This window comes from Vipera berus (genome assembly GCF_964194415.1).
Source record: "Vipera berus genome assembly, chromosome: 1".
Classification (NCBI taxonomy): Eukaryota; Metazoa; Chordata; class Lepidosauria; order Squamata; family Viperidae; genus Vipera; species Vipera berus.
The window spans coordinates 191,177,103-191,321,281 of record NC_138202.1 but is presented as its reverse complement, the minus strand read 5'-3'; the positions used below and the strand labels follow the sequence as shown (position 1 = coordinate 191,321,281).

The 144,179-nt window shown below is 38.7% G+C and overlaps 5 protein-coding genes and 1 long non-coding RNA gene across 14 annotated transcripts; 3 read left to right on the top strand and 3 right to left on the bottom strand.

The window, feature by feature from the left end:
- Positions 1–44,429: 44,429 nt before the first annotated feature.
- On the bottom strand, positions 44,430–48,452 carry KCNRG (potassium channel regulator; the record flags this gene model as incomplete). The annotated part of the gene is made up of 2 exons (XM_081326003.1): positions 44,430–44,682; positions 47,878–48,452. 2 exons carry the CDS (start codon positions 48,450–48,452, stop codon positions 44,430–44,432), a joined length of 828 nt encoding a protein of 275 aa, XP_081182129.1.
- A 3,384-nt stretch (positions 48,453–51,836) lies between these two features.
- Positions 51,837–55,974, bottom strand: TRIM13 (tripartite motif containing 13). Of its 8 annotated transcripts, none has more exons than XM_081320165.1 (3): positions 55,686–55,944; positions 53,650–53,715; positions 51,837–53,523 (listed from the first exon to the last, which is right to left on the bottom strand). In XM_081320165.1, the coding sequence occupies exons 2-3, from the start codon at positions 53,656–53,658 to the stop codon at positions 52,294–52,296; spliced, it is 1,239 nt and encodes a 412-aa protein (XP_081176291.1). In that variant the 5' UTR covers positions 53,659–53,715; positions 55,686–55,944; the 3' UTR covers positions 51,837–52,293. The 8 variants fall into 8 exon arrangements, with proteins under 8 accessions (XP_081176291.1, XP_081176293.1, XP_081176292.1 ...); XM_081320167.1 differs by having other exon boundaries at positions 53,650–53,727; positions 55,697–55,944; XM_081320166.1 differs by having other exon boundaries at positions 55,703–55,944.
- Positions 55,975–57,670: 1,696 nt separating this feature from the next.
- SPRYD7 (SPRY domain containing 7) lies at positions 57,671–66,073 on the top strand. Its single transcript, XM_081332375.1, has 5 exons — positions 57,671–57,817; positions 59,975–60,091; positions 60,531–60,697; positions 63,384–63,486; positions 64,117–66,073. The coding sequence occupies exons 1-5, from the start codon at positions 57,685–57,687 to the stop codon at positions 64,212–64,214; spliced, it is 618 nt and encodes a 205-aa protein (XP_081188501.1). The 5' UTR covers positions 57,671–57,684; the 3' UTR covers positions 64,215–66,073.
- Positions 66,074–68,815: 2,742 nt separating this feature from the next.
- On the top strand, positions 68,816–109,989 carry KPNA3 (karyopherin subunit alpha 3). The gene is made up of 17 exons (XM_081313192.1): positions 68,816–68,985; positions 79,654–79,698; positions 83,865–83,954; positions 85,116–85,145; positions 85,231–85,283; positions 85,376–85,471; positions 88,851–88,936; positions 96,186–96,272; positions 96,612–96,781; positions 98,007–98,051; positions 98,777–98,908; positions 103,207–103,335; positions 104,179–104,283; positions 104,372–104,443; positions 104,535–104,697; positions 107,032–107,126; positions 107,875–109,989. The coding sequence occupies exons 1-17, from the start codon at positions 68,908–68,910 to the stop codon at positions 107,971–107,973; spliced, it is 1,575 nt and encodes a 524-aa protein (XP_081169318.1). The 5' UTR covers positions 68,816–68,907; the 3' UTR covers positions 107,974–109,989.
- A 1,868-nt stretch (positions 109,990–111,857) lies between these two features.
- LOC308659532 lies at positions 111,858–121,203 on the bottom strand. The gene is made up of 3 exons (XR_014024549.1): positions 120,834–121,203; positions 113,812–113,977; positions 111,858–112,508 (listed from the first exon to the last, which is right to left on the bottom strand). It is a non-coding gene; the product is annotated as an uncharacterized lncRNA (long non-coding RNA).
- RCBTB1 (RCC1 and BTB domain containing protein 1) lies at positions 114,921–143,314 on the top strand. Of its 2 annotated transcripts, none has more exons than XM_081313191.1 (13): positions 114,921–115,789; positions 120,406–120,578; positions 123,438–123,622; positions 127,494–127,644; positions 128,761–128,927; positions 130,730–130,888; positions 134,123–134,230; positions 135,724–135,866; positions 137,691–137,881; positions 138,991–139,117; positions 140,099–140,250; positions 140,959–141,089; positions 142,368–143,314. In XM_081313191.1, exons 3-13 carry the CDS (start codon positions 123,461–123,463, stop codon positions 142,506–142,508), a joined length of 1,632 nt encoding a protein of 543 aa, XP_081169317.1. In that variant the 5' UTR covers positions 114,921–115,789; positions 120,406–120,578; positions 123,438–123,460; the 3' UTR covers positions 142,509–143,314. The 2 variants fall into 2 exon arrangements, with proteins under 2 accessions (XP_081169317.1, XP_081169316.1); XM_081313190.1 differs by having other exon boundaries at positions 114,922–115,789; positions 120,406–120,845.
- Positions 143,315–144,179: the final 865 nt, after the last annotated feature.

Sequence of the window (144,179 nt, the reverse complement as noted above, 5' to 3'; positions counted from 1 at the left end):
CCTTCGAATAATTGGGCCTCAACTCCTATTCCTATGAGATTTTTCACTTTACCTCAAGAGATTATTTCTAACCAAAGAAGACTATACTTTTTATTATCAGGTATATTTTAACAGTTCATAACAATAAACAATGTAGGACTAGGCAATTGGCTTGAAATTACTTCCACTTCAGTCTCTAAAAATGAAACTTGGAAAAATAATGTTTTTATTTGAAAAACATGTATTTTCCTGTAAGCTAACACTAACTCTATCTTTGTTCCTGCACATTATCTAGGTTTTATAATTTCAGTACTTGTCCAAAAAGACAATGCCATAAAATTGCATCAAATGAAGCTAAAGACACTAAGTTACATGGATAAAGAACATTTCATTTCTGGTGACAGAGGAGAATTAAAGCTCATCTCTGAGCTTTAAAGATTAATAAACTCTTGAGTTAACTTTTAACTCTATTGAAGATTCCTTACTTTAAAGGAATGTTAAAAATCTATATTGCACCAGGAGCAGAATCACTAATCTCTCAATGAGCCTTTAGAAATGAAGTAACTGAATATTTTTTTTAGCTGCTTTGTGGACAGGCTGTTAATCTTGCTTTGTATCTGAACAGAAAAACAATTTAGGGAAACAGCAAAAGCCATATTCATGCTAAATTTATAAGAGTCTGTTGTTCAGTCTTTTAGGACAATTCAACTGGCATTAGCAGAGCCTTGGATTTAAAGACAAAAGATGCTTTTGAGCATGCCAGGCACTCTCCTAGTATCAGACTGCAACTTCTTAAGCCAAATGTATTTTTCCCAGCAACAACAAGTGCACACACTTGCTGGGGAAAAAACGCAGCTGCTTTTAAGAGCATATCCCTGTGTGCCCCAAAACATCTTTTTATTTCTGTTATCTGAAGCACCGTCTAACCCTATTCCACTTACGCTTCTGAAGTAAAATGTACTTATATAGCCACATTCTGTGATTTTCCCCTGTAAGAAAATATGAAGCAGCTGCTTACCAATACTTTTGAAAGCAGCAATATGCAATCACAATTTTATGCAGCGTTTAAGCATAAAATCCCTGTAGCCTATGTTTTACTATTCTCAGTAGGACCTGATGCGGAAAGAAGCTCCTAATCATTCCTTCTAAGTAATTGGATCACACTTTTATGGACCAAATTTTGGCATTATCCCTTTACGAGGAATCAGTTTCAAAGAAAGATCAATAGAAAGCAGATTTTATTTTTGGTTTCTGGACTGATGAGCCAGTAAATATCTGCTTTGACAAGAGACTGGCCATTTGGGTGAACTCTGATTTCCTGACAGAGGGGCATCTCTTCTTCAGTGGAGGCCAGGCCGAGTCACCCCAGCTCTTGAAATCCATAGTACTCTGGTTTCTAGTTGTGCTCATTTTTTGCCTTTTAACAGAATGAAATTAGGATGGTTAATGCTGCCCGCTGTTACTCAGCACCAGTGTTTGTTGAACCAGTTGCATGCTGTGCTAACTGATGCTGCTTGACACTCAAAGAGGTGGCCAATTTTCAAACGTCACCTTTCTCTTTCAGTGACACATAAAACCAAACCTTGTTACTGTTGAAAATGGTGGAGCTGCGGACAATATAAAATGCACAGTAAATGAATAATATGGAATTATTCTGTGAGGGAGAAGACAAATCATCTTCAGTGGGAAGCCTCTTCCCCCTTGGCTTTAAAAGGCAGACTGTTACAATGTTGGCGGAAGACCTGGGGCTAGACCCAGATCATTTCCTTTTTTGAATTGGAGAGCAGGTTCCTGGCTTTCCTGGTTGTTGAGCACCTAGGGAGAAAGTTTATTTCCTTCTTCCTTGCTTTCTCTTGCTCTTTACCTTTCCTAGCTCTCATATGTGCCTTCCTACAAAAAAGAAGGAGAATAAGAACAGGAACCACACACTTCCTTAGAGATCAGTTATAAGGATTTGCTCCAGCCAATTCCTCTTGTTTTCTGGAGCTGAAATTTCAAGGTCTCTGTTGGATCTAATTACTGTAATATTGCCTTCCTAATTCAATTATTCTTCCAAAATACATAGATCAGACTGTGAATGTTTACTGTTTAACCAAAGCCATTGTATTTTAAATGGATCAGATTGGGGGTGGGTGGGTATGTGTGTTGATTTTTTTTATTCTAAAACTGACCTTTAATAAGGAAGGAAGGGAAAAACGAATGCTAAAAACAGTAAAAAGAAAATTTAGTTATTTTGCTAAATAGCTTCAATGCATTGGAAAAGAGATGGTTAGCGATGCGTTAGAACAGGGGTGTCAAACTCAATTTCATTGAGGGCCACATCAGCATTGCGGTTGCCCTCAAGGGGCCAGGTGGGTGTGGCCAGGGTGGGCGTGGCCTACTGGGTGGGCGTGGCTAGAGTGCGTATGGCCTACTGGGTGGGCGTGGCCAGCTCTACATCGTTCACATCAAGGGTGCCTATGGGGGCCTGGGCAGGAGTGGGACAGATCTGAGGGTCTCTGGCAAAAGGAGGGTCTCTGGGCCAGGGCCAAGGCAGTGGGGGCCGTTCTCTCACTGTTTCCAGGATGGCTTCGTGGGCCGCATGAAACCACTTCGCGGGCCACATCTGGCCCCCGGGCCTTGTGTTTGACATGTCTGCGTTAGAATGTCAGTTGCATTCATCATCATATTCCATTTCTAATTCTTATGAAGGTGGGTCTTACTGAAGGATTCCTAGGAGCGTATCCTGAATTCTACTTTACAGAAGAGATTATCTTTCTACAAGTCACTAACTATCCCACTCAGCCTAGTCCTGAACCACTGAAAGTGGAAATTAAAAAAATTAAAGAAGAGTATGACTCAAATCAGTTTTAAATTGGAGAACAAAATCTCAGCCCGATACATCATGAATCTTTGTGCATACTTGAATATAGATCAGGGGAAGCCTCAAGTGAGAGTATAAGAATGGTTTTCCTCTATATCGAGAAGCCCCGCTCTACTTACCTCTGCCCGTCCCATCAGTTCTAGCGGAAAGCCTGTGTTAAGAGTCCTGTCCATGAAACAGTCTCAACTGATGGGACTTGGGGGGGGGAGAGGCTTTCCTGGCCCAGCGCCTGCCCTTGGGAATATCATTCCCTGGCGGTGGATCTGGCTTGCTATGTGAAAGGCTCTAAAGACATGCTTGTCTCAATGATCCTGAGCTGGTTAAGGTTTGGAGCTTGCTAGACGGTTATACTTATTGATCCAAGACTTGCACTTTCCTGCTTTTTTATGAATGTTGGTTTCAATTACCGTAGGTATTTATTTAGCTATTGTGTTTTTTACTGTTTTCCTGTTGTTTGTTTATTGGTTGTGTTACTGTCTTTATTGTTGTTGTTTTTAACTAGGAACTGCCCAAAGTCACAAATACGAGGTGGCAGATACACAAATTGGGAAAAAAAATTAAAAGAGGTACATTAGACTTCTTCCAAGATAAAACTAATAAAGTTCATACTCTTTTATGTGAAAATAGATTAGACAAAAGGATTAATCTGTAACTAATGAAAAGAAAGCGTTCGTCTGGTTTACGAACCTCATACATGTGGTTGCTGTTTAGTATTGATATCTAGAAAAAACATCCTGGGATTTTTAATCAACTCATTTTATTACTAATATACTAATGTCATTATCTGGCATGCTGTCCTGCACAATACTCAGTTCTATTCTGTGCAACACTAGAAAGATTTTTCGTATTTTCACTGATGGCTCATTATATTCCTCCTCCAAGAAACCACTTTATTTTGGCTTGAATAACTTTTCCCCTCCCTCTACAGTTTCATATAATAGTTTTTCTGGCAAATGGGATATATGTCATATAATCCTAGAAGGAACCAAGCAGGCATATGACCATCCGTGGGGAGTGGGGGGGAGAGAGAGATAAAAGAAGCAAAATACACATACAATACAATCAACAACCCCTTTTGACCTTGCACTGTGAAGTACAAGTACAAAAGAGCAAATGTCATCTTGCCAGCATTGTGGCTAGCTGCAGACACGTGGATATACAAGTTATTGCAAAGAACTACATTCTGTTCTGACAAAGTGAAACCGGAAGCAACATTAGGAAGAACGAGAACTGAGTCTCATCACGAGAAGGGATTCTATTATTCTCAACTACAGTTCCACAAAAACGAGCCCTGTAGTAAACTGCCCTTCAATGAGCAAAACAAATGAGTTATACTGAAGGATCTCAGAGACTATTTAGATTAGAAATATAACAGTTTAAGAAGATACAACAGCTGTGGAAAATGAGAATGCTTTTTTTCCTGAAGTAGTGGAATAAAGGAAAACTGCATATTGTAATCTAATGGCTCCCGTGTTTCCAAACTGGAACTAGCAAAGGTTCAATTCCACTATGGACCTCACTAGTCACGCACACTTATTTCAACTTTGATGAAGATTCTTTTTGTAGGAATAAATGCAAACTCAATAGATAAATTGAGTTAAGGAAAAAACTGGGGTGAATCAAAACTGAATAGTGGGAATTCTAAATAGGAGTTTCAATAAAAAAGAATAATAGAGAAAATATAGAACGGGGGGGGGGGGGGGAGAGAGAATAAATTGACAAAACCAGCATGCCAAATGAATTGTTACAGCAGCTAGGAATCAACCATATCCTCAAGAAAGGGTAGAATGGCTTCAGTGGTTTTGCACTCTGGTTTCTATTAATATCCCCTGCAAGAAAAGATTACAGGCTATATTTTGTTAATTACAAATCTTGGCTAGTGCTAATTATAGGTAATTTAGAAACATATAGTCATTTATATAACAAAATGGTAAAGTTTGTGTTCTAAAGGGTTCACAGGATGTCATCATTATACCCTTTATATTTGATTGCTATTCAAAAGAGAATGAATTTTAAAATGTAAAGGTTTCTCAAACTTTACCGGCATTTTTGACGGACGTCACTTTCCATATACTGGAATGGGATTTTCAGCCACTCTATGGGGTTCATCTGTTGCCGACCCAAAGGAAGTGGTGGTAACTCAGTCTTACGTAGTTCATGAACATCTTTAGAGGAATATAATTTTCCTGTGGAAAGTTGCAAGGCATATAGAAAAAAGGCTTTTTCCTCCTCATTAGGCAAACTTTCTGATGAAAAAACAAAACCTGTACAGTATTCAGCCAAATCCAATCTTCCCGCCCCCGCCCCAATCCCAAGTTACAAACATATCATTTGTTGTATATATCACATCGTGGAAACGGTTTCCAATATTTTCAAATTGGTATTTTAAGATTAATGCAAAAGGGAAAGATGGAAGAATAATTCAAAACCTGGTCTAGGATCTCTAAAGAGACATTAAACCTGAAGAGTATCAGAAGCAAAGAGAAATATTACAGAACCTGTTTCACATTGCCGCATAATGCTGGCTTCAATGTATCGTCCTTCTACTTCCTTTAACAAGGGGTCGTCTAAAGGAGGAACAGATGCCTAGAGTGAGAAAACAGTTAGTATTAATATTTCAATACTTCATGACATCAAATTAGTCAGACCTATACAAATAGTCCTCGATTTATGACAATTGAGCCCAAACTTTCTGTTGCTAAGATGGTTGTTAAGTAAGTTTTGCTCTATTTTACAAGCTTTCTTTCCACAGTTGTTAAGTGCATCACTGCAGTTGTTAAGTTATAACACAGTTGTAAAGTGAATCTGGCTTCATTGACTTTGCTTGTCAGAAGGTCGCAAATGGTGACCACATGGTCCTAGGACACTGCAACGATTCAGTTGCCAAGTGTCTGAATTTTGATCACATGACCATGGGGATGCTACAGTGGTCGTGTGAAAAACGGTCATAAGTCCCCTTTTTTCAGTGCCATTGTAACTTCAAATGATCACTAAATGAACTGTTGTAAGTTGAGGACTACCTGTAGTTCAGTTGCTATACACACCAAGGAGCATTGAGAAGCTTGAATACCGAACCTTGAAAGAAAAGTGCAGTCATGTCACTCTGCAAGAAGATACCAAACCTACTTGTTTCACAACTGATGGAGTTTAGATACTGAATTTCTGTCTTCCTATTCTTGGCCATGGCCAATTCCTCCATCCCACAATTCAACTTTGAATTATTTTTAGCTAGACCCAAATGCCAAGTAAGGATTAAGGTTGAAGGTAAAGCTGGCCCCTTCTTTTTTCTTGTCCACTGGCAAACAAAGGGCTCCCTGAAAAAGATCTGGTTTCTGGCCAAGGCAACTGAGTCAGGTACTAGATAAACCCTCTGACTGACTGCTCCATCTTCAGCTCAACCAGGAACATCTTGGATAGCATTCAGCAAGCTAACCTTTTTGTATTTTCACTCCCTAATCTATAATATAGGAGTAACTACACCAATTAATCTTTTATGTGTGATGTGAGCATTACCTTGAATATTTTATCACTTTATTTTCACCATCATTTAAAAGACTTACACAGAGAGGCAAACAAGATGAAACTAGTTCTGTAACTGCTCTGTAAGACCATGTAAATTATACTCCAGCAGTTACAAGCAATATCCATTTCGAGTGTGTATATTTTTTGTCGTCATGGTTCTTCCCTCCTATATTCTTAGAAATTACAACTCCGTTCTATTTAAGCAGCTAGAAACTGGGAACTACAAAAACTGCACATGCTCTCAAACGTGGGAAGGGGGAAAGGTGAGAATCTTCACAGGAAAGGCAAGGCCAGCTCTGCCATGAGGTGTCCTTATTTAGGTTTCAGTAGCCAGGAGGCCAATCCCACAACTACCCACAAATACCTGTGAGGTATTTTCCACCTCTTCTTTTAAAATCTCTAACCCAAGCCCGTCTTTCATGGAAGGCTAAGAAAAAGAAGTCAACAGGAGCTCATCAGGAAAATGGGAGCGCACAGCCTCTCTCACCTTCCACAAATCTGGAGAAGTCTTCAGGAAGAAAGGATCGTAAGATGACGGACTATAACTTTCTAAAGATGCACCTCCCTGAGTGAGCAGAAAGAGCACTCGGTGAACCTGTGGCCATCACATATTACTTCAGAGTAGAGAGTTAATAGTTCCTGTTTGATAGCTTAAATAACATCTAATACAAATATCTTACAGAAATTACTCTTATAGTCCCAATTTTCATAACATCTTACCATAAAATGAGTTTATTTTTATCACCCATGTGAATCAACACCACTGAATCAGGATATTTCTATCCACTTTATATGAAAGTGAATTCATTCAAGCCAATACAAAAACCAAGTATTTCAGTTGCTATACAAATTGTATTAAATGAAGCCCCAACACCTTTTCAGCATTACCGAGGTTGACATTTTGAGATGGCAATTGCCCTTTACCTATAAATTAATGGACCTTTTTAGAAGAAATTTTAGTTATTCAAGACATTAAGGACCAAATTACACTTCCCACAAAGCATATTTTAGAGGGCTTTATTTTAATCACTAGAGACCGTTTCCCCTCCTGAAAAAGGAGCTTCATGGATTTTAATGACCATTTCCACTCCATCCTTTCTTCCTGTCATTTCTGCCACACTGCAGAAAATGGTTTCAAACAAAAACAAAATATATGTGTTTGTTTAGAGTAGGGCTATTCTCAGCAGATGAAGGAAGTGTTTAATCTTTCCCTTCATATATGCCATAGTTCTGATACTAATAAGGAAAAGCTTAACTTCTTATTCTGAAAAAGAAGTTACCATGACAAAGCAAGCTTTTGAAATGAATTTAAATACAACACATAAGCTGGGGAATGATAGTTTCATTTTAGAGTAAGATGTAGGCCACATTTCAAATGAGTTTTTATTTGTTCTAAGTTCATTTGTAAGTCATATTTCAATATCTGAAGTAAGGAGCCTTGCAAACTGCACTTCTAGGGATGGGCTAGCTAGCACTCTCCATTACAAAACATGAGACAGCCTCATTTTTTTGCCTATTATACAATATATTTACATTATAAATGACCTTGAAGCCAAATCCATTGGCAGTGATGATCTTTCCCATACAGCTGGGTACCTTTAATCCCTGGTAAAAATTTTATGTTATGCTTTATATAGATTTACAAGAACTATATCGCACCAAACAAAAAATATAGCATATATTCCAGCTGTGTATGATATACCTATTACAAACATTAAGGGAAATAACAATATTATGTGGGCAGACAATACATAAACCCCATAATTACACAATGTCTTAGTTCTTCTTCTTCACTCCATGGTGCTTAAAATACAATTAGCAGTGAATCCTGAAGAAACTTTCTCCTAAGCCGTCCGTCATTTTTACTGTACATTTGGGAAGCATTACCACCACAAACATTTGAATCTGCTCTACTGTAGAAAAGTGGCTTTTATTTATGGACCAGAGCACCGAAGAAACCCAAAGCATCTTCTGTCTTCAGGGATATTTAACACTGTCACTATTCTTCTGCCGGGCTTGATACCTCCTCTGAGACTGGATAGGCGGAAGTACGGGGAGGAAGAAAGGGTTATGGGAATGATAAGCACTGAAGTCCTGACCGTATTTTGGTTCGGAATCTGGAGGATTTTGTGAGGCCAAAGAGGTATCCGTGGCTGAAAGAGCAGGTGAGTGAAGGACAGGAGATGAGGTAGGGGGGGCTACATATTCTGGGAGAGATGGCAAAGCATTTGGAGAACTGACCAGTTCTGTGGGGGACAGCTGTAGGAAGGGTGAAGGGAAAAAAATAGAAGGTGAATGGAGATAAGGGGGAAATGGAGGAAGCAAATGAAAGAAATGAGATGGAACAGATGGAGGAAGTAAGACTGAGGGGAGAATGATAATTGGAGGGGAGGCGGATGGAGAAATGGAAAGGAGAGAGAAGGGAAATGGAGGAAGAAAAGAAGGGAAATAAGAACTATAGGGAGGACTCTGGGACTCAAAAAGGGGATGAAATGGAGGAAGGAGCACACATAATGAGACGGAGGATCCTGGAGCAGAAGAAGCCTAGTAGAAGGAAAAATACAAGGAAAGCAGAAAACAAATATATGAGCAGAAAAGCATAGAATGTTAAAATATACTAGATAATAACAGAAAGTCAAAGACAAGTTTCATTCTTTCTTACTCTCAATGGCAGTTAAGACTGAACTAACAAACTTTAAAATGACAGAATGCAGTTTTATATGCAAATCCAATCACGTGTTAATTATGATGCATATATATAGAAATGGTACACACTTTCTAATCATCATAATCGTATTTCATACTTGCAAATCTCTATGTTTGCCTTTTGAGGATTTTTCTCTCTTCTAAAATGAAGGTATTAAATTTACTCACTGATACTGTCTTTGAGACTGACTAGTTTTGACTTTTATGAGCCCAAAATTGATAAGTTGCTAAGCAAGGCAGTTATTAAGTGGGTTTTGCCCCATTTTACTTTCTTGCCACAAAATGTTATGTGAATCACTCCAGATATTAAGTGAATCTGGCTTCCCCATTGACTTTGCTCATCAGGTTAATTTTAAGGCGATCAGGTGATCCAGGGACACTGCAACCATCATAAATACATGCCAAGCATCCAAATTTTGATCTCATGACCATGGGGATGATGCAACGGTCGTAAGTGTGAAAAATGCAGAAGTCGCTTTTTTCAGTGCTGTTGTAACTTCGAACAGTCACTAAATGAATGGTTGTAACTTGAGGACTACCTGTACTTTATGTTCAAAGCTCGGCAATGAGTCCATGAGGGGAACTTAAATGCAACTTTCTGTATGTGCTGATTCAAGTCTTACAACTGGTCTTCCCCCACACACACACACAATTCTTCAGTTATGAGTTCCATGCATTTCATTGATGTTGTGGATTAGAGTCAATAATCCCTCTGGGTTTGCTCTGCATGTTATGCTCCCTTGTCTTGTCTTACAAGCAGGCAGCTTGTCTTCTTTTCACAGATACTGTAGATGGCTGCCTTCACACTAATCTTGCCACTACATTTTCGCAGCTTGGCATATACAGTCTATGGCACAGAGATTCAATTATTTCAAGGGGGGGGGGGAATCAACCATCCATCTTGATGAACCTAAAAGGAAATTAGTAACTTGACTAAAATACATTAAAATATGTATCAGAGGAAGTAATTGTTTTTCTCTAAAACAGATCTTATAGAGGAAAAAATATCCTATTTTTCCCTTCCCCTTTTTCCATCTATCTACAGGAAAAAATGAAACATAGCAGAGAGTCCCAGGCTCACCCTGAAGTGCAGCAACTGACAAGAAATAGGCAACTATTAAGGGGCAGGATTTTCATCATTATAGTACCAAAACAAGTGAAAGACGAGGACAGGCTGCCAAACTTTACTGTTTGCATTGTTATGTTCCTGCACACAGGTACCTTGTTTCACTCTAAGTGACAAAATAAAACCAGATCATCTTCTGTTCACAAGAAAACACTCTTTTGATTAGTTGGTCCTACATTTGTCTATTCAACCCAGGTAATACTGAAGGTGTTTCACCTGAAGGCATCACCAGAGCTCAGTGAATTCTCAGAATATATTATATACAATGACCCTCTCTGTGCAGGCCTCATTTCCTCCATTTCCAATGAGCTATGCCTCACTTTAAACAAGCATGTTACTCTGTTTCAGTGTGGAATGGGACAACTTGGTGCAGCCAGCTCAATGTGGCCATCCGAGAACCAACAAGTCACCGATGCCAACTCACCACTAAGTCACAATAGGACAACTCCACAGGGCCACCTTGTCACAGAGACAACTCGCCTTGGGCAGCCAGAGGAAGAGTATCCTGGGTGGGCAGGTGAGAAAGCTATCAGGTGGACAGAGTGCAGAGTGGTGGCCGGGAGCTTCCCATTTTCCCAACCCCTGCCGCTGCTGCCACCCTGAGCCAAAGAGGCCAGGGATGGTGGCAGCAGAGATGGGCAGGATGGGTGGCGGAGAGGCGATGGAGGCTGGTGGCATCCTATTTTCTCACACAAATGAAAGGAATAAAAGTATTATTCAGAAATTTCTAATGAGTCTAAAGGTTGAAGCAGAAGCCAACTGAAGATAAGAAATAATATTTTATCTAAGTATTGACAGGTACAAATGTGAAAAGCAGAAGTTACAAATTGTAAGAGGAAATATCGAAACAACTATAGGAGTTGGACTGTGGTAACAGAAAATTAGATGGTGATAGACAGGATGTGTACAAAGGGGCTTCCTGGAACATGGGAAGGACAGTGGTTTTAGGCGGTCCGGAAAGTTTATTGGATGAATCGGGAAGGGGCGTTAAGTGCGATAGGTGAGTGGGATCTGCGTCAGGGATAGGATATAAAAATGTGTCAAACAGCTCTGTAAGGTGTGACTGAACTCCTGTGTGTGTTTCAGTCCACCAAGCCTTTGCAAACGCTTCTTTTGAAATAAAACTTTGTTGCTGGAATTCCAAGTGAGTTTGTTTTGTTTTGGATCTTGAGCCACGTTCCAAACACAAACATACACACACACACACACACACACTGCCACTGTCCCCAGCCTCTTCAGCCTGCAGCTCAGTGTGGTGGCAGTGGCAGCAGGAAGTGTGAAAATGGGACACCCCCCCAGCCTCCATTACCACTCTGTGCTCTGCCCACCTGCCCACTTAGCTCTCCCTCCATCCACCTACAGCAAGTTGTCCCCACAGTGAGTTGGCCGTGTGGAGTTGTCCTGTGGCAACTTGGCGGCGGTGAGTTGGCAAGCTGACCATGAGTTGGCTGCGCTGAGCTGGCTGTGCCAAGTTGTCTTAGACCCATTTCAGTGATGGCAAACCTACAACATGTGTATCAATGACACACCATGACCTTTTGGCTTCACCAACACCTGACAACAATAATTGTGGAAAGCATGCCCCATTCTTGCAGAAATTTAGAGGCTGTGGAGGCTGCATGAGAATGAGGTGTGCTCTCACATGGCTTCTGAATCCTTCAGAAGTCTTACAAAAGGGCTGTGCTCTCATAGAGCCCCCAGAGTGTCTGAAAATTGTATGAGAAGGAAGTGTGTTTTTACAGTTTCCAGAGGCTGTAGAGTCCATGGAAGAGCATTCTCCAAAGTTGCTTCAAGAACGAAGGCCTTTTGCAACTTGGAGCAGCCTCAGATAGGCTACAGGGCCCTGTCAATAGAAAGAGAGCACCACTTGAACATAAGCAGCATGCAGCAGATCCTGGGGAATGCCATGCAGTGGGGACAATTATGCCAAGGCTTATGTCCTTGGGGAATGGTGCACGGTGGCCTTTTTTGAATGGCAGCAGTGGCATTAGGGCTGAACGTGAGGCCAAGGCCTCTGCTTCCCAGCCTCAATGTGCCACTTTTGAGTGTGGCCTAGATGGGGTCGAGGGAGATAGAGAATTGTTTCTTTTTGATTGAGACACCAGAAAAGACAAGGTAAGCATTTTCCCAATTTTGACATCTAGGCCAAAATGGTCTACCACCACTGCTCTATTTACTGAAATTAAAAACATAAAATAAATGAAATTCTAAATGTTATTCTAAACTGGCACAATAAACAACACATTTTCCCTCACACATTGCTATTAAAATAATTATAACTTTATAAAGAACTAGTAATAATTTCCATTTTCATCTAAATCACAAGTCCAAAGGTTTTGCAAACATCATCCCAATGTCTTGTAGTAATAACACATTTTCTTTTCCGATACCTTCTCATTACAATAGTTTAGATAAAGGGAGAGCTGTTTTCGCTTCCTCTCTTCTATTTCTTTGCTTGACTGGCTGTCAACTTTGTCCTGAATTTTCTGAAGCAGAGGTCTTGAAACACTTTCAAACCATTTCTTGTACAGCATTTCCCTTCTCCTTAGAGCTAAGAAATCATTGTGCTTCAAATACCTGTCTACTTCCTAATTGACAGAGAAACTATTATTAAGAAAGGTAGTTTTTGAATAAATACATTGTGGACTTTTAAAACAAAGCTGACTATAAATAATTCGTAGAAATTGAGAAAGACTAGTAATTAATAAATACTTCACACTTTATAACATTCCCCCAAAGACAACACTTGCATATATAAAATATGTATTGCTAGTGCCTATAAGCCACTGCAATTTCATGTGATTGCCACACAAAACCAATTATGTGATACTTGAATATATAGATTACATCTTATCTGCTACAAATACATAATTTATCTGTTGGACTTTTTAAATATATAAAGAAGCCAGGTACAGGCTTGAGTCTTCTTATCTAAAATCATGTTATATTTACCCTGACAAGAAACACTAGTATATTGTATTAAACTATTTAAGGGATATAAAACATACAGATTATCAGCCAAACCTCTACTATATTTAGTGTTAATGGCTGTTGATATACCTATGAGATTCTAACTTTTCTCAACTCTTTTTTCTTTAGATAAGGTTGCCATTTGTCATAATAGGAAAAAAAATCAAATAAATATGAGTTTATTCTCGGGGCTACTTGAGATAGGTGATCTGTAGCACTACAGGTGTTGTTGGTATGTTAGCTGTTGCTCCTGGGAATTGTATTTCAGGAGTTCCTGCAGGGCTACAGATTTCCCACTCCTATGTTTAATATTTCTCAAAATTATGCATTGTATTCCCTAGTTACTACCCTAGAAACACGACTCACTTTCAACTGTTTGAATATGAAATCTGTAATATATATTTACTTCATTCAATCATGTCCAATTCTTGAAGACTGCCTAGATAAGTCCCTGCAGTTATCTTGGCAATGTGTTTCAGAACTGATTTGACCTTGCCTTCTCAAAGCTGAGAAAAAAATGACTAGCCCAAGGTCACGCATCTGGCTTTGTGCCTAAGGCAGGATTGGAACTCAGTCTCCTGGTTTCTAGACTGGGATTTTTAATCACTATACCAACTAGCTCTCATGATCTCTAATACTAAAGATTTATGTGACCCCTATTAGCTATGTCAAGACAAATTTGGAAAAGCTAAGACTAATCTATCCCAAAGGGAAACAATAAAAATAATAAATAAAAAAAATAAAAACAGAATCTTGCAGTTAAGGCACCAAACTAGAAAGCAGGAGAAAGTCGCCATGAAAACCAGCTGGGTAACCTGGGGGCCTGTCACTCTCTGGCAGCCTAACACAACTCACAGGGCTGTTGAGTAGAAAACAGGAGGAGGAAAAGTATCAGACTTATTTGAAAAAAATAATGAGGGCAGAATGCAAATAAATAAATAAATAATACAGAGAGGACAATGCAGAGAGATGGCTTTCCTAGATAAAAGTGTCATAAAAATATATCTATTGAATGATAGATAGCAAGATTGGACTTTTCATCTCACCACTAGTGATGTATTTTCCTTCATGGATCAGAGAAGCTGTTTGGAGAAGCAACAGTAGCGTTGCATGTTGATAACAGGATGCAAATGTAGGGTCCAGAATGAGGACAAACGATGAGGTTAACTTCTTTTGGATACAAATAGGAATATCAACCTCATGGAACAACTTCTATGAAATTGGTATTTCCTGGACAAAACAGTCCCTTTGGTTTTCAGGCAAATTTTGCTTTCTCTAATATCAATACACCAACCAGAGAAATGCCAAGCCCCATGCCTAACTAGGAGGCGGCAGTCTTGCATAAACCTCGGAGATCACTGATCTCCTTCTGGCTCCTCTTCCATAAGAATCAGGATGTTTGCATAGATTATATTGTTTTCCAATGGAAAACCCCACTTTACTGGAGAGGGACATAGATAACTTCAGTTCCCATCTTTTTTTTTATTTTTACCCAATTTTTATCTATTTTCCCCCTTTTCTTTTTAAAACCAGCTCGCAAGCTTCAACTAACCTAAATAATAACTTAATAGTTATAAAATCCACATCATCCTTCCCTAATTTAAAACCCTCCAGCTATGATGCCATACAGTTATCAGCACTGCAAGCCAGAATGATCAGCAACACACCACTATTCCTTGGGAAAGCTTACTTATAGCTGAAAAGTAAACGATCAGATGTACTGAAAATTTAAGCTTATAACAAGTTTTTTTAATGACTAGGAACAAGATCTTTTACAAACTTTTTCATTTGCGTGATTTTTGTCAAGAAAGGACAAATAGTGGGGGCAAGGGGAAACTTAACACTGATGTTTCTATTACTTATTTTTATAGAAAATGGTTATTTGACAACAAGATTTCAAAAGTTGAAAAACGATCTTCTCTTTATGAATGAGGGTCACAGGTATGGACTCCTGCTCCAAGTATTTTTATATCTTTCTCAATAGTCAGAAAGTTACATTGCAAGCAATGTTTATTTCTTACCCTTATAAAACAGCTTTCTTTTTCCAGCAGCAATTGAATGGGACCAATAACATCCTGGCTTTCATTAACTAAAGCCTAATAAAATATCAGTTAAATCTGTGAAAGAACTACTGTATTAAACATACTTATGAAAAATAATTTTATAAACAGATCAGCTCTATAAGATACAATGAATTCCATGCCACTGAGAAGAAACACAAAATAAAATTACATGAAAAGCCTTCTTTGAAAGTTGAGTTGGTACATCAATGGTGCTACTATATCATAAGGATGGCAAACTGTGTTTCTTCAGATGTTGATCCACTACAAGTCCCAAGAACCAACACACAGACCAAGCTAGTTTTTCAGAGATCCAGTGTGGTCTGGTGGTTAAGATATTAGACTGGGAACATAACATGAGTCCCAGATTCAAATCCATCTTCAACTACAACAGCTCACTAGATTTGTCTTTCAGTCCAACCAATGGGCTGAATTATATGGTTGTTGCTGCAGGGGAAAAATGATATATACTGCCTTGTACTCTTGAAGGAAAAGAGGGATTAAAATCTAATTAAAAAATAAACATCTGAAGAAGCACAGGTGGATTAGAACCCTAAGTGGATTTTGAATTTCAGTATAATGAAAGTGATGACAGTTTCCATTATTATTACTACCTGAACTGTAGCAATATTTAAAAGAAGATTTGATTTTGATGATTGGAGATGGCAATTTAAAATGCTTTAGAATCCCTGAAATAATTTGGAATACATAGAACATTCATGTTTTGCAATAAAAGTTTTAATAATCTGTTGCCGTAAACCTAGCAAATTCAGTATAATTCTCCAGAGAACAATTAAATACTCTATTATGCTTTACATATGTAAAGATAAGAAGGTAATAATTAGAAAATCTGCCTCAATATAACTTTTCCTTACTCTTTATTAATAATATACAATTTTCTATATTTATCACTGATTTTAAATCTAATAAACTGATTCAACAATATTCATACTGAAATGCTTAAATATTTAAAATAAAATTTAATATTAAAACAATATGAAAACCAGTCTACAACTATAAAGATCAAACTGAGAAAAATAATCTTCACTTTTCTTCAAAAAGCCAAATGAACCAATCTTAGTTTTGATTGTGAGTTGAGGACATTGAAGGCAGTATTGAAAAAAACCAGAAAGGGTGAATAGGAGCTTGATGGCTATTGCTCATAATATTCAGAGCAAATAATTATTCGAAGCAGATTAACCAAGTGATTATGAAAGGCTATGAGTGGGAGGAGCCCATTACTGGGTCTTTTATTATTGTCTATGACAAAGAAGGAAAGAATCTTCCGCAGTCCACTGGGGATCTGTTGCTGAGGCAAAGCCATATGAGGAAGAGGTTATGAAGCATTCCACATTAAGCGTTTCACTGGGGTCTCTGTGAAAGACATATCCCATCACAAGCAAAGCTCCTTTCTGTAGAGACATAGGCCATGTCCACCTCCTTACCGTCTGTGGATCTGCATGCTAGAATTGATTAACAAATCTTACTTTCAGGCTTATATATATATTCAAATCAATTACGTAATTTAAAAAGTGTTGTAAGATAATCAAAATGCAACTACAGTTTGAGAGAGAGACTGTGGTTGCATTTTGATTATGTGACAACCCTTTTGTGGTAAGAGCAGACAGGAATTCAATTTGTTCTAATCGCCAACAAACACATTCAATAAACTGCATGGAACTCAAAGAATGGATCTGCCTTCTAAGGCCTTTTGAAATGTGCACTTTGCTATGAGGGAGCAAAACATCACTAGTTATTGGATTTTGCCTCTATTCAGTGCCCCCAATACATTGGTACCTGTGCAACGGACAAGTGCTTCTGTGTTAGCCAACTCTCTGAAGTTTTTGTTTTTTCAGATTGATTAATTCCGCAAACCTTGCTCTGCGATTTACTCAGGAATCTAGTCACTCCTGGAAAAGACTTATTTGAAAAATGAAAAGAAACCAAGTGAATGAACGAAACTTTTAACTACCAAAAAAAAATCAAACTTAACTATACAAAGGATATCACAGTAGGAAAGTATTTATTTTACTTTCAAATATTAGTCTAAATTAGGAAACTACAATATATTGTGGGTTCTATTTAATTTCTCTCATAGATCCTTTTAGAAAATCCTTAAAATGAAAAGCAGCATATGTGGATAATCAAATAATTCCTGCTCATAACGGAAGAAGAGCAAGCATAAAAATAAATGACATACTCAGCATGTACTTGAATACTGAGCAAGGAGTAAGACAGAGATGGGTGAGGACTTCTTAGTTGCTTAATATATTTATAGACAAATGGATAAGGAATGTTTGTGGTGGTATTAAAGGTATTTTGGTTGGAGGGATGTGAACATGCACATATTTTTATTATGCAGAAAATGCCATTTTATTGGTTAAGGACCAAATGCTTTGTAGTGAATGTCAGATAAACAATAATATATGCTGAAAACACGGATCTGAAAATTAGTATATCAAGAATCAATGAATTAACAACTGCAAATTATAATAGAATGTGAAAACTTATAGCAAATGAATGAATTTGTATAACTTAATAGAAAGAAAAGGAGAAAATGGATGTTTAAATAGAAATAGAAAGCTAGCAGTGGATTGTACATGGTTTGCAATAAGGAATGAATGTCAAATCAGCTTGTGCCCACTTTGTTTTAAGGAAGTGAGAATCAATATGTCAAGGAGAGATAAAAGTAAATAGAATATAGTAGGAATAATTTGAGAAATCCATGTGATAAGGAAAGACAAGGCAGGATTAAGAATGAAAGGATGCTGAATGAATGTTGACTGAACATAAAAGCAAAAGACAGGAATGAGAGAAGTACTATATTCAGTGGTTCTCCTCCTATCTCCTGGGACGCTCGCAGTCGGTGTTGGCAGGGGGGCAGAGGTCGACCCCTAGGACTCTCATTTGTGGAGTTCCTCAGGGGTCGGTCCTCTCGCCTCTCCTGTTCAACATCTACATGAAACCGCTGGGTGAGATCATTCGTGGTTTTGGAGTTGGGTATCATCAGTATGCCGATGATACCCAACTTTTCATTTCGACCCCAAACCACCCCAGTGATGCCCTCGATGTGATGTCCCGTTGCCTGGAGGCGGTTCGGGCCTGGATGGGGAGGAACAGACTTCAGCTCAACCCTGACAAGACTGAGTGGCTGTGCATTCCGGCATCCCGGGACATTCAAAATATTCCACCTCTTCTTATGGGGGGTGAGTCCTTACCCCCCGTGGATAGGGCTCGCAACTTGGGAGTCCTCCTAGATTCACGGCTTACTTTGGAAGACCATATAGTGGCCGTGACTAGGGGGGCCTTCGCCCAGGTTCGCCTGGTGCGCCAGTTGCGGCCCTATCTGGACCGGGATGCCCTGTGTACGGTCACTCATGCGCTCGTGACCTCTCGCCTGGACTACTGCAATGCTCTTTACATGGGGCTTCCCTTGAAGACCACTCGGAGGCTCCAACTGGTACAAAATGCGGCCGCGAGAGTTGTCTTGGGAGTTTCCCGGTACTCCCATGTTACACCTTTGCTCCGCGAGCTACATTGGTTACCAGTTGTCTTCCGGGTGAGATTCAAGGTTTTGGTTATGATCTTCAAGTCCTTACATGGCATGGGTCCGGGGTACCTCGAGGACCACCTGCTGCCGGCGTCAACTCCCCTCCGCCCTGTGTGTTCCCACAGAGAGGGCCTCCTCAGGGTGCCTCCGGTCAGGGAATGTCGACTGGTGGCCCCCAGGGGGAGGGCCTTCTCTGTGGGCGCTCCGGCGCTATGGAACCAACTGCCGGTTGAGCTCCGGATGGCATCAGACCTTCGCTCCTTCCGGCGCGGTCTGAAAACCCACTTATTTGAACTAGCTGGTCTGGCCGGATGGGGAACGTTAGGGTTTTTAATGGGTCTTTTATTGTTATTGTAATTTTTAATTGGGCACTTGTTTAATTCCTTTTAATTTTTGTATTGTTATTTATATATGCCCTGTTAACCGCCCTGAGTCCTTCGGGAGAAGGGCAGTATACAAATTTAATAAAAGTAAAAGTAAGTAAAGTATATGTTGACATAATTTGGTCATAGAGAGAATGAATAAGGATGAAATTACAAAACACAAATATGATGAATGAATTGATTAGGAAGAGGAAGACCATTTAAAAATGAAAATGTATTTCACTTAAAATGAAAACATATTAGAAATATTAATATCATGTATTAGATCTTTTATGATTATTAACTAGATTTTTAAAAACATAACTATGACAAAACTCCGCTTTTACTGTTGTAAATTTCCATCATTAAAATACTTATATGATGATATTGCATTGTAAAATATTGACATATTCACATCCAAACTTACTTGCTTCAGATCTGGCATCAATTGTTCCATTTGAGCTCTTGGGCAACGAAGTCTTATTAGCCACTCCAAGTCTGTACTCTCCTGCCTTGGCACTCTTGTATAGTCCTAATATTAGAATGTTAAAATAGGTTGTTTGTTGCTTTGTGTTCTCAGAAAATAATCTTCAGCAGATTTAAGAAGTATACTGGCTCTCTCTAGTTTCATACAAAAGTTACCAATCTGTATCAACTTTCAGTAACTCACTGAAAATAAATGGTGTGGGTTACCAGAATGGTGATGTGCACAGAAAGAACTTTGCCAGTGTTATGTCATAACTAGTATTGTGATACATTGTAAAATGATGTGGTCTACTAAAAAAAAAGGAAAAATATGTTGAAAGCTAATACAACAGCTATTAACACCAAGCTAAGAAATCAGAAAAAATAACTATATAAATGGCATTTATTCAACAGGAAAAGGCAATTTTCTATAAAATAATTATTTTTGAAGTGTCTTTGGGGGTGGCCATATTTTTTCCCCAAATGTGGCAGATGAAATTTAAACAGCACACTATTATTAAAAGAGCAGATTTTATTGAAAGAAAAAAAGTTTTTTTTATCACTGCAAATGAGCATTTTAAAAATGGTTGGTTGATCAGAAGGTCGGCAGTTTGGCGGGTCGAATCCCGAGTGCCGTGTAGCAGAGTGAGCGCCTGTTACTCGTCCCAGCTTCTGCCAACCTAGCAGTTCGAAAGCATGTAAAAATGCAAGTAGAAAAATAGGGACCACTACGGTGGGAAGGTAACAGCGTTCCGTGCGCCTTTGGCGTCTAGTCATGCCGGCCACATGACCACGGAGAGGTCCTCGGACAAGCGCTGGCTCTTCGGCTTTGAAACGGAGATGAGCACCGGCCCCTAGAGTCGGAAACGACTAGCACGCGTGTGCGGGGGAACCTTTACCTTTACCTTTACTTTTTATATGTTACGAGGCGGTTACATGAGATAGATTGTAAGAACCTCATCAATTAACTATAGGCTTATAATGGCAATTGGGACCAGAACTGCCAATTACTAAATGACATGGTATAAACTGTGATGTCACACGACCACACTGCTTAGTGATGCTAATTCTTGCAATCCCACGCCATTGTTAAGTGAGAAGCATGGTGTTATTAAGCAAGGACCTGATACCATCTTCCCCATTGATTTTGCTTGCAGGAAGTCAGCAATGAATGTTGGAAATATGATCTTGCCCACTGCAAAATTGTAATGACGGTGACAATGCAATGGCCAGAACTATGAGACCCATAGTAAATACCACCCATGGTAAATACAATCGTAACTTTGAATAGCTGCTGAATGAATGGTAGTAACCCAAAGACTACCTCTATTGTAATGTGTTAAAAATCCATTGAGATAGCCTGAAATCTTTGATTTATGTGAGTTAAGCAATGTTTCACTCCATTGTACTGGTAAAGTTTTTCCCCCCAAGATAGTTACTTTGAGATCTGAAATAAAATGTTTAATCCATATACCTGGTAAGATGTAGTAGGCGTCAATTCTGTTTTCTCTGTGAAGTCATCTTTTTTGTCTAGAATGCTTGAGTCTCCAGTTTTTGTGGACCGTGATGATATGCTCTGTTAAATTAGGGAAAGACATTATTTCTTTACTTATATGGAGATATATCACATCAACAACTAAATCAATCCAACCCAAGATCAGATTAGATCAAGATTAGCCATATTGATTTTAAATTCTAATTTTCTGTTTTCTTAATTAAAGGACCCTTATAAACCATATTTTTAAGAATTTTTCTAGTAAGATAACTTGTCTAAATGTCTTTTTTCTATCTTTATCATAACTCTATAATTAGCATTAAAGATAGTAAAACATTACTGTATAAGACTTTCATAGTAGTTTTATATGTTCAAAGAACTACAGTTCTACTAAGAAATGTCTTGCTTAATGACCATGGCAATTCACTTAACACCACGGCAAAAAAGATCATAAACTTGGGTGTAGTCACGTGATGTCACTTAACAATTCTCAGCTTAGCGATGAATTTTCTGATCCCAATTGTGGTTATAAATTGAGGAATATCTGTATTTAAAAATGTAGAATGCATAACTCATTTATATACTTGATTTGCTTTTTCATATTAAATGTTAAATAATGGTTTTGAACAAATATGTTATTTACAAATAATTTACTTTCACAAGGGTATGTGAATATAAACTTTCTATTAAATAAGATTGGTATGCACTTCCATGTTCATATTGTTTATCTCCAGAAGAACACCAACAAGAGCCAATAACATTTTATTTGACTCCTATTTTTGAAAAAAAAAGCAAAATACAATAATAAATGAAGGACAGCTATAAAAGTTCAAAATGTTTTATTAAGTATTTTCTGACATTGCTTTATGTCTATGGAGATTCTCAATCAGAAATGAAGAAGCTTCTTGGATGAGAAACAAAACATTTTTAAGGAAAAAGCAAGAAAGTAAATTAGTTATGGTTTGCATAAACAATATTGATTCTTCTTCAGTAAAATGTGTCCTTCTATATGTTGGATAATTTTATATAAAATCTCATTTTTATCAATAATATCCACCTTTTCTAGCATTATAGTTAGGTGTTCACACACTGTGTCCTAAATAGGATAATTTGAGCTTGGTCATTTGTAACTCAAGTGAGAATTCTGGGTTGATTTATTCGATCATCCATTAGTTTTTCTTGGCTGTCAACAGTAATCCCAGGGGTCCTGCCCAACATCAAAGTTCAAAAGCATACTCTTTCTATCCTGCTTTTTTGAAGTCCAATTTTTGTTTCCATAGAGTGTGAAAGGGAATACCATGGCATGCATGATGATCTTTATAGGTAGACCCATCATGACATTTGAAGATCTTTTCCAAAACCTTCCTGACTGCTGTATCAAATGGTAGTGTGGCACATTTCTTGATTGCTTGTATTTTTATTGTTGATGATTAATCCTAAAAAGCAAACGCTATTTACCATTTCAGTATGGCAATTCTAAGGCTGGTTATTCAACCTGTTGTTATTAGTTTGGTATTCTTTAGGTTTATGTGTAATTTGTTGTTTTTTCATTCCTCTGGCTTTTAGCAAGACTTGCAGATCCTTTACATTTTCAGCTATCAGGGTAGTGTCATCAGCAAAGCACAAGTTACTGATGTTTCTTCCTCCAATTTTAAAACCACACTCATCTTCTTACAATCAAGCTTCCCTTAATATATATTCAGCATATGGGTTGAATAAATAAGGGGGGTACAACCTTGTCCCACTCTGTGCCAAATTGGAGTCTCTCTGTTTTAGCATAATTAAAAGCTTTCTATAATTAAACAACATATTAACTTCCTTTTGGTTTTCTTTGGCTTTCTCAATTATCCAGCATGCATCAGCAATAAAGTATTGCCTTCTTTGACCTTTTCTAAAGCCATCTTGAACATCTCACATCTGTTTTTCTATGTGTGACTCTAATCTGCATAGGATGATCTTAAGCATTATTTTGCTAGCATGAGGAATTTAGTATGATAGTTTGCACACTCTTATTAAGTTTCCTTTTTTTCTTTTTTGGCAATGAAAGATTGACCTTTTCTAATGAGGTGCTACTGTGTTCTCCAGATTCTCTGGTATAGCTTGATTAAACTGATTCTTTTTCTGTTGCTTGTCATATTTTAATCAATAATTATACCTGTTCCTGTAGCCTTCTGACTTGGTAATAACCAGAGTGCTCATGAAACTTCATCTTCTAGTACCAGAGATTACAGTAAAGGAAAGGGAATATCTTCTAAGGTATCTTGGATTTTGACATCTCTACTATACAATGTTTCAGTATACTCCTTCCATTTTCCTTTGAACTCCTTTGAATTGGTTACTATCTGTCCTTTCGCATCCTTTAGCATAGTAATTAAATGTTGGAACTTTCTTGTGGACTCAGAAATCTTTTGAATGACTTGTTTTTCCATGTCTGTTACAATCTTCAATATCTTTAAAATTTTAAAAAAATTAAATTTTAGAATGTGTTTTATTGTTTAGGGCTATTTGGTTTAATTTCATTTTAATTTTTGTATATTATGTGTTGTTCATAGTGTTTTAATTGCCCTGTACACCGCCCCAAGTCCCTTGGGAGAGGGGCGGTATATAAATCCAAATCAATCAATCAATCAATCAATCAATCAATCAATCAATCAATCAATAATATTGCAATATTACTTCTTTTCTTTTTTAACAGCTTTCTGAAACTCTGTAAAATTCCTGAGATTTTTGCCTTTCTTGGCTTTGGCTTCTCTCCTCTGGTTCATAACATGCTTTCTTCTCTTTCTTCATTTTTGACAATCTCTTTTCACATTTATCTTCATGAAGCTCATTCCATAATTACTCTGCTTCTCTTTCAGCGAGGTTGAGGACTTCAAAACGGTCCCTGATGTTTTCCTTGAAAATGGTGGGCAAATGTTCAGATCATGTTGTAGAAATTAATTGGTTTTACACTTCTTCTTTAACTTTACTCAGAGCTTGCACGTAATCAGTTCATGATCTATTCCAGTCAGCATCTTGCCATGTCTCTAATGCAGGGGTGTCAAACTCAATTTCATTGAGGGCCGCATCAGCATTGCGGTTGCCCTCAGGGGGCTGGGTGGGTATGGCCAGGGTGGGCGTGGCCTACTGGGTGGGCGTGGCTAGAGTGCGTATGGCCTACTGGGTGGGCATGGCCAGCTCTACATTGTTCGCATCAAGGGTGCCTATGGGGTCCTGGGCAGGAGTGGGACAGATCTGAGGGTCTCTGGCAGGAGGAGGGTCTCTGGGCCAGGGCCAAGGCAGAGGGGGCCATTCCCTCACTGTTTCCAGGATGGCTTTGTGGGCCACATGAAACCACTTCGTGGGCCGGATCCAGCCCCCGGGCCTTGTGTTTGACATATCTGCTCTAATGCTACCGCTAAGCTCCTCCACCTGCTTTTAGCAACAATATATCAAATTGATTTCTATATACTCCATCTGATGGTCCATGCATTGTTTTGTCTGAAGATACTGTTATCTATGAAGAAATAATTGAAGTGGCTGAAATGGATAAGTCCATCTCCTGCTTTATTCCAGTTTCTTAAGCCAACTATATTTTCTTCTTTCATGTTTCCAGCTATAGCATTCCAGTCTCAAATCACAAGCAGCATATCTTGCTTGCATGTTCTGTCAATTTCAAACTGAACTTGACTGTAGAACTCATCAACTCCGTCTTCTTCTGCATTGGTGATTAGAGCATAAATTTAAGCGGTCATCATATTAAGGATTGTTCATAAAATCTAATCAATATTATTTGCTCATTAATTGCATTGTAGCAAGTACTGTTCTTGCTACATTCTTCCTAATTATGAAAACAATGCCATTCCTTCATTTTTCATGTCTAAAGTACTAAAAAGTGTAACCTTCCAACAAAAAATGCCCAATCCTACTCCATCTCAATTTGCTGATTCCTAAGTGATCACTTTGCAATTGTTTCATCTTTCACAATGTTGAGCTTTCCTTTGTCCCTGCTTCTTACGTTCCATTTTCCTACTGTAATTCTGTATTTGCAGCTTCATATTTTCTTTTCCAGTATGGCAACATCACCAACTAGATGTCCCAAAGGTTTTAATCTAGCCATATCATAAACACCTTTAGTACTCCAAAACGTTTCTCAGCTCTTTTCCATTAGAAGACTATCCGAGGGACCATTTTTTCTCAAGAGTTTCTATCTGTAAAGTTTGTTCCATCAGATTAGGCATGCTGCACACCCTATCAGCTAAAGTGTTGACTGGCAGAAACTAGAAGATGGGCTCTCTCTGCTACACTCCCGCTTTGTGGAATACTCTCCACTCAGAAATTAGAATTATCCCAACCCTATTAGCCTCATAAGGGTTTAAAAACTTGGCTATATACCTAGCCAATATGTTAACGATGCCATTTTTTGGCTTTACTTTTAGTTGGTTAACTACCCTGGCAGCTATATGTACTTATTATTTTGATGTTTTTATTGTTTGTTGCTTTAATTGTTTTATTATTATTTATTTTTGTAGTTTTAGAACTATAAGCCACTGAGTCACTTGATTGAGAAGGGCAACTACAGAAGTTGATTAAATAAAATATTGAGTGAGGGTCTCATTATTTGGTACTATATCCTCAATCATTTTGTATTTTCTGTACATCTGCTTTCTTGATAAAAATAGAGAAATGGTTTACCACTGCCTTGTCCCATGCACTATGAATTACCATGTCATTGTCAATAATGTGATCATTTGCCTCTGACATTTTCCTATAATGCTGCTGCCCAATATATACTCTAGCTATACAAGCCCAATGCTCTTTGTTCATCCCTCCCAGGAATACCCTTCTGCACCGTGATGAGGCAGCACAGCAGGACTGGGTGGAAGGGAAAGAGCTTAAATGTAACAAGACTTAATTAGAAGTTATTCTGATCATAAATAATTGCTTAAAGAAGAGAAAATTTGCAATGAATTTTATTATGATATGAAAAAGGAGGCCTGTTTCTAGGAAATGGCTGCACACAAAATGGGTAACTATGGTCTATTAACAGAAGGAAAGATTCAACTTACAAAAAGTGATGTTGATTTAAAAAGTAGCATAATTCTCATACTAATTAAACATATGGAGAATATGATCCAAAAAACGTATAATCCAAAGTTGTCCAAGCTTTTTAAGATTTATGCATCATATAAAATGAAATGGCACTAATTTTACCTCTATTATGTCCAGGGTTCACTGAATATTTGTCATATAAATGAGGGGTGGCTGTGAACTCTACATAAGGAGTATGGAAACAGAGTCCCTTAAACAGCTTAAATTCAGTTTTATACTACCTCTGAACATGAAGACAAATTTCTGTTGAAGTAACTAGTGTTTGCCTGGTTGCTGGGATAATTTTAGTAAAGTAAGACATTTCTTGTCTAAGAAATCCTAACTATGCCCTCATGTTTTAGTCCTGCAATTTAGACTGGAAAAGTCTTTTTCACTATTTTAATTTTTGCCAGAAAAACTGGGATGGGTCTCTAAAAGTTTTTAGATGCTGTGAAATACTTTTTGGATGTGCATAAATATGTACCATTGCATATTATATTCATCTTCCATCCTGAACTGATGTCACAAGTACATTGCATATTACAGTATATTCATCTTCTATCCTGAACTGGTGTCACAAGTAAATTACGAAAATATAGCAGGAAATAATTCTGCATCTTCTCTACATGTGGAGTATTCATGCCATATGATTAATTTATTTAAGGTGGGAAGTGAAAAACAGAAATAGAATAAGAACTTCCACAAAATTCTTTCCTTGATCAATTGAGTAGCTGGATATATAGGTTTTACATTAAAACTACTGTACTACCCTTAGCAAAATTTAACCATGTTTAATTAATTTAATTAATAGTTAATTAATAATATTGTAATAATAACCTTTTTTGCATGAGCTCGTTTACTGTATCGATGCCTTGCTCCTGGACAATGAACTTTTATGAGCCAGTCTTCTTCTGAACTTTCACTATTTTCAGATGACAAGGAGTCAGTCTGAAAAACAATACATTAAAAAAACAAGTTTTTTAAAGAGTGTATTATAGAATAGGCGTTTAGCAAGCCACCTGCAGCAAATGCTTCTACACTGCAATTACTTCCATTCACTTCTCTCTTCCCCATAGGTCAATGAAAATTTCAAAAATGTTCAGCAACTTTCTAAATTCTGCAATGTGAAGCATGCAAGGTACATATAAAAGAACTAAACACAAAAGGCTTTATTAAAAGAAAATAAAAAGGCACTTAATATTCTATTTTCTCAGTTCCTGCTTCTGTAAAGATCTAGACACTGAGTAAACCAATCTCTGCTATGGCTGGAAAAGAATCACATAAATTTTTGGAAATTTTTGTATCTCAGCTTTAACAGTTTGAAGCCAATCTGCAATAACTTCACTTCTGCTAAACTAGAAATCTAGGAACATACAATGATGACTATGAGCCATTCAGTGCTCCTTCTAGGACAGGGGTCAGCAACCTGAAACAGTGAAAGAGCCACTCGGAACCGGTTCCCTCACAAAAGGAAAAACTGGGAGCCGCAAAAAATGTCTGCACATGCACGTACATGTGCACATGTGCAGAACAGGGTCTGACTGAAGAGTGGAGCCAAGGCGAGATATGCACCTACCCTGCATATTTGAATTGATTGGATGAACTTTTTTAGTTCCACTTTTTTTTTTTTTTTGGATTACACATAGCAGAAGACTGGGAGCCACAGGAGATGGCTGAAAGAGCCGCATGCGGCTCCAGAGCCGCGGGTTGCAGACCTGTGTTCTAGGACAAAGAGTGGGGAAAGAGTTGAGGTTCCACTCCTCCAGGCACTGCAAGTACAATAATCCCCCCACCCTCACCATAAACTCAAGTGGTACTAATAGTAGTAAAGTTGAAGTCAATGTCTGTTATTTACACTGATTATGTCCATGTTGTTTACTTGGCAACAATAATAATGTGATTTGAACAGCTTCTTTTCAGATATAAATTTGACTTCTCTGTCTAAGCTGCAATCTGGTCCTTCAGGTCTTCCAATGATGCACCCATTCACATTAAAACTGAGCCCATCCACTTTGTTGTAGATGTCCTTTCTTCCCTTTTTCTTTTCACCTTCCTCAGTATTATGTTGTTGTTGTTGTTGTTGTTAGCTGCGAAGTCGTGTCCGACCCATCGCGACCCTATGGACAACATTCCTCCAGGCCTTCCTGTCCTCTACCATCTTCTGGAGTCCATTTAAGCTCACGCCTACTGCTTCAGTGACTCCATCCAGCCACCTCATTCTCTGTCGTCCCCTTCTTCTATTGCCCTCGATCTTTCCCAGCATTAGGCTCTTCTCCAGTGAGTCCTTCCTTCTCATTAGGTGGCCAAAGTACTTGAGTTTTAGCTTCAGGATCTGGCCTTCTAAAGAGCAGTCAGGATTGATCTCCTCTAGGACTGACCGGTTTGATCGCCTTGCGGTCCAAGGGACTCGCAGGAGTCTTCTCCAGCACCACAGTTCAAAGGCCTCAATTCTTTGGCGCTCAGCCTTTCTTATGGTCCAACTTTCACTGCCATACGTTGCAACTGGGAAGACCATAGCCTTGACTATACGCACTTTTGTTGACAGGGTGATGTCTCTGCTTTTTAGTGTGCTGTCTAGATTTGCCATGGCTTTCCTCCCCAGGAGCAAGCGTCTTTTAATTTCTTGGCTACAGTCCCCATCTGCAGTGATCTTGGAGCCCAGGAAAATAAAATCTGTCACTACCTCCATTTCTTCCCCATCTATTTGCCAGGAATTGAGAGGGCCAGATGCCATGATCTTGGTTTTCTTAATGTTAAGTTTCAACCCAAGTTTTGCACTCTCCTTCTTCACCTGCAACAAGAGGCTCTTTAGTTCTTCTTCACTTTCTGCCATTAGAGTGGTATCATCTGCGTATCTTAGGTTGTTGATATTTCTTCCGGCAATCTTAATTCCAACTTTTGATTCATCTAGCCCTGCCTTTCTCATGATGTGCTCTGCATATAAGTTAAATAGGCAGGGCGACAGTATACAGCCTTGCCGGACTCCTTTCCCAATTTTGAACCAATCAGTGGTTCCGTGTCCAGTTCTCACTGTTGCTTCTTGACCCGCATATAGGTTTCTCAAGAGACAAATAAGATGGTCTGGTACTCCCATCTCTTTAAGAACTTGCCACAGTTTGTTATGATCCACACAATCAAAGGCTTTAGCATAGTCAATGAAGCAGAAGTAGATGTTTTTCTGGAACTCCCTAGCTTTCTCCATGATCCAGCGTATGTTGGCAATTTGATCTCTAGTTCCTCTGCCTCTTCGAAATCCTGCCTGCACTTCTGGTAGTTCTCGATCCACATACTGCTGAAGTCTAGCTTGTAGGATTTTAAGCATGACTTTACTAGCATGAGAAATGAGTGCAATGGTGCGATAGTTTGAACATTCTTTGGCACTGCCTTTCTTTGGAATTGGAATGTAAACTGATCTTTTCCAATCCTGTGGCCATTGTTGAGTTTTCCAAATTTGCTGGCAATCAGTATTATAGACATCTCAAGTGAGCTATATTTTCACATGCGGCCCAATTATGATCATTTGAGACTGATCATTTATTCCTCCTCTGGACTGATTTGTTTGATGATCTATTTGTTTATTTGCTTGGCTACCCCTGGTATTCTTGGCAGTCTTTTCCAACAGGTTCAAAACCAACAATACTTTTTGTGTATGCATACTGCTGTTTCTTTTACTGTTGAGAGTAGACTCTAAAGAAGAAAGTGTCCATTAATATCTTTACTGTAACAGCTCTAACACTAGTTGCTATAATTCTTGTCATTAATTTAGTCTTCTGTATATTTAAGTTCCTTTTTTCACCACTGTGTCCCTTTATTTTCATTACTAAAGCTTTGTGGAAGGAAATATACATTTTCAGTTATCATTTTAGAGATTCATGATACCATTAAGTTTGAGAAACTCTGCACCCAGTTAGAATGTGGCTATCAGCTCCTCTTAATTGTACATAAAATATGGTTTGTAAACAGTAGAATTTGCTTGCCTCTCGGTATAATATTATTGTTGAAGTACAGGCCATTTTAAAAAATAATTTTGTTGAGTTTATAAAACAATATATTAAAACTTATAAATTACATTTAAACTATTAAAGGCTACACACACAAGTATGTGTACTACATATACTTGAATAAACTAAAGACTAGGCAGAAAAAAAGAAAAACTCCAGGTAAACTAAACATTATGAAAAAAAGAAAAATAATACATAATCTTGAGATGTTGTTCAGAGACCTTGAATAAGGATATTTTTTAAAAATTCACCTTATATGATTATATATGTGTTGAATATGCCTGCATACACACATTAGGTGGTATTTATATCCTAACTCTTACATCTTATTAACACACTACAGTACAAATACGCCAAAATAAAACGTTAATTTAATATGGTAGCATTCTCAGGCTTATGCTGTGTTCACAACACAATGAACAACAAACCTAAAAAATAGTATCTTGAGGATATCATGCCCACTCACAGTCTGGGTAGTTTATATTTCAATGTCTCACAAGAACCCCAAAAATCTGAGTAAGTGCCACAAACCAGTCAAATTAGCTACAGATAGGCATGTCCTGTGAAGACAGCTTTGTAATTTGCCTGGTTTTGGACTAGTCACTGTGGTTTATAATGGCTTTTGGAAACTTGCTACCAATTAAGGAGCTCAGGGACACTGAAGTGTCATGGTGGGTGGTTTTGTTGGGGGTAGGTGTTTATTTGTTTTGCTTTAAGATTAGGACATGGAGTACCTGGGGCCTTAAGGCAGGGCTTTTCAACCAGTGGTACGGGTACCACCTGTGGTACATTGGCACCTGGCAGGTGGTACACGACCATCCTAGAAAAGTGGTAGCAGGGGAGGGGAATGAGCTGAACTGGTGGCAGCACTGCACAAGCCTGACTGAGAGACGGCTGGAGCTGCAAGGGCTGTCAGGGCTCAGTGGAAATGCCAGGATCAGCACCAGGCTCCAGCTGGAGCTCAGCGCTGATCCTGGCGCTTCTGCTGAGCCCAGAAGCACTGATCAGCTGGAATGTTGCAGCATCTCCAGGGTCTTGTGATTTACATTCAGATGCTTGGCAACTGATTCATATTTATGATGGTCACAGTGTCCCAGGGTCATGTGAAGTGACCAAAACCTGCTGCAACCACCCAGCAGAGGGGGGGAAATAAAAACCAAACACCCCCCCAACCCGCTGCCAATCCTCAACAGAAATGCTCACAATGAAAACCTCAGACTGGAGGAAGAGCGCCGCCAGGCAGGCAGGCAGGCGTCTTGCTCGGCTGTGGCTTGGGGGGGCACTTTTTTCAGTGCCATTGTAACTTCGAACAGCCACTAAGCGAACTGTTATAAGTCAAAGACTACCTGTACTTCATCACTTTTTTCCTTTTTTTTTGGTCATCAAGTTTTTGACACCTTGCTAGGCGACTGGTGGTACTCGGATGTTACTATATCCTAAAACTGGTACAATGGGTGAAAAGGTTGAAAAGCCCTGCCTTAAGGCAAATGAAGAGCTGTTTGAAATTAATCTGATATTCTAGCTTTATGAGGAAAAAATTGCTCTCACCATTAATCTTCTTAGCAAAAGTTAGCAGTCTTATTATGCATAACACTAAATTATGTATAATGTATATTATGCATTATGTATAAATTAAATGTATAAATTAAGTTAATTAGGTTTTACTGAATAAACCATAACTAGCCAGGATAATTCATAAACTGTAAGAACAGAATTCATACACAACTGCTTGCTTATTTCTGAATTATCATGCTGTATAACTCCCAACTGAATACAAATTTCTCAAGGAATACATTCTATTGATTTCACTAAAAATGCTGTGAAGTAACAAACTCTCATGTTCCTAAAATTCTTGAATTCATTGACATTAGTGGTTTCAGGTATGTCAACTTCTATATAGAATCACACTCTGGGATGGCCAGATGTTTAATTTAATCTCAAGCTCCACTAGCAGTCGTTAGTGGACAAACCACTTAATTAAGCAGACACTGGCTCAGGAATTCTGGGAGTTGAAGTCCACGACTCATAAAAGAGCCAGAGTTGCCTGCCCGTCGAGCTATATAAAAACAATTGGGTTGCTTGTGGCTGGAAACAGTCTTAGGTGAACTAGACCCAATGGAGCTTAGTTGGTGGTCAACGTGTTATTACGCTAAAACATCTTTCTGAAGCTAAAGTAGACAATGTGTTTGTGGCAATATCCATACGGTTTTGTCGGGGACCATATCCTTTAGCACTGCAGTAATAGGATGCGCCAAGCCCTAGAAGTCTCTAACTAAGCCCGGTGCTATTTAATTTTTGGAGATCTCTCATTTATAGTCCGCCTTTCTGGAAGGATATTCTTGAATCCTGGCCACGAGGTTCATTCTGAAGGTCTCGGTTCAACTCCTAGATTACATTAGCTCAGTGGGCGTTTCCCTTTGCCCTCTAGTTTCCAACTACTCAGTTTACGATACAACTCCACTCACCCTTGTGAGGAGGCTCGGGGTAGATGACTCTATAGGCGTAGATGTCAACGGTCCCAGATGGAAAGGACCCACGCCGTTCCCCGCCACCTCCATACCCTTTTCCCATCCCCGTCCCGGGGGCAGAGTCCGCTTCGTTGCCCGGCCACGGCCCAAATTCACGGGCAGTGGTGCGCCAAACCAACGATCATTTCCCTCCGCCAGGAAAAAAAATAGTTCCTTCCAGCTTTCTTGTCTGAAGGCTCCAGTTAGCGCTTTGGTGATCACAAACGGCAGAAGGAAGCACTTTTGCCAAATTAAAAACATAATGAAAATGGGGGCTCATTGTCCCTTATGCTTTTTTCCTTCCAAAGGAGATTGGACTGTATCCGTCCGCTTCAGTGTTGCTCGTACCCATGGCAATCTGGCGACGCAATTGCTCTGCTGTGATGGAAAAAAGTCAGCCTGGCTGGAGGCTTGCAGATGTGGTGGGGAAAGCGCTGTCTGTATCCAGAAATTAAACTTATAGCAGCTAATGGCTTTGAAAGATGAAAGACGCCGTTATAAAATTTTCTGGGATCCCATTTTATATAGAAATGGTTTCTTATTAGCGAAAGAACGTGCAAGCACGCGTAGAGCGATCTTCTAGGATTAATTTGTAGCGGCGTTCCCAAATCCCTGAAACTTGCTGTAAGGACGAGACTAACATTTGGGTTATGCCCTGTAAAAATTGATTTTATCCTCCCCGTCTGTGATGAAAAACAACTCTCCCATTTTCTTTATCCTCTTTCGTGGTTTGATTCATGCCTATGCCCGTAACAAAAACAACTAGTTGTGGTCAAATATTAATACAAGCTCTAAAGGGAATTAGGAAAGTCTTCCTAAGTAATAAATTATGGAATTAAATGTTACCAAATATTAGATTCATAATTATACATTCTTATTAATTTGCATTTTAAATGTTTATAAATTAAAACATCTGAATGGTCTTAAATGAAACTGCGGTAAATTTAAATTTAAACCAGCTGGGTGACTTTGGGAGAGGAGTCCGTCTGTTTTAGAGGTCCGAATATCAACCATCACAATACTTTAACCGCAAAGAATCCGCTAAATTTCACGCCCGCTTTTCAGACCTTTTACTCAGACTATCCTCACTTCCCATCATGCTTTGAGGGAGAATGAGCTGCCCCAGTCGATTTGAATAAAGAGTTTTCCGCGCCCTTTTCGAACAGGGGAAGTACTGCGCTCCTTTTGATTTAGGAATTCGCCAGTAGGAGATGGAAGAGGAATGGAAGATATTTTGTTTTTTGGGGAAAGTCCGGTCACATGGATGATCTCTTTCAGGTGCTTCTTTTCTTCCCTGAGGAATTCTCCCGCCTCCAGTACTTAATCTTTATTTCACAGTTGAGCCGAATCTTTGCCTCCAAAATCGCATTCGGGCGAGTAAGCTTCGGAAGGAATTTTCTTCGCTGTCCCTTTCGATGCGCTGCCTTCTCCTTGCAGGCTTGACAAGCAGATTCAGTCAGCGGAGCCGCAGCCCTGCTCCCGCCCAACCCAACAGACTGGAGGCTTCGCGCTTTTCATCTGTTTTTTTTTTTTTTTTGCAAAGAAGCCGCTGGCTTCTTGCCCTCTTAGATTCCTTAGTTGTGTCCCTACGACATTTCTGTCTTTGTGTTTACTCGCCTCTGTTATAAAACGGACCCTGGGTATTTCTGAAACCTCTCGCATCAAATTGATGACATGCCATGTTGTAGTCCTCCGTTAGCTACAGTCTGGTGAAAAAGTAAGTAGCTCCATGTAAAGTTGTTTCTTTTCTAACATGTGTACACCTCAGTATTATATCTTAATTCAACCTTATTTAGATGATACAATTGAACAAGGACACTGAACATTTCTTTGCAATCCTTTATTCAACAAATTAACAGCCACTTCTTTTTTAGAAAAAAAGTAACCCTTAACTCTAATACCTAGTATTGCCTGCTTGGACAGAAGCAAAGTACCAGTAGGTATTTCTTATAACTGTCTGCCAGTCTCACATTGATTGGAAGGATCCTTTTTTTGCCATTTGTTGGTGGATCTACTGGAATGTTGAGGGTCATTGTCATGTTGCAAGATTCACTTTTGATTGAATTTCAGTCTACTGACAGATGGACTCAAATTATCCTCAAGCACTCTGGCACAGTGATGAATTAATAGTGGATAATGTGGTGAATTGTCTAGGCCTTGATTCAGCAAAGAATATTTCCACCATCATGGTATCAGGTGAAATGCTGTCTTTGGTTTTTACCAAACATGTTTTCTGGTATTATAGACAAATGCTGCACCTGTCTTTGCCTCATCTGTCAAGAGCTCATTGGTCCAGAAGTCTTGATCTTTGCCTAGGATTTATGAGCAAATTTTAGTCTTGCCCTGATCTTCCTGGACATCAAAGGTCTCCTGGCACACCTGCTATGTAAATCGAATTTATGTAGCTTTTTTCTGATGTTGGACTTGTGCATTTTAACATCAATAGTGGTATAAGTCGTGTGATGAAATTCTGGGGTTTTTAGAGATTTCTTTCAGCATCTTGTGTTCTCTTCTGGAGTGGAACTTGCTGGGATGGTCCAGTCTCCCCAAGTTGGAAGTTGATTGAAATCTTCACTCATAGAAACTTCCAGAAAGTGGAATGATTGATGTCCCGTTGGGATCTTCTTAAATCCCTTCCCAGACTCATAGCATCTATAATCTTTTTCAGAAGGCATCAGGGAGCATGGTGATAACACATACTTCAACAACGAGCACTTCAGACTAAAAGTCTAAGGTTTTAATAAGACAGGTTCCTCCCAGATCCTCTATAATAATGTGCTAATAATTTGCATCTGATCTTGTACACCTGATTCTAAATTTAGGTATTTGAAGTAAGTAAAAAATGTAGGGGGTGCTTGCTTTTTTGATGTGTGAAATTTAGATTTATGTTTATTTAAATTAATGAATTACAAAATGTAGTTGATGCATTATATTTGCTATACTGTTTCCCTTTTATCAGTATTGACAAAATGATAAAATATCTGTATGTTGAAATATACTGAAAAAGGCAAAAAATTCAATAAGCTGTACTTTTTCACATAACTATTTATTTATTTATTTAATTGATTGATTTTATATACCGCCCTATTCCCGAAGGACTCAGGGCGGTTTACAGGGCGAGTTAAAGCAATACAAATAAGTACACTTTAAAATAGAATTAAATAAGACTAGCCCACAATTAAACAAATTAAAAATAAATTAAAATTAAATTAAAACCCCCTCAGTCCAGGCCAGCAAGATCAAACAACTATGACAATCAACTGGATAACTTTGGACCAACTTTTCTCTCACCAACCTAGGAAGTGGGAACATTATGCATACCACTTAGAATTGGTGGAATATAAATCAGGTAACCACATTTTGAAGACCATATAGGAGCCGTGACCAGGGGGGCTGTAGTGTATGCTGCTAGCATACACAGGAAATGCCAGCGCAGCAGGGGGCTGGACAGCTCCAGGCGATAACCGCTGAGGCGGGAAAAGCCGGACGGAGCAAGTTTGACAGCCCCCGGCAGGGTCAGCTCTGGCGGGAAGCCAGGGTTTAAACCTATTGGCCACATGCACTGGCGGGAAGCCCAGGTTCAATTCTATTGGCCATCATTCACCTGGGCAGGTATAAGAAACACCAGGTAAACCCCTTTGTCTCAGATTCATTCCTGAGCCGAATAAAAGAAATACTACCCAGCTCAAGTGTCCGTCTCTCTGTGCGACCACGCGACTTTGCAGGGGCTTTTGCCCAGGTTCGCCTGGTGCACCAGTTGCGACCCTACCTGGACCGAGATGCCCTACGCGCAGTCACGCATGTGCTCGTGACCTCCCATTTAGACTACTGCAACGCTCTCTACATGGGGCTGCCCTTGAGGACCACTCGGAGGCTTCAGCTGGTGCAGAATGCAGCCGCACGAGTTGTGATGGGGGTTTCCTGATACTCCCATGTAACACCTCTACTCCGCGAGCTGCATTGGCTTCCAGTTGCCCTCCGGGTGAGATTCAAGGTGCTGGTAATGACCTATAAAGCCCTAAATGGCTTGGGTCCGGGATATCTGAGGGAACACCTGCTGCCAGCATCAAGTTCCCTTCGTCCAGTGCGCTCCCACAGGGAGGGTCTTCTCAGGGTGCCGCCGGTAAAAGATTGCCGGCAGGTAACACCCAGGGGGAGGGCCTTCTCTGTGGGTGCGCCTGCCCTCTGGAACCAGCTGCCCGTGGAGCTGAGGACTGCCCCCGACCTCTGTTCATTCCGCCGGGACCTGAAGACCTGGTTCTTCGAGCTCTCTGGCCCAGGCTGAGAATTTTAATTTTAATTTTAATTGGGTTTTTTTTACTTTTTCAGGGACTGTTGTAATTTTTTTTAATCGTTTTTAACTTTTGTATTTCTTGTTTTAATTACCCTGTAAACTGCCCTGAGTCCTTCGGGAAAGGGCGGTATACAAATCCAATTAAATAAAATAAATAAAATAAATGTTGTATGATACAGGGAATCCTTGATTTACAACAGTTCATTCAGTGACTGTTCAAAGTTACAATGGCAATGAAAAAAGTGACTTATGACTGTTTTCCACACTTACAATCATTGCAGCATCAAAATTAAGACACTTGGCAACTGGTTCACATTTATGACATTTGCAGTGTCCAGGGGTCATGTGACCACCTTTTGCAACCTTCTGACAAGCAAAGTCAGTGGGGAAGCCAGATTTACTTAACAATTGTCTTACTAATTTAACAACTGCAGTGATTCACTTAACAAAATGGGGCAAAACTGTCTCACTTAACAACAGAAATTTTGGGCTCAGTCAGAATAGAGCTGGAAGAGACCTTGGAGGTCTTTTAGTCCAACCCCCTGCTCAAGCAGGAGACCCTATACCATTTCAGACAAATGGCTGTCCAGTCTTTTCTTAAAAACCTCCAGTGATGAAGCACCTACAACTTCTGAAGCAAGCTGTTCCACTGGTTAATTGTCCTCACTGTTAGGAAGTTTCTCCTTAATTCCAAGTTGCTTCTCCTTGATTAGTTTCCATCCATTGTTTCTTGTCCTGCCCTCTGGTGCTTTGGAAAATAAGTTGACCCCCTCTTCTTTGTGGCAGCCCCTCAAATACTGGAATACTGCTATCATGTCTTCCCCCCACCCCCAGTTCTTCTTTTTCTCTAGACTAGCGATACCCAAATCCTGCAACTGTTCTTCATATGTTTTAGTCTCCAGGCCCTTAATCATCTTAGTAGTTCTTTGCACTTTTCCCAAAGTTTCAACATCTTTTTTGTAATGTGGTGACCAAAATTGGATTCAGTATTCCAGTTGTGCTTCAGAACAAAGAGGCTCAAGTATCAGGAGGAAGAAGGTACAGAAAAACAAATGCCAAGGTAGTGACTCATACACATCAATCCAGGCTAGCTCAGCTTCCCCTCTCCCTCTTTCCTGAACCATTGAATTTCATTTTTCTCCTTTTATGTAAGCAATCACCTGTACATAAAGCATGAGACATTGGCTTCAACAATTTCCCAATTTAAGGCACCCACAAAGCTGCTGTCAACGCTGCTAACGTCGGATGTTCTTGCTTTGACAACATATGGAGATGCAGCCTTTTTCTTTCCTATGCTTTACTCTTGGAATTAGATGATACTGGGGGAGGAGGAGGAATGTGAAGGGAGTTAGTTAGACATAACAATATTGTAATACTGTGTGAACTCAGGGCTTTTGAAATAAGAGATGATAAGAAATGGCGGGTTGGAGAACAGGAGGGAAAGCCTGCATTTCAAACTAATTGGAGAATGTGATTTATGACTGTAAATTAGAGGAGGGAATTGTGTTTGATACTATGTGCTAAGGGGAGGGGAATTCAGATTTTGGCTTCGACTATGGATGTGCCGATGCTATGCTACTCAAAAAGATTCTTTAAGGGGGGAAAAAGATTCTTTAAGGTAAACAGTGCCTCAAAGTTCTTTGAACAGTTTCATCTGTCGGAACCATGACAGCTGCTTACACACAAACAAAAACATATATATCTATATATTAAAATGATTACAAAATATCACTGCTAATATCAATATAAAATGGTTACAAAATACCACTACTAATATCAAGCTTAAACATAATAAAATCATAAACATAATAAAATCCCTTCAATCCTCACTTTTTAATATAAAAGCCGAATAGGCTTAGGGGAGTGTAGTCAAAAGGTAAAGGTCTTAAAATCTTAAAATCTATTGCTAAGCACATTTGATTTGTGCTTAGATTGTAAGCCGCCCTGAGTCTTCGGAGAAGGGCAGGATATAAATGGGATTTAAAAAAAATCATTGCTTTAGCTGGTTTATCATTATAGATAGGAGTGGCAGCAAAATTTAGTCCGGATATAGTGGATCTAACAATTCTCTGAACAAGCGGGATAAGGCATGGTAAACACAACAACCCTTCTAAGGCCAAGACCACAATGAACAATATCCTTTTCCAATTATCAAACATTCCCAAAAACCAGCCTCCGACATCCAGTGCTCCTGTCCATGTCTGGACAGGGACATGAGTTAACTTTCTCATTCTGTCAGTGATTTCTTTGACATATTCCTTATATGTAATGTCGGACTGGGGTCTAATAATGCAATTTAAAGGCACAATGACAAAATAGAGGGCCCATTTGATTGGACGGTCCTTTTCTTTTCAAGTCAAATTAAAATGAGAAGTGATGTTCTCCAATTGAATTTCTTGAGCTTCACATTTAAAAATGAAACAATTCTTTTGGGCCAGATCAATAAAAAGATTGATACTGAGGGAATCTCAGTTGTGGTCTCCAGTTCATGAAAATCTACTTGAACTCATATTTGTAGCTAGTCCAAATGATGCTGAGAAATCCATTGGTCTTTTTATCTCGAAGCACACCGGGTTGCAGGAATCCTTTAATCATGCCAGGTTGGGTAGGATGTGCAAACATATTTGGCGTTAAATGAATAGGCCTGTCTCCACACTTAGTCCATTTAGCTTGATTATAGTCAGTAGCCTTACGTGCATCAAAGAAGATTCTGGTGCTTATCCATGTCTCGTGTTATTCTTCCCCAAAAGATAAAGTCTGTATGTCCCTCCATATGTCCAAATTTGAAGTTGTTGGTAAAGCTTTACTGTATTGACAGGAGCATAACAAGTGACCCTATTGCCCCTTTGCAAGTGGAATACGTAGTCTTGTTATAAACACAACTCCCTTTTGTTCCTTAAAGTATTGGGCCCATGGTCCTTCCTTCTACCAAAGAAGGTACGAGGGAAACAACAATAGCAGAATAAAAAATATTACAATACATAGTCCGGGTTCTAGGAACACGATATCCAGGGTAGTCCAAACCATTGAGGTTTTTCAGTTCAACAGGTGAGGCAGGTTGAAATTTCATTTTCAGTCCATCCAACTGCAGAGCTTGTCACTGGAGAGGGAATGATGGGACTTTCCATGGACTCACACCTTGATTCCTTAGATCAGGAGAACTTGGCATGGTTGGGACCACTCAGGACTGGTATATCTAGGTGACAGTTCTTTTCACCTGAACCCACTCCAGGAAAAATGGCCAAAGACAGGTGGTAGGGCAGCCTGGGCCTGTACTGAAATAGAAGACAAAACCTGTGCCAGATTATGCAAATATTGCGTAACTTTCTTCTCTTCATTGACATTCTTAAACCTTCATGTAACAAAAGCCTCCCATACATCATTTCAAGGGACAAAGACAGCTTTCCGATTGAGGCGTATATTGAAATGCCCTCACCACTAAATGTTGTAGAGCTTTTTATTTACTCATTTACATACCATGTGTTTAGCACAGATTTGTTTATAAAGTATAAATACAACCATCCTGTTTTAATATGTATGTATGTGTGTGTATGTACATATACACATACACATACACACACACACGTGTGTGTGTGTGTAGCAACATCCACTTCACACTTCTACTTTCCATTTTTCTCTTCATATTTCTGTAGTACCTTCTTGTTCCTACATCATTCTAAGGGCTTGTGTTAAGGCATGCAATTTACACATTTGAACTCACTACGTTAATGGCAGTCTTCCTACTTCTTTCTTCTATTATCCATTCCTTCCCTTCCATCACTTTGGCCTGTTTTCTTTTCTTCCACAAGTACATCTTCTATCAACTTTACATGAGCCAACTCCTTCCCCTTTTACTATTAATCAATCCTCTTACTTTTCTCCAAAGGTATTCAAGACTCTGTAAAGCCATGGTGGTGAACCTATGGCACGCGTGCCACAGGTGACACGCAGAACCCTCTCTGTTGGCACGAGCACCGTCGCCCCAGTCCTAGGCCTTCAACTGGGTTTTATAAAAACTTTTCGCATTAGGCCTCTGCCACTGTGTGCAAAAAATATAAATAAATTCTAAGCAGAGGGGAAAAAATACCGTATTTTCTGGCGTATAAGACAACTTTTTAACCCATGAAAATCTCAAAAGTCAGGGGTCGTCTTATACGCTGGGTGCTGAAACTTTAGGGACAGGGCTGGCTGGAAAATCTGGAGCAGATCTCCCATTTTGTCTGTGCAGGGAAAGCGGGACCAATTGGAGAAGAAGCTGCAGTCTGTGATTTTTTACAGGCTGGGGTCTGGGCGTCTTTCCTTCTAAAGTTGAAGAGCAGCTGTAGTCTATCCCAACTTGAAAGGCAGGTGGGGAATGCAGCAGTCAGAGCAGCTGCTTAGCTCTAAGGACACATTTGACTCAGGAACTGGGCAGGCTGGCTGGAAAACCTGGAGCGGATCTCCCATTTGGTCTTTTTTTTTAATCCCATTTATATCCCGCCCTTCTCCGAAGACTCAGGGAGGCTTACAATTTAAAGCACAAATCAATGTGCTTAGCAATAGCCTTCATTCTATGTATATGCCTGCTTATTAGGGCTTTCCCCCCCCCCAAGCAGCATTATTACAAAGTCAACTTATTGCCCCCAACAATCTGGGTCCTCATTTTACCTACTTTGGAAGGATGGAAGGCTGAGTCAACCTTGAGCCTGGTGGGATACGAACCTGCACTAATTGCAGGCAGCTAGTGTTAAGGCTCTGCGCAGAGAAAGCTTTAGAGTGAATTAGGAAAAGTTTAATCCACTTGCACTGTTTTATGTTTACATGTTTGATGACAAACAGCCTTATGTTTATAAGTGACAGTTTTCCTACTAAGTACCTGCATGTCATAAGCATTTGAATTAAAATTACCATATTAATATCAAATCTGATGTTTTTTAATTTTTATTTGGTGTGCGTTGGAAGAGGGGTAGTCTTATATGGCGAGTATAGCCCAAACCCTATAATTTAACAGGAAATGTAGGGGGTCGTCTTATACACCCAGTCATCTTATAAGCCGGAAAATACGGTAGTTAAAACGAGCAGATCTGCCCCCTTTCACTCTTAAGGTAGCAAAGCCAGTGAAAAAGGAAACAGGAGAAAGAAAGAAAAATTTACAAAAATCTCACCACTAAGAAAATAGTTTTCTCTCCTTCACATGCATTTTCTATAAATTCTCTCACAACAACTACAAAAACAACAAAATATGCAATTTCTGTTTCTTCCACAGCCTGGAAACTTGAGGGCTGATACACACACACATTTACATATCAGCAAATTAACTCATTCACTTCCATTCTAACTGCTTGCATAAACAATTTCACACACAAATATTTCATTTCATACTTTCTCCAGGCAAACCATTTATTTTTAAGTAAGACCTTTTTTTTGTTGTTATCAGAGAGGGTTTTGACCCTCTTCCAAGTCTTGGAAATAACACAGAACAACACACACACACACACACACACACATATGTATACACACATACACAGATACTATTAAGACAACTTTTTTTAAAGACGTGTAGCTTGTCCTGCAAGAAAAAAAATCATGAGGTGATTCCAACCAAACATGGTTTTTATAAGACCCTTTAACCATCACCTATTTTTCTCACCATTCCAAGTGCAAGCTTAATGTTCTGGATGGCCAAATATGTAAAAAAAAAACACATCTATTTGGGGTTTGAGGCCAAAATAGGCCTCCCTTTTTAATTAAAAGGGAGGGGAACATTTATGGTTGCTTCCAATTTTTTTCAACAACTTCAAAAGACAGTGGGGAAGGACTAAAAGGAATATTGAACCTGGGGCCTTTTGCAGGTATGAAGAGGGAGGGGAAAACTAGCAGCTCCCCTCCTCTCATCTGACAAAGAAGAAATGAATAGTCCAAAGAGCCAGATTAAAGGAAAAAGAGGAAAAAAATCTTGCTTTCAGTTCTTTTCTTTTTCTTTTCTTCCATGGCTTTAGTTGTTATCAGATAAACTAGCTAAACGGAGGTTTACAAAGTTTTTCAACATTGCCTTCTTGAAGATTGTTTTTACTGCCACACATCAACACAAAGCACCACCAGACGTTGTCTGACAAAGTTAAACTTAACAGCCACTTGAGGTTTCAAAACATCCCAATTATTCAAAATACATTGCAAAGGAGTACATTTTAGCTTCAAAGGAGTACATTTAGCTTAATTTCATTCTCTAAATTACTCTTCCCCATTTCTGTATTACAAAGTGGTTTCTTGGCCCCTTCAAATAAAGGCTGGTCAGGGAGATCACCCCCTCTCCGCCTTATTTCAGGATTATAAAAACTCTACTCACCAAAACGCCTGTTGTAATTTCTCCTGTCAGTGGAGAAGCATGAAACCTCATTGAATTCAGGCATACAGATTTCTTGGACATGGATCCTGCTGCCGCTGCCGAAGTGCAGAAGTCTTCCAGGTCAAACACCTAGGAGTGCTCTAAGACTCACGCTTCAGTCGCCGTTGGTTTCGTCCTGCCAAGGCTCGCCAGGACATTAACAAGGGTCTCCGGATGTGGGGGCCATTGTGGCTTCTTCCCATTCAAGAAAACCTGACGTTGGGTGCCAGGATGTAAGGTTTTCCTCTTAACCTCACAAATTTCCCTGCACTAAGGAATTTTAAAGAGCCAAAGAAACTCCTGAGCCGAGGTTTCAGCAAGCAAACACTTTCATTTTGATCAAAACAGAGTCGGGTGTCATCTTTCCCTTTCATGGCTGCTTAAAAAGGGATGAAGGGACACACAAAAATATTTCTTCCACTTTTTATACCCCTTCAGAACAAAGAGGCTCAAGTCTCAGTATCAGGAGGAAGAAGGTACAGAAAAACAAATTCCAAGTTAGTGACTCATACATATCAATCCAGGCTAGCTCACCTTCCCCCATCCCTCTTTCCTGAACCATTGAATTTCATTTTTCTCCTTTTATGTAAGAAATCACCTGTACACAAAGCATGAGACATTGGATTCCATAGTAACAATTTCCCAATATAAGGCACCCACAAAGCTACTTACACACAAAAACAGATGATAGATAGATAGATAGATAGATAGATAGATAGATAGATAGATAGATAGATAGATAGATAGATAGATATAAATGATTACAAAATATCACTACCAATATCAATATAAAATGATTACAAAATACCACTACTAATATCAAGCTTACACATAATAAAATCATAAGCATAATAAAATCCCTTCAATATAATAAAAACTAAGCTCCAAGCAAGAATTTTGCTGTCTTTCAATTTTAATTGCTTAATTTCCTTTTCATTTCATTAAAAGAAATCTAATAACCCTATGCTGCAATCAAAAATTGTGTTCTTTTTCAATCATAACTGCTTATCACATTTATATGGCCTCCACATCCCCAAGAAATGACAGGATGACATACAACTTTATACTTTATACAATCCTTCTTAGAATATTATATCATTTGGACTTGTTCATCTGAATTTGTTTTGATGGTTGCATAGTAGTAGCTCTTTGTGTTTGTCTGATATTGAGGGTAAATACATCTGGTGATCTCATTCTTTCAAAACAATAACACTCAATTTTTTCCTCAGCTGAAACTGTCCTAGAACTTAGTAAACGAAATCCATCTTCCAGTAAGATATCAATCAGTAGTCCAAGGACATTAGCTCCATTAAACAGCTTCCTCTTATCAGGTTTTATAGAAACATATCTGTAGAAGGAAAAAAGATAAATACTTAGTATTAATTTATTAAGCACTTTCAATGCACTTACTTTTTATTAAATTTTTAAACAGTGCAATTTTTCAAGGCGAACTAGGCAGCTTCTACTTGACCTTGGCTGCTACTGAAAAATTAAGCAACGTGAGATTCTTTTTATGAGTCTTCTAAGAAATCCCAAGTCTATTGCTAAAAATATATATTTGCAAAACACATTGCCAGATCTATATTGCCAAAATGATATATGCCATGAGTTCAAACTAAACTGAAATAGACTTTATTTTTAAAGATTGACAGAAGATTTAAGTGCAGGAGAAGACAAGTTAACTTCAATGGCCTGCAGTAATAAAAGGTTTTTGGGAGATTGTGAAAGGTGCACAGATTTTGCTGGGCTTCTTAAATGCAAGTACCAGAGGTTCTTCCATAAAATGTTTTATCTTACAATCACTGACACTTCGCTAAAAGTTTATAGCTGACGTTGAAAGCTCACTAGTTCCATTTTCCATCTGAAAGAGTCCTGGGATTTGCTATTGCTTTTCCATATATTATTTCTCTTAATTGGATGATATATACAAAACCTATTATTTACTATAGCAAGTTTTTTAGAACAGGCAAAGTTCTAATATCTTGCATCTAGTCACAGTGACTTTACGGGATATTGGTGTTTATGGTCTCAGTGATAATATAGTCAAAAAGAAATAATGAGGAATCTACAGTAATGGCATTTATCCATCAGAGATGGAGAATTTGCAAATCTAAAGTCTCTCCAGCTCCTAGTTTCGAAACCCTCATTCAAAACACCCTTCTGATAAGTCCTATGTCTTCCTCTTAGAGCCTGCTTAAGAGAGATAACATCCTCCCTTACTTTTAGCTGCAATCCTGTTTGCCTCTGCATTGCCTGTCATACACCCCATCCAAATGTGGCTTTTGACAAATTCTATTATGGCAGACCTATTTAATTCCTTTTTGCTATTTTTACAGGACAAATTTTTCTTTTCTTTCACATGTATATAAGTAAAGAATAACTTCCTTAAACTTAATCTGACAAGTAGCTGGTTTATTAAGTTGTTTAGTAGATAGTAGTCAGAATTTATTGATTTGTTTACCTGCTCATATGAGTGGAAGGACAACATAGTGATAGCTGTGTGCAAATATCAAATTTGTTCACAGAAATATAAGAATCTTGATTCACTATTATGTCAATGTTATTAGAGAAGGAAAGAAAAGTGGCTACTACACTTAACTTCATAGTATGGTCAACATGACCTTAATCATACAGAAACATTTTGCATATTTTGAAATAGAAAAAAAATGATGGAAATGAATTGTCTCACATGCAAAACGTGTGCAAAACTTCTTTTTCGCATCTAGGATTAAATTTATTCTCTTTCTTTTCCTCCTGCTCCTAACAAGACTGTTATCAGAAACGTTTTGCCCCTTTTCTCTCTCTAGAAGTATACTGATTCCTCCACTGTTACACTAACTTTACAAACACTGATAAGGCTTCTTTGTGATGTGGCATTAGGGGCCCTTGGGAAGCAAATATCTCTTGGGAATGAGTTGCCATCTTCTCATTGTAAAGGAGAATAAGAGCTGGGCCTTAAGTCCTGGGCCTTAAGTTCCAGTATCATGTTAGAAGACCTCTTCTACTTTTAGAGAACTTCAGATGGGTGCAAATTTTGGTTTGATTTCTCCTACCTCTAAGATTGCTTGATTTGAAAATGATTTTTACAGTTTGGGTAAGATTCCATTATATATTTGTCAGCAAGCTTTCTGTTCCCTGAATTCCTATTTACCCTCAGAATTTGTCAGTAATTACTTGTCATTTAAAGTAAGGATTTGAAAATTCCCAAGCTTTAGAAATTCACAGAAGATATTTAAAAAATTACTTGAATTTCCACTGTAGAAGATATTCCTTTCCCTCCATCTTGCAAATTGCTTCTTGAATCTACTGACTCAGCTGGAATCTCAGGTTATTTATTTATTTATTTATTTAATTTGTATACCGCCCTTCTCCCGAAGGACTCAGGGCGGTGAACAGGGCCATAAATACCAAAATAACCAAAATACAAAATTAAAAACAAATTAAACCTTAGTGCCCAAATGTAAAAATAAATTATATTAAAACAATAATTAAAACCCAAACCCATCAGACCAGGCCGGCTTGTTCAAACAAATAGGTTTTTAGATCACGTCGGAAGGAGCGAAGGTTGGGAGCCATCCGGAGCTCAACCGGTAAACAGTTCCAAAAGTCAGGCGCACCCACAGAGATTAACCATTTCATCCATGTATGTAACAGTGGCTGTCATTCATGGCTCTGTCTTTTCAAGTCCATAGTACCGTTTTGTTTTACTTTGAGCTATTTTCAGCTATACAATGCAGTAGCTTTTCTGAACGAAATAAATCACTGCATTCCATAATATGCAGGAGTTCTTCACTTGATATAATTCATGATGGTAATAGATAAAATACGCAGCCCATAATTATTTAGAACTACTATAGCTGGGAATACCTTTTTGTCCAAGGTGATTGGCAATAAACTCTGTACTCTTCTGACATCATTTTTGTTTTGGATTCTGAGAGCAAAGGTATTCTTAGTGATGGACCCTCATTTTTTATTTATCCCAGCTGGTTTTAGGGTTTCATAATGATAACAGGATATGAAAATTTTAATTATATTTAAAGAAGTCTTATTCAAATTGTTAATTTTTAACCTACTTTCGGATGGGTAATTTTGTTGGTTTTTATTATATTATTCAATGTAAATAATAACTCCTTTCAAGCTCCTCGTGATTTTCTACCATTGTGTTATACAGTACTGCATTCTCTCTTATATTCTTGAAGTGGTTTGTAATATAATAATATAATATAATAATATAATATAATATAATAATATAATATAATATAATAAATATAATATATAATATAATATAATATAATAATATAATAATATAATATAATATAATATAATATAATATAATATAATATAATATAATATAATATAATATAATATAATATAATATAATATAATAATATTTTAACCAAGAACAATATCTAAGTTATCAACAACTAATTTTAAATTCAGGTACTTGTAATAACTACTTCTATGTAATTCTATCTTTTCCATTGAGAACCAAAAACCTATAAAATATTTCTATGGTGACACACAAAAATAATTTCAAAAATACCTTGCAACAGATTGATCACTGTAGGTGATGCCACACTGGAAGACAAGATCATGATGAGAAGGCCTCTCCAAAGAAAGGGGAGTCAGTGACTGCTGAGAAGGGACATGATGGTTTTTCCAGCTCATTCCTATAACATTTTCTGCAAAGGTGGTGATCCGATCAGCTAGCTCATCAATAGTTATGCTGCGGGAACCAAATATACGAAAAAAGCCCTGCATTTCCTGGAGCAAGAATCGTATTTCTAAGATCTCTGGCTTGGGTTTCAGCAAATTTTCCTGATGTAGGAGATCAGCCACAGAATAAAGTTCATAGAAGTCAGCTTCTCTCTGCAATCTCTTATAATCTGTAAAGTCACTGGGCAGGGCAAGCTGGAACGTTCTTAAGCTATCCAAAATATAGCCGAAGAGAACTCCATCACGGTCCACAAAATACTGGCCATTTAGCAACTTAAATTCAGGGTCATTGCCATTCAACATCCTTGCCAATCTTGACTCAGGAAATTTTTTTAGTGTAGAAGGCCTTGTGGTAAATTTAAGCCCACCCACATTTAAAACAATTACATCTTGATTACTCATCCTCTTCACAGGAAAATTGAGTTGGCAGTAGATATACCCCAATATTATAAAAATTTATGCAAAAAAAACCCCAAACCTAAATCAGCTTCTGCTTACACTTAAAGTAGAACTTCACAAGCATAGGATTGCCCAGCAACAAAAACAACATATGTACACATCACATTGTTTACAGGATTGGTCTCCTGGGCACTTTGTAATTAAACTGTTTAAAAAGACAGCAGAAGTCTCACAACTCATATTTCAGGAAGTTGTTAGAGATTTGCCTGTCTATAATGTTTATTTCCCCCCTGACAAAAGTTATCTTGGCGTAGCCTTGGTGTAATGCTTAAGGGAAAAAGCTAGAAACTGGGAGATAGTTCTAGTCCTACCTTAGGCACAAAGCCAGCCAGGTGACCTTTGGCCAGTCATCCTTCCTGAGCCCTAGGAAAAAGGCAATGGCAAACCACTTCTGAAATCTTATGAGGAAAACTGCAGGGACTTGTCCAGACAGGCATCAAGAGTCTACACTTGTGGGAACGGCCATTTTTTGGCCTCTCAACCTTCAGCTTTCCCAAATGTTTCTTATCGGCCTCTACGTGAATTACAGTGATGAGCACACTCTCCTGGTTCGCACAGGATGGCATGTGGGAGGTTTGGGAAACGCTATGATAAAGCTTTCACATATATCTTTTAGTATCTTGTTTTTGTAATGATCTCATAGGCACCTGAGTAGTTCTCACTATGTATCCAATTATCACTATGTATCCTATTTTTTGAGATTGATGGGGTTTATGTAATGTTGTATTTGGTATTCAGAAAGGGGAGGTGAATAAAAGTTCAGCGGGCAGTTGCTCAGGGAGCTTTTTTGGAGAGACGAGGCTGCCTGGCTGGTTCAGAGCATCTCTATCGACCCGGGTCTGAATTCTTTTCCCTACATACACTGACTGGAAGATACTAAAAAAAAATGAAAATTCAACCTTAATCTATACTTCTTCCCACAGTCCAGATACCTCATGACTGTGGAGATCTTTAAAAATGTATTTACTTGCTGAATTTCTGGATCTTTTCTTGATTACTTTCTAAACACAAATAATCTTATTCTTGTTATTCTACAAGAATCACAATTCTATACATTGTACTGATCTCAAACTAAAAACAAATGATCATGCTTTTAAAATTCAGGGCGGAAGTTTCATAATATAGGAATAGTGATTGCATTTTAAACTATTTATACAATACTATAAACAATATCTTTGTTTCTTGAACCTGATAGCTATTTGTTATCCATTAAGGCAAGGGTGTCAAACTCAGGACGTCATGTGATGTATCGTGGCTTTTTTGCCATTACCGGCAATGGGGTGGGCGCGGTTTCGCTATGATGCATCCGGCCCACAGGCCAGCAGTTTGATACCCCTGCATTAAGGAAAAGATTTGACTTGGAAATTCAATTCAGATTCAATGATTCATCTTAAATTCTGAACAAATTGATTTGCCAAAGGATACATTTAATATAAATGTATTATATTACATTACATTAAATATAAAAAATAATAATTTGGCAATGTGTATTTCAACAGTTGAACTACAGTATAAGTGCTACAGCAGACAGACTAATCTAGGTGTACACTCTGTATTTGTGCACAATCCGTTTCCTAGTTAGTTTAGGGAGCAATTATTGTGATTAAGGATGTTAAAATCTAATTGAGATGAAGGTTTATATTCCACTCAATAGTAAAGCTCATTAAGAGAGGCTCAGACCTCTGGATTACTATAATCTACTTTGTTGTTAAAAGAAAAAAAAATTAATGGAAGCCAAATATATTGAGGTACAGTGTAAGAGATTTCTCTCATCAATTTCCCACAAATTTTGTTATAAAAGGGTTCAATTAAACACTCTTTCACTAAAGCACGAACTGTTTATTACAATAATGGAGGCAATAAATAAAACCTAAAAAAGGTGGTATCCAATATGCAATATAGTGGTACACAAATTAGAATATACACATGATTCAATAACCTTAAACTATCTGGATCCAGCAACACATGTCTTTATTGTGAGGCAATGAGAATGATAATAGGTCAGTGAAGATGCTCAGCCATCCAGGTAGAGTGCACAAGCGAGTAGACTTAACTGAGCAACTTGCGAGCTGAAAGGGATGTTGGAGCCCTTCTAGTCCAGCCCCCTGCTCAAGCAGGAGAACCTATATCATTTCATACAAGTGACTGTCCAGTCTCTTCTTAAAAACTTTTGAGTGATGAAGCACCCATGTCTGAAAGCAAGCTGTTCCGCTGGTTGATTGTCCTCACTGTTAGGAAGTTTCTCCTTAATTCCAGATTGCTTTTCTCCTTGATTAGTTTCCATCCTTTGTTTCTTGTCTTGCCTTCTGGTGCATTGGAAAATAAATTGACCCCCTCTTCTTTGTGGCAGCCCCTCAAATACTGGAGCACTGCTATCATGTCCCCCCTAGTCCTTCTTTTCTCTAAACTGGCCATCCCCAAATCCTGCAAACATTTTTTATGTTTTAGTCTCCTGGACTTTAATCATCTTAGTTGCTCTTTTTTGCACTTTTTCCCAAAGTCTCAACATCTTTCCCTGCTGGCTTCTCCATTGTGGGAAGCTGGGAGGTTAGGTTGCAAAATGAAAACATGTTACCATGAGATGCTGCAACCATCAGCTGAGCCACTTGCTAGTATCCAGATTGTGATCACATGATTATGAAGATTTTGGGACAAGCACTTTGAGGACCAGCCATAATCATTACTGAATGAGTGGACTACCTGTAGTCTTGTCTCTTTCCAGCTGGAAAGCACAGTTGTAGACATGTGATTTCCCATTTAATGACCACTTCACTTAGTGGCAGAGTTGCTGGTCCTGATTCAAGTTGTACACAAAGACCTGTATTGTTGCAGTAGTATGTGGAATTATCTTGGGAGACTGGGCAAAGTAATGCTACCTAGCAAATGTCCAATAAGAGGGAGCACAGTCCACAGGGGCATAGTAATCAGAACAAGGGGCTCAGGAAGGACACCTCCCCAAGATATGAGGCTGTAAAAGTGATGGTGAGAGGACTGTACTTTTAGACTTGCAAAACTCTCCTAATGTACTTTACAATGAAGTAGAACTAGCATACCTGGCTATGTGTCCTAGTCTACCTGGTAAGGCTGACCACTGAAACCGCAATGCCTCCATCATGTAAATAATGCCCAAAGTGAACTTTCTATGCTCATTTGTGCAGGACCCACATATGACTACAAAATTCCCTCCCAAAAGACACTCTCACATCCCTCCCTAACAACACAAACATGTCTAACATACCATAGATTTGGCCATTGACAAGTCTGTACAACTTACAGTATGTTACTGTAATTGTTAGTTGTAAAAATACTTGTGATTTACAAGCCCAAGATGTTCCATAGTTTTATTTTGTAGTGAGTTGCTTATAAGCATACAAAAGTTAATAGTTTGTTACTTCCTATGCTCACATATACTATAACAAATTACAAAATATGCAACATTTCTGAAGGACCAGGACTTATGATAGTAATATACAATCATTATTTATGTATTATATTTCCATGCAAATATCTTTCCAACTTATACTCCAATCTGAAACTCAACCATATTTTATAAATCAAAAAGATTTATATGTTCCACTATGCATATTACTTTCTAAAAAAATCAAGTCATGTAGTTTTACTTTCAGAAAACAATAGAAAGGTAGTCAGCTTTTAGCATGAGAATTGCAGAATAGTTCAATGTATGAACTATCAAGACCATTTCAAATATCAAAAATATTTATTTATTTTTTTAAAAAAAATCTAACACCGATTTTGAAAATATACTTCCTGAATGTGAATAGATTTATGGAAGTTTATACATGCACACAAATTGGGCAACATTATTCAACAACACGTGGATATAATTTACACATTTTTCACTTAGAACAGCAGCACTATCTGCTACTTTTTCCCAGTACAGAATAGCATGATCTGCCATCTCTGATGGGTCTGTCAGATAACCTGTGCCAAATGCAGAGACAAAAGTTTTCCAATGCTGAAAAGCATTGCCCCAAAAATCTGTAACACATACTTGAGTAACAACAATCAGCAAACAAAACAAAGCAGTTACAAAAATACATGGTGAAAGGAACGAATTTGTCACCCAACTGAAAGAGCTTTTTTCTTGAGGTAGTGAAAGTTTATCCACATCTGCTAGCTTAAATTGTTCCCACTGACTAGTATCAACATCCTTAATTGTAGATTTGATGTCTACCGTAACACAAGGCAATCTAGTTTCCTTTATCACTTTGATTTTCTCTCTAAAATCTTGCATCTGTTGTAAAAACAAAATGGGTTCAGATACATCCTTAAATGTTTCTGCAATATTAAATGCAGTTTGCTGCTCTTGTATGATGGTGTTCAGTTTGTTGATTTCTGGATCATAGGCCTGCATAACTGCAAGCTTCATGGTTTCAAAGTCTGAGAGGATCTCATTCTTCTTTTGTTCCAAGGTATGCTGTAATTTCTCAAAAAAATCTTTTACTCTGTCATAATCCTTTGTCAACATCTGGAGAGCTTTTCGTTTACTGGTTTCCAAAGTTCCTAGTCGAGAAAGTGCATCTCCACAGTGCCATGCTTCAAATACTTGGAACAGTGTCTCAAAAGCACGTTTTTCTTGACAGTAAGCATCCTCAATAGAGCAAAAGAGATGTTTTATGTGATCTCCTCGAGTGGCACAAATGCCACATATCAGCTGTGTGTCTGTCTGGCAAAAAATATTAAGAGGCTGACCACTGTGCACTTTACAGACAGGCATTTTTGTTGATATTTTAATCTTATTATATTTTTCCACAATGCCTTTTAGTGAATAGTTAACTTGGAGATTGTTAACCCCTGTTACTGTAGTTTCCTTTCGACATGTGGGACATTTAAAAGGTGATGGTCTCCAAATCACATTCCGAGTATTTCCCTCTAAGATCCCTTCCAAACATTTCCTACAGAAGTTATGTGAACAAGGTAATGCCCGTGGATCATCAAACAAGCCACAACAAATGGGACATGTAAGGTCTTCTTCAAGGAGCTCCATTCTTCTCTATAACAAAGAGAGATAAAAAATATGAGCAACTAATACTCTTAAGAAATTGAAATTCTTGCCTGCATTTCTACATAAAACTACTTTGCAAAAGAACATAACAAGAAGTTTGGTGAATTTACTTACCAGATCCATAAAATGGGCAAGAATTTCAACATTGCAAATGAATAAGGAAAGGTGGAAAATGTTATTCTGTGACTAACCCTTCTTCAAATAAAAATAAAAATGGATAAGGAACATAAGTAACAGTCCATAAGGCCTGATGCCCTTGGTGCTGGAATGAACAGTTGCAGAAGTGGAATAATGTAGTTCCATGTAACACAAGAGAGAAGGGATTTTCAAGGGTTCTGCAGGTACAACATAGTCTGAACAGTAATTCCTTAGGGTGAACTCTGCCCCTGATGGTTTATAGATATGTCCATGTAATTCTCTTGCCAAGAATATAAAAGTGTTTTGCTATTATCAGTTGCTGAGGTTTTTCCCTAACTTCTTTGATTAGAAAAGCAATTGTTCCACAACAGCTTCAGAAAATTCCAGTAGCCCCTGCCAATGACCATTAATACCATATGATAATTCAAAGCAGTAAGCTAATGCTACTCTCTCAAGATATAAGATTTTCCCAAGCACTGTTCCCATGCCATGATATGACCTTTACTCAGAGTAGTTATCAAATTTTTGGTTTTGGGATCCCTTTTACATTCTTAAGAGTTTTGGTTTACGAGGGTTATATCTACTGATCTTTACTATATTAGAAATTAAAACTGAATAAGTTTAAAATACTTGTGTTTGCAGATCCTCTGAAAGGATCTTGGGGACTCCCAGGGTTCCCCAGACAACCTTTAGGAACTACTGACCTATAGCTATCCCAAAGATGCTTTTCCACGAGGCAACTGGACTTTTTCTTTGAAGACATTTTGCTTCTCATCCAAGAAGCTTCTTTAGCTCTGACTGGATGGTGGGGAATGAAAAGATTTATACACCTTGCAGACAGATGGTCATTTGGATTCTTTTAGCAAGTTATTAGTGCTACCATCTGTGTCTTCAGGGTCACCTGAGTAGTGCAAATGGGAGTGGAGCCTTCTTGGAACTGTTGAAAGGACTGTGTTGTAGACTGGAGATAGATGATGTCTATCCCTCTCCCTCTGTTGAGAAAGGGCTGTTCAGTTTTGACATAGATGGCCTCTTTGACCCCTTTTTCAAACCAGCTGTCCTCTCTGTCCAAACTGTGGACTTTGCTGTATTCGAAAGAGTGCCCTTTGTCTTTTAAATGCAGATGGACTGCTGAATCTTGTCCTGATGCATTTGCTCTCCTGATTCAAACCATCAGGACAAGATTCAGCAGTTCAGTTGAATCGTGAAAAAGCCTTTTGGGGATAACTATGACCTGGATGACTGAGAATCTCCATAGACATTTACTGACCTATAGTTTTCTTTCATTTTTTCTATTTGCGTTCCCACAGCACTTTCTTTCTTATAAAAAGCAGGTAAGAGGCCTTCACTCATTCCATTGCAATTTTCAGCCACTTTTTTTTTTAAAAAAAGCTATATATTCACAACACTTGCTGGTTATTAAATCGGCCCCATTCTCTGAGTTTACACAATATACTAAAACGAAAGCCAACCAGAGGCTGGTTCACACAATATACAAGTCTAATATATGACCAGCTAGTTTAAGGTTTATGAATGCCAGTATGAAGTAATGGTTAAGGCATCAGGTTAGAAACTAGGAGCTTTTAAATTTATTTATTTATTTATTTATTTATTTATTTATTTAGATTTATATACCGCCCTTTCCCGAAGGACTCAGTTCTAGTCGCCTTAAACAGAAAGGCAGCTGGGTGACTTGGGTTGGTTTCAGACCTAGGAAAGGCAAAGGCAAACCACTTCTGAAAAACCTTGGAAAGAAAACCGCAGCGCCGTCACTAGGAGACAGCACAGATTACACTGAAATGGGCTTCGACAGTTTTGTCAAGGCACCTGACGTCGAAATGCAAGTGGAGAAAGCGGACGTAATTTTTCTGTGTTAAGAACCTGGCCTGGATGGTGGGCGTGGCCGTGCAAAACGCAGCCCGAAGGCGCCAGAGCGCCTGGGAATTCGCTATCTCAATCACACCAGACGCCTCTCCGACTGCCGGGAACGGGGCAGAGGCCTTCAGCCTCACCTGCGACAGACGCTTACGGTACAGCGCAGTGGGCGGGTCCAACGGATGCCATCCTCAGGGCTGCGGTGGCAGCGCCGTCCGGCTCATTCCTTCCCTTCCACAGGGAGCGTCAAAAGAAGAAGGCCTGCACGACGCCGCTGCCAGTCGAAGCCCAGCTCACCTGTAGATCGCCTTCAGCGGGCCCCGCCCATGGTTCCTAAGAGGCCACGCGAGAATGCAAGTTCTACCGCGGAGGATCCCTTTCCAGTCCTCTCTAGATCCAAACTGGGATCCGGTGGGGCGGGACTTCCGTTCTCCCTCCTTTTCCGTTTGGCCACAGACAACATCCGCGCAACATCTGCCCAGAAAGGCCAATTTTCACGTGCTTGAAGGTACGCCTTGACGTCATGACGTAGAAGGGCGGGGCTTGGGTTTCTTCCTCTTCTCCAGTCAGGTTCGAAATGGCTTTTTCCTCGCCTCGTCTTCTCTGTTGGCTGAAACTGGAGGTGGGAGCTAAAAAATTAGCTAGGAAATATTTGCAGGGAAGGAAGCACCAGATTCGGTTTTCATTTACCCATAATGGTTGCTTTCACCAGAAACACTGACTCTTCCAGTGATTTTCAAACTTGGTAACTATGTGGACTTCAATTATCAGAATTCCCCAGCCAGCATGAAGTTCCACATCTTAAAAATTGGCAACTTTTAAAAACATTATTCAGTCTTTCAAGCCTGGATTTGGGGTCAAAACATCATTACTGTTCAGCTTCTCATATATGCTATTGGATATGGTACCTTAACTGAGCAAAACACTTCTGAAAAACTTTGCTAACCAAACTACAGGGCCTTTTCAGGCATTCTCTGAGAATTGGACACGACTGAACAGGAAAAAAAAACCCTTCCAGAGAGGATTATTTTCAATAGAGCTTATAATTTATGAATGAGGAAAGGGTCCCTGCTTAGCAAATCAGTTGGAATTTGGTTAACAATGGGAACATCAGCTGCTGAGATATGTCACTAAGCAATGAAGTCGTGATGTTTCACTCTATGAACACATCACTTAATTTAGAAATTCCAGTCCCAATTACTTTATAAACCAGGCACTACCTGTACATCCTTTTCTACAACATTGTTGAGCAGCAGGACGTAGATAATTCCTAAACCTAATTTACTGTATATAATCTCTCAAACCACAATGATGCATAAATTCAATTTCCAGTGGGTTTAGACCCCATAGGAAAAGATCTGACTATGTTTTTAATTGTTTTTAATTGTTGTATCACTGTTTTAAGTACCCTGTAAACCGCCCTGAGTCCTTCGGGAAAGGGCGGTATATAAATCTAATTAAATAAATAAATCTGATGATTTCAAATGTAGATGGAACTAGTCACATTCTGCCTCCTGGTGGTCGTCCAAAGAAAACAATCCTATAAAAAGAATACACAGGATTACCACTTTCTCTGTTAGAGAAAATAGATAATTCCTTATCCTTGGACACAAGATGGGGGTGGAAATCATGCATCGACAAAGCCCGGCTCCCAAGGCAGATTTCCAGGGAGAGACAAGTCAAGTCTCCCGGGGCCTCCTTTTTTCTGTCCTTTTTAAGCGGCTTCTTAAGCGGATGTTTTGGGTTTTTTGCAAGTCACAAGGGAGACAGCCAATAATTCTGTATTAAAACATATCCAAAGAAATAGCGCCGCTCGTATTGTGCATTGTTAAATTGCGATTTTAAAAGACGCTGGTTAAAAAAAACAAACACCTGTTCAAAGTCTGCTTCTTCTGCAACATTTCAGAAGGAAGGGCCAGTAGCTCCTCTTTGCCTGCGAATGGCTTGAGCCGTTCTATGAAGAGCAGGCCTTCCTTTCCAGTAAAGGAGAAACTCAGCCTGGTTAGTTTGCGTGGATTTGTTGCTGGGGCGCCTACCCCGCACATGGAGGCCTTCACCAATCAGCCACCAGGAACCGAAAGTGTATAGAGAACAGCTGAAGCCGCCTCCTCTTGAAGCTAGAGCGGCCGAGCAACCATGGCGGCGTCGGCAGGGGCGACCTCGGGCTCCGTGTGGTGTTGCCTGCGCTGGGCTTGCTGTGGAGAAGGCAGCGCCGGGCACATCCCTCTCAAGGAGATGCCGTCGGTGCTGCTGGACACGCAACAGATGGGTAAGGGCAGCCGCTCTCGCAGGATTGGCGCGCAGGGATAAATCCCCCTAGAAACTGCACCGTTAAGAACTCGAAACGCGCCCTGTTCGTTTCTAAATCTACATTGGACTTGTGCCGTTAACGAAACGATATGTTCAAATTTCTGTTTCTATGTTTGTAAAATTTTAAATTGGAAAAGTGTAAATTTTCCATGCTTCTGTCCCCCCCGTCAAAGAAGGCTTGTTTTGCGCTAGGAAAAAAAACGAGTAAAAGGTGGTAGTATCTCTTTAATTTACTGTTTTAATAAATGATTTCAAAGTGCATTCTTACATATACGGTACCAAGGAAACTACAAATCTGCTATGTATATTTTATCGTGATTATACTGATGCACTCTACTTTGGCTAAAGTTGTTTACGAGTTAACCTTAGAAATGTGAACAAAATATTCGTTAACAAAATTGATCTATACGATTAATATGGAGGCAGCACCTAGTCTTCTTCCTCTTCCCTATTTAAATAGGTGGCTTTCACATGTTATTTAAGAACAGATTCAAAATGAAACTGCCAATTTTTAATCCCCTAAATCTGTGAAAGACCAATACTTAGAAAATTGACTATAGTTCTGATGTTTGTTCCTTAAAATTGTAAAATGGGCAGAACATGTGAAGAGAAATTATGAGGTTGAAGTACGTACATTTGGGAGACTTTATAGCAAGGAAAACTGGTGGGTAAGTGGGAACACGATGGATTTTCTGTCTTTTGTGGTCCCTTCCTCTTATTCTATATGAAATCACTCTGGAGCTCAACAGTGGAGGTCAGGAGTCATCAGTATGCAGGTGACACACAGTTGTATACAGTATCTCAAACTGGGCCAAACAGAAGATGCAGCTGAGCTGCTATTCCAGTACCCAACTGAGACTTAATTTCTGCAAGATTGAATGGCTTTTGATTTGGAGACCAACTGACACCAGATTATTTCATATTAGATTTTGGATGGGATTAACACCTTTATTCTGAACTGTTTCATAATTTTGAAGGTCTACTTAGACTCACAGCTCCTGCTTAGAGGCATCTGTGGCCAAGCAGTCTTTTGCACGTTCATCTGGTGTTACTTCCATTCCTGAAAAAAAGGTGCAGTTCATAGTCACCAGAATGCTTTGGTTACCCTACACAGACTATTATCATGTATTGTCTACATGGGGCTGGCCTTGAAGACTGTTCAAAAGATACAGCTAGTCCAGAATAAAATGACTTCAGTAATTATGGGTACACCTTGTTTTATCTGGATAACACCACTATTTTGAGACCTACAAAAGTTATTGTTGGATTCTAGGTGTGATTCAAGGTGCTGGTGATGACCTTTAAGGTTCATATACAGCCGTATTTCCCCATCTAAAGCAAAAATACATTGACACCAAAATGTTTTAAAGTCCTTTTCAGAAAGAATAAGATAGTTGGAAAATATTACTGTAGAATGTGCTAGCATCCTTTTTAGTTAATTGCATTGATTCTTGGTTAAATTGTTTTTATGTGCAAAATATATTTTTTCAAAAGTCTGTTTGAAAAAGTTGAAATTTTGCCCTTTCTTTCTAAATGCATATTGGAAACAGATGCTTTGTCATCCTTGCCTTGCATTTTCTAGAAAAAGAAATTATACAACCTTTTGTTCAGTTAACATGTAATGAATTTCATTGGTCCTGAGAAGAATGGATTTCACATGGTTGCTTTGTTATAGCCTCTGATATATACTACTGGGGGGAAATGGAGTTTTTGTGTCAAAAACACAAACAGCTGACTGGTCAGTGGGGCATAGGAAGAGAGCCTGCTGATCTGCCTGCATGTTCTCTTCTGTTCCACTCCCACCCTCTTGTCATGTGAATGGAATGCCTGCTTTTGAAACAACGTATTTACCCAAGTTCCCTTGGACAAGGGGTTAAACCCTCCAACTCTGCATGCAATGTTACTTCGCCACACATTCTGTAGAGTGCTATAGGTTTTCTGTTAAAAAAAACATTGGCAGGTGGGACAAGGTATAGAGATGAAAAATAAATAAAATTTGTTACAGTTCCTTGGCAATGAATTTCACTGAAGTCAGTGTGTATTGTCTGCATAAAAATTGTAAGTCTTCAACATAGTTCAAAGTGTTTTTTGCTTGTTGATATTTTATATTCTGCAGGAACAGATGTTGTCGTCGTTAAAAACGGACGACGAGTATGTGGTACAGGGGGTTGCTTAGCTAATGCTCCTTTGCATCAGAACAAGAGCTATTTTGAGTTTAAAATCCAATCTACAGGTCAGTAAAAAAGTAGCTTTTTCAAGAATTAATTTCATGTTACTCGTATAGAATCAAAATATCTGTAATGGAGATATATAATAAATACTATGAATAGTGTTGTAATGGCTGTTTGAAGATTTCTAATCCTCACATAACTTAATAAGTAGAACCATAATGAAAGTATATCTTCATTCACTTATTTGCTGTTTTTCAATGATCATTCAGTTAAGAAAACTTCAGCTATATAATTGCATATGCAAATTTCAGCTATTATAATTATCAGCTTTCATTTATGAATGTTTTCTCACAGCAATGAAATATTAAGGTTCATTATCTTCATTGGAGACAATTTAAAATTGCTTCTTAGTGTGGCAAAGGAGAAAACTTGGACTTATTTTCCCTGTTTTTTATCTTATGATTATACCATTCCATTTTTTTGCCTCTACTGTGATTTCAGGAATCTGGGGTGTTGGAGTTGCAACTCAGAAAGTCAACTTGAATCAAATTCCTCTTGGAAATGATGTGAATAGTCTAGTTCTGAGAAATGATGGGACTCTTTACTACAACAATGAAGAAAAAAACAGATTGCCAGCAAATAGTCTGCCACAGGAGGGTGATGTTGTAGTGAGTTTTGATTTTTTTTCATTATCAAAATACCTGAAAAGAATGTGGCCTATTGCTGAAATCTCATACCAGCAATTGCTCCGTATCAAAACATACCTTTATATGTCTCTTTTATGTCTGGTTTGGTTAAAACATTAGCTTACAAAAATTTAACATGCATGTCTTTGAAAAACTGGCAACATGCATCTGTACTGAAACAGGCGAAGTATTTACTGTATACTAAAGTCATTCCCTTTTCACTGAAATATAATTCTAATAAAAGATAAGAGGCAAAAATTGTAGAAAAATATTAGTTCAACACAGCACAGCATTGACAAAAACATTTTAGTAGCAGAGTTTAAACATTACAAGCAGTACTTTACTTACAGATTACATTCCAAGAGGCTGTTCACAAGTCCATTTTATTTGTAAATCCAAGTGTACATTAACCTCCTCCTGACTTCTGAGACCTTCTAGACTGGAGTTGCAGACAGGTTTGTTTATATTGGCAAAAGTTCGTAAGTAATGCCTGTATTGCTTAATAGGTATTATATAATGTGGATCAGGCACAGGTTGTCTTATATTGTTCCTAAATAAATATACCTTCATATTGCATGTTTCATCGAAACTCATCAATAGATAATATTTGTTTTGATCAAATTGTAAAATATTTTTGTCTGAAGCATCATTGTCAATGTTTAGTTTCTTAGGATAGGTTTAAAATGGTAAAATCAATAATATAGATAGAATTTTTGTTACTTTCTAGACATCTACCTAAGAATCCGATAAGGATTTTATTAACTGTCCTCATTTTATGGTCCTTCCTGCTTCCATGGATTCCAATAATAAGTAAAGAACCTCTGTCAAATTAGTTGTTAGTTCTTCTTTCTCATATATTTTTGCTTTCTTTATAAAAACAAAACCATGACCAAATGTTTTTTTGTAAATATTTTCTGTAATTAGCTAATATTCTAATCAATTTAAATACACAGGTGCTTCTTCCTCTGTCACATTCAGAAGCAGTGATATATATATGGCGTAATTTGATTTTCAGTACTCGGATAAAGTATCATTATTCTTGCTTCTATTATGCCCTCTAAAATTCCATTTCCGCTTGGAAGGTTTTTTCTATTCTAAATTTGGATCCTGTTAAATTCTTTCTCTGTATTTTTTTCAGACTAAGTACCGTATATACTTGAGTATAAGCCGACTCGAGTATAAGCCGAGACCCCCAATTTCACCCCCAAAAACTGGAAAAAGTTATTGACTCGAGTATAAGCCGATCCGCCGTTCTGCAAGCCCCCGCCACCGGCGGAGGCTGGATCCGCGCTCTGCAAGCCTCTGCCGCCAGCAGAGGCTCGATCCGCCATTTTGCAAGCCTGAATACACAGGAATACCCTGTGTGGCCGTGGCTCTCGGGGAAGCCCTGGCTGTCCGCTTCCTCGCTCCACGCTGCCATTCGGGGCCCGCGCGTTCCCCGGGCAAATCGCGGCGCCCAGCAGGCGAGGAAACACGCCCGCTCCAGTCGCCCCCCCTTCCCTCAGGAGACGCGAAGCAAGTGACCGCCCGGAGCTTACCGAGGACTTGCGCGCAGCCGAGGCTTCGGTGCTTCCAGGATCGCGCGCACCTCTCCCAAGCCGTCGCCGTCCGGAGACCTGCCGAAGTTTGGGGAGGTTTGGGGAGGTGCGCGCGCACCTCCCCAAACCTCCCCAAACGTCGGCAGGTCTCCGGACCTCCGCACCCTGCCTGCCTGCTTCTTTCCGCTGCGGAAAGAAGCAGGCAGGCAGGGCGCGGAGGTCCGGAGACCTGCCGACGTTTGGGGAGGTTTGCGCGCGCACCTCCCCAAACCTCCCCAAACTTCGGCAGGTCTCCGGACGGCGGTGGCTTGGGAGAGGTGCGCGCGATCCCGGAAGCACCAAAACCTCGGCCGCGCACAAGTCCTCGGTAAGTTTTTTTGTTGACTGGAGTATAAGCCGAAGTGGAATTTTTCAGCCCAAAAAGTGGGCTGAAAAATTCGGCTTATACTCAAGTATATACGGTATTTTAAATTTCAAGGTATAACTAATTGAGTTTTCAGAGTCCTTATAATTGCAAATTTCAGGATGATGTAGTCACTGTTTTTTAGTGTTCCTGCCAGTTGTAGCTCTGTGTTTGGAATTTTGACAGCATAGTATGGTAGTGAAACAGACTGACTTCCAAAATAGGGAATTGTAGTCACCTACTTTTTTTGCCCATCTAAGTGTGATTTAGCAGTTTATGTGGAGCATTGTTAGATATCCAAAGTAGGGTTGAAGTTGTGATGTTTTGCTTCAAGAGTATCCTTCTTAATGTTTCCTTATGTCTTGATAGTACAGGGCAAGAGTTTTCTATTTTTTAATCTTTCTTGACTGCTTAGTATTTGTTATTGTGATAATTTTAATTGTATTGTTTTCTGAGACTAGCATTGCTTCAAATGGCAGTGAATAATTTCATATTATGGGGAAAAAGAGGAGGAAAAAGGAGTATTGTGTACATTTAAAGTTACTTATAAAGGCAGGATAAAAATGTGTTAAATATCTGCCTAAAATGTTCAGAATAAAATGTATGAATGTATGTATGTATATATGTGTACGTATGTATGTGTATATTTGTGTATATTCAATTGTGTATATCCAATTGAAACAAAAAGGATGAACGTTTATATATAAAATTCATATCTGTCTTACAGGGAATTACATATGACCATGTAGAACTAAATGTTTATTTAAATGGAAAAAATATGCACTGTCCAGCCTCAGGAATCAGAGGAACAGTCTTCCCTGCGGTCTATGGTAAGGAGACATTCTTACAATCTAGTTTAGTGAGTGAGATGTTACACTTGACCTGGGTTCAGCTACCTACTCATTCAAAAACTGAATTGGGTAATTGGGCTAAATCGTCATCTTTACCACTCTATTCCCTGTTAACTACTACCTCTACTGAATACTTCTTATCTGCCTGTTAAATTTCTGTATGTCACTTATTTCAGCATAAAAGCCTAAAAATGTAAAAGATATAGCTGTGTCACTGACAATGCAGCAGAAAAGTCACGGTTAGTAAACTGCTTACTTATTATAGATTGCTAAATGATTCTGTGTCTTAACAGCTAAAAAAACACCTATAAAAGAATACAGCTGATCAGTAGAACATCATAACAAAACAAAACCAAAACAGATCAAACCAAAATCAAAGGGGCTCCATAATCACCCTGTCCCCAAGGCCTGTGGAAACAATCTGAATAACACAAAGGGGTGGGGGGGAGCAGAAAAACTTCTGTGGGGAGATCATTTCAGAGGGCAGGAATGGCAATGTCTCTGCAACATACTTCATTTGATAGAAAGCCTGAACACCCAATGAGGCTTGCAGTAGTAAAGAGCATTTGAATGTGATACATATGTCTTCTCTTTTTTTTCCCCTTACAGTTGATGATAGTGCCATTTTGGATTGTCAGTTCAGCGATTTCTGTCATGCTCCTCCTGCAGGTTTTGAAAAGATACTCTTTGAACAGCAGATTTTCTGAAGGTTCCTGCTGCAGATTAACTAGCACTTTTACAACCCATTCTTTCAAACTTCACATTATTCCCAGAATATTAATGTTGCATTTGATTAGTCTGTTTAATGTTTGGGAAAATATCAATTTATCTGGAAACTTATGTTGCTGGTTTAGATTTACCTACTGTTTGTGATATGGATAATATTTGTATTTGATGAAAAGGGATAAAGCTGACAGTATTTAGTGACCATGGACTCTTAAGAATGCTATATAATATGCTATACATATTACAGTAAAATGGTTTTGTAAATGTCGCATTTCCATAATATAGCAGAGTCTAATGGTTATTCAACAATGTTTCTCCAATATATATAGTAATTAGAGAAAGTAATTACAAGTATTTTGAGGATAACAACAATGAAAACATTGATACCTGTTATACTTTTTAAGCACTGGGGTTCTAATGTTTATTCCTGAGTATTTGTGTTAAAATTAGAATAAATTGCTGACTGGTAAAAGCCAGTCTGCTGATCTATTGTACAAAAGCTGTCAATGGAACAAAGTAGTACTGAATAGCCTGTTGCTTGTTGTGATAAAACTTTATTTTTTAAATTCTTTATTACATTTTTGGAGTTCTCCAAAAAATATAAAATGTACAGACTGCTCTTCTATTCAGTTTTATGGTTATTTTAAATTGCTTTTCTTGTGCACTGAGAAAATATGTACAGCATTCCTGTACATCCAGAACTATGAAACCTGCTGTAAGGAAATTGCTATATCAGAATTATAAGCCTTTGTCCTTGTATTTTGTTGAGAGGTAGGGAGTGGAAATAACTTTGAGATTCTGTTGTCACATTTCATATATTTAACTATACCATGGCAAATAAGTGAAAAAGTGATTTGCTCTATTTTGTTATATAGGCTTTGTAGTCTTAAGAGATTGAAGGAATGTGCATTCTTGATAATATACTGTTAGAAAAACTTACCTATTACCTTTATTATTCCTCAGGGAGATGTCCTTTTTCAGGTCTTGTAGGAAATTCTTTTCCAACAGCCAGTTACAAATACACATATGAATTCAGTTAGTGCTATTGGCAAATATTCTGGAACTCCAAAATCCACGCTTGGAAAGATATGTATAAAATGCTTACTATGCTACTATAAAGTCATGCATTTAATCCAATTTACTACAGTTACCAAAATTTCTGGGAACTGTGTCAACAAGGGATAAAACGGGTAATAGTAGCGCAAACAGTATGTATGCCTAGGTGTATTTTAGCTACAGTTGCCCATTTGATCCTCTTAAAATTAAAGATAGATTATCTTAACGTATGTGTAAAGAACATCTCTTTTGGTTATTATAGGGCATTTGAAAAGATGAAAAAGGTGTACTTGAGAAAATAAATCTAAAGTAGTTTTACAATTGAATTTGATTTAAAATACATTCCCAAATTTTAATATATGCTATCCTGGATAATTTTATTTCATGCTCTTTTCCTTGTCCTCTTAAAAGCATCTGTTTGGCTACAGCAGAGATAGCATATTTTATTTATAACATTAAATATGAATTTAATCTACCATTTTAATATTTTGACCTCTAATCTAGTTTTTGTTCAACCATGTTTACTCTTGTGCTCTTCAAACACTACGTAAATATGAATATGATCCTCAAGTCAAAAACAGATCTTCCTCCATTACGTTACTGAAAGTCTGATTTGGGATTTAACCTATTCTGTCTGTATCTTCTGTATCTTCAATAGCATATTTATTGAACATTTCATATATTATCTGTCAATATTAAAGTTTTTACAAACCACCCATCACATTTTCTGAATGTAGGTTTTCAAAATAAATTGTTGCTTATGTACTCTCTAATAAAATAAGCTTAAAAAGTCTGTAGAACTGCTAAAGCCGTTGATTGTGTGGATCACAACAAACTGTGGCAAGTTCTTAAAAAGATGGGAGTACCAGACCATCTTATTTGTCTCTTGAGAAACCTATATGCGGGTCAAGAAGCAACAGTGAGAACTGGACACGGAACCACTGATTGGTTCAAAATTGGGAAAGGAGTCCGACAAGGCTGTATACTGTCGCCCTGCCTATTTAACTTATATGCAGAGCACATCATGAGAAAGGCAGGGCTAGATGAATCAAAAATTGGAATCAAGATTGCCGGGAGAAATATCAACAACCTAAGATATGCAGACGATACCACTCTAATGGCAGAAAGTGAAGAGGAACTAAAGAGCCTCTTGTTGAGGGTGAAGAAGGAGAGTGCAAAAGTTGGGTTGAAACTTAACATTAAGAAAACCAAGATCATGGCATCTGGCCCTCTCAATTCCTGGCAAATAGATGGGGAAGAAATGGAGATAGTGACAGATTTTATTTTCCTGGGTTCCAAGATCACTGCAGATGGGGACTGTAGCCAAGAAATTAAAAGATGGACTTTGAAAGCATTTAATTTATTTTAATCCCATTTATATCCCGCCCTTCTCTGAAGACTCATGCAAAGAAAGAAAAATCACACTTTGAGGATACTAATATCACTGCCATTAAATCAACAGACTTGCTTCTGATCAAACTTGGAGATTTTTTTTTACCTTGCATTCCATCTGTCTCGTTTATCTGTTTATTCTCCACTAACTCATAAAGCCAACTGCGGCCTTTGTTAGAAAATACTTGCGTGATATTAACTATCCATTGGAATTTCTGCATTTCATATACCAGCTAGGACCAACAATTGGAAAACTTCTAGAATTCCAGAAATCCCTCAGGATCTACCAGTTTCCAAGGATGAATTGTCCTAACTCATCCTCCATTTGTACAAAGTATTAAAATCTAACTTGCAGTAAAAAAAATGGTCTTACAATGGTATTTGGGTCAGAGCAAATTTTTGCACTTTCCTGTTTTATTGCAAACATCAGAACCATAATAAGTCTGCCAGTTGTATCTCAGAGATGGTTGTCTTATTGGGCAGCCTCACGCCAGAGCATGAAGGATGAATTTATCCACCTTGTGGTTCTCAAGGTAGGTTTTCAAATGATCAGACGGCTGTTGACCCATGGGATTCTTTAACAGGCTTCCTAATATTGCCAGGTACCCCAATATGTGGGGCAAAGACTAATTCAATTTCCAGCAGGAAGCTCTACTGAGTATTCATGGGGGGAAAAAATCAAGTCTTACAAATTTTGTAGGTGAGCACAGTATTACTTGCAGTGAGCGTTTAACTGTTGCTTTATATGGCAAGTTTAACAAGAAACGTCAAATATGTTTGTTTAAGCCAGTTTCTTCAATAAGACAAAATTCGTTGGATTCCTACCTGGCGACAAATGATTGCCCTTGACTTCTAAGACATAATGACTAGATTCACCAAGGCCACATATTTGCTTCGCACTCTGGGCAAACGCATCCTTTCGGCTGATCCAAAAAGCCTATTTTCCTGGGTTCCAAGATCACTGCAGATGGGGACTGTAGCCAAGAAATTAAAAGATGCTTGCTCCTGGGGAGGAAAGCCATGGCAAATCTAGACAGCACACTAAAAAGCAGAGACATCACCCTGCCAACAAAAGTGCGTATAGTCAAGGCTATGGTCTTCCCTGTTGCAATGTATGGCAGTGAAAGTTGGACCATAAGAAAGGCTGAGCGCAAAAGAATTGAGGCCTTTGAACTCTGGTGCTGGAGAAGACTCCTGCGAGTCCCTTGGACTGCAAGGCGATCAACCCTGACTGCTCTTTAGTAGGCCTGATCCTGAAGTTGAAACTCAAATACTTTTGGCCACCTAATGAGAAGGAAGGATTCACTGGAGAAGAGCCTAATGCTGGGAAAGATTGAGAGCAAGAGAAGAAGGGGACGACAGAGAATGAGGTGGCTGGATGGAGTCACTGAAGCAGTAGGCGTGAGCTTAAATGGGCTCCAGAAGATGGTAGAGGACAGGAAGGCCTGGAGGAACATTGTCCATGGGGTCGCAATGGGTCGGACACGACTTCACAGCTAACAACAACATTAGCCTAAAAGAACAACAATCATTAAAATGTAATTTTCCTTCAAAGAACCTTACACATCTTTGGTGTAGTTTTCTATATCTCTTACTGCCATCCCATGGCTATGTGAGTGGTGGCTATACAGATGAGGGAGCCTTGTTTTTGTGTAATAGTTGAACATCTGAAAAAATTACAGATTTTGATGGACCACCTCTCCCCAGGTATCTCTACTGACCCTACCTAATTTGGCAGAATGAACTGGTCCCATCAAGAATGTCATCTTAAGGGCGCCCAGCAAGAGAAGGGTTTTGGTTATGCTGCCTACCTTTTGGGATTAGCGGACTTCAGCCGGGTTCGGGGAAAACTGAGCAACTACTTTTCCTTCGGTTTCTACTTTCCCGCTCATTCAGGCTGCCCCCAACCCTCGACGTCTGTGCCGCACATGGGCAGCTGTCATTTCCGCTCCGAAAAGCCAGTGGAAATGCCTTCAACCCTAACCGCCAAGGCAGCCTCAATCTCCCCACCCACCGGAGCTTCGGAATTTCTCTCTGCTCCTGCCACAGTCCTGCCGGCTGGGCGCATGCGCCGTCCTCCGCCGTTTCCCGTTTGTTTCGTCACTGAGCGTCTGTCCGCTCGTTCCGCCTCTCTCCCCCCCCCCACTCCGCCGCCCCTTTCGCGCGCGCGCGCTGTCGTCGCTGCTTCAGCCCAGAGCCGCTGCTGCTGCCGTCGCCGCCGTCGTCATGGCTGACAACGCCGCCGCCGCCGGCCTGGAGAACCACCGCTTCAAGAGCTTCAAGAATAAGGGCCGCGACGTGGAGGTCTGTGCCAGCCTGGGACGGTCCCTTTCCGTCTGGTGGGGGAGTGGCCGGGTTTTACTTTCTCAGCCCGCGGGAGGCGGGTAGCTCTGCGCCCGGTGGTGGGACCGTGTAGGCGGACGCGCCGACACACGCACCGCCTCCGCCATCTGCTGCTGGGCCTGGCCTGGTTCCCTCTTCCCACCTCGACCGGGCCGGCATGGGGGAATCCAGCCCTCAAGGGGGCGGGCAGCGGGTTTATCAGGTCCCCTTTGTGATTCGGCTCTTTCCCCAGACTTGAAAGGGAGCCTGAGCTGACCGGGCTCGCTTTGAATTGTTGGTCCAGGTACAATAATCATGCCGGCATGGCGAGAGGATGATTAGTCCCATCATCAGTCTGGCTCGCCTTCTGGTAGTGGGGAAGCAGGTCGTAATCTTTCTTCTGATCCTTCACCAAGGACGCTGCAAATGTGGGACTTGGCCGGTCTTCTTTGTCCTTTATCATCCCCCCAGAATAGTGCACTCGGTGGATTCCGAACAAGATACTCGGGAGAGCTCTGACAGCCTATTTCTGTCGCTTCTTTAGCTTCCTTATTTAATAAGGCTTTGGGAAGAGATTTACAATGTCTCTTTGCTTTCGTAATTACTTCTGATGCACCTACTAGAAATCTCCGTGTAATTCCTATTAAGTTTGCTCCAGTGTATTGCAGCTTTGGATACGTGCATATAGTCCACTGAATTGGTTTGGGGCATTGCTTATTTTCTGAACAAAACTTAATTTTAACCCCCTAAACAAATGCTTAATTCCAGGTATGAGTCACAGAACACCATTTTATGTTGGTGATATCACTTGCCCCTTAACAAAAGTAAGCCTTTGTAATTTTACCTGGTAGCAGTGTCTCACAACTACAAATGTAAGAAGGAAGAATAAAATTCAAGTTCTCCATGAGTTCAATTTTCTGAGACTATATTCAGATTTAAAGATAGGAAGTGATGAGAATAGCTTGAGGAATATGGAATATGGTAATATAATCTTGGGCTGAGTTGTTTGGTTTTGACTTACCGTAGTTTAGGCACAAATAACCGTAGGTTATAGCTTAATATAGTAGCTGGTCAATTTTAAAAATTTGGATGAAACTAACCATGGCAGGAGCATTATGTACACTGCCTTGAGTTGTGCAGGTACAGGTAGGATATAAATCTAATAATAAATGTAAGAGACTATATTTTTTAATTATAGCTGATTTGTTAGGCTTTATAGCTCTGCCATACAGTAGTGTATGACAGTACACCTGGAATCCATACAATTCAGTTCTTTTTTTACACAAGCGTAATACATATTTTTGATTTTATACTTCATCTTACAAACTAGCTGCCTTGGAGATCATTCACCCAATCCTTCAGAGATAATTATTTGCAAGGTCTCCGGTTAGTAGATATTTCTCATACTTATCAATTCTGAATCTCCCTGATTTGGAAATTATGGGTTCCTATAATAGTTAATGATTTTAGTATCAAAATAAGTAATTACATGTTTCAGAGTTCAGAATACCCCTTTCCTTTCATTATTTGGTAACTTCAGATGTAATATTGGTTGATCAGTATTTTTTCTTGGGCTCTGATAACCATATGTAAAGTTTTTATTTTTTTAGTTAGAGTTGTGGTGGCTAACTAAGAAAACCTTTAAAGAAATTATTGCATTTTCTCATTAAAAAGGAAGCAAAATTCTGTTTCATACTGATATGTGTTGCACATATATATATATATATATATATATATATATATATATATATATATATATATATATATATATATATATATATATACCGGTATATATATATATAATGTATTCTATTTTCTTATTGTATTTGCAAATACTCTACTGAAATGTGGCATGTTTATATGCTTATATTGTTCACACTGCAAAGGTTAAGAGTATGTTTAGATCCATAGATTTTACCACATGCATGATTAAATAGTGACATTAAATCCCCATCTATAAAGCCTTTATAACTATGATCTGGAAGTAGAAAATTATATTTCAAGACTATAAAGACTTTATATTTCAGGTGAGAGCTGTAGCCTGACCAGTCAATGGTCCTTTCTTTCCCAAGTCAAATTTCACTAGGACAACTAGATGGTGCTATTCCACTTAATGTTATGTGCTTAAAACATTTATGTCCCCATTTCATTCAAAAAGCTTGACAGCTAACAGTCAAGATAAAAGGAGCAGCTAGAAGTGTTTATCTCCAAAATAGTAGCAGACTGAAGAATATTGGCATAAAAAAGAAAGGTGTATCAGTAATGTTCCTAGTGCTGTAGTGACAGCAGTAAATCATATATCTTCATTGATAGTGTTTCATACTACTTAGGCATTTGGTAAATGCTTTTTTCTTATTGTATCACTCTTGTTTTGAATGATTCAATACTTTGTGGGCTTAAAATGTAAAAATCTTGATTCTTTAACCCACTGAGATTTCCCCTCTCCCAAGATTTTAATAATATATCAGTGATGAGATTGTAATAGGCAGTCCATGGTAATTTTTTTAAAAATAGATCTCTTTAAACTCTAAACCAGTGTTAGGTAATGATGTTAAAGAAAAGGGTAACAAGAAAGCCTGAAACAAATCAAATATTGTCTTGGAGGGGGGAAAATGACAGGAAACATAGAAAATATAGAAATTAATTTCTTATTGCAGTCTGTGCAGAGTGATTTAAATGACATACTGGTAGTTTTCAGTGATGTTCATTATATAAGCACTCTGTTTAATTTAAATAATTATATTTGTTACAGCCACTCATTCCATTAGACTCTGGGTGGCTTAAAAAATCCAGAAATAATACAAATGATTAAGTACACATAAACGGGCAGAATAAAACCAAAATAATAAACCATACAGATTATGACTGGAGACCACAAACATATCAAGGGAAGTGGATACTATTTGTATTTTGGGGGGTGGGGAACACTGTTCCAGAAGGCAGAGGCAATGACAGGAGACATACTTCCTTTGCCCCCAATAGCTGGCAACATTTGATAAAGGGGGCCTGAAGTGTACCTGAAGGGCCTTATAGATGATGACTTTCACCTTGAATTGCACCTGGAAGCCTACTGGCAATCCATGCAGCTCATCTAGTGCACTTAGCAATGCATAATATGAAGTGTCTGTTATATACTGTTCACACCACTGTAATTTGTAGCAGCTGTAGCTTCCAAATGATCTTCAAGGGCAGTGTGATATGTAGACCATTGTGATAGTCCAATTGTGAAGGAGATGAGGGCATGAGCAACTATCAGTTGAGAATAGAGCACAGTTGGTATATTTCCAAGCAGGAGTTGCTTGTCCAGGAAGATCTCATAGTTGCAATCTTGAATTGGAAATTACAACCCCATCCAAGACCAATGATAAAAATATCCCCACCTCAGGGAGATCAAACAGCCATAGCTACAGTCTTGTCAGAATTGAGCCAGTCTATTCTTCCCCGTTTAGATCTGCACAGCCTGCAGATACTGGGTCAGTACATTGACAGCTTCATCTCTGCAAATGTGAGTCCTAATGATGTATGTAAAGGGAATGAAATGAAAAAAAATGAATGAAAAAACTCCTAAATGTGTAGTCGTCATTTCATTTGTTTCATAAAGAAGGTTATCCAACATGTGATGTACCATTGTGAAAAAGTAGTCACCTTTTTAGTGCAGTTAAAGAGATAACCAATCCTAGCTGGGTCAATATTTCATTACTGTAAACAATCAGAACTGATTTTGATCAGTCCTGCCCAATCTTTGGTTTCCCTCATCACAGTAAAGTTTACACTGCAGCGTGCCTATTCAGAAGGAATCTTTGAAAACCTCAATAAAATAGTCGTTGATACATAAGACACCAGGAAACGAGTCTCACCTTAGGCATGAAAGCCAACTGGGTGACTTTGAGCCAGTCACTCTCTCTCAGCCCAACCAAACTCACAAGGTTGCTGTTGGGAAAATAGGAGGAAGGACTAGTATGTTTGTTTGCTGCCTTGAGTTACTTATAAAAGTAATAAAGGCAAAATTTTAAAAATATCTAATAAGAAAAATATGAAAATATTGGCCTTCTCCCATTTGTCCTTTGTGCTTGGCCTCTGGATCTTTCATTTAACTTCCATACTTAAAATGACTGATTTATTGTCTAGGAATGTGTCCAGTTAAACTTGTCATCCTCATCAGCATATTTTAATTACAATACATTTCTTTGAGTGTTATCATTTAATATAGTTCATTGGCTACATGCACCCTATATACAAGTTTTAACAAACTTAGCAAACTCCTGAAGTTTAGTAAATGTGTTTTCGTTACTTTGGACTTCTGATAATAGTATGTTATTTGGCTCTATTTTATCAATAATGTTCTTAATTTTTATTTTTAGACTCCATTTTACTTATTCTGTTTCTCTTATACACATATGATGGAATACTTCTTTTATTTAATATCTTGTCTGTTTCTGACCCCAGGGCTGTGATAAATAAATTTGAAAATGGCATGTTTCAGAAGAGAGGAGAAAATCTGAAGCAAATATAATTCATTATTACCATATTGCAAGTTGGAAGATCCTATCACTTGAAAAATAAATGGATTATGATAGTTATGAACTGCAGCTTAAGTTCTGCAGTATTGCTGCATTTTTGTGAATATGCTGTATAGGTGCATGTGTAGGTGTGCATGTGTGTGTGTGTGTGTGTATACACACACGTATACATGTACATATACATATACATGTACATATACGTATACATGTACATATACAAGCTGAAATTACAGTTTACAACATTTTCCAGTAGCCTCCCTTCCTTATGTCTGATAGATGGGTTAGGCTGAATACTAACCAGCTTAATATTTTGGAACTGAAATCATAAAACATCTTGAGAGTACCAGTTTCGAGAACGCTGGCCCATTTATTTCCACATTGTGAATTAGGCTGAGAAAATAGTACATAATAATTTCCCAGTATAGTTTATTAATGCACCTCTATTGCTAACATTGTTAATCATGAGATGGGTCTGAAGCAGTTTTAGTAGCAAATCTATCTTACTTCAGGGTACTTAAATTTCTTCTTTAGACTTCCTGCATCAGATTCAGGACTTACTTGCATGCAGAAGGGTTATGCTCCATTAATTATATACAGACTGATTACACTCTTGAATGTTCAGAAATAATAACAATAGATATATCCTCATGAAGTAAGACATGTTAAAGCAGAGATTTAGATCCCAATATTTTTGATCCTGACATTTGGTTTTTTGGCTCTTGAAACCTAACCTCAGTTATTACAATAGCAGTGACAAAAATTGTTTTGTATAACACCAAATTGATACAACCTTCCTATTCACAAGATAGAGAGATCAGCAGGTGTGCAGCATCCCTGAAGTTTGCATCTGTACCCTCCCCGCCAAAAATATTATGTAAATCTGTATTCTACTGTGGCTTAACGCATTCAAATTGAGTGCATTCAGCCCCAATAAAATACAGAACAACAGAGCATAAGAACCTATACCATTCCGGACAAATGGTTTGCCAATCTCTTCTTAAAAACCTCCAGTGATGGAGCACCACCTTCTGGTGGCAAGCTGTTCCACTGATTAATTGTTCTCATGATAGGAAATTTCTCCTTAATTCTGGGTTGGATCTCTGTTTGTTAAGCTTTCATCCATTACTTCTTGTCTTGTTCTCAGATGCTTTGAAGAATAGTTTGACCCCTTTCCTCTCTGTGATAGTCCTTCAGATATTGGAAGACTGCTGTCCTGTTACCTACATTCTTTCTCTTCATTAGACTAGACATTCCCAGTTGCCACAACTTCACCATACGGTTTAGCATCCAGCCCCCTTAGCATCTGGCCCCAGAATCCTCTTTGTTCTTCTTCTCTGCACTCTTTCCAAAGTCTCAGCATCTTTTTTGTATCATGACCAAAACTGGACTTAGTATAAGCACTAGACTGAATATACAGAACTTGACTAATTGACTCAAAAGAGGACTCCCTTTGTTGTAAAACATGTATACAAGTGATAATACAATAAATATTGTAACATTTCACAAGAACTGTTCGCTTTTTCATAAAATTAAGTTTACACCATTTGTGACTAATTCAAGATCGAAGTAAACATTTGGCTAGCTATACTAAAGTAATATAACCACTCATTGCTGTGAGTAGCAGTCTTTATTTTGTTTAAATTCAAAGAGGAAAATAACACCAAATTCACTGGACCTCTTGCCATAGAAGAGTTTTAGGATAACTCAAGAAAAGCAGAGCGTGTCCAGTTATCACAAAGTGCTGACTTTTTTGAGGGTGGAGGGGAATAAATGAAATTGCAATACCATATTCTATAGAAGAGCACATTTACATTGCAACATGCTGAGCTAGTGCCTAGTATTGGCTTTTGTGACAGTGAATTTTGTAGATTAATTATGTGTTGCTTGAAGAATTACATCTTCTTGTCAATCTGGAACGTGATGTCATATAGATCTTATTTAATTCTAGTATTGCAGGATGCAGAAGCCCCTTCAAAATGCCGTTATATAAAATAGCACTAATGAAATGCATGCATATTTCTCTTTAGTTATCTTTGTAAGACAATCCCAAATATATTACCTTGATCTCTAGGTACTTTAATGGTTTATTGAAGTTGTAGCCTAATATTAATACTTTTTTAACAAAATAAAAATGTTCTCACACCAGTTAACAATCTATATCAAAATAAATACAGAACAAGTGGCATTGGAAAATTCATAGCAGATTATTTACAAATTACAACATCTATAAAAGTGATCATTGAAGGAATTACTGGCAAAACAAGTCCTCCATAGTAAAGCTAGAAGGAGCCATTTAAATTCAATCTAAGAATCCAAACTAGAGCGTCATTTCTAAGTAATTGTTGGCTCCACTATCAAGCTGTTTTTGTTTTTAGGAATTTTTTTCTGATATTCACCTGGAACCATCTTTCCTGTTAACTGAAGTTCATTATTCTATACTCTAAGACAGTAGAAATAGGTCTTGGTTGCCATCTATGTGACATTTCTTAATACTTGGAAGATCGCTGTTGTATGCCTTTTCTATGCTAAACATAATCCAGTTCCTTTATCCAATTCCTTTATACCTGTTCCAGTTTGTTTAAATTAAAATATGATGTGTATACATGTTTCAAAGTGATTGTGCATTCCAAAGTGCATTAGAATGTTCAGGAATATGAAAACAGCACATCTTTAAAGGAGCCATAGAATTAATGTGATTCATTAAAACAGCAGCAAGCATGAAAAAGATGTGGCTTATTTAAAGAGCTCCTGCATAATAAGTGTTCAGTGCGTGTTCCTAAGCCAGGGGTCTTCAAACTTGGCTCTTTTCTGACTTGTGGACTTCAACTCCCAGAATTCCTCAGCCAGGCATGCTGGCTGAGGAATTCTGGGAGTTGAAGTCCACAAGTCAGAAAAGAGCCAAGCTTGAAGACCCCTGTCCTAAGCACTTACTGTCAATAGTTTATATTGAATCCTGTGGGACTGGAGACAAAAACCTTGAAGAACTTCAAATAATTTTTTTGTACTGTAAAAGAAAATGTGAGTAGCTGTATGAAGTCTATTAAATCTCCCCAATGAAAATTAAGAAAAAATATTGATTCAAAAAAAGTAATTGTCTTGTGTATATAATGCTTGCTCAGAGTACAAGATGTCTTAGTAGTACATGAAAAGAGATACTGTTTCAACAGATACAAGGATATCTGGTAGAATGAGGACGATGACAGGTATACAGCAACTATAGTGTACTTCAAGGAAGAAGCATAGCAATAGAAAGGGAGATGGAATGTTGAAAGCATTTGGATTAAAATACAAGTGCAGATAGTACTTGTAATTGAGCTCGGCAATTATGTTCATGACAGTCGTAAAACAGATGTGATTGGACTAGTTTTTACCTTTTTGGGGGGATCATTAATTGAACTTCATGGTTGTTAAGTGAACCCAGGTTTTGCCAGAAAGAGAAGTATACACCAGTTTCTGGCAAAACCATCTTAAATCAAGGCCATGTGACTGTGGGGTGCTGTAAACAGCCATAATTACAGGATGATTGCCGAGTTCCCCAAAGTGTAGTCAAACAACAGCCAGAGGCATCCAACAGCAGAACTTCAAAACTGAGTTGTAAGAGCTTTTTTTGGGGGGGGGGGTCTGTCATAACTTTGAATGTTTGTTAAGTCAAAGACTATCTGTATATGGTATCTATTACCCATCCCTCAATCAAGAAGAATATGTTGATGTTTTCCAAAATCACAGATTTTAATCTGATGATTTTTGGAAGAAAATTTTCAGGCATTTGGCAAGTGGCTTGCATTTATGACTGACTGCAGCATTCCAAAGTCACATGATCATGTCTTACGTTTTTTGCCAGTTTCTCACAAAAATAGCAATTCAGGAGAATGTATTCATGTAACAACCACATGGTTCACTTAATGACAATGGTGACTTGCTTTCTGGCCATTGTAAAAATGGTTATACAATTGTATCAGGTCTTATAGTGAGCCACTTAACAACTGCAATGATTATGACCTAAAGTCTGGGCTCATATGTCATTGATAAGTGAGGACAACCGGTATTATAAAATAAGTTAAATAGTGACTGAGAATTCCAGAGGTAACATAAGACAGTAATAATATATACATTGCCAGTTTTTTTTAAAAAAAAAATGATACTTTGTCATATCTGTATAGTCAGAATAATGGCTTATTTTTCATTACTGAACTGGAGCATGCTGGCAACAAGAATTTAGTCTGTTTTACAAGTGAATAGAAGAAGGAATAGAATGCATTCATGGTCAGCAGGAATCTCAGAATTACACACAAATATTGTATCCGAATTACACTCCCATAATTTTGTTTGCTTCCCATTGTGTAGGTATATTTTTATGTTGTTTCCTGTAGTTGTAAATATAATACAGATCTCAACTTAAAGTTGCACTGCCAAAATGAGTGTTTAAAATACAGGCTGCTGTTTCCATCAGGTTTTGTGCAGTAAGTACATGTCATTGCTTGAGTAGCTTTGTACTTCTTTTCTCAAAACAGTTCTTTATCTTTGTTAGGCAGTCAGGTCTGCGTGTATTGTTGGTTCTTTGTCAGAACAATTTTTCTAAGGTGTTTCTGGAGAGAGAAATATAGGTAGTTTTTGTCTTATGACCACAATTGGGACCAGAATCTTTGTCATTCAGCAAAGCAGTTGCTAAGTGAGACACCCACATGACTGCTTAGCTCAACAACCTCAATTCCAGCACTCCTGATTATGGTTGTTCAGCCGTCTCCTGGGTCTTAAGTGGAAGGAATGAAAGAGTTGCCTGCCAGGTTCAGCTCCATGTACAGAAGAGAATTCGGCTATAGGGCTGCAGGCATGGAGGTCAGATCTTGGGATCTGACTGCTGTTTCTGTAGCTCGGTGGGCAGCTCATTTGCTCTTAAAGGGCTCCTTGTGAGGAAGGAGAATCTCATTCAACTTGAGAACTGAGATTACCTCCTGGCTGAAATTTCCTTCCTCCTTGTTGCTCTCAAAGAGACGCCTGTCTTGACAGAATTTCACTTGTGTGGTAGGTAACAACAGTTTGCTGTCTTCCTTGCTGACTTCCCTGTTGAATTTCTGGGGAAGCCGATTGGGAAGATTGCCAATAGTAATCACACAATTGCAAATGGCTTGGCAGCTGGTCATAAGTGAGAACAGGTTGCCAAGTACTCAGCTCACCTGAGTGTGACTATGGGGGTTGTGGTGCAATGTTTTGCGATGGCCAGGAGTGCTTTATAGGCTGTAAAGCACCCATTCCATGGCTGTCATAATTTTGGATCATTATTAAACAAGCAGAAGTTCAAGGAGTATCTTTATAGAATAGAGCAGGAGTTTTGAAACTTCCAGAGTGCAGAATCTGTTGTTAAAAGAACCATGGAACCCACAATCAAGAAGGAAAACTCTGCTGATTGAAAATTGGCTATCTTTGAGTGAACCTTTTTGAGGGGGAGGGCTTAGTTCTCATGGAATCTTATCAGGTTCTTGGTATACCTTAGAGTCCCATGAAACAGAGTGGAGGATCTGCACTTTAAATGATTTTCCATTCCACCACTCAAGAAAATCAACAGACCTATAGCATGTAGTTTCATAATGTGTAATGTAATTGTGAATGTTCTAACGTTTCCAAAGGATTAAATTGAGTAATCCATATCTTATGAGTCTGAAGGATTATGTCAGATATTGGCCTTATGGAAGTTAATACACACAGAGCTGCTTCTGAGAGCTGTTGGACAGTGAATAGCCATCATCATGCCTGTTGTATTATGGTACATTTGTGCTTTATCTTGATTTTAGTTTTTTTTAAGTGTTCATGTTTTTTGATATAAATCACTAGGAGACATTTTCTCTATCTGGTGGGGGGGGTTTTCTGTGCAATAGTGTCCAATTCTCAGAGACTGCCTGCTTGGCAAGATTTTTGGAAGTGATTTCCATACTTTCTAGGGCTATGAGAGAGGGGCTGGCCCAAGGTCACGCAAGCAGGCTTTGTGCCAAGGTAGGAATAGAACTCAGTCTCAAGTTTTCTAGCCTGATGCCTTAATCACTACATCAAACTGGCTCCCACCTGGTGGTTTACAAATATAACAAACATACAAATGCATTTAATTTCTGTATTTCATGTTAGTTTTCTTTTCCAGACCATGCGAAGACATAGAAATGAAGTGACAATTGAACTTAGAAAAGTAAGTATATAATAATTTCTACACTGAGTGCATTTTCATGTTATGTTAAATCAGGGGTCCCCAACCCCCGGTCCATGGACCGGTACCGGTCTGTGGCATGCCAGCAACCGGCCTGCATAAACAAGCAAAGCCCCATCTGCAGGATGCAGGCAGCACACAAAACCACGCACCCTCCGGTCCACGGAAAAATCTCTCTCCACGGAACTGGTCCCTGGTGCCAAAAGGTTGGGGACCTCTGTGTTAAATCATCATTACATTATAGAAATATCTCACAGATAGTATTGATTTTTCTAATCATGGGTTATTTTCCACTTAGCTAAAGTTGTTCACACAGCTCTTAATATGGGCAGAGCTTTAGCTCATCATTTGAGGTTACTGGAGAAATAGGGCAAGGAAATTCCTTCATATTTATCCCCAGTGGTGCTCAGAATATCAGTAGTGTCTCCTCAAAAAATAGTTTTATTTTCTGTGGGTTTTAATTACAGTTTTTTGAGGAGTCACTATTGGTACATTTAACTGCAGCATTTTTTAACTATATGATAGTGTTGCTGTTTATTCTAATTCTGCTTTTTACTCCCTTCTGTGAGCATTTTATTCCCATGCCTTAGTGGTATCCATAAAGTTACTAATGGGATCGTTGTCCAAAGTTTACCGCACCAATCAGTGATTGTTCTGGTGACTCATGGAATTTGCTTTTTTCAACATTTCTTTTCACACTACCAATATTTCTGCTAGGGAACTGTGAAAATTAGGTTCCTATTGCTTATTGCTTTTCACTAACTCTTTTCAAAACTCTGATCTGAAACACATTATTTCTCTGAAAACATTAATAATCTTATGAATAAAATTTGAACTGCTAACCTGATCTGATGATATAGATGAAGTGTAAGTAGAAACATTTTGTTAAACTAAGGAATTTAATGTCAAGAGTAGAAAAGGATGAGGTATTGTATGAATAATCTGATGATCTGATAATATTTGTGTGAGCACAAAATAAATTAAGGGAGCAAAACTATGAGATAGCAGCCATCTGTAAGTCAAAGCTATAGCTAAGAGAATCAGAAAAACGTAGGCCTAGAATGGCCTTGCTTCCCAATATCAAACAGCTTGTAAGTTCAGTTGGAGTGGAGACAACATGCTTGGTTGGAACTGCATTGTTCTCTAGATTCGTCTTAGAAGCTTTGAGAAAAACTTTGTGCCTGGATTAACCCAGTGAAGCAATGCATGAATTTTATGGTAATGGTAATTTTGGTGGAAGCACTACTGGTAGGGTGGAGGGGAAGGGCTCCTTTCCCTAAATAAGTAAAAGGCAGGGGGGGGGAAATGCTGAGGGAGAATGGGAAAATCGACTTAACAGTTTTGTCAGTTAGTCTGTACTAGCAACCATTAGGCAGAAAAGAAAAGTCAGTTGAAAAAACGGTTAATGAGGTGGGGTTAGAGCAGCTACAATTGTGCTACTTACCTCATTCATAACACCAGATTGGAAAGAAGAAAAGCAACTGCCTTTGTGCTTCTTCATCTCCTTTGTAGCGCTAGGATCAAATAGGGATAGTAGAAGAAAGAGTGTGGTACCCTTTTTTATTTTCTATGCATTGTTAAAATTTGAGATGAGAGAATTATAAAAAATATTAAAGTAGCAATTGGTTTAATTACGCATATATACAGTCCCCACCTCAGCATTTTCAAGGGTTATTTTCTTGCCATTATCTACTACTGCTTGGTTTTTTTTATTTTGAAGTGTACAATTCTGTATAAATGCACTTAGAAGTAAACCCTATTGAACTCAGATACTTATTTCTAAGTAATGTATTTAGAGTTTTGTACAGAAATAGTAAAAAACATGAAGTAGCCAACTGCTGTTTTAAGTAGCAGCTGTTGCTTATGCTCAGTATATTAAAAATATAAGTGTGTTAAAATATGTTTAGAATTAAGTAGAAGAGCAAAACATTCAGAGTACAAACTGTTCAGACACAAAACGGGTGTTTGTAGCCTCGCTAAAACCATTGTAACCCTAGTTAGAATGATTTTGATCTTAGAACAGCCCTGTAAAATCTGTTGGATTATTTCAAGATTGGAACACTTGTGATAAAGGTACAATAGTATTGAATCAGTTCTAGTGAAAGTTGAAATTGTTTATTGGAACTGTGGAATATTTAGTCTTGAAATATAATTGTTTGCATAACTTTACAATAAATGCGAACGTAGCTTAGAAATACTCCTATTTGTAAATTCATTTAAATCTATTATAATCATTTCATTACTGTTTATGAATGTCTAAAGAAGACTTTGTTTTAACTGAATTAGTATCTGCAGATGAAGACCCTTTATTATCTGATAGTAAAGATAAACCTTTGGGTATTTTAGCATCTCAGCAAGGGATAAAAGAGAGGAGTAAATAAGAACCTTATTTCTGATCACTTTGAGTAGTAAGAACTTTTGTACAAGAGTGAGAACTTTTTCCTTCTGTCATTAACTGTTACAGTGACCTAAAATGAAAAAAACCTTTTTATTTTGGTTTATACACATATGTGATGGCTTCCCTGAGGGTGTATGGACTGAAACAGGACACATATGCTTTATGATCTGCAGTTCATTTCATTCAATATATTGCTTGAAATAGTTTTGATAACATTAATTTAGGACTTGACCATTGTTTTCTTTCAGTTATAGTTTTTACATTAATGTAATACAATCTTTTGAGTTCTCTCTCAATTCAGAGCTTCTAATTGAGTACTAAATTGTATTAAATTCAGAAACATCCCAGACTATCTACATTTTTCCTGCCTGCTTGTATGAAAGTACACATAAGGTAATATTTCAAGCATCTGCTAATATAAGTTCTCCTCCAGAATATTTGTAAAGAAATATGCTGCAGACTTACCACTTGGTAAAGCAGCAATGAAGGCTTTGGAAAAGATGCTCAGATATAAGTACGTTCTATACTCTTACCTACAAAAATCAGAACGTACAAATAATGGTATTTCATGTGATACTCAATGAAAGTGAAAGTTGGACATTGAAAATGCAGGATAGGAAGAGTATTGACACTTTTGAACTTTTGTCTTAAAGAAGACTCTTGAGAATATGGTGGACAGTCAAGAAAACAAATCGATCAGGGAACAAATCAACCCAAGAGTTCTCACTTAAGGCACAAAATACTCCAGTTTAGACACATTATGCAAAGATCTGGCTTTCTTGAGAAAATTAATGCTGAGAAAGCTGGAAGGAAAGAGAAGAAGATAACCAGTAGAAAGATGGGTGTACTAAGCCAAAGTTTCCCAGCCTTTCTAGCTTTGCGGACTGGTGGGAGGGGATGGTTCCGTGGGAGCGGCTGTCAAGCACACGCATATGCAGCTCCCTTTGTGTAAGCTTGCCCGCTGCTTGTGCAAGTGGGGATATGCGTACCCGCGAGCTTGCCCACCATTTCTGCAGCCAAGTTGTAAACAGCTCACAGCCCACTAGTGGGCTGCGGCCCAGAGATTGGGGATCCCTGGACTAAGCGACAGTGGGAAAGGGTACACCATTGAAAGACCTGAAGGACAATGTTAATAACAACAACAACAACAACCTTTTTGTCACTTTGAATACACCAATCGGCATACATCAAAATGAAATTTCGTTGCATACAGCTCTCAAAGGGGTCACCAACTCTGATATACACTCCTTGTTTGTGACCAGCTCAAGTTTCAGATTGTCCATTTTAGTCTCTAGGGAGGGAACAATGACAAACAGGACAGATGTAAATGGAGCTCCATGTGGATTAGCCCTCAAATTAGCTTGTATTGCTGCAAGACAACCTTGCTTCCTTTCCTTTTTCTGATGTTGTCTCTTCCACCTTTTCCTTAAAGGGGCCTTGGTCCTTTTCACCCCTGGAGCATAGATTAGGGACAGATTGTCATGGAGAAAATCTATGTATGTTGTTGCTAAGAATTGAAATCACCTTGATGGCACATAATCAATCAATGCACCCATTCACAATATTTATTTATATATTTCACCTTACTTACATAGGTAACTTTTCAGTCATAGATAATCCTTTGTATTTAAAGGATTTATCAGTTACAGAATTTTGCATGACTAATATTAATACATGTAAAGCTTGTTTAAAATTTACTTTGAAGAGTAAATAAACATTAAAAATAATTAAAATTGTTCATTCTTTTCAGAACAAAAGAGATGAACATCTGTTGAAAAAAAGAAACGTGCCCCAAGAAGAAAGTTTAGAAGATTCAGATGTTGATGCTGACTTCAAAGCAGTAAGTTATTTAATTAATGGAAACACTGTTTCTAATTGTCCTTCCTTTACTCTTTCAAACTGGTCTTCCTGGATTTCCTTTTGCTTATTTCAGTTATGTAATTGATCAATCATACAATTATGTTAACATATTAATTTTATTAAATTAATCTCACTGCCTCTTTTCCATGCTGTCCACTGCTTCATAATGTTTAATATATTATACCCCTACGGTCACATTATTATGATTTGGTCATTTGGCAACTAGCTTGTATTTATAGTTGCAGTATCTTGAGGTCACAACTGTAATTTGTGATCTTCCCCAATTGGCTTCTGACAGGCAAAATCAATGTGAGAAATCAGATTCGCTTAATGACTGTGTGATTCACTTAATGATCACATGATTCGCTTAAGGGACCATGGTAAAAATGGTCAAAAAATTGGTTCCGGTTGTGTGATGACTTGCTTAAAAACCACATCTCTTAGCAAGCAAAATTTCAGTCCCAATTTTGTCATAAGTCAAGGGCTATCTATTTTCTACTCCCAGATTTTATCCCCTTTTGACTATTTTTCCCAATATCATAACATTGTTTAGCATTGCTGGCCAATCATGAACCACATTCTCTACAGTTTCTCTCACTGAGAGAAGGAGGATGTAATCTCCCTAGAATAAAGAAAACTTTTTGAAACCTAAGAGAGAGGAAAAAATATGTGGAAGACAAACTAAAGACCACATTGGTAATATTTACTTTTTTTCCCCCCCCATACATTATATATTTAATTTATATTTCTTTTTTGTTAATTTATATTGAAATAGGTTGACAAGATGCCTGCTAGATGTTTTGGACAACCCTCTGAATTCTAACAATTGGCCAAATAAAACTTACAGTGGTTGTCATTCAGAGTGATCAGCAAGGCCACAGCTTGTATGTCTGAGTCTAGATTACACTGTCATTAATACTTACGTTGTATTGAAGCTCTTACTTCTATTTATGTTTCTTTCATTTTGGGTATGATTAATAAGGAAAATGGAAACATTCATTATATAATATTATATAATGCTATAATGTTGATATAATATTTTGATATAACATTATTTTAAAGTTCGTGGGCTGGTTATTCTTTTGAGAGTAGTGAATTCTGATGAAAGTTGGAACTAAACCATTTCTTTCTCTTTTTTAAGCAAAATGTTACACTAGAAACTATATTACAGGTAAGTTGATAACAATTATTATTATTTTCAGCTGGGTTTCTTTTAATATTTAATCTAATTTTTTGAAATCTGTTTGTTGCTGTAGAACGCTACTAGCGATAACCCTATTATCCAGCTGAGTGCTGTTCAAGCTGCAAGGTAGGCATTTATTTTATTTGAAAGACTAAAGTATTGTTCATCTTTTCCTCAGATTATATTTTTTATTGATTGGTTTTGTTTTAATTTTACAGAAAATTATTATCAAGTGATAGAAATCCTCCTATTGATGATTTAATAAAATCTGGAATTTTACCAATATTGGTTAAATGTCTAGAAAGGGATGACAAGTAAGTAGTGCTTTTTTCCTAAATGTTTATAATATAAATTGAAGTTTTTTTCTTGAAAGACTGCCATTAAGAATCCCAAACCTTTACTCTTCCTAATGTATTTTTTATTTTGAACACTTGTCTGTAAATACATTGTAATATTATTTTGCTAGTTTAAACACATCTTAACATTAATAAGCTTCTGGTTATGATGGTTGTTTTTATTTGTTACCTTACACAGTCATTCTACAAATTCTGCACAAATTGTGCTCTTTCAGCACAGTCTACATGTAGTCATCAGTATTCCTTTCTCTGTGTTTTCTTTTTATTCTTGTCACTTTTTGTTTCCTATAATAGATTGCCCTTCTAATTCTAGTAGCTGAAAGTGCTTGCCATTTTGGTGGAAAGCCATTTGCTTTTTGAAAATCCCCCCCCCCCGCCCCTTTGATTTATATCCTTGGGATACTGTTTTTTCCCCCCTCCTCGTTATACTCCTTAGTTAGGACTGTGTTTTTGTGATGGTCTGTTTGACACTCGCAGGGTTGGTTTTGGCATTCTCTACACCTTTCAGTCTTTGAGAATTCAACTTAACTTTCTGGAGAGGAGAGAGGCAGGTTGTAAAATCTCAACCACTTTGACGACTATGGGCCCAGGTAATCATGGCCTAACTTATTTAATAAACAAGAATGCTTCTTCCTAGGTCCCACCATACCACCCTGTTTGATTGATGGTATCTAGAGTATGCCTACTATACTGGATTGTATAGGATTGGCTGAAACCATGGAAGACAGAAAGTCTCTCCAATAACCAGGCCCTATGAAAGACTTTATAAACGATAAGTAGTATTTTGCATCCAGAAGTCTACAGATAACCAGGGCAGCTCATGAAACAGAGGTATTATATGGGCACACTGTGGCATGTCTATAACTGCCCATGATGCTACTTTCTGGACTAGTTATTTTAAAAGACAGCAACTTGCAGGACCTGCAAGGCAGATGGTACCACTTCTCCCAACTAAGCAAGCAGTGCTTCATGGACTCAGTTACATATCACTTTCTTCTCCCCACCTCAGGTGGCCTTCACCAACCAGTAGGGGCAGGGATCTAATAAGTAGGTAGCCAGTTTAATTAGGTTAATGAATGTCACCAAACATGGTTAAGAGGTTCAAGTCCATATCGTGGCAATAAAGAAGCAAAGAAAGCTTACCTCTTGCTTTTATTGTATCTGGATAACCATTCAGCAAGATTGTTTAAAGTGACTTAACTTATTTTAAGAATGAGATGAAACAGACTTAGACTTAATTCTACCAATTTGAATGGTTGTGGATTTGGAAGCTGATTAAATCCAGCTATCATTGACTTGGACAGAGTAACACTACTCTGATGAAATTCTCTGCAACTTTAGGGTCCTTTTGAACAGTTCCTGCTTAAATAGCCGGCAGATGCAAAGGCTTATGCACAAAGAGCCTTGGTGGAGCAGTGGGCTAATGCCTCCTTAAGTAACACCAGCTGCCTGCAATTAGTGCAGGTTCGCATCCCACCAGGCTCAAGGTTGACTCAGCCTTCCATCCTTCCGAGGTAGGTAAAATGAGGACCCAGATTGTTGGGGGCAATTAAGCTGACTTTGTAATAATGCCGCTTGGGGGTGTGTGTGAAGGCCCTAATAAGCAGGCATATACATAGAATGAAGGCTACTGCTAAGCTTGTAAGCCGCCCTGAGTCTTCGGAGAAGGGCGGGATATAAATGGAATTAAAATAAAAATTAAAAAAAATAAAAAATTACATATTGTCAGCTTTTTGTGACCTTTCCTAGTCAGAAGGCCTCAGTCAAGTTACTCATGCTCTTGTCATCTCATCAGCAGATTATTGCAGTGTACTGTTCATGGGGCTGTCTTGAAGATTATCCAGAACCTTCAGCTGGTGCATCATTCAGCAGTCCAAGTACTTATGATGCACTAAAGTTCCCCCATGTAACATCACTACTGTGGGAGCTTCATTGGCTGCCACCTTTTGAATGCAACTTAAGGTACCGGTCATCACTTTGAAAGTCCTACATGCCTCAGGTCCTAGATATTTCCATGACTACCTTCTCCAAATTGAATCTGCCTATCTGATAAGATCTTATTAAAGGTCTCGTCACCATCTTCAGGATTAAGGTTATGTAATGCCTTTATGTAAGATATGTAAGATGTAACCATTTAGAATATTGTTTATAGTTCTTATCGTTACATCTCTAAAAGTATATTATAGGCCAGGATCAGAAGACAAACAACCAAAAGATTTGAAAAGGCTTGAACGCCTCCACTGAAAGACATTTTTCTTTATTACATTTGAGATTGTGCAGTGAGCTGATATGGAATTTGCTATCACATTTTGTGGTGATGGCTTCCTACTTAGGTCATTTTAAATAGGGCTTTAAGCATGGTTCGTATTATATTCTTACATGTAGAGCATAGCGATTAACTTGAAAAACAGCTTCAGCATTGAACTCTTGACTTCACCTGTATGCAGTGAAACAGGGTTGGTAAACTTGAGCTCCCAAAACTTCATGAAATCCTCATACACTTGGTGGTGGTGGTGACTGTTGTCTGGGAGTCCCATACCGCCATAATGACCCAAATAGGCAGCAAGATTATCTTCATTTTGAAATACACGAAAACTTTAGTGCAAACAGAGTAAGCTTAATTTATCTTCAAAAATAACGTCCTCCAAAAGGAGATAAAATTGAGGGGAAACAATGGAAAATCCAAACCCTCCCCATTTTGCATTCTTGCCATGCATTCTTACTTTCTCAAAAAATGTCCCTGGCTTTCACGATTACCCACCCCAGGACAGAAGGTGTTTTGAAATGTAAATCTATTAATCCTCTGGAGTGGGTTACAAAAGTTACTTTTAGAGAAGATAGGATGAACTTATTTGGTATGTACAGGAAAATCACCTTTGTGACAAATAGACTACAACTGTGCAAAATGATCTGTGCACTATACATCAGTGCACAGCTGTGCTAAAGACCATCAAGAATTTTTTGACCCATACTCAAATTATTGAATAGTTCAGATTGGGTCCAAAGTGCTGCAACAGGTTTCACTATTAGAAAACTGTTAGAAAATCCAGGAAATAAAAAGGCAGCTGTCAAACAAAAAATCATGTCAGGAATTTAATATGCATTGATGTTCTGCCAAAATAAACATTTGTGCATTATATTTGTGCTCATAATTTCTGAAATTATCATCAAAATAGGTCAGCTTTTCAGTGATATTGTAAGCACGCATAAGGAATGGATATAGTAAAATTTAATTATAGAGTAGTGAATTAATGCTTTCATAATAACTGAGAACCTCTTTGCTGCATTTTGTAGATATTATTGCTACTATATTGTATTTTTGTCTTTTTATAAACAGTCCTTCCTTACAGTTTGAAGCTGCTTGGGCCTTGACTAACATAGCATCAGGCACTTCTTTACAGACTCAAGCTGTTGTACAGTCTAGTAAGTGTTTTAAATATTTAATATTGAAATGAAATACCTTTTAACAATATAATAAACATATATAATTTCCTCTATGTGCATATATGGCATGTACTGTATATAATTTTTGCATGACATATTGGTTCTGATGGAAAGAAACTTCGGAATTGTGAACTGAACCATTTATGTTTTCGATCCATGTTCCTCCTGGTTAATTAAGGCATCCTGGAAGGTGCCATTTAGTGGGTCCATGGAGTCATTAATACTTCTTTGGGGAATGGGATGCTGCTGCCTGTTTTAAATAATTTCAGATATGATTATGTTAAAGACCTCCATCATTATATACAAGCTTGTCTATATCTTTATACCTCAATTATGGTGTTTCTTTATCTTTGCTCCCATAATGTTTAGATCTGATTGAGAAAACGAATCCTACTCCCAACCATAGCAGTAGTCAGAATGATAGCTAGATAATGAGGCCATTCCTATAAATTAAGGCATATCTCTGATGCTAAGCTAGACATTGATGCCTTGCAGAAATGTTAACTATGAATGACTGATATTATACCAACAGAGAAAATGTAAATACAAATATTAATTAATGTTCTCACAACCTTGAAAGTAGCTCCTAGCTTAGGTGAAACTGAAATATTTTAAATGTGCAATTCCCATCCTCTCCATCTAGTGACAGAAAATGAAAAAATGTATAGTGAGTCAGAAATTATTACTCTAGGAAGGTTGCAAATGTTTATATTATCTTTCAGTCCATTTCAAGGAGAAGGTTTTGGAAAGTATCCTCCATAAATAAGAGTGGGTTTGTCAGGACCCACCCCAAACCACGTCTTAGGAAGACAAAACTCTTGGAGTCAAATCTAGTCCAAAAAGAATCTTTACTATGACATGCTTGGTTGTAGGAATACAAGACAGGACTTAATATTGTCCCACGAACTAAACCTTTATAAAGAGTTCCCGGTTTAACCCCATTTGGTCAGTCCCCCATCATTTACCTCGTATCATCCCTCTTGTGGGAAAAAGGAACTTAGGACCTTTTATGTTTATTGCTCTCTTCCGTGACACAAGCCAGATGCTAGCCCCCCCTTTTGTTTCCCCAGTTCAAAAGGCTTCTCTTTTCCTTTGAAATGCCTAATACCGGTTCAATACACATCCATTCCCTCCTCTTCGGGAGATGGCAGAATCCATGGAATAATGTTTGAAACATACATTTATGAATATGATATAAATGGATTCTGACAGTCCACTCTCCTTAGAAAAAAGATGTGTCCATCTGTAGGGGAAGAAAAAAAAGAAAAAGAAAAAAAATATGTAAATGTTAACTCGGTTTGTTCGGATATTCTGTATGAAATCTCTTAAGCAGCTTTGGTGCTTTAACATGGCGTTTGCTGACCCATTCGTTTTCTGAGGAGGGGAGGTGTTTCCAAGCCACTAAATATTGGCTTGTTCCATGATGTTTCTTGGAATCCAGAATTTCTTTCACCTCAAAATGTTGTTCCCCTTCCACCATGATGGGAGGTGGTGGTGGTGGAATTTTTGTTTGTAGGGGAGATTGTTGTTCTCTCTTTATTAGACTGCAGTGAAAGATTGGGTGTATTCGTCTAAGGTTTTTAGGTAGTCCTAATTCAACTGTTACTGGGTTTATGATTCTTTTAATTGGAAAAGATCCAATGTATTTTGGTCCTAGTTTTTTACAGGGTTGGAGAGACTTAAGGTATTTTGTAGACAAATATACCATCTCTCCCACCTTGAATGGTGTGGGATCGGCTCTTTTCTTGTCTGCCTGTGTCTTGTGTGCTAATCTAGCCTCTGTTAACGCATTTCTGACAATAGGCCAGGTGTATTGTAACTGAGCAATCCATTCCTTTAGTTCTGGAATTACCGGTTCTTTGGGGGTTAGATCAGGTATGGGGTTGAAGCTCTGGCCTGTAGCTACTTGAAAATGAGTGTAACCTGTGCTGGAGTGAACTGCATTGTTATATGCCACTTCTGCAAAAGGCAGTAGGTCCGCCCAGTCCGTCTGTTGGAAACTTATATAACATCTGAAATATTGCTCAAGTACTGCATTAGACCATTCAGATTGGCCATTTCCTTGAGGATGATGACTAGATGTCAGTCCTTGGGTAGTTCCTAACAGGGATAAAAATTCCTTCCAAAATGCTGAGGTAAATTGCACCCCCCTGTCAGATATGATGCCTTGTGGTGCCCCATGCAATCTGTAAATATGCTGTACAAAAAGTTTTGCTAATGCTTTTGCAGTTGGAATTTTTTGGCAAGGTATGAAATGGACTTGCTTAGAGAACAGATCAGTGACAGTCCAGACAACGGTGTTTCCGTTGCTTTCTGGTAGTTCTACGATAAAGTCCATGGCTATTTCTTTCCATGGGGCTGAGGGATTCGCCTCCGGTTGTAACAGTCCTGGCAATTTCCCTTGTAACTTCTTGGCCATTGCACAAATTTGACAACTGCTCACATAGCTTTCTATGTCTTTTTTCATAGATGGCCACCAAAATTGCCTTTTAGTTAAGTGTAATGTTTTTACAAACCCGAAATGTCCTGCTGATTTTGTATCATGGCACAGTTGCATGAAATTGGTCCTCTGGGTGGCAGGTATGTATAACTTCTCACCCACCCAAGGTAACCCATCTTTAATAGTGCACACATGCCTATTTTTCTGGAACCATTCGTCCCCTTCCAAGGACTTTCGGAATTCTAATTCTTGTGCCCTGGTGGTGACTGGTGCTGCCAGTTGTTGTTCCGGTACGAGTGGTTTAAAGTCAGTTACCTGTGTGCTGTTATATTGGGGCATGCAAGATAATGCGTCTGCCAGGAAGTTCTTCCCCCCCCCCCCCCCGGCAAGTGTTTGAGAGTGAAATTGAATCGGTGAAAGTGTTGGGACCAGCGGGCTTGCTTAGGAGTGAGTTTCCTGGGCGTTTTTAGTGCTTCTAAATTTTTGTGGTCAGTCCAGACCTGGAAAGGTATTTTATTTCCTTCCAAAAATTGGTGCCATGTTAATAACGACCACCTTAATGAGAATGCTTCCTTCTCCCATATTGGCCATTGTTGTACAGTTTCTGTAAGTTTCCTGGATGTATATGTGCAAGGTTGCAACGCCCCCTCATCATTTTTTGTAGTAATACGGCTTCGACTCCTACGTTGCTCGCATCTGCCTGTATTGCAAAAGGTTTGTTGGGATCTGGGTGTTTAAGTACAGGTTCAGTAGAAAAGAGTCTCTTTATTTATTTATTTATTTATTTATTTATTTATTTATTTATTTATTTTTGGGACTTATATGCCGCCCTATCTCCCGAAGGACTCAGGGCGGCTAACAACAATAACATATAATAAATACAGAAGTTAAGATAAAATTAAAATTAAAGGCCTCTGTACAATAAATTAAAATTAAAATTAAAATAAATTCAAAATTAGAGTTAAAAATTAAAGACATAATTAAAATCCCTGTCAGTCCAGGTCAGCCAGGTGGAAAAGGAGTGTTTTGAGGCCACGGCGAAAGGACTGGAGATCTTGGGCCATCCGAAGCTCATGGGGGAGCTGGTTCCACAGGGCTGGCGCTCCCACAGAGAAGGCCCTCCCCCTGGGGGTCGCCAGCTGACATTGTCTAGCCGACGGTACCCTGAGGAGGCCTTCTCTGTGTGAGCGTACTGGGCGATGGGAATTTGTTCCTTTAGCCTCTCAAATGCTGCTTGACATTCCATTGACCATTTTAGAGGCTGGCTGGGTTTCACGGAGGACCCCCCCCCTTCGTTTTCAACAAATTTGTGAGGGGCATGGCTATTTGGCCAAATGCGGATATGAATTGGCGGTAGAAATTTGCAAACCCCAGGAAACTTTGCAATTGCTTCCGTGTGCGGGGGGGGGGGGTGCCCACTCTAATACTGCCCTGACCTTCTCAGGGTACATTTCGATGCCCTCTGGAGATATGCGATATCCCAGGTAGTCGATTTTTTCCTGATGGAATTCACACTTCGATAATTTAGCATATAAATGGGCAGCTCGCAACTTTTTCAGGACTGCTCTGACTAGTTTGATATGTTCCTCTTTGGTTTCTGTGAAGATAAGAATGTCATCGAGATAAACCAGGACCCCCTTATATAGGTGCTCTCTTAGCACATCATTAATTAATTGCATAAAGACTGCGGGGGGCCCTTGCAGTCCGAATGGCAATACTTTGAATTGGTAGCACCCCATTGGGCAGTTGAATGCAGTCTTCCATTTGTCTCCTTCCTTAATCCTAATATGGTAGTATGCTTCCCTCAGGTCTAGTTTGGTAAAAATCCTTCCTTTCGATAGGTGGGATAGCATATCCTTCATTAGGGGAAGGGGGTACAGATTACATTCACTAATTGTATTCAGATTATGGTAATCCACACACAAGCGGAAAGAACCATCTTTCTTCTCCCTGAACAGAACCGGGGCGGCCACTTTGGGTTTTGCAGGCTCAATGAATCCTCTTTCTAACTTTTTCTTTATGAATCTTTCCATTTCTGCCATTTCCCTTGGGCTCATGGCATACATCCTGGGTTTTGGGAGTTTTGCTCCGGGTTTGAATTCTATGGTGCAGTCTGTGGGGCGGTGGGGGGGGAAGCTCATCTGCCCTCTCCTCACTGAAAACCTCAGCCAGGTCCCTGTATTCCTCCGGTATCTCTGGTAACCCCTTCTCTTTCCCCACTGCTGCTGTCCCCTCCCTTTGGGTTGGGGGGTGTTTGGGGGTTTTACGTTTTCCTGTTCCCCTTTTGGGAAGTTGAGTTCTGCTGTCCTCCAGTTTATCCTGGGGTTCAGCCATTCCAGTCCTAAAATCATTGGGCATTCCATGCCTGGGGCCACTATAACCGTTATGTCTTCCTCATGAGACCCTAGGGACATGTGGATTGGTAAAGTGGCTAGGGTAGCTGGTCCCCCCCTGCTATAGATCCGTCTAATTGACTGAAGGAGATTGGTTGTTTTAGCCTCCTCACTGGGATGCTGTTTCTCCACCAGTGTTGGGCTGATGAGGCAGCGGATGCAGCCAGAGTCTATCAGAGCCTTTATTTCGATGGCTTTAGGTATAGAGGAAGCTAATATAGTCACTGTCTTAAGTATGGGTGGAAGAGGTCCACTTACCAATGGTTCTCCCTCTGAGCTGTCTTCTGAGGTGTCCACCGCCCCTGTGGTGTAGGCCGGAGTCCAATCCCAGGTTTTGGCAGGAATTGTGGACTCTACATCCTCTGACCCCTTCATGGAAGATTCTTTTGGGTTGCCTTGAGACTTCCCCAGCTTTTTGGAAGATGATGCCTCTGTTTTGCGTGGAGGGGCTTTCGAACGACATTCTGCAGCACGGTGGCCCTCTCTCCCACAATTGAAACATCCCTTTGATTTTTTAGCCGTGGCCGGTGGGTTTTCCCCCTCACGTGTTTGCTCGAGTGGCAGGCGGCCCCATGGCTTTCCTCTGCGTTGTCTCTTCAATAGGTCTATTTCCACTTCCTCTGCCAGGACATACCAGTCGTCGAGATGGTAGGGGTCTCCTCGAGGCAGGCAAGCGTCATACAGGTTGTAGTTTAGACTGTCTTTGAAATGGCTGAGGAAGATGTCTTCTGGCCAGTTCAGCTTGCTGGCGATGGCTCGGAATTCTTGGGTATATTCGGCCACTGTTCGCCTGCCCTGCCTCACCGTTTTGATTCTCTCCCGGGCCTTCCGGTCAGCCAAAGGGTCCTCGAATCGTTGCGTCAAGGATGACATGAATCGGTTGAAGTCGTTGAGTTCTGGGGCGTTGGAGTCATGCAGATTCACCACCCAGTCTGCAGCCGTCCCGTCCAGGGCAGATTGCACAATTTAGATGCGCGTTTTGTCACTGGGGATGTCCCGTCCGTACTCTTCCATGTAGCTGAGGACTTGGGTTAGGAAAAATCCCAGTCGTGATGGCTCCCCCTTGAACTTTGCTTCCAGGGGCGGGAATCTTTGACTGGAGCGTTGTCTGCGCCGCGAAGGGTATCGCTCCTCATCTCGATCCTTGTCTGTGGGTCTGGGTGGGGTGGGTACCGCTGAGTCAGCGACTCTTGTTCCCTTGGACGGCCCTGGGGTTTCAGGTGTTGGATCCCTTCCGTTACCTCTCCAGTTGCGACCCCAGGTGTTGCGTCGGTTGCGGTTTCCAGCTCTCTCCTCCCTTAGTGAGCTCAGGGTTGCTTTCATCAAGTCAATAGCTTTTTCCAGAATCCGCTCTTCCTCACTGGCGTGCAGGGAGTTCTCCATCTCTTGTTTCCATTCCGGTTGGTGGTCGCTCCGTCTCAGGGTCACTTCTCCCGAAGCCTTTTCCCACTCACTTTTCCTTCCAACGCCCATTGACCATCGGGGTTTTCATTCATGCTGCTCCACCGTTTCCTCCCAGGAGGAATATGGCGTTTCAGCTTCCCAATGTTTCTGGGAATTCGGCTGGGAGGAAGGCTCCTTCTCTGTGGGGCTTCCCTCCTCTCTTGCTTCATCGTCAGACATCATATTTATTTGCAAAGTCCCCCGGTAAGGTTTCTCCTTCCAGGTTGACTTCCAGTGCAAGTCCTGTCTAATGTCAGGACCCACCCCAAACCACGTCTTAGGAAGACAAAACTCTTCGAATCAAATCTAGTCCAAAAACAATCTTTACTATGACATGCTTGGTTGTAGGAATACAAGACAGGACTTAATATTGTCCCACGAACTAAACCCTTATAAAGAGTTCCCGGTTTAACCCCCCTTAACCCCATTTGGTCAGTCCCCCATCATTTACCTCGTATCATCCCTCTTGTGGGAAAAAGGAACTTAGGACCTTTTATGTTTATTGCTCTCTTCCGTGACACAAGCCAGATGCTAGCCCCCCCTTTTGTTTCCCCAGTTCAAAAGGCTTCTCTTTTCCTTTGAAATGCCTAATACCGGTTCAATACACATCCATTCCCTCCTCTTTGGGAGATGGCAGAATCCATGGAATAATGTTTGAAACATACATTTATGAATATGATATAAATGGATTCTGACAGGGCTTTTCTTTCTTTTTTGCAAAACATAATCTCTTGTGTTGTAGAGCAAAGAATTATTTCTGGATGGTTAAAGTAGCTTATATCTTACTATAAAAATTCACTCATTTTCCTCCTGAAATAGCATGGAATCTAGTTCCCAGTTAATATTAGATGAATTTCAACTATTACTTTTGTGTTATTTTTTTTCTGTTAAGTACCAAAATGCAAGGTGTATCTTGAAGATCACATTTCACTGAAGCATCCCTCTATTACAGATGCAGTACCTCTTTTCTTAAGATTGCTCCATTCACCGCATCAAAATGTTTGTGAACAAGCTGTTTGGGCCCTTGGGAATATTATTGGTAAGTAATAGTATTTTCTAAAAATAAATTCATAGGCATTGAAGGCTTTAAACTCTAATCTTATACATTGGCATTACCTGATGAAACTATGTTTCTCCAAGTATGTTTGTTTTTTTTTACTACTGCAGCATATTTAAAGAAGAAAATATGTTTTGGAGAATTTAGCTTAACTTGTCATAAACAAATGCAAAATTGTGCAATTAGATTTTTGCTGAGCAGTTTCTAATGGAGAAACATAGAATCTGTGTCACAGAACATCAGTGCCCGTACATGTCACTGCATACATTCCAAGGATTTGCCATTATGAATATAATTTTTTTTTAATTTTCACTTCTGTAGGTGATGGTCCTCAGTGTAGAGATTATGTCATATCACTGGGAGTTGTCAAACCGCTTCTATCCTTCATCAATCCCTCCATTCCCATCACTTTTCTCCGGAACGTCACATGGGTCATTGTAAATCTCTGCAGGAATAAGGATCCCCCACCACCTATGGAGACAGTTCAGGAGGTAAATAAAGAACTACCAGTGTGTACTTTTGCAGCTCAGCTGCACCGCAAGTCACCTTTTCCCATAATATATGATATATTGTCTTAAGGCTTATTCATCTGAGCCTCATTTCAATAACTAGCTATTCATTAGGTTTGCTTTCTATTTTATTCAACTGTGACTTCCAAGTCTAATTTTGTTAGTGAAGAAAATACTGACTTTAAGGCAGACATGTCAAACACAAGGCCCGGGGGCCGGATCCGGCCCGCGAAGTGATTTCATGTGGCCCGCGAAGTCATCCTGGAAACAGTGAGGGAACGGCCCCCACTGCCTTGGCCCTGGCCCAGAGACCCTCCTTCTACCAGAGACCCTCAGATCTGTCCCACTCCTGCCCAGGCCCCCATTGGCACCCTTGATGCGTATGATGTAGAGCTGGCCACGCCCACCAAGTAGGCCATACGCACTCTAGCCACACCCACCCAGTAGGCCACGCCCACCCAGGCCATACCCGCCCGGCCCCCTGAGGGCAACTGCAGTGCTGATGCGGCCCTCAATGAAATTGAGTTTGACACCCCTGCTTTAAGGCATATTCAGGGAAATCTCTGAAATACTTCAAATACGTGGAAATTTTCAAGCTTTGAATCCAGGTCTGTCTGGACCTAAGATAGTAGTGTGGAAACTCTAAAAATTTAATCCAGTGCTATATAGTTTATATATTACTTGAGAAATATCCTTTAACTGCAGTAGGTAAAATAACCTCACTAGCTTGTCCTTTGGAGATTATACAGGTAGTCCCCTACTTATGGCCACAAGTGAACCCAACATTTCTGTTGCTAAGCAAGACAGTTGTTAAGTGAGCTTTGTTCCATTTTACGACTTTTATTTCCACAGGTGAATCCTTGCGGTTGTTAATTTGTAACACGGTTAAGTTAATCTCGCTTCCACATTGACTTTGCTTGTCAGAAGGTCACAAAAAGGTGATCGCATGACCCCAGGACACTGCAGCCATCGTAAATATGAGTCAGTTGCCAAGCATCTGAACTTTGGTCACATGACCAAAGGGATGCTGCAAAGGCTGAAAGAGTGAAAAATGGTCATAAGTCATTTTTTCAGTGCCGTTGTAACTTCAAATGGTCACTAAATGAATAGTTGTAGGTCAAGGACTATCTGTACTATGTATGAAAGGTATATTGTATTTTTGCTTTCCAAATATTAATGGCCTTTGATAATCCTTTTTTCTCAACAGATTTTACCAGCCTTGTGTGTTCTAATATACCATACAGATATAAATGTAAGTATATCCTAAAAGAATATTCTTTCTCCTGGGGATTATTTATTAAACAGATAGCTGTATTACTTACATTTTGCCGAAATTGCTGCTATAAAAATTACTTGCAAAATATGTTTACTTTTTCATAAATATTGCAACCTCTAGACACTAACCTGGAAATCAGTTTCATTGTTCATAGTGAGAGCAGGCATGCATGTGCTTCTATTTATGTGTTCATTTTCTGCTGCTGCCGATCTATAAGTGGTTCTTACGTGATAGAAGTTATGATGCAGTCAAACGGCTTGTAGATAAAATAGATGCTATGCTGGTTCCTACTGTGGAGAATGCTGTTTTCTATTGCTTTTGTTTGGCTCATACAATACTTATATGTCAGAAATTCATCTTGTGCTCATGTGTTTGAATTACTGAGTTGTGGGCACACGCAAAAGTAAGGATCAAAATAATAACAATTAGGAGAAATAAATTTACAGTGGATGGGCTAAATATTTTCTCCTTGCTTGATTTCTTTTAAATGTTAGTAATATTGCCATTATTTCAAATGTTTTGGGGTAGAATTTTTTAATATTCCTCGATTAGTAAAAAAAAACAGCAAAGAAAATCATAGAAAACAATTTAGAGAATACGTATAAAATCTGTAATAAACATGAAGCTCTTGTGCATAGAAAATCTGACTCAGAAGTTAATTGCCATCTTACATTAATATATAACATGTCCTCCTTGCACAGATTCTTGTGGACACTGTTTGGGCTTTGTCCTATCTCACAGATGGTGGGAATGAGCAAATACAGATGGTGATAGATTCAGGTGTAGTACCATTTTTAGTCCCCTTGCTGAGCCATCAGGAAGTAAAAGTTCAGGTAAGCTTTGAGTATTGTACAATGTGATATGGCATTATAAAAATGTATTATTATATCAGTGACAAAAATTCAGACATCTTTGTTGGGTAACATCTTTGTTGATTTGTCTGTCAAATCCACTTATTTAAAGGCAAATACATTAAATAAAAACAAGAGTGTTTTGAAAATGCTTCCTCAATAAGCATACATATGTTCTTGACTCAAGCTCAACTTCTGCTGTCTATTGGACACTTCCATGCAGTGTTTCATGGCAATAATCTGACAGTATTTGCCACTGTCTTCTTCCAGGACAGTTTTTTACTTTCTGGTAATCACTATTGCTCTGGGATGACCTGGTGGATTCTCATCCCAATGCTAATCAGGCTTAACCCTGCTTAGGTTCTGAACCCAAATCAAGGTCAGCCAGGTGCTGGGAAAGTATTTAATGCTGAGTTATATCTGCTTTTTTTTTAACTTACAGGTTAATGTATGTTTATTAAAGTCATACTCCATTTTTAGACAAACAAAATTCTTTAAGGCATAGGTGTTTTCTGATTGCATATTACATATTTTATGGACTGTGTTGGTACAAAATAAGTAACTGTATGGTTGTTCCAAATGAAAGAAGGGGAATGTACAAAGTTAAGTCCATAAAAGCTTGCTAGCAAATTATTATAGCCATTCCTTGTTTAGTAATTACCTCAACTAGCAACTGTTCACAAATATGATGATAATAAACAATAATAAAAAAAATTATTTGGGACCAATCCATACATTTACAACAAATTTTGTGTGCTGGTAACAATGCATGCTGGAGTCAGCGCAGCTGGTGTAGCTATGTGAGCAAACTATCTGAATGAGACAGCAGCAATCATTGATATTCCTAGGTTTTCTCTCTCTCTCTCTCTCTCTCTCTCTCTCTCTCTCTCTCTCTCTCTCTCTCTCTCTCTCTCTCTCTCTCTCTCTCCCTCCCTCCCTCCCTCCCTCCCTCCCTCCCTCTCCCTTCTTCCCACTTCTCTTTCTCTCTCTTTCACACACACACATACACACATTCACTTAGCAACTATTATGCTTAAGGATCTGATTGTTGGGAAAGAATTCAGTCACTAAATGAGGAGTGCCTGTACTGTAATAAGAACAATAATATTTAGTATTTTTCTACTCCTTTTCATGTAGTTTAATCTAGAATTAAAAAAAAATAGTAGTAGTAGTTTCATAAACTCTGTACCTCAAGTGTTTTCTGTAACTCCTATCAGTTTCAAAAAATATTTCACATTCTTCTTGTATAAATGGTTAAGATTCAGAGGGTCTCTTAGTCTGATAAAGAATGCAGAAATACTGTGCTTCCCCGAAAATAGACCGGATGTTGTATTTGCCATTTATGGGAGGCGGTGAGCATGCGGGGGCCGAAGGTATCCAGCAGCAGCTGCAGCCCGCCAGCCCTTTGGCCAGTGCACTCAGGCTGTGAAGCACGCACAGTGCAGATGAGTGGGAACGCTGCTACCCCTGGGCTGGCCCCCGCTGGATGTGCCACACGGGTGCCTGCCCATTCCATCACACCATCTGGTTGCTCGCGGCCACAATGGGACAGGAGGCCACGCAGTGCACTGTTGCTGCCACCACAAGGTGAGACAAGGCAGGTGGGGGGTGGAGCTGCCCCATGCGCCCAGCACCCACACACCTTAGGGCCCCCACATCAGGCTACTCCCCGCTCAGCAACCTCCCCCACCCATTCAATGATCTAAATGGCCAACCACCTCTTCCTTTTCACTCCCCTGCCAAGCCAGACTGCCATACTACAGAGAATGGGCGGGGGTGGCTCTGTACAGGGCCTCCACCACCACTGTACATCAGTCATGTCCGCGCTGGAGAGGCTTTCCTCAGTCCTCCTGCCCTGCCCTCCCCTGCAGATCACCTGCCCGGCAGCAGCCACCTCCACCACCTGCCGCTTCAGTCCTGTGGCGCCACGTCAGGCTGCCTGCTCTCCGTTCACTGCCTGTATTGTATGATTTCAGCTCTGGAGGCCGGTGGTAGGAAGCGGTGGCAAGCGGGGTGGGGGGATCTTTCTCCATATAACATCTCTAGGAGGAGTCTTTGGAGCACACTGGCCACCAGCCCAGGTATAATTTTCTGTGGCTGTGTGGGTAGCGCTGCAAAGGGGACCAGGTGGCTGAAACTGACAGCCCAGTTACAATGCAGAGAGTGAGTGCCGCTGCTGTGAGGCAAGGCAGGTGGTGGTGGTGGTGGCCTGGCTGCAGGGACCCCATAAAGACTGTGGGGTGCAGGGCATGTGGGCAGCTCCACCTCCCACCACCTGCCTCACATCACCTTGTGGCGGCACCGATGCGCCACATGGCCTCCTGCCCCTATGTGGCCACGAGCAAGCAGCTGGTGGGACAGAGTAGGTGGTCGCGCACGCTCCTGCTGGATGGGGCTGCTGCTGGTGGTGCAACCACTGTTAGGCAGGTGGCAGGGCATGGGTGAACTGGCTGCGGGGGCCCTGAGGTGCGTGGGTGTGGGGCAGCTCCATCCCCCCTTACCACCTGCTCCCCTCACCTCGTGGCGGTGGCACCAGAGCGCTGCGCAGCCTTCTGCTTTGTTGCAGCTGCGAGCAACCAGACTGTGGGAAGGAGTGGGTGGCTGGCTGACCATGCAGGCTCTTAATTAGTTCTTATTTTGGGGGATAGGGCTTATATTAGGCACACGCGTAAAAAATCATGCTAGGGCTTATTTTCTGGTTAGGTCTTATTTTTGGGGAAATACGGTAGCAGGAATGAGAGCTTGCCAGGTTTGTAAGAAGCACATAAGTTGCCATTTCTGAACAAAAGAAGTGCTATGGCATTTTAGTGTTATTTTTATACTAAGGCAAAACAGAATCACTTGAGTACCATGATGTTTATAGAGTACACAAAATAACTGAAAGACTGCATCCATAAATATTTGTTGGTTTATTGCAGATTTTTAAAAAATACATATTAAATAATTATTAATGTTATTAATTAGCTAACATTTTAATAAGGTTTCTGAAATTGGAAAAAGAAATATACATGCCTGTTATAAGCTGTGGAAGCTATATTTTTTTAACCATTCCTACATAGAGCAGGCTTGTTTAGCATCTTTATCAATTAAAACAAATAGTGGATATCCAATCTCTTTACGTTTTGAAAGAAAGTACAGTAGACATCCCAAAATGGCTGCTGTTAAGTTTGACAAAATGAGTACAATAGACTGAATTTACACTGCAGTAAAATTACATGTAATTCTTGACTTACAACAGTTCATTTAGTGACTGTTCAAAGTTACAACAGCACTGAAAAATGTGACTTATGACCATTTTTTACACACAGACCATTGCAGCATCTCCATGGTCATGTGATTTACACTTGGATGCTTGACAACTATTTCATGTTTATGAGGGTTGCAGTGTCCTGGCATCCCCTTTTGAGACCTTCTGACAAGGAAAGTCAATGGGGAAGGCAGATTCACTTAACAACTGTATTCCTAACTTAACAACTGCAATGATTCACTTTAAAAAATTGGCAAGAAAAATTGTAAAATGGGGCAAAACTCACTTAACAAATGTTTCACTTAGCAACATAAATTTTTGGCTCAATTCTGGTTGTAACTCGAGGACTACCTGCACAAAGTTCCTTTGTTAGTTTCTTCTATGAATTTGTACCGGAATAGCTTCTTTATTCTAAACATGCATTTTTGAAACTTCTAAGAATTGTAATTAATTGGATGAAAAAATATAAATACAAACATATATATTTCTTGGTGGTAGCACACTAAAATAATTTGAACTTTATCTAGTTCATTGTAGGATTTGTTACTTCTTTAATATATTGCTGGGTATCTTTCACCATTACTTCTACCTATGCTGAGTCAATAATTGTAGCTTCCATGTAAATAGTTGTCACAGTTCAGTAAGATGCCTGTAGACGTCGTAGAAAGTTTTGAAATTAAATACCACATCTTTCATTGTCATAAAGTCTGGAGCCAGGCATTTTAATAGCAGATTTCTTGAGTAATCTGTTCTATTGATTTGACATTGTGCATATGATTTGAATTTGGCATTGATGTTAAGTACTAACAAATCTAAAACTAACATTTAAAAAAGAGAGGGGCAGTTCTCATATGTGCATAGAGCCAGTCAACGTTCTTTGTCTGCGAGCTTCAAAAAGGGCATGTATATTTGAATATCTCTGTAGTCCAATATGTGTTCAACCTGCAGCACATTTGAACTAGCCCTAAGAATGAAATAGAGACCCTTTAAAGCACAGAGGAGAATGTTAATTGTATCATTTCTTAAATTAAAGACTGCAGCACTAAGAGCAGTTGGCAATATAGTAACGGGTACTGATGAACAGACACAAGTTGTTCTCAACTGTGATGTCCTCTCCCATTTCCCAAATCTTTTGACACATCCTAAAGAGAAGATAAATAAGGTGAGTGCTCAAAATTTTTTGGTAATCTTGTTTCATTTTTTATAATGTAACAAATTTAACATATTTCTTTTCCTAATGCTAAAAGAAGCGCAAAGATTTCACACCTAGTGTAGTTACCAATATTGTGCTTCTAGTCAATTTCTCTTTTTGATTAATGGAAAGGGAAAACATGGTATTTACAGTGTCAAAAATTAACTGTGTAAGAATTGCAATAGGCAAGTACTATTTATATATTCACAAATTATAAGTTCAGTCTTCATTGGTAAACATCTAGTAAGAGGGGATTTATACTGTAGTATAGTATAGTATAGGTATAGTTGTCAGTTTCAGCCAATTATGAATATCCTTTTGGTAAGATGGTAGGGCAGGTGTTTGCTAAAAGTTTTCTAAGAGTGATATAGTGGGTTCACTTGTATTGGTATGAGAAATCCTATAGGGCAGACATGTCAAACTCGTGACGTCGCGCAACGTATCAGGACAGTTTTGCCATTGCCGGCAATGGGGTGGGTGCGGCTTCCGCGTGACGCATCCAGCCTGCAGACCGGCAGCTTGACACTCCTGCCATAGGGTAACTGAGAAATTTCACTTGTCTCTTTTAAACTGCTAGGAGACTTTATCTAGGTCTTTATAATTAAGTAGTATACAGTGAGGCAAAAAGATGTAAAGCACAGAATATTTTTAAAATATTTTGTATTTTATTTTCTAGTTCACAGTAAAATAAAATTAAAGCTAGGAAAGACCATACACCTGGTTGGAAGTGATGGAAGTTCCAAGTTCCAGAGACACACTCGGTCCATCTAAGTTAGTTTCAAGTATTTTAAGCAACTTTTGTTTTCATTGTAGGAAGCTGTTTGGTTCTTATCCAATATTACTGCAGGAAATCAGCAACAGGTTCAAGCTGTAATTGATGCTGGACTTATCCCTATGATAATTCACCAATTGGCTAAGGTCAGTCATACCAGATTTCCCTATTTTTATGTTTAGTTAAACTAAGATAAGATATGTTGCTAATGCAAATCATTTTTATATTGTCTAGGGTGACTTTGGCACTCAGAAAGAAGCTGCCTGGGCAATTAGTAATTTAACGATAAGTGGTAGAAAAGATCAGGTTTGTGCATCTTATGAAATTAATGCAGAATTTTTAGAATGATTTATATCTAATGCCACAAATAATTGTAAATATCTTTTGCATTGCTCAGGTTGAATATCTTGTACAGCAGAATGTAATCCCACCATTCTGTAACTTGTTGTCAGTGAAAGATTCTCAAGTAGTGCAGGTGGTTCTGGATGGCCTAAAAAATATTCTAATAATGGCTGGTGATGAGGCAAGCACAATAGCAGAAATTATAGAAGAATGTGGAGGTAAGATTTCATTTGGTAAGATGGACTTTGACCCCGTCTCCAGCGGTAGTCTCACATCTGTCGTAATTGACTTATTGTGATATTTAATTGATAATGTTATTCTGATGAAAATATTGTGAGTGGAGAGTAGAGATGTACTTTTTTATTTTAATCTGTTTTTGTATTTGCATGCCATGGTTAGATCACTTTTTGTGATTATTGGATCCTCTAGAATAGAATGAAAATCCTTGAGGGATTGCTCAAATGTCAGCATATCTGACATTTCTTCATTGTTCTGTATGTTCTGAAGGCACTTAAGATTCTAGATACAATTGTTATTGTAAAAAGTAGATCTTCATTTATTGTTTCTGCTCCACCTCTCAATTTAGAATACAGCATCAGTCTTGGTGATGACTGGACTAGTATCTCATCTTTTCTACAAGACAGCTAGATAGACTAGTTTATGAGAAAGTACTGTATATGGAAACACGATATGGAAATTTTGGCTTATCTTGGTAAGCCTATGCTAGGTAGCCCTTAGAGACTCCTGTTCAAAGCCTACAATATCCCAGAGGATCTCATTTTGTTCTTCGTGCCCAAGAGGTTGCATTTAAAAATAAGTGATCCTTTCAAAAGTGCTGTGTATTTTGCAGAGTATAGCCTTGTCATGATTATATCTGTATTATATCTGTATACTAGTAAAACTATCAGTGTCATGACTTTAACTGGGTGAAAAGGTGCATCATAGGGCATCATAATTTTAGAAGCAAAGTACTTCAAATGAGCTAACTTAGAGAATGCATCCAAAATCCAGGACCCAAGACTCCCAAGGGAATGAAATATGGAAAAGCTGCGGCTGCCTCAGTGCTACTGGCTGCTGCTGCACTGCTGCTGTGGTCACATAATCTTCATTTTCAGCATACTATGATAATTTTCAAATTTTAGAGCTTCTCTCAATCTCTTGCTCCCTCCCCCACCCTGCATCAGCCACTTAACCTGTCTGCAGGAAAGGAAGGGAGGAAGGAATCCCTGCGCATCCTTTCTGGCGCATGTGCTCCCTGACCTGTGCTGCTTCCCAACCTACGTAGCCTTCTCAACCTGTGTAGCACCACTTCCACAACCTCACACGTTGTCCTTGATCAGCACTGCTCCCCCCCCATGCAATACCTCCTGTACACTCCCATGCACCTTGGGGCCCTAATGGGGCATAGTGTGTTGGAGGTGATTGGTAGAACCCCCCCCCCCAATTGCTCTTGGCTTTTAGTCTTTACTTAATTGCTGTTAGCTTTTCTGTTTATGGCATTGTCAGCCACGCAGAGCCGTGTTGGATAGTGAGATGGGCAGCATATAATAAAGAATGAAGAGGACAGAAGGGGAAAGGAAACTCCCTTCTCTGCTTCCCACAAGGAAACTGAATGGGGAAGTCAGCAGGAAGTCGGAAGTCAGTCCCACTTTCTTGCCCACCTGTGATCATTCTGTTTTTCTGTTTAGGTGAGGAAATATCTCTGAAACAATTCTCCAACAGATCATGGGTTGTTTAGTAATAAAGATAAAAATGTTACATGATTGGACTGAGAAAAAATCTGGGGTCATTGAAGTACACACACGTACACACACTATTTGCACTGATCCAATGAGCCCTAAAGAAAACTAGGCAGGGTCCAGTCTTGAGATATTTTCTCAAATTCCATTCCTGCTTTCTCTTATCTGACCATTGACTTTTTTAAAATGGATTTTACTCATTTGAGGGGCAATCCTAAACACTCTTAGATCAGGGTCAGCCCTGTTAAATTTTACTACTGTGTAAATACATGTTGTTAATCGATAAAATTACAATGCATAAATCTCAGCATAATTCCTCATATTAGCTATATCAGTAGAGCCAAATATCTAAATTTCATAAATACTGCATAGATTATTTTTGTTTTAAGTCTTCATAGAAATTGGGATCTGTTGGCTACACCCACATGCAGCTGCAGTTTGCGAAGCAACCATGGCAAAAAAAATGAAGTCGTTTTAAAAACGTGAAGAGGTGCCTCATACCCACTGCCTTTCAACAGTATCTGAAGTGTGTGTGCCTTTGGGGGGGGGGTTGTTTCAAAATAACAAAAGCAATGTCATGCCATGAGCCATACTCCTTTGTTCAAGTATCACAAGATTTCCTATATGCATACACAAAAGGGATGCTGCCTGCAGTGTGACCAAAGCATTTCATCATTTGACCAAAGCAGCAAGATACTATGGATACTCATACTTGCATTCAAAATATTTGATCTGTCTTAGGTCATATGCCAAAACCAGTGTCTTAAAAATAATAATTTGTAAAGCTAATTGTGTGTTTATTTTCTTTGCTAGGTTTAGAAAAAATAGAAGCACTGCAACAACATGAGAATGAAGACATTTATAAACTAGCATTTGAGATAATAGATCAGTATTTTTCTGGTGATGATGTAAGTACCTGTGACATTTCAGAATATTATAAAATAGTATACAGTAATTCTAAAGTTTTGCATAATATTCTATACTATAGTCAAATCCTTTTATTCCCATTGAAGATATATTAACTTTCCATACACTGCATCTTCAGGCTAAGGCACAGTCAGTGTGCAAGTAATCTGGCCAAAAATCTACAAATCTAGAAAAGCAAAATTTATGTCTGAGAATTGCAAATCCCAGCCATTGTGAGATGACTGCTGTCCTCTTCGTGTCTTTCAAGAAAATCCTTTAAAATGCCTAAATGATACTGTGGAACAGATGTATCAGCTTGGACACGCACAGAGAGTTGCTTGTTTTTCCCGTAATGCTGGAAGACCTCTTTCTTACTAGTTGGTGTAAGCCTGTTACTAGAGGATAAATAGTTCTTTATAGCATCTTAGCCTTTTTGCTAGTTATAGGGCGAGAATATTTGCAATAGAAAATAAGGTGGTTGTTGTTTTTTAAAAAAACTTGTCTTTTTTATTTCTCACTTTACTCTTTTCCTCCATACATCTCACAGAATTACTTATTTAACATAAGGGAAAACTGTCATTGTAGCTTTTGAAAAGCTATGGGGACATTTCAACACTTAATATGTTTGAAGAGAGAGATTGTCACTGTAATACCCAGATCTGAGTGAAGTTGGACCAGATATTAGATGAGCAAATTTTATTACTCGTATAATGAAGATTACAATTACTCCAGAGTGTACTTTCTTTGCAGATTGATGAAGACCCTAGCCTCATTCCTGAAGCAACACAAGGAGGTACTTACAATTTTGATCCAACGGCCAATCTCCAAACAAAAGAATTTAATTTTTAAGCTCACGACAATGCAGCTTGTCTACCCTGCATCGGTAAAATACACAACCAGATATCTACCATTGGAAAAACAGGCTCCAAGCACATGCCCCTTTGTCTGATGCTTCTAAAAGCAAGTTGTATATCAGTCATTTTGCAGTTGCCAAAAGTACCTGTCACATGGACTGTAAATGCATATGCATGATCTCGTAAACTGTTCATTATTTTTTTAACAGTCTGCTACCTTTCCCTTGAGTTTTTTTTTTTCCTTTTCCCGTGAGGCCACAAGCTGATAACTGCAGTCTACAGTTTTAAGAATACCTTTTTGTGATGGCACATTGGCTTCCCACACAAGAATAGTGTTCTATGGAAATAGTGTGCTATGGATCAAGACTCTTTAGTATGATTTTGGGAGACTTCTGAGAGGCCCAGTCTATTTTAATTTTTTTGAGCCTCAACTGTTGTCCTCTACAAACATATTTTCATATATTTAATGTGGAAGATAAATAAAGGAAAAGGAAGTCAAATTATTTTCATTGGTGATACTGACATTTAAAAAACTTCTTTAAAACTTGGTAATTGATTGGTTTAAAGACAGACTACATATATCAGTAATTGTGTTCATTACTGCCTTAGAAGCTTGGGCTTGAAGAATGGACATTGTATTTGGACTAATAAAAAGGTGACCATTATTCCTAATTTCTAAGAACAGCAAGCTGTACTTGACCACTCTTCAGCCTGTGTGTTCCTGCTTTTTTTGAAATAATGAAATGCTGTGCATGGTATTTTACCTGAGCTACCACCTACTTTGGACTTGAACTTTTGTTTTAAGCTGAAAGCAAGAGTCCAGCATTAAAGTAACAAAGCTATTCCAAATCAGCATTGGTTGACAAGAATCTTGCTTTCATCTTTCAGTAGTCAATATATTTTGGGTTTAAATTTATAACTGAATAATGTTGATTTATATTGGTTTAAACTGTGGAGCTTTCATGTTTACTGTAATTTAGTCTTAAACTATTTTTTTACTTACCAGTGCTTACGATGATGTGGTTGGCAACAAACTAGCAACTATTTTAGAAGCACCATAATAGCTTCTTTTTGGAGTATTGGAAGAGTTATAGAAAAAAATAGTCTATAAACTTATTCATATAGTTAAAATACATACTAGTTGTGTGAGGCTTTGTGGAAGCTGCTATTATTCAGCATAAGCATAAATGTACAGCTCACAATGAAGAGATTTACTTGAGCTGGTAAATTGGGAGTAATGGGGAAATTATCCATCCTGGCTCTTCAGAGGATTTAGGATTGCTGTGGATAAACATGAAATTTAAACTGTGTAAGCTATCAGACAAACTGATATTGTTGCTGTTGTTCACTGGATGTACTTTGCTCCCAATGCCTTGATGTGAAGGGATACAAAACGTAAAAGTAATGTAGTTATTGGATGTGGGTTGTATTTACTGTGATGAAGATACAGACAGATGCCATGAAGAAAGCTTTGTTGATCAGCTGTTTTTCCACAATTAAGCAAGACATTGCAGGTGTTCATTCTTTTACTATATCTGCCAAGGTAGAGCCACTTTAAAGAGTGATCTTGTATCGCAAAGGATACAAGTATGTGTTTTAAAGTGCAAGATTTTTACTTGCTAGATAATCTGTTTTAATACAGTGTTTTGGCCTCTATTTATAGATTTTATAAATTTTAAAATCAGTTTCTCTTTAAGGTGGCTCAAACTTTTCAACTCCTGTGCACATAAAATTGAGTTGAAGTTCATTGTGCCTTTTTTCTTTACCCAGACATTAAATTAATTTGGTAACTGTATCCTATTAACACTATTAGTCTAAAATCCTGAAATTGTGCTGTTTTTGCTGAAAATTAAGTAAAAAGAAAATCAAAATTAGATTTTGTCAATTTTGGGAATTTCGAAGCAGATATGCAGTTAATAATGTGAACAAATCTCTTTGTAAACAGTATCCTCTATGCCTATATTCTTGTCTTAGATACTTCACTCAAAATAAGACTGATGATTTTTCACTACTGTGAAGAATGACTTTATTTCTTGCACTCAGTGCATCAACTTATAAACATAGGAAAGTGAATTCAGAACAATAACTTGCCTTTCTCTCAGTTCATTATCATCTTATCAGCTCTTGATAGAGATTCAGCCGTTTTGTATTTTTTAAAAAGGGATGAAGGCTCGGGTTTTATTATCCTGCTGCACAAGAGCAGAAGTTACTTGAAACTGTGTTGAGAGAATTGCTGTTTTTATTTTCATTTGTTCTTTCCCACCTCCTTCCATCTACAGTCCCCAGAGAGTGGTGCTAGAGGGGCCAGAGACCCTCCAAAGCTGCTTTTGATGGGAGATGTCGATAGTGGGAATGGGCAATACGATCTCTAACCCCATATGTGAGTTTCTTCCATTTAATGCCATGGAATGGGGTCTTTATATTCAAGCTAAAGTATATTGCTGCACTTTTAAGTTTTCAGAAGTATTAAAATTGCATTGTGTTTATTTTTTTTTACCTCTCAGTTAACAAAGTAAATTGTTCCTTCAACAGAGGCATCTAAATGTGTTCTTAATTTTGTATATGGGCTTAGGTTTTATAACCAATAAAAAGCTGCTATCAAATGTTATAAATATGGAAGATCTTATTTTGAAAACAGTGAAAATTCATCACTGTTTAGATTGTTGAAGGGTTTCATTTCTTTGAACATGTAGTATTTGAGTTAAAAGATGCCTTCAATGACCTGATACAATCTTTTAAACTTTTTTTAATTAGTAATTGAAGTGAGCATTAGTTTTGCATGCTCATCATAAAGAAAGCTTCATATTTGATCCAGATCTTTGCTCAACGCCTTCTTAAGATTATGAGTCCATTGATGGAAACAAAATATATTATGTGATGATATATTTTTAGATGCATTATAAATTACTTAAGCCTCGGAGTTGATTTTAGAATGACAATAGCAGATACTTTTTCTTAAAAATTTTCTTATATTATTATTGTTTTCATTTTGCCCTACAAGTCAATAAGCTGTGGTAAGATTTAAATTTAACTAAGTTTATCTCAGTGCTTTGCGTGAAGTGGAAGACAGAACCATTGTCTAAACATCACTGCTTGAACAAAAAATAGCATTATTGCAATAATAATGTTTAATAATGTTTGAATCGTTGAATCAGATATTTGTATACCATTCTGTCTTGTCTTAAGACTCTAGGACATAGTTGTCCAACCTTTTGGCTTGCCTGAGCTGCAATGAGTGAAGAGAGGTTGTCTTGGGCTGCATGTAAAATGTACATAGGCAATGTATATAACAACTTTACGAGATAAGTAGTCCTTGACTTACAATAATTGAGCCCAAAATTTATGTTGCTAAGTGAAACATTTAAGTGAGTTTTGCCCAATTATGACCTTTCTTGCCACAGTTGTTAAATGAATCACTGCAGTTATTAGGTTAGTAACATGGTTGTTAAATAAAGTTGCCTTCCCCATTGACTTTGCTTATCAGAAGCTCACAAAAGTTGATTACATCACTCTGGGACACTGCAACCATCATAAATATGAACCAAATGCCAAGTGTCTGAATTCTGGTCACGTGGCCATGGGGATGCTGCAATGGTCATAAGTGTGAAAAATAGTTATAAGTCACTCTTCAGTGCTGTTGTAACTTTGGTCACTAAATGAACTGTTGTAAGTCAAGGACTACCTACAAACAGTATCTATGTAAGTTGTGGGGCCACATTACTAGCTGTCCATGGCCACGACCAGCCTGTGGGTTGGACATGCCTATTCTAGGTAGTTTAGCTCACATAAAACATATAATAAAATTAAGCCCTGATTTTAAAAATGTGCTAATTAAAACAACCATTATGTTACAGATAAATATGAAACCAGCTGTCAGAAAGCTCAAATACACGTCAGAGTAACTGCTTTATCCACTTTGCTAAAACTCAAGAGGGTAGTGCCAGCAACAGAGCAAGCCTGCCTGCAGGCTCCTAGCCTTCTCACCTCACCTCAAATGGGATGGGAACTAGAACATTTCCTCCCAGGAAGAACACACCAGTCTGTTATACTTTATTCAGAAGAGATAGTCCTGAAAGTAAAAATTAAAGCCACAGAGGGTTGGCTTAATACCAGATTAATACACGAAGTTTGACTTGCCAGCATCTTGGAAGATAGACTCAAGATTTAGAAGGATCTTGACAGGCTTGAGCATTTGGGCTTTATCCAAAAAGTTGCAGTTCAGTGATAAGTAAGGTCCTGCATTTAGGTAGGAAAAATCAAATGCACAGATACAGAATAGATAGTACCTACCTCAACAGTAGTAATTGTGAGAGGGATCTATGTGTCCTGGTGGATCACCACTTGAGAAGTATGAGCCAGCAATATGCTGCAGCTGCCAAAAAAGCCAACACAGTTCTAGGCTGCAACAACAGAGGGATAGCATCAACATCATAGGAAGTGATAATACCTCTTTATACTGCACTGGTAAGGCCACATTTGGAAAACTGTGTCCAGTTCTGGTCATCATGATTCAAAAAAGATGCTGAGGCCCTACAATGCAGAAAAGAAGACCACTGAGAACGGTATTTAAAATAATCTAGCTGCACCACAAGACTGGAAAAAGATGAGGTATATGTGGACCTAAAAATACAACTTCTAAGAACAATCCCCTCAGCTAAGAAAAGTGACAGTAGCGGCCAAAGAATTTTGTGTTTAGTGAGCTGCTACCTTTTCAACATTGGTTCCTTTTGAGGTACTAACCCGGGTCTTTCTTGTGAAAGGTGGGGAAAAGGCTGTGGACCCAACTTGGAAAAGAATTGGCTGGTTTTCTTTATGGAGGGAATGTGATTGGTTTATGTATGTTGTGAGGAGCTCAACAAAAATTAAACACATTAGACCTGAAGGAAAAAAGAAGTATGGTGGCTTAATGACACTGGAGATGATCTCTCTCTGCTCCAGCGGTTTGAGTCCTAGCATTGTGTGTAAGAGTGAAGCCCCACCACTCACCTCAGCGTCTGCCCATCTAGCAGTTCAAAAGCGTAGATAAATAGGTACACTTCAGTGGGGAGACAACCTGGCACTTCGTGTCGACAGTTAGCACTGGCACTGGACCTTTACGGCTGTGACACCCATTTGTGAGGCAAATTTGGTAGAGGGAGAAGGCCTCGGATGCTGCTGCAAAAAAACTCATCTTTCTTGCACTGAGTGGCTCTCTTTCCTGTGACGCATCTTAGGAAGTGCACAAGCATGTACCAAACATAGCTAGTAAACAGGCAGCCAAACTACTATTATGCATTAAGCATTGTAGTCTCTTGGCTAATGTAACATCACCATAGGTAAAGGTAAAGGTTCCCCCGCACATGCGTGCTAGTCGTTTCCGACTCTAGGGGCCAGTGCTCATCTCCATTTCAAAGCCAAAGAGCCAGCACTTGTCCAAGGACGTCTCCGTGGTCAGGTGCCCGGCATGACTAGATGCCAAAGGTGCACGGAACGCTGTTACCTTCCCACCGTAGTGGTCTCTATTTTTCTACTTGCATTTTTACATGCTTTCGAACTGCTAGGTTGGCAGAAGCTGGGACGAGTAACAGGTGCTCACTCTGTTACTCGGCACTTGGGATTTGACCCGCCAAACTGCCAACCTTCTGATCGACAAGCTCAGCGTCCTAACCCACTGAGCCACCGCGTCCCTTAACATCACCATACACACACACAAAAAACCTCCACGAAGGAATAGGTATGAAATCAACATGGTTGCTGATCTAACTGAGCTCTATTGAAATCACTAGAAGATACAGAACAAGTTTTCTTACATTTGCTCTAATTTTAAAATATGCTGATATAAAGTAAAAATCACCTTCAAGATGAGAGTTCTGGTGACATATGTAGATATAGCCCATTAAATTTTCTTGAGATGTAGAGTTTGTCATCAACATTTGAGTTTAGTTTTGTTTATAGTGTAGTCCATTAAACTTTCTATTTCAGTTATTTAGAAGTTTACGAAAATCAGTAAGCATGAAGGACTGTGGAAAGATAGAAAAGACAATTTAATATAAGAAGAAACTGAATTGATGGTCTCTGAAATTGTAGGTATCAACCTCCCCCCAGACAGATCTCCATCAGAGTAATTGCCTTTACAGTATCAAGGCTTAGACCCGCAGCTTTAAATGTTCGCTTTATTAGCCCCCATTCCCACCCCAGTGTTTTCACAACAGTTATGTTCTTAAAGGGAAATGACTCCTTTTCAAAATGATTCTCTGTTTAAAACACGAGATAATAGCCAGAATATTTTAAACAGCAAATTGCTTTCTTTTACTTGAATCCTCTCTGGAATATTCTGAGCAAAAGGAAGAAAATGGGGCAAGAATGACAAGTGAGTAGCCTTCCCGTTTGGTTGGGGAGAGGGAATGAGCTTTTTTAACTGTTGAGATTTTTGAATGTTATAGTAACAATCCATATGTCCCAAAGAAAGTGGTATTTGCATTGGTAAATTTGAATTTGTCACAAGTGTTGCAGTTATCAGTTTATATCTATTATATCTATCATACAATACCACAGACTATGAATCAAAGTGTTAAAAGCGAATTAGTCTCTGTGAAAACATAGTGGTCTGTGAAATGGGCAAACAGAGAAACATTTTTATGAACAAGTTATGATATTAATATGGTATACTAATAAAAAAGGCACTTTAAATCCAAATAATGTGGAATTGCAAGTAGATAAGACTGAATAAAACTCTGGGCAGTATGTTCATGAGCTGTATGGGCAATACTGAGCTTCTTAATGTGCTGCTGTTTGGGAACTAGAGAGCAGAAGGAGACGATTGCAGCAAGGAAACTGTTCAGTTACCTTTCCTCTTCGCTCATTACTCAATTGGCAACTTTTGTACAATGCAGGAGTGAGCCACAATTCTAATTTTTTAAAAAAAAAAAATACTAGCAGGCATTCTGCAGGATTTCACACAAGAACAGAAAGCTCTTCTGAGATCTGATTATGAGATTTTGGCTGCAAAGTTTTAAATAAGTTATTTAAAAGTGAGACTCAACAGACTCCTTATCTAACGTAGCATCCAAAGTTAATCTGTTTTCTGTTATAGAAACTGAAATGTTTCTTGTCTTCTACATCATCTACTTCTCAAGGCTGGATGCTCAGGTACAATAGGTAATAGAGTTCTTATCTCTTAAAAAATTAGGGCTGCTTCATTGTCTGCATGTTTTCAACTATGAATCCAACCTGTTACGAAAGCGAGATTGTGGAAAGAACAAAGTTGGGGAAGGATAGTCAAAATCTGAAGTAAAGAGGAGCAGACAGTGCACAAATGTATGGATGGAATTTAAAAATAACCCAACCGATTCCAAGCTAGGAATTATACAATAACAGAGTCTGGAAGTGACCTTGGAGGTCTTCTGCTTCAACCCCCTGCTCAAGCAGGAGACCCCATAACTTTTTGGACCAAGGGCTGTCCAATCCCTTAGAAGCTTCCAATGATGGCAAGCCGTTCCATTGGTTAATTGTTCTCGCTGTCAGGAAATTTCTCCTTAGTTTAAGGTTGGATCTCTCTGATAATTTTTCATCAGTTACTTCTTGCCTTACTTTCAGGTGCTTTCAATTCAGTCAGTGGACTGAAGCACAGTGCAGAAATGAAAATTAGTCTGACATCTGCCCTAGTAGATAATATTTCCACCAGCTCCTCTTACTGTACAGTGCAAAAGACTGCTACCTACTCTTAAGAGAACTGCTTGTAATAGTGGCGACTGTGACTGTTGGTCTCTGCAAACAGAACCAGATAGACCTGTGCTCTGATCCAGCATCATTCTTGTTTTTATGGAGTAAAGGTAAGATATAAATATAATGTGTTATGAGTTAGGTAAAGGAAACAGATCATAATGTCCAATGGGTCTAGTTTTCTTTACTTAAACTACGAGACCATTCTGAACAATCCAAAATGTTAAGACAGAGTTTTTACTATTTTTTTCTGCCTTCTAGTGGAGATTTGCAGCCCAGATTTGGTAGCTGCATTCAGTTGAAGAATGCAAACTAGTGTATTACAATAATTTTTAGTTCTTAGATCTGAGTTTTAAAATGCTAAAAGACACTTTATTAAAGTGATTGCAATGTTTGACTGCAAGAAGTTGCAATAATTCTATAAGCTTGCAAACCAATTATTGGTTATGATCAACTACTGAATCTCAGTGAAGACAATGAGTAAACACTGAAAAATATTTATAAATTTATTAAATTAATCACATTATATAGTAGGATTTTCCTTTGAATAATAACTTATTGAAGGACAAAATATTGCTTTCTATTTTTATAAACCTTTGTTTCTTCAACCAAATGTGATAATTTACACTTTGTAACTTCCTCTAAGTTGAATCCTAAATACAAAGATTTGAAACGCAATATTAAAAAGTAGAATTGTTTTAGTAATTCCTTTCTTAGAAAGATATACTGGAACAGCATATGGAACACTTCACTTCTTGAAACTTTATTTTTCCATCCATTTACTCAAGAAACCTGGGGCATATTCTGGAGAAAATTCCCTCTTTCTTTGCTGTTCTGCTGGGAAAATTAGTTCAATTTTATCTAAACAGCAAATGTGTATAATACTAATGTAAACTTTAGTGATCTCTTGGATTATGTTTCCTGCAGAAAAAACCTGTCACATAATGAACTACAAATGTGCTGCCGATAGTTTCTGATTAAGACTGACAACAGAACCTGAGAAAATAAAATCTCAACTCATTTACTAATCTCAGGAAAGTAATGCACTGATTGATATACCATGCCTATTTTTAGTAAATCAAGTATTGATCATGGGAAATTATGATTTCATTTAAAAGTTTTCCATTAATTTGTGTTGACAAGACAATAAAATTACAAGTCCTGGGTAGGTCAACCAGTGCTTAAACAATCTTAGCAACTGTGAAATAAATGGCTTTGCATCAGCCTGCCAGGAGGGCTGAGTAAAGTCCTTCTGGGTTTTGCCCTGGAGCTCCTGCTGCTCCATGTCATGGCAAAGATGAGACTGCAAAAGTGGGCTTGTTGCTCTGAGGATTCATCAAACCTAGAAGGGATAGACAAATCCAAAGAAAGACTCGGGCTTCAAATATCTTAAAATAATCATGGTAGCCCAAAGCTATCCATGTTAGATTCAACATAAATGAGCTCTTAGATTTACATACCAGGAATTAAAAACAGGTATAAAGAGGACATAAACCTGATTTGGGAGCAGAACAGGCAAAAAGGACTTAAGCATTTACTACAATGGATAAGAAACTGAAATGAGCTAGCAGAATCTTAAGATACATTACAAAAAAATATCCAGATCATAGGAACTTTTGTTTTGTTTTCTTCTGTATTTATCAGGTTTTAGGCACCACAACTTAAGGACACTGTCAACTGAAACATGTTTAGAGGAGAAGAACAACGTGGCTGGGGGATGGGGGTGGTGACCAATCTTTAGAATCTCTAGAACCCCAAACCAATCATAAATCCCAAGAAAACAAAACAAACAATGAGTTAGGCAGAGATGAGAAAAAAGAAAAACCCAAACAATCAGGAGATGCAGGAAACATGCCCACGAACAGGCATAAAAGTCTTAAATGCTTATATACAAATGCTCAAAGCTTGGTAAAAAAACCCGGCAAACTTGAAGCAATAGTACACGGAGGGTATGACATAGTTGACATTACAGAAACCTCGTGGGACGAAACCCATGAATGGAATGGAATGGAATGGACTGATGGATGTATACAAATTGTTCAAAAGAAACAGGTCTACAAAAAGATGGGGAGTTGCACTATATGTAAGAGAACATTACAAATGCACATGATCCAAGATGTATATGGGTCAATATAAAAGAGAAAAAAAAGTGACATTACCATAGGTCAGGGGTAGGTAACCTTGGCTCTTTTATGACTCGTGGACTTCAACTCCCAGAATTCCTGAGCTAGCATGGCTCAGCTTGGAAACCTCTTTCTTTTCCCTCAGCATGGCTGGCTCAAGAATTCTGGGAGTTGAAGTCCACGAGTCATAAAAGAGCCAAGGTTGCCTACCCCTGCCATAGGTATATTACAGGCCACCCAACCAATCAGAAGAAATAGTTGAACTCTTTGCCAACCAGCTAACAAATGTATGTAGGAAGCATACCACAGTAGTAATCGGAGACTTCAACTATCCAGATATCAACTGGGAGACAAACTCTACAGTGAGTGGGAGATCAAACAGATTCCTAACCAACCTAGCCAACAAATTTATCACCCAAAAGGTGGAGGAGAGAACTAGACATAAAGCCATACTGGACTTAATTCTAACTAATAGAGAATAATCGATAGAGGGAATTGAAGTTGCAAGAACCTTGGGCGAAAGTGACCACCTCATACTGGAATTTAATATAATGCAAACACTAGCAATATAAAACAATCCAACCAGTGTCTTGAACTTCAAAAGAGCTGACTTTAACAAACTCAGAGAGAACCTATGAAAAATCCCATGGATGAAAATCCTAAAGGGGAAAGCAACCGAAGAAGTGTGGGAAACTCTGAAAAATGTGATCATAAAAGACCAGACCAGCACAATACCACTGAAAAAGAAAAACAAGAAATTCAAGAAGAAACCAGCATGGCTGCACAAAGATCTCTCTGACAAACTGAAAGACAAAAAAGAAAAAAATGGAAAGAGGGACACATAACTAAGGCCGATTATCAGCAGCCAGCCAGAACATGCAAAGATGATGTCAGGAAAGCAAAGGCTCAGAACGAACAAAGACTTGCAACAGAAACCATGGATAATAAAAAAAAAGTTTCTTCCAACATATTAACAACAAGAAAAAAGTCAAGGAAACTGCCACTAGAGAAGATGGCAAGGAAATAACAGGCAACAGAGAGAAAGCAGAGCTGTTTAACTGATACTTTGCATCAATTTTCACACAAAAAGAAATTATAGCCTAACATATACCCCCCCCAAAAAAAACACTGCAAAAGACAAATTAGAAATAAAATTTAAAATAAGCAAGAAAATGGTAAGGGAACACCTATCCAACCTTGATGCATATAAATCACTGGGACCTGATGGATTACATCCCAGAGTTCTGAAGGAGCTGGCAGATGTTATCTCAGAACCATTGTACCACATCTTTCAAAAATCCTGGAGCACGGGACCTGAGAATTGGAAAAGGGCTGATGTGGTTCCCATCTTCAAGAAAGGGGGGGGGGAAACGGACCCAGGAAACTACAGACCAATCAGTTTAACATCAATACAGATCATGCCAAACCAATCTTATTTCATTCTTCGACAAAGTGACTAAAGAGATCAGTGAAATACTGTGGATGTAGTATACTTAAACTTCAGTAAGGCATTTGATAAAGTAGACCACAACCTACTCCTTGGTAAGCTAGAAAAAGGTGGAATAGACAACATCACCACCAGATGGATCTATAGCTGGCTGGCAAACTGTACTCAACAAGTAGTCCTCAATGGCACTACATCCACATGGAGAGAAGTAAGCAGTGGGGTTCCACAAGGTTCCATCTTAGGCCCACTACTCTTCAATACCTTCATAAATGACTTAGATGAGGAATTGAAGGGGAACTCATCAAATTTGCAGATGACACCAAACTGGCAGGAATAGCCAACACCCCAGAAGACAAACTCAGGATCCAAAAAGATCTTGACAAACTTGAACAATGGGCCCTATCCAACAAATTGAGTTTCAACGTGGAGAAAAGCAAAGTTTTATATTTAGGTAGGAAAAATCAAAGGTACAAGTACAAATTGGGCAAGACCTGGCTTAAACACAGTAACTGTGAGAGGGACCTTGGAGTCCTAGTGGATGATCACTTGACTATGAGCCAGCAGTGTGCAGCAGCAGCCAAAAAACCTAATACAGTCCTGGGTTGTATAAACAGAGGCATAGAATCAAGATCACACGAAGTATTAGTACTGCATTATAAAACCCTAGTAAGACCACACCTAGAATACTGCAGCCAATTTTGGTCACCATACTACAAAAAGATGTTGAGACCTTGGAAAAAGTTCAGAGAAGAGCAACTAAAATGACCAAAGGCCTGGAGACTAAAACATATGAAGAACGGCTGCGGGACTTGGGTTTGGCTAGCTAGTCTAAAGAAAAGAATAGAGAAGACATGATAGCAGTATTCCAGTATCTGAGGGGGGTCACCAAAGCACCAGAAGGAAAGAAAGGAGAGGGGTCGGGGAGGAGGGAGTGCTACCAGATCTGGGCTGCAAAGTCCCAAGCAACCGCTAGATGGCAGTTATTGTAACAAGGTAACAAAAGCTTCATCTTTTTTGCCCAGCTGGCGTTGTCCGCAATATTGTAGCATAGATTTACTAGTCGTAATGACGACCTACTTTGCTTTTTAAGAAAGGATCAACTAAAACTAAAGAAAGCACGAAACTAACTTCTTCTGCTTCGTCTTTCTCGCTGCAGCGAATCAGAAGAGCGGACGCGGAAAGACGCGCAAGAAGAAAAGACGGCAGCATCGTAAATCTCACGCGTTGCCCGCGGCGCATGCGCTCGTGGCGGGTCATTCCTTTGCTTCTCCGCTTCCTGCTAGCTCCGGGGCAGCTGGGCAAAGTCGGCGTTTGCCAAAACTGCAACAGGTGAGGAGAGGCGTGAGGAGGGGCGGCCGGGCGGGGCTCCGTTTCCTCGTTTGAAAAGGGTGTGGAGCCCCCGCCTTCTTCTTCCCTCCACGTCTCGCGAAGCTGCCCCCTGCCCTGCGCTAAGCTGGTTCCGACGATTTTCTTTCCTGCAAGCAGTCGGGGGAAGGGTGTCTTGAGAAGGACTGGCAGCCCTCGCTCCCCCCCCCCTCGTTTTCCTTCCTACAGAAGGAAAAGGTTGGCTTTCCTTTCTCCTACCTTGTGGCGAATGTAAGTGGAGGAATAACGGGAGTGTCTGGCTCTTGCCTATACAGGGAAAAGGGCGGGGGGCGGAGGCTTGGTTGGCTGCAGTTTGGGAAATAAACCGCACACGCCTCGGGCTCTTCCGGGTTGACTCGGAGTCTTCGGGGTGGGGTGGAAATCTTGGAGCTCCGGGATACGGTCGCCAGCTGGGTTTTCTTAAGAAAAAAAATTCAAGATTTCGCGGTCAACCAAACCTAGGTTCTACACAAAAGAGCCAGATTTTTAAAAAAATCCACAATCAGTTTTGAACTAAATCATTTTTACCTATTTAATACGTACAATATATTGTAAATACTGTATAAAACAACTTACATTTTAAAGTTAAAAAAAACCTTAGAAACCCGGATAGAAAAAAACTGATCTGGATTTAAAAGCCCAGCATTGATAATCCTGCCCGGGAGTCATGAACTGCGAATAGGGTGCGTTCCCTAGACTTTAGGAGGGAGTAGAACATCTGAATCTCTCTCAACTGAGAAAAGATAGCATCGTGGTTAATAGCTTGCTCAGAAATCTAGGGAAGAATGTAATTTGTTTTTATCGTATGTTTCCTGGAACTGCTTTCCTTTATAACCAAGCAAAATATGCTGGGACTTATGTGAGCTGCTGAATGAGAAATTCATTTTGATTCTAGGCCAGAGATCTTCGAAGCACAAACCTTATCATAATACAGTAACTTTCTAAAGGGAAAAAAATTCATACAAAGTTTTTTGTTGATGTGCTGATTTCTTCGTGCATTCTGAGTTAGAAGCATCTCATAATTCATCCCTTAAAATAATTAAATGAGACTTAAACTTTTCCACGGCTCAATTGCTCAATATGCTGATACATTTTATTAATGTTATTCTGCACAATACTTGTAGATTGTGCTGAGAAATTATTTCTGACAGTGCCATTCTTCCTATGTTAAGCGTTCAGAAACCTCTATAGTGTTGGTCCTCTGTTATTTCTAGGTCTTTTATATTCATATTGTATATCTATTTTGTTCTTTGTTTGCAATACGTTTATTGTGATTTATATTAGCACTTTAGATGCTGGAAAGATTCAATAGTGTTCAGAGATTTATCTAGGACTGTAATACCTTTTAGAATGTAGCTTAAAAAAATGCTGTTACCAAGAAAAGGTGAGAATGACACATTGATATGAGTTCCTGTTTGCCTGCAAGTGATGAGAGCAACCTTGCTCTTTTTTCAGATAATTGTACATACCTGCAGCAAATGTAAAGAACAAAATTAAGCCTGCAAATAAATCGGGAAGAAAATAAATTAGTTCAAGATGAATATTAATGGCACTTGCACAGGTGCTTCCTCTGAGAGGGGCATTGTTGTTAATAGGTTCTTTTATTACAGAAGGGTGACTTTGTTGTAAGTCGGGCAAGAAATCTTGACGGGGAAAAATGACCTGATTTAGTATCCCCCATTATCAAACCCCAAACTCTTTCCACCTATTGGGAAAAAGATTGTAACAATCTCTTTTTTAAAAAAAAAAATCTTGGTGCTGTGAAAGAATCCCTGACATTTTTTTGAAGGGGCAGACAGAATAAATGTTTGCTACTTACCAAAATGAATGTCCTAATGTGTATACTTTTTGACAAATTCAACAAGGTGTCATATGTAACATTACAGCACTTTCTCTTGGCAAAATTCCCAGTTATAATCCATTTCCTTCTGTGAGTAGTCTTCAGTGAACCTCTGGTAAGGCAAATGAGGCTGCTTGTTTTCTAGTCTAGATCAAGGTGCTTCAGGAGATGAAGTTAAACGCAAGGGAGATGCCAAGTCAGTGGGATCAGGATAGAAGATACAGTACTTACATTTACACAACAGTATCAAAATTTGGCTCTTGTTCCAGACTTTTTGCCTGACAGTGAGTTTCATGCAATATTCTACCACATCCACTTATTTTGACTAGCGTATACTGTACATTTTTCCCACCAATGGGGATAGATTTAGAGTCATGGGTATTGATAAGTAGTTGAGAGTTACCTTTGTGAATTTATGTACCTGTACTGTAATCACAACAAGGATATTGCACCAATTGATGCAAAATGTGGTAGGCAAAACTTTCCAGGCATGAGATTTTAACTCTAGCAGTGAGCAAAAAAACAAGAGCCCAAAATTTGGCAGAAAGTGACCTGCAGCAGTTTCCAAGGATAGAGATCTCTGTGTCCCTCTTGTAAACTTGGCAGCACTCTCCACTTTTGAGAGCTGCAACTTGGTTTTATTATTTAGATATTTAATACTGTAGATCACATTTTGTATAACTTTTGATGTTGCACATTTTGAATCTTCAGTTTCCTTAAAAAGCAATCCTTTCCTTCTAAATTAAAATAATGATATGCAGTATTTATTTTAGATGTATTCCTTGAATTTCCAGTTTTCATTTTTGTCTTGTAAAAATGGATAGTAAAGCTGCTTATACATTTATTTTAATTATTTTCCCCTCACTCTTTGGACCATGTCTCTAATAACATTTGGGACAGCCCTACGATCAATATGACACCATGAAAGACCGTATCACAGAAATGGATTTTATTCATACTTGATTGATACCCTTCTTTTTCAGAGAATACCATGAAACCATTTTAAATGACAGATAAAATAATATATTCCTCTAGCAAAGTTATGATGGAGGTCGGGAAGTGGCCTATATTTACATTGCTTTCACCTCAAGAAATTTCAACAATTCGAAAAGCATGTGTATTTGGAACATCTGCCAATGAAGCTATATATATTACCCACAGTGATGAGGTAAGTAGCAAATAGTACTTACATAGATGTGTTTTGCCTATAACATTGTTTTGATATCTAGTGGGTAATATAAAAATAGCAAACTTTTGTTTTAAGTTTGCAATAGCATACCTGTACAATTTATCAGTATTTAAAACATAAATCTCAGAGTTTAAAGAAGATGAATATTGCAGTTTCTTTGTTACAGGCTAAAATTAATATTTGTGACCCACCGGGGGGGGGGGGAAACTGAGCATAGAGTACTTTCCACTGAGCAAATATGTTTCTCTTGCCTCAGAAAACAAGGTTTTATAAAATAAGGATTCCCTTCCTACTTTTATTTGCTTTCAAATATCCTCTATGCAATTACAGAACAAAAATGCTGTAACCCCAAAACAAAACCCTTTTTTCCCCAGAAGGCTGCCCTGTGTTCATATCTCTATGAAGGGCTTCATCAGGGAATAGACAATAGGACTCCATTCTGAATCTGAAGCCAAGGGTAATTAGTGCAATGAATTCCTCCCATGAAGTCCAGTCCAGACTGCTGCTCTTTCTTTGCTGCACATCTCCATTTCTGCACTTTTTTTTTACAAAGTACTCTAGCCTGCAGCTAGGACATACCAGGAGGAAATCAAGGTTGGGAAGGCTGTTCTGTGATTTTTACTTTTTAGATTTCCTGTCTGTGTAGTTTGTTTGCATAGATGATCAGTGCCTTGGATTTGCAACTGGTCCAATACATTAGCATCCTGGAAATTAACCTGATGCTTTCTGTCTCTGGCCGTTGGGGGTACCCAAGAATTTCTCATGAAAATAACTGATTTCCTCCCTTTCCATTCAGCAGACGTTCAGCAGGAGACCACAGGATGAAACTGTGGAGTGGGACTAAAAGACACTTGAGTTGAGTTGCTTTCTGCAAAAATCCTAAAGTGTTGATGGTCCCCTAGAAAACTAATGAGGGGCCACTAATGTCAGTGGATTTAAGCTGTGAGCCTCTGTTTAATGCTTGAGTCGTGTGACATTTCTTGTTTAGCAGTGGGATGGGGAGAGAAATAGCTTGTTCTAAGAAGCTTAATCCCAGGCTGATTCATACCATGCATGGAGGGACTATAAAGAAGGAAGCTAGAGTCCATTCAGGTAGACAGTGGGAGGATTGAGAAGCATTGGAAAATTAATGACTTTGCAGAAGATGGAAGGGAAAGGGAGAGAAAGAGACAATCCCAGTTCAAAATATGAATGTTCAGCTGCCTTACTCTTGCATTGCTATGGGAGAGTGGGCCAATGCGCACATCTTTTTCTGTGCTGAAAGGCATCTTTAAATTTTGAGTGATAGGCCAGGTGTTGTATCTGAAAAAAGGAGTGGAACAAAAAAGTAATTGTGACTTAGTTTTATTGAGATATAATAATTCAATATACTTAATGATTTTTAATACAAAAAGAATGTTCTCTTTCACATTAAAGATTACAATTTTTAACACCTTAGGTTATTTCTTTTAAAACAGGTTTGGAGGTTATTGTGGCCAAACCTTCATATTGCATATCCTTATTGTCCGCCACTGCATTTGATGTCAGCACTTCAAGGTAGCCAAGTCAGGAAACAGTCTGCTCAAGAGTGATCAGTCTCTACTTTATTAAGATAGGCAATAGCAACAGAATCTTGAAAAGCCTCATTGTGTTTGCTTTTCCCTCCCTCTGATACCCAAAGGAGTTAAGGCTAAGTCAGCTTAAGTTTCTTTTCAAGCTTTCTCTTTCTTTTTTGGGCTTGAAGCATGTTGTTGACTCTTGCATTGCTTCTCCAAGGTCATCTACACCTGACAAGAGCAAGTTACTTTACATGTTAGACTACAAATCACAAAGATACACTTCTGTCCTCTAACAAAAGGACATGTCTGTACGGGGACTGTTATTACTGTCTGCATCAGGTGTTAAATAAAATATATTTTGGTCACTCCCCCATATATTAAGGGCAACTTTACAAGATCTGACTGGTTTCAAATCAGAAAGCAGCCAGGAACTCTCTTCTGTAAATTGAAATAAAAACTAAAATTAGATCAGTTATCTTAAAATGAATAATTATCCAAGTGTTATGAGTCACTGCAGGTTAAGAAAGTACTTCGAACTCTGCTATAGGAAGCTGCTTTGCTACCTATTTTCCTATGTGAAAACACAGAAAATAGTTAAGCATAAAACATGTAAAAGATTAGTTGGAGACTCTGGTGGCAACCCTAAATAAGTTAAATAAAAATCTCATTCATGCACACTTTGCTGGATATTGAATGTTATTGGGATCTATGTTATGGCAAAGAGCATGTTTTTCCACGCACAATGCCCAATCTTGAACTGATCCTATTAAAGATATATTGCAGCTACACTGTAGAAGGTGACATCTTAGTACACTTTTTTAAAAAGCTTTTTATTAGCAATGAAATACTTTGGATGGAAGGTTTGGTCTTTAAACAAACCCATCAAAGAACTGGGTTTTTTAACATACTGAACGACTCTTTATTTTTTCATTCAAGACTTCAGATAGATATACTTTCTGTAGACTAAGCTTAATTCCTGATGGGCCTGTCCATGTAGTTATTGGCAAGAGTTTTCCTCCTCCTCCTCCTCTTCCTCCGCCCTTCCCTCCATAGCTTTAGTATTCCCACTGGTCTCTCCTTTAAATATTAAAACATGAAATATATGCTGAGTCTTTTGACATCAACCACTTGAATTGATGCTGTCTATTTATTTCAGTGAAATCTTATTTTAGCATATTAATTGTGGGATTGGATGTCCCTTTTTTTGTAAATATCCACTGGGCTTGGGAGGTGCTGCAGTGCGGGCCTTGGGCCTGTGCTAGGTTTCCCAGGCCTCCCCCGTCTCCAAGGCACCTTGTGTCCCACTTAATAACTGTAAAGGGAAGAGCAGGGATTGGGACTGTTAAACAAGGCCATTACATGGGCACCTCATTTAACAACCATTATGGTTTATGACCGTAATGGATAGGCTCCATTATGGTTGTAAGTTGAGGACTAATTGTATTTAGAATAAAGAAAAAGGGGGAGCAAAAAGCAAGCAAGCAAGAAAATATAAAGAAGTTAACGTCTGATTTTCTTAATAACCGTTGTAAGTATAGATGTTACTCTTTTACTCTATGGTTAAAGCATGACTTACATTTTTGTATTATTTTCTAATCATCAAAACTTTTATTTTCACGCAAAAACATAAGGGATTTCTAGTCAGCATTAATCTTAGATAATATCTTTTGTCTGATTAAAGTTGTCAGTTTGGTCATCTCAGCAAGTCCCATCTTCGCCATCCATTCCTCCATTGTGGATAATGACTTTTTTTTCTACCTTTGTGCATATAAATCTCCTTGCAGGTATCATGTATGAAAAAGTTCCATGACTTTTTCCCAAGTGTTTATTGATCAGTCCCAAAAGCAAAGCCTCTATTTTCAATTGTATAGTAATCTTTAAAATCTTATGAATTAATATATATAACGAAGTCCACAAAGCATTTCATTCTGAGGGGATAGAATATTGATGGTCCCTGGGTTTGATAGGAAGATCATAAATATCCAGACCCACTTGTGTCATTATGTATCTATCCACCACTATTCAAAGTAAAATGGAGAAAAAGTCAATTGGTCATTTGGAAGCATTTTCAGCTTGAAACTGTTTTAAGCCCAAGACACTTCCAAATAGCCTGCCTGAATTTGAAATAATGTATAGACTCTTAAACCTGATTTATCTTCTATCCATACCTTATTCCGTATTTATTATAAATGTTGGTTTCATTACAAATCTGTTATATACCACAAAGTCAATTTAGATTGTTTTTTTTTTAATGTGCGATAAATGAACATATCCATGTCAGCTCATTGGTTTTGCTCTTTTGCTTTTTCCAGGTTTTTGTATTTGGACTAAACTGCAGTAATTGTCTGGGAACTGGAGATAATCAGAGTACTATTGTACCAAAAAAACTTGAAAGTTTATGTGGAAAGAGGATCTGCAGTCTTAGCTATGGAAGTGGACCTCATGTGATCCTTAGTACAGAAGGTGGGAATCTTTTTCTGAGCAGTATTAGAGAAGCAAATCTGAGCACATGTTTCTTAGTTAGGGAACTGGAACATGCAAAAAGGCTTGTAGTGAGGGAGTCTGCCACTGTCACTGGGGCCCCGTCATCTCGGTGTGAATTGCATCTGCTACTTTTCTTGCCCTTAACTAGGCTGGACAGACCTTTTGCAGCCAGGGGCTGCATCTTTTTGGGTGAGCTTCTCTCAGTGACTGAGGATCATAGGGTGGTAGCAGCATAATTACATCTCCACAGGAGACACAAATTGAATGTTCACTCCTTTTTAATTTTTTAAAAAAATATTATATGGTGTAACAACATTCCTTGTGTCAACAAGTATTTAGAAGTTAGGTTTTTAAAACTACAGAAGGTGCATGCTTAAAGCCTGTTGGAAGCTTAATTTACCATCATGCTGGATAATGTATGCTCATTTAAGTTCCCTTAGTTGATTGATAAATTATATCCCATCAAGTTGCTGTCAACTCTTATCAACCAATAGATGATTTGCCCCCCACCTGTAAGATGATTTGTCCCCCACCTAGCTCCAGATCTTCCAACCATGCACCCATTGTCGTTGCAACTAAGTTCAACCATCCATCTTGCTTCTGGTCATCCTCTTTCTTCTTTCTTTCCATTTTTTGCAGTATTATAAACTTCTCAAGAGAGTCAGATCTTTGCATAATGAAGTTCCTTGGTTAAAATAACTGTAATGTTTAACATGGATAAATGCATGTGATAAGCTTTAAAATGGAGAGTATATTGCTCATTTACATTCTTCACACTGCGGAAAGAATGTGTTTGTGCGTTTAATGTGCGTGCTAATTGCTGTTTAACTTTTTCCCAGTCAAATGATGCCAATTCATTCAAGTTCTCTAGTACCACTGCCTTATCCTCCCATAAAACAAGTTATTAAAGGAATGACCATAATAATCATAATAGGTAGATAAAAAAGCCAAATTTAGTCTACATATCTGACTGGCTATGTGACCAAGCATAATAAAAGTGACTAATAAAATACAGTCTTGTTTTGTCTGAGTAGGTATACAAATTTTGCCTAATTGCATGTTTCACTGTCATTACTTTTGTTTATTCTTGGGTAGATGGTGAAGTTTATGCCTGGGGACATAATGGATATAGTCAGCTTGGGAATGGGACAACCAACCAGGGTGTGACGCCTATTCAGATTTCTACTAATTTGCTCATTAAGAAAGTAACCGAAGTAGCTTGTGGTTCCCACCATTCTCTTGCATTATCCTCTGATGGAGATGTAAGTTCTGCTTTTCTAACTAGCTGTTCAGGTTTTTGCTGTTAAGAATGTACTTTTGTTTGGTAAATGTTTGAAAATTGTCCTTGAAGAAAGGCTATTGATACTACCATTAATCTGTGTTCTCTTAGTGAAATATTTCAGATTTTATCTTAACAATAAACATTCTTATCTTTATAGAGGAAATCAGCTACCTGTTGGCAACCTGATTTCATGGGGATTTTATATTTTGCGCAAATATTCAGTGGCAACAATAAAAAAACAAGGTTTCATGTATAAAAATAGAGATTGCATGGGCTTCCTTGATGCAGTGCCCTGTGAGACAGTGACCTATTTTCTTTTGATCCAATAGGATTCTGATTCAAAAATGAAACTTGAAATAATGAGGCTTGAATTTCCCCTTTGCTTGGGAAATAATATACTGTAATTTCTAATTTTTTCAGCTGGAGAGAATAAACTGTATAGATATACTAGACCCGTTTTATTAAGAAGAGGGCCAGTTTCAGAAAAAATGATGCAGAAATTTGGAACTTGGCTCCTTTAAATTGTGTGGGTATGCCTTTAAGGAAAGTGTCTGGTTCTGGGATAACATGGTCAAGCATTGGGGTCTCTTCTGTGTGACTGAGCCTCTTTAATTTCATACCTGACAGGTACTAGAGTTTGTTGTTTTGCACAAAGGGGGTATTGTTCCATTTCAAGCCTTGAAGGTTTACAGTTAAGTTTTGAAGACATCCGATATAAATCTTTGAAATTGCCTAGTATGGAAGTGCTATAACTTTTGCCAAGCAGATAATTTTTGATACATAGATCCTATTGCTAGTTTACCTTTTATCATTGTTCATGAGTTGAAGGCTGTTTTTCTGAGTTGACCTTCCTTCCTTCCTTCCTTCCTTCCTTCCTTCCTTCCTTCCTTCCTTCCTTCCTTCCTTCCTCATTCATCGTAGTGGTGTGTAGCGTGTTCTCTTATTGTCTTCTTCCTCCTCTAGTAATAAGAATTGGACCATCTAACAATAATGAGCACACAAGCTTGTACTATCAGATTTTCTTTTGTTGTTGTTAGAGGAAGAATTAGGAAGAAAAAAAAATGTGCTCTCATGTTGCTGTAAGCATATTAGGGACTTTCTTTAAGGTAGAATACATTTTTTTCCTTTTGAAAAATGCAGAAAAGACTTGGTGGATAAAGGCAACCCATCTCTAATGCCTGGGCCCTACCTTAGAATGGGAAGTCAGGTAAAATCAGAGGAGGAAGATTGTGTTGTCCATCCTCTGCCAGTGAATGCAGTCTGATGTTGGAGGAAGGCAAACAATTCAAACCTGATGTCTGCCTTTTCCTTTATCCAGTGAATCTGGGCCATTCCTTCATCCAGGGAATGAACATTTAACATGTAAAACTGTATTCAAAGTTTCTGTCTTTGGGGAAAAAGTAGTAGCAGGCATTGATTCCAAATGGGATCCCTCTTGATTGGGTCCCTAATTTCCTGCAGAAAAATGTTTGCTTTCTAACTGAAGATTTGCCTAGAAGCATTATATGCTACAAGGTAATATGTATACTCTTTCATTAGCCAAGTGTTAGAAGAGACTCCCATATCAATGGCTTCGTGTTGCCAGCAATTAGAATAATAATCACATCAGTATTTTGAAGTATATCATAAATGGCCATGCTACTTGTCTGTGGCTTGTAAAATGAATTACTTTGGTACCTGCACTGTTAAACAATGTATGCTTTGGGAAAATGTTTCTGCTCATGTAGTAAGGTTTGTGGTATGCTTTCTTGGTGTCTCTCCCTCTTTGTCCTTTATTAAAAGGTATATGCCTGGGGCTATAACAACTGTGGACAAGTTGGGTCAGGATCAACTGCAAATCAGCCAACTCCTCGCAGAGTCTCCAATTGTTTACAGGCTAAGGTAGCAGTAAGCATTGCCTGCGGTCAGACTTCTTCTGTTGTGGTGATAGATAATGGGGAGGTAAGCATCTGGTGGCCTTCTGCATTTGTCTTTGATTCTGCAGACAGAAGTGCTCCTGTATAAGCCTTTCATTGAAAACGTACAACAAAGTCTTGTTAATTTTTTTCTAAGAAAAAATCCCTCATCTACTTGTTCCGCAGGTCAGATTACATTTCACTTTGTTGCACAAGGTTGTTTTCCTCACTCGAGCCTATTTCTGATGATAATTCTGGAGGATTGTCTGGTGGCAGTGAAAATGGCATATATGAAGTGGGGAGCAATTTTCAGTCAATTTCTGTCCTTTGCATCCTTTAAAATTCTCTGGAAGATATGAACTGGCACAGAATTTTTGAATTACGTAAACCTTCCAAATTTTTCAAATTAAATTTGGGGAAAAAATGCTTAAAAAGATTATATTTTTCAAATAAAATACAAAGATTGCTTTAAAAATTTATGACGTTTTAAAGCATCAAATGTCTATCTCTGTTCAGTGAGAAAATCTTCTGTCTCAAAGCCTTGAATTTCAGCCAATTGTGTGAGAAGGCATAGTACATTTGAAGTGAATCCAAAAATAAAATAGAAATGAGTGATACAGGGAGATATACTAAGGAGCTGCAGAATGAAAACAAATGTTGATCTTGCTCGTCTGGAGACTGGCTTGATTCCTTACCTTTTTGTTCTCTTTAAACACACGTCCAATTAAAATAGTTTCAGAGGTAGATATGGGCAATTCAGAGAAATTCTCTGAAATTCTGCAACCTTGGTAATATCTGGGAGAAGATGGCTAGTCTTCAGTCTGTGAGGCCTTTTGACTTACATCTGTTATCATTCTTTGCTCTATAATTTTATTATCCAAAAATCCCAGGGCTGTTTTCCAAGTAGTACAGGCCTTGTTTATTTCAATTTCCATTTAAGAAGTGCTGCTACCAGATCTAGGATTCAGTGACAATAAGATCAAACTTGTGTGAATGCCAACAGGTTTTACCGGCAATATACTCAGTTACAGATGAAAAGGAAATAGTCCTGTCTGTGTTCCTTCAGTTTGTCAGAAACTTCCAGAATGATAGTGGACAAGCTGGAACTGGCTGAAAGCTGCGTACCATCTTCTTGAGTCGTAACTTAGCCAGCTGATCTACTGCCTAAGATACTTTATGTAAGGCACTGTCGGTAGAGTACAACACCTAGAGACAGCCCAATGACATTTCTTGTCAATAGCAGTTTGTCTTCCTTCCAGGTATCTTAAGTGAAGTATTGTCTCTAACATGCAAGTATTCATCCTCCCCTCTGGATGTGTTGAACTAGGAAGCTGTGCTAATTCTCTTTATTTTAATTGTTACTAGTAGTGACACAGATAAAAGGTTCAGAAACAGGGGCGATTGCGTAAAAAGCACAGTCACTTCTGAAGTACAATAACCTTTTATAACCATAGGTATAAAATATTTCTCTCATATGTGCAAATAGACAGCAGATCATATTATTAACACCTGCTTATCTTCCACAATGGAGAGTAGCATTGATCCAATCCTTCTGTTTCATAGGAAATCTTCTACACCACCCAAAAATAACCTGTAAAATATGGGAAACATTTTCTGCCCTTGTAAAAAATATAAAATCAAGATTTCTCCTCTGAAATAATAGAGTATTTAGGAACATAGGAAATGAGAAAGGAAATAGTACAACACTTTGCTTTAAAATCAGGTTTCTTTCAGTGCATTATACTTCAAAGTTTTTGAACTTCTGCTAGTTTATCACTTCTTTCATGAATCCTGGAGCACCGGGGAAGTACCTGAGGATTGGAAAAGGGCTGATGTGGTCCCCATCTTCAAAAAGGGGGGGGGGAAACGGACTCAGGAAACTACAGAGCAATCAGTCTAACATCAATACCTGGGAAGATCCTAGAAAAGATAATCAAAAAACAGATCTGTGAACAACTAGAACCAAACAAAGTCATAACTAGTAGCCAGCACACGTTTGTTAAAAACAGATCATGCCAAACCAATCTTATCTCATTCTTCGATAAAGTGACTATACTAGTACACCAGAGAAACGCAGTAGTGTACTTAGATTTCAGTAAGGCATTTGATAAAGTAGACCATAACCTATTCCTTGGTAAGCTAGGAAAAGGTGGAATAGACAACATCACCACCAGATGGATCTGTAGCTGGATGACAAACTGTACTCAACAAGTAGTCCTCAATGGCACTACATCAACATGGAGAGAAGTAAGCAGTGAGGTACCACAAAGTTCCATCTGAGGCCCACTACTCTTCAATACCTTCATCAACAACTTAGATGAGGGAATTGAAGGGGAACTCATCAAACTTGCAGATGACACCAAACTGACAGGAGTAGCCAACACCCCAGAAGACAAACTCAGGATCCAAAAAGATCTTGACAAACATGAACAATGGGCCCTATCCAACAAAATAAGTTTCAGTGTGGAGAAAAGCAAAGTCTTACATTTAAGCAGGAAGAACCAAAGGTAGAAATACAGATTTGATGAGACCTGGCTCAAAAACAGTAACTGTGAGAGGGACCTTGGAGTCCTAGTGGACGATCACTTGACTATGAGCCAGCAGTGCGCAGCAGCAACCAAAAAAGCTAATACAATCCTGGGTTGTATAAGCAGAGGCATAGAATCAAGATCATGCACAGTATTAGTACCGCTTTATAAAACCCTAGTAAGACCACACCTGGAATACTGCAGCCAATTTTGGTCACCATATCACAAAAAAGATGTTGAGAGTTTGGAAAATATTCAGAGAAGAGCAACTGAGATGATCAAAGGCCTGGAGACCAAAACATACGAAGAAGGGCTGTGGAACTTGGGTTTGGCTAGTAGTCTAAAGAAAAGAAGTCATAGGGGAGACATGATAGCAGTATTCCAGCATTTGAGGGGCTGCCACAAAGAAGAGGGGGTCACATTATTCACCAAAGCACCAGAGGGAAGGACGAGAAACAATGGTTGGAAACTGAACAAAGAGAGAAGCAACCCTGAATTAAGGAGAAACTTCCTGACAGTGAGGACAATCAACCAATGTAACAGCTTACCCCCAGAAATCGTGGGTGCTCCATCACGAGATTTTTAAGCAGAGACGACAATCACCTGTCTGAAACAGTGTAGGTTCTCCTGCTTGAGCAGGGGGCTGGACTAGAAGACCTCCAAGGTCCCTTCCAGCTCTATTCTATTCTCCCAGAACAGGAGCTCTGGATACAAATAATGTAAATGGTTAATTAACCTTCTTCTCACTCCAGGTCTATGGCTGGGGTTACAATGGCAATGGACAACTGGGTCTGGGAAATAATGGCAATCAGTTAACTCCATGCCGAGTGGCAGCGCTTCAAGGGGTGTGTGTAATGCAGGTGAGTATAGAGATTTTTGTTTTCTGTATCTTGAATTATTGTTGGGATATTGTCCCTAATCTTGGGAAGATTCATTAAGGAGAAAAGAGCAGGGTAACCTCTACCCCACTAATCTCTTCCAGTTCCGTATTTTTAATAAGTGGATAGGAAGTGATGCACATTAAATGTTTTGTTTTTAAACCGTGCAGACAGCTACATTCTTAGATGATCCTGGAGAATGATCTTGGGATATTTAGAGCAAATGAAAAGTTTCCTGAAAGCTTGAACAAAATCAGGTGTAGCCAAATCAGTGTTAGTCCCTTGGCCTTTATCTTTTGCCCATAATACTCTAGAAGAAATCTTGTCCTTCTCTTTTGTTCATTATGGATGGCTCTGATGAATTTCTACGGCTTAAGTATGCCATTTGTGACAAAAACGCAGCATTGATTGGTCTGTGCTGTTGCCTGGCAGCGTAACTGCTGTTCAAGGCATTTGGAATCTGCATAATGTACAACATGTAGTATCTGAAGTACAAAAATCAGAGCTGTGGTGCAGGCATTCAGTGTACACATTCTTGAATATTTTGTGTGTTTCAGCTTTTCCAGCATGTTTGATTGTCTTGGCTTTAGTAATAACAGGCACTAGCAGGAACAATTAAGGGTACAGGTAGTCCTCAACTTACAATTGAGCCAGGTATGTTGGTCGTAAGTCATTGCAGTTGTAAATTGAGTTACCAGATGACCAAACTCAACTATACAACTTTTTACGATGTTAAGCGAGTTACTGCTTCACACAGTCATAAGTTCAAATCCAGCTTATCCAATGGCATCTTTGCTGGAAAATGATAAAAATGTTGCAAAATGGGATCACATGACTGCAGGATGCTGCAAACAGCTATAAATGCAAACCAGCTGCCAAGCACCCAAAATGCAAACATATGACTGCAAGGGTGGTGCAGCAGCAGCAGCCGCCATAACTTCATGGATGGGTTGCAACTAACTTTTTTCAAGTTCATTGTAACTTTGAATGATCATTTAACTGCAGTTCTAAATCAAGAACTACCTGCAAGTGTTGCAGAGCTCCTGTGAATGCCTCATCTCTGCTCTTCATTAAAGCAGCCCACATTTTCCAGATTTTGAGATTGTAAAAGGAAGCTGCTACCTAATGGAATCCACCCATTAAAATGAAGGTGACTCTAATTATCCTTTTTCAGTCTCATCTGGGAGCCTGGAAAAGATTGAGCTTATTTCATGAAGAGCAGAAAGATGCTGTGTTTGCTAGAGGTCATTGTTTCCCACTGATAATTGTGGAAGTGTGCTTTTAGAGACTAGCTTACTGATACCTAAGTATGGTACAAAACTCTTAATAATAACTGTTGTGCCTCCTATAAGGGTTTCTCTTCTAGCACATCAAGCATGCAGCTTGTATGATGCTTCAGTGAATAAACTCCTTTCACTGCTATCCTGGAGTGGTTTGTATACTAACTCCTGCCTTCTTTACAAACTTATTTGCAGATTGTCTGTGGCTATGCACACACGCTAGCACTAACAGATGAGGGTTTACTGTATGCCTGGGGAGCAAATACTTATGGGCAGTTGGGGACTGGCAACAAAAGCAACCATCTCAGCCCAGTGCAAATCATGATGGAAAAGGAGAGGTAAATGCCACTGCAGCCAACGCTTGGTGAGCTGGGAATAGGGTTGTTCTATCAGCTAACTCCATGGCTTTGGAAAACAGATTGGTACATGCAATTTGTTAATGAAGGCTTTGGGTTCAGGGGGAATAATCAAACATGTAATACAAAGGAAGGCAAGTTTCTTAGTTTTGTTTTCATGCCTGTAAAACAATTTATGCAATATTTTGTTAAGGGAGTTCATGCATAAAATCTTCCACCCACACCTACCTACCTTCTCTGCTTCAGCTAAATAGGAATAGGAACGTGACAGTGATTTATCATTAATTGTGCCTGTGTATTTAAAGAAACAAGTTTTTTTCATGGAATGTAGTTAGTTTTTTCCTACAATCTTCTTTCTGCATAGAGTTGAGCTAGATTTTAATTATGCCAGCAGGCAATTTCTCTTGGGCTGCCGGCACCTGATTTCCTTTGCCCCTTAGGCTGTCTCTCCCTTGCAGCCAACTTCCATCCTCTCTGGACTGTAGCTAGGGGCCACCCAGGGATATTTCAAGAGTGTTGTCCCTGGATCATCTGGACAGGACAGACCTTCAACGCTTCAGAGTGCCTAGAATCACCTAGAATTCCCCACTCTTCAAATCTTTCTCACCAGCTTCTTTTTTTCTTGTGAGAAAAACTTGAACCCTGAGAAACAGTTTATCTCCAAAGTTATTTATCAGCTGTCCTGGGCTTCTTGGGTGACCCTGGGAGACTCACAAAAGTCAAACAAATTGCCATCAAATCAATAAAAGATAAAGTTGGCAAGTGCAATGAAGCGAGGGCCCCTTAGTTACTTATTTTATACCCCACATGTCCAAAGATATATGGAGCCACAATCCTTACCATCACCCACCAGTTGCTTAAATAAATTGTAGATAGCTGGATGGGGAAATATTTTTTTTAATCTGAAACATATAAAGAAAATTTGTGGGTTTTTTATTTATTCAATTTCCATAGCTGCCCAACTCGATTGAGTGACTGTTTATGGGTTGTTTGTAAGCACAAACATTAGCACACACATTTAGGAAAAAACTTGTTCTCTGAATCTGAAGAGGAAAGGATTAAGATGGTGAAGGAAAGGGAGGTCCTTAACTGAGTTCTTCACAATATAGAATCATAGGGCTGGAAGGGACCTTGGAGGTCTTCTAGTTCAACCCCATGCCCAAGGCAGGAGCATTATACCATCCAAGTCAAATGGGTGTCCTATCTTCTTTTGAAAAATGATGAAGCATCCACAAACTGTTCTCACTACCAGAAAGTTTGACATTAGTTCCAGGTTTGAATTCTCTTAATGAGCGTCTCCCGCTGCTTCTTCTCTTATCAGGTGCTTTGGAAAATAAGTTGACTCTCCTCTTTTCTGTGACTGGAAGTACTGGAAGACAAACAAACCTTCCGTTTGTTAGGCTAAACATAGTGCCCTTAACTGTTAATTAGTTCAGCCTCCAGACCCCTTATCATCTGTGTTGTTCTTCTCTGTATACTTTCTAGCGTCACAGCATCTTTTTTGTATTATTAGACACAGAACTGTACATTCCCATGTACAAGACCTCACAGTTCAGTTACACATTCTAGTCTGTTCTATTCTGCTTTATTTTAATATTTGTTGTACATTTTCATCTTCATTTTCTTTACTCAGTAAGTATATTATCTGTGGGAGGTAACTAACCTTCAAGACTATACTGAGTTTTGGAACAAAATGATAGTGAAAGTAAAATCAGCCACCAAATGATCGGCCAGCATAACAACAACAGGACAAATGTGACATCTCTGCAACTGAATACTTGTGGGTTTGCTTTTGTCCTTGCGTAGGGTCGTGGAGATTGCTGCTTGCCATTCTACTCACACATCTGCTGCCAAGACACAGAGTGGCTTAGTGTACATGTGGGGCCAGTGTCGGGGGCAGTCAGTGGTCCTGCCCCATGTTACTCACTTTTCCTGCACAGATGATGTATTTGCTTGCTTTTCCACTCCTGCTGTGATGTGGCGTCTCCTCTCCGTAGGTGAGAGTAGTTTCACTTAATATCAGGTGCAGAAGTGAAAATTTCTCATAGTCATGGATGGTTGTGTGGGAGAGGTCTGTAATGGCCTGTGACAATAACTTTGAGAGAAAAGAGGAAGAGCTGCAGTCTCTAGACAGTTTTTTTAAATAAAATCTGAGCCTCAACGAAGAATGGAGTTTGAGAAAGCACCTCACAATTGACCCTCCCTTCTTCTCCAATATATAAAGGCTGGGGAGAAGGGAAGTGCTTTCAGAGTTGCAAAAGGCTGTGATCTTGCAATAAAAGTAGTATTAATACTCACGGTTTTGGCTTTCAGTAGCACCTTTCCTACACAATCCTCACTCCTAGAACCATTTTGAGTGTTCTTGGACAGATGTGGGAAATGCCTATAACTTGCCTGAATTTATATGCAGGTATATTGCATATAATATTTTTGTGTTTTTGAGGTTTTATACATTTTGTGATCAGGAAATAATGTTCACAGAATACTCATCAAATTATCCTGTTTGTGGAGCTGGAATATAGTGAATTTAACTCGCCATAAAATTAAAGTTATGACTTTTATAAAAAATTGGAACTAAAGCATTGTGAAAGAATCAAAGGGCTTTTCACATGCTGCTGCTTGTTCCTATACAGGCAGTTGGAAGTGTAGGGAGAATGGTGTAATTTATGACAAATCTGATTTACCTACCTAAATACCAAAATACTGATAGTTTTTTTTAAAAAAGAATCATGGCATCTGATGGGAACCATAGTACCCCAAATATTAAACTGTATTGGTTGTGTTAAAATTTAAGGTGCCTAATTATTCTGTTTTTAAGGACTCCCTTCTAGAATCAGACTTGTTTTATTATTTCAGATCTGCCCAGTTACATGGAACACAATTTTTTGATAAGGTTGATATCATCATATTTCCATTATAAATCTAAATGAAGTAGTGTGTTGATGAAAACTATATATAGTTTTGGATCCTTTATCAGTTTTTACCTTTATGGGATACAATACAGGAATGCTCTTATAAAGATAACAAAAACTTTTGTGTGTGAAATTGTTGAATCCTGGCATGAATTGACTCTTACGTTCTTTTGGTTTTATAATTGTTTTTACAGAGCATGAGGAATTTTTAACAGTGACAGAGTCTCTGAAGAGAGAATTTGATAGCCCTGAAACATCAGATCTAAAGTTTAGAGTGGATGGAAAATTCATTTATGTGCATAAAGCCGTTTTAAAAATCAGGTAATGTTTATAATTAATCATCCAGATGGTTAAGAAATGCCTAGACCATCTTACTAATTTAGCTACTGTATTTTGTTATGCATCTTTAATGAACTTGCCATTTTTACATTCTTTTTAATTGCCTAATATGTGACAGATGTTGGAATAAGATTAAGAACAGATTAATACTTCCAATAGGTACTTTAAATTTGATTAAAATTAAAAGCATCGGATAATCTTTCATTTTGAGGCTATAGTTATACTCAATAAAAATATGGCTTTAATTATAGCTATTAGGAAGAATCACGATGTTAACTATTGTGAATATGATTGAACTGGTATTTTTAAAAGAGATGTGAAATTTAATACTGAATAGCTGACCCAAATTAATATTAATAAAAATCAAAATTTAGGCTGATTGAAAAATCAGTATGTAGAAAAAAGTTAAAGGTAGACCAAGCTAAATCCAAAAACACTAAGGAATTTCTGGAAGCTTGGCATTCAGACAAATCAGCCATCAATAGACAAATAAAAATAAACCATACTGTATACACCATTCAAAAGAGACAATAAGCTAAGAAGGAAACAAAAAGTCAAAGACACATCCTCCCCAGCAGCTAACACTGGGATTATCATCAAGCAAAACAAAAACAATATTTTAATTGGAGAACTACTAGGGAGAAAATCACATCCCCATCAAAACTAACAGAGCAAGCTACTGTATATAAACAAATCACCTGCACTGATGATGTTACCTAGTTGGGTAATGAAATGTCTGCAAGCAAACAACCATACTCGGAGGCCACAGAAAAAAAGATATTTTGGAAGTTTAAGCTATCACTTTTAGTCTATAAGATGCCGACACTTCTTTTGTGGTATACAGGTAGTCTTCGACTTATAATCACAGTTGGGACTGAACTTCCATTGCTAAGCTTTTATTTCTTCTGTTCTTGATGTAATGTGCAAAATTTGGAGGAAGTTTATCAGTGTTTTTTCTTGCAGATGTGAGCACTTCCGTACTATGTTCCAGTCCTATTGGAATGAAGACGAGAAGGAAGTGATAGACGTAGATCAGTTTTCCTATCCAGTGTATCGTGCTTTTCTTGAGTACTTATACACCGACAATGTTGACTTGCCACCTGAAGATGCTATAGGTAGCAGTGGAATCTTTGGCAAAATTATGTTGGGAAATTAAGTATCCAGGGATAAATTTTTGTTTTCACTTTTTAGTGGGAGAGGGAGATGGTATCATCTTACCACAGATGTTAGCAACTCTTGGTGCCTCTGTATCTTGCCTTTTCAGTTTGCAGTTCTGTTCTATGGTGAACTGATGGGGGAAGAATGTTCAAACAAACCGATCTAGGTTCTGGAATATGCTAGGTTAAAAATGGCATCTCTTTAAATGGTGAATATATACGTGTCATTATTTTGTTGAATTTGTGTCTGTACCTTGCTGATTAGATATTAGGTTCCGTTGTACCCCAGGAACTACAAGAAGGCTGGTTTCTTTTATGGGTTCAGGCCTTCTGCTGGGAATTAAACTCACAGGCTTTTGCACATTAGATGACTGTATTCAGTGCATTACTTGTAGGAGCTGTCCACATCCTGGCACAAAGCAGTTAATGGGAAGAGATCAAAAGAACATACCATCAGCCAGGCCTCTTCAGTCCACCTTCCATTAAGCTGCTGGAGCCGGGTGAAAAGGGACAGTGGACTGTATATGCCTGTCTCTGTTTATCAGCCTTCTCTGGTGAAATCTGCCTCCTAAGATGTGTAAAGACTACATTTTCAATGTACCTTTTTATACTGTATGATCAATGTGCATAAGATTCTGCTTAATTTAATTAAAATCTTAATTTCAGGGCTTCTGGATTTAGCTACATCATACTGTGAAAACCGACTGAAAAAACTGTGCCAGCATCTCATCAAAAGAGGAATCACAGTGGAGAATGCTTTCTCACTGCTCTCTGCAGCAGTGCGCTATGATGCAGAGGTAATTAGCTGCCCCCTAAAGTCTTCCCTCTCCAGTGCACCTTGGGAATTGCTAAGGAAGCAGTGAAGCAGCCCAGGCACAACATGGCTTTTAAGAGGGGAGGCGAAAGTCAGAAGAAGGTGTATCTCTGTATGCATATATACTGGATGAATACTGGTGGGAAATTAGAGTACTACCCTGGGAGTGTTTGGGTGATGTCTTGAGGTGAATATATGAAGACATACTTGGAGAGTCATCTTGGGTGATAGAAATGAGTAACAAAATGTATTAGAATGACAAAAATGGGTTTGTTGGCAATTTTGTATCTTCATCAGTTTGCATTCTGTGAACTGCCAGGTGATATGAAGTCAGACACATGATTTAGCATTTGAGACTCAACTTAGTGTCTAGCCATATTACTACTTTCTGACCAGTTGGACTTTACCTCAGGAGCAATAGTATTATTCAAGACTAAGGGGTTGAGTCTTGGGCTCTGTGGAATGCAGTCCTGTTTACATAATGTAAGGTTACATAAGAGCCTATGATGTAATTCAGCTCATGCTGTGTACCCCCAATGAGTGACAAAACTCTTTTGCAAGGCTCACTCCACGATATCCTGGGAGATGTGGGTGCATCTCATTGCCAAAGTACAATGTGTTATATACATAGTAAACCATCATTGGAGGCCATCACAATTATCTTCATGTATTATCAAATAATAGGCATTTTAGTGGTGAAAATGAAGAGAAGGTGATAGAACAGACACATCTGCCCAAGAATTATTTCCAGTGTTATGGCAGATTGTTCCAAGTGTGTCATGAGAGAAAATATGTGAAGTTTTAGGGATGATTTATCTATTTAAAAGGTGGTTTTTCTGCTGCATTAAGAATATAAAAAAAATGTCCCATCATAATTTTATTCTCTCTTTAATCCCAAATACATTACTTGTTTGTTGATAAGGTTTTTTTCAATCCAGATAGTCCACCTTGAAGTAGTTTGTAATTGAAAGATAATGTAATAGAACCTGAAAATAAAGTACTTAAAAATGATCACTTAAAGCTACTATACCTATTTATACCTACTTCAAATTGTGTTTCCACCTACATGGAAAAAGATTTTAAGATGGGTAAAATGAAAATATTTCCTTTTTCTATTGTGGCTAAAACAAGTGGCAGAATGATCTAGTTGAAAATAACAAAAGTTGTGTATGTTGTTAATACTTTCTTCAGCACTGGTAATATTGGATGTTTTAAAACTTGTTTTGAATAAGTTTAAAGGGTTTTTTTGTTTTCTATCTAGGATTTAGAAGAATTTTGCTTTAAGTTTTGTATCAATCACTTGACTGAAGTCACCCAGACAGCTGCCTTCTGGCAAATGGATGGTTCTCTGCTAAAGGAATTCATTGCTAAAGCCAGTAAATATGGAGCCTTTAAGAACTGAGAGGTGTAAGTGTTTGTTTGGAACTATATCGCCACAGCTGATGTGATTTCATGCCTTTTTCTCATAGGTCCAATTAATTATATCACCTGCTGTACAAAACCACATGCCCAACAGCTACACTTTTAAGGGGATTCCAAAATAAATAGCAAGCACTTTACTTGGGTTTTGTTACTCCAAAGAGTTGGATCTATTTACTGTTTTAAGTAACTCTTGAGAAAATCAGAACAGATGGAGTGGGTAGGAGAAATAGCCAAAATAATGTGAGAGATTGTTCTATGTGGATGGTTTGTTAATCTGTTTGTAATCACATTGTGGTACCTCTTGGTCTTTGAAGCACTCTGATAGCAACTGGAAGCAAAATATCTTGTATGGAATAAAGGGAGTTTTGAGAAAGGAATCATCCTCTCTGTATATATGTGAATGAAATTTGCACCCAGTCATTTGAGAAGAATTTGTGAAAAATGCTTCATTCCTCTATAAATCTTTCTAGGAATAAGTCTCAGTGAATTCAGTGGGATATAATAAATTTGTACTGTAAGTACATTGGGTTATACAATAACTTGAAATGTTGAAGAACCAAATTATTTTTCCTAAACAAATTGGAATTATTGTTTTTGTATTTCCTTGTATTATGTTTGGAAAAGCAATATTGTTTTGTTTTGTGAACTTAAATAATTCAAAGCAATTGACTTTTGGAAAGCTGTTTTGCATTGCAATTATGTGTAAACTATATAATAAAATGGGTGCCTGCCTATTGTAACCTTTAAACTTTATTAAAATTGTGCATTAAATCATCTTTATCTGAAGATTGTGGTATTCTGGATGGACTGCTTTTTTCACTAGAAAAGTTGGAATGAAGTTAGGATGTTAATTATTTGTGCAGCAATTCCAAAATATGAATAAATGAGAAATGTTATTAATAAAGTCTTTCGGAGTATTTGCTATAGAAGAGTTTGATCTTTCAATTCTCGTATCCGATGAGTTATGCTTCTCTCTTCTTGGAGTGACTGATGGTTGACTCTCACTTGCTGTTGCTCATTTATGGGTGGTTTACTAAAATCACTTCTTGAAAGACTGAAGGTTCACCCCCCCACACACAGTCCTCTTACCTTGCCAGAATCAGGTGAGCTGAAAGGACCCTTATGCATAAAACCTGTGCTGTGCATATCTGTTGCCATATATTTCTGACAATCTTCCTGTTTAAAAATCTCTATTAAAATGGAATTAGCTCATCTATTTCTAAGGCCATTTATGTCTTTTTAAAAGTCTGAAGCTGTTACTACTATTTATGCTTTTGAGCAGCAGAGAACAAATTGATTATTTTAATAATAGGGTCACTCAGCCTCTTAAAACTCTTGTTTATCGTAACATGACATTTAATGCTTCCTTGTTTGCAGGAGGAAATATGTATTTCTTGTGCTACTTCTGTTACTATTGTCCTTCTCTGAACTTACCCTGATTTGTCCATGTTAAAACTGCAGTATGCTGAACTGGCTCATACTTCAGAAGTTGAATTAAAGTCAAATGGCTACCACTTTCTCTATTGAAGCAGTCCAACATTCAATTTATTTTTTAAATCACTGCACTGCCATCTTACAATTACTTAATAAAACCTGGAAAAAATGGATGATGGAGGGATGCACTACATACTGGTGCTGGGCTTTAAGTCAC

Bases quoted from the DNA above. Each gene is read 5' to 3' on its own strand.
- SPRYD7 (XM_081332375.1), top strand. From the start codon at position 57,685: ATGGCGGCGTCGGCAGGGGCGACCTCGGGCTCCGTGTGGTGTTGCCTG. The intron at 57,818-59,974 runs GTAAGGGCAGCC...TATATTCTGCAG, and splicing joins GCTGGACACGCAACAGATGG to GAACAGATGTTGTCGTCGTT. The intron at 63,487-64,116 runs GTAAGGAGACAT...TTCCCCTTACAG, and splicing joins AGTCTTCCCTGCGGTCTATG to TTGATGATAGTGCCATTTTG.
- KPNA3 (XM_081313192.1), top strand. From the start codon at position 68,908: ATGGCTGACAACGCCGCCGCCGCCGGCCTGGAGAACCACCGCTTCAAG. The intron at 79,699-83,864 runs GTAAGTATATAA...CATTCTTTTCAG, and splicing joins TGACAATTGAACTTAGAAAA to AACAAAAGAGATGAACATCT. The intron at 104,444-104,534 runs GTTTGTGCATCT...TGCATTGCTCAG, and splicing joins TAAGTGGTAGAAAAGATCAG to GTTGAATATCTTGTACAGCA.
- RCBTB1 (XM_081313191.1), top strand. From the start codon at position 123,461: ATGACAGATAAAATAATATATTCCTCTAGCAAAGTTATGATGGAGGTC. The intron at 130,889-134,122 runs GTAAGCATCTGG...TTCTCACTCCAG, and splicing joins TGGTGATAGATAATGGGGAG to GTCTATGGCTGGGGTTACAA. The intron at 137,882-138,990 runs GTGAGAGTAGTT...TTGTTTTTACAG, and splicing joins GTGGCGTCTCCTCTCCGTAG to AGCATGAGGAATTTTTAACA.